At 34.9% G+C, this 143474-nt stretch overlaps 13 protein-coding genes across 16 annotated transcripts in view; 6 read left to right on the forward strand and 7 right to left on the reverse strand.

The window, feature by feature from the left end:
- Positions 1-6114: 6114 nt before the first annotated feature.
- LOC106718039 lies at positions 6115-24370 on the reverse strand. Its single transcript, XM_045679540.1, has 23 exons — positions 23930-24370; positions 23123-23276; positions 19544-19762; positions 19358-19463; positions 19103-19249; positions 18785-18943; positions 18336-18475; positions 17656-17923; positions 17512-17582; positions 17212-17394; positions 16971-17094; positions 16765-16885; positions 16431-16668; positions 16228-16349; positions 15526-15679; positions 14680-14836; positions 13988-14134; positions 12971-13096; positions 9363-9537; positions 8837-8975; positions 7379-7470; positions 6865-7015; positions 6115-6422 (listed from the first exon to the last, which is right to left on the reverse strand). The coding sequence occupies exons 1-23, from the start codon at positions 24114-24116 to the stop codon at positions 6290-6292; spliced, it is 3513 nt and encodes a 1170-aa protein (XP_045535496.1). The 5' UTR covers positions 24117-24370; the 3' UTR covers positions 6115-6289.
- Positions 24371-24725: 355 nt separating this feature from the next.
- On the forward strand, positions 24726-33340 carry LOC106707282 (diphthine methyltransferase). The gene is made up of 7 exons (XM_045679828.1): positions 24726-24912; positions 25097-25291; positions 27253-27281; positions 29755-29870; positions 31750-32208; positions 32308-32440; positions 33031-33340. Exons 2-7 carry the CDS (start codon positions 25100-25102, stop codon positions 33338-33340), a joined length of 1239 nt encoding a protein of 412 aa, XP_045535784.1. The 5' UTR covers positions 24726-24912; positions 25097-25099.
- Positions 33341-36983: 3643 nt separating this feature from the next.
- Positions 36984-52834, reverse strand: LOC106718041 (nascent polypeptide-associated complex subunit alpha, muscle-specific form). 3 transcript variants are annotated; one of them, XM_045679738.1, is made up of 9 exons: positions 52252-52834; positions 45469-45597; positions 44782-44882; positions 44615-44700; positions 44174-44523; positions 43248-44087; positions 42750-43106; positions 42360-42607; positions 36984-37733 (listed from the first exon to the last, which is right to left on the reverse strand). In XM_045679738.1, exons 1-9 carry the CDS (start codon positions 52321-52323, stop codon positions 37382-37384), a joined length of 2535 nt encoding a protein of 844 aa, XP_045535694.1. In that variant the 5' UTR covers positions 52324-52834; the 3' UTR covers positions 36984-37381. The 3 variants fall into 3 exon arrangements, with proteins under 3 accessions (XP_045535694.1, XP_045535693.1, XP_045535692.1); XM_045679737.1 differs by having other exon boundaries at positions 45469-45603; XM_045679736.1 differs by having other exon boundaries at positions 45469-45603; positions 52249-52834.
- Positions 52835-53164: 330 nt separating this feature from the next.
- LOC106716005 (B9 domain-containing protein 1) lies at positions 53165-54295 on the forward strand. Its single transcript, XM_014509423.2, has 3 exons — positions 53165-53458; positions 53727-53951; positions 54177-54295. Exons 1-3 carry the CDS (start codon positions 53209-53211, stop codon positions 54293-54295), a joined length of 594 nt encoding a protein of 197 aa, XP_014364909.2. The 5' UTR covers positions 53165-53208.
- A 3393-nt stretch (positions 54296-57688) lies between these two features.
- On the forward strand, positions 57689-77134 carry LOC106718042. Its single transcript, XM_045679830.1, has 3 exons — positions 57689-57877; positions 68922-70663; positions 74975-77134. Exons 2-3 carry the CDS (start codon positions 68922-68924, stop codon positions 76743-76745), a joined length of 3513 nt encoding a protein of 1170 aa, XP_045535786.1. The 5' UTR covers positions 57689-57877; the 3' UTR covers positions 76746-77134.
- Positions 77135-82519: 5385 nt separating this feature from the next.
- Positions 82520-83831, reverse strand: LOC106718177. Its single transcript, XM_014512190.2, has 3 exons — positions 83671-83831; positions 83224-83374; positions 82520-82930 (listed from the first exon to the last, which is right to left on the reverse strand). The coding sequence occupies exons 1-3, from the start codon at positions 83801-83803 to the stop codon at positions 82549-82551; spliced, it is 666 nt and encodes a 221-aa protein (XP_014367676.1). The 5' UTR covers positions 83804-83831; the 3' UTR covers positions 82520-82548.
- A 4594-nt stretch (positions 83832-88425) lies between these two features.
- LOC123721336 (zinc finger protein 425-like) lies at positions 88426-89243 on the reverse strand. Its single transcript, XM_045679875.1, has 3 exons — positions 89148-89243; positions 88948-89069; positions 88426-88741 (listed from the first exon to the last, which is right to left on the reverse strand). The coding sequence occupies exons 1-3, from the start codon at positions 89169-89171 to the stop codon at positions 88456-88458; spliced, it is 432 nt and encodes a 143-aa protein (XP_045535831.1). The 5' UTR covers positions 89172-89243; the 3' UTR covers positions 88426-88455.
- Positions 89244-89698: 455 nt separating this feature from the next.
- On the forward strand, positions 89699-99176 carry LOC106718043 (acylamino-acid-releasing enzyme-like). Of its 2 annotated transcripts, none has more exons than XM_045679611.1 (15): positions 89699-89733; positions 90194-90266; positions 90387-90598; positions 91317-91480; positions 91836-91984; positions 92063-92200; positions 92884-93013; positions 93722-93855; positions 94304-94478; positions 94920-95035; positions 95371-95515; positions 96220-96354; positions 97108-97405; positions 98704-98913; positions 99068-99176. In XM_045679611.1, exons 2-15 carry the CDS (start codon positions 90246-90248, stop codon positions 99174-99176), a joined length of 2136 nt encoding a protein of 711 aa, XP_045535567.1. In that variant the 5' UTR covers positions 89699-89733; positions 90194-90245. The 2 variants fall into 2 exon arrangements, with proteins under 2 accessions (XP_045535567.1, XP_045535568.1); XM_045679612.1 differs by lacking the exon at positions 89699-89733 and adding an exon at positions 89876-89887.
- Positions 99177-103009: 3833 nt separating this feature from the next.
- Positions 103010-105034, forward strand: LOC106718156 (forkhead transcription factor HCM1). Its single transcript, XM_014512167.2, has 2 exons — positions 103010-103844; positions 104536-105034. Exons 1-2 carry the CDS (start codon positions 103197-103199, stop codon positions 105013-105015), a joined length of 1128 nt encoding a protein of 375 aa, XP_014367653.2. The 5' UTR covers positions 103010-103196; the 3' UTR covers positions 105016-105034.
- Positions 105035-107590: 2556 nt separating this feature from the next.
- LOC106718132 (glucose dehydrogenase [FAD, quinone]) lies at positions 107591-110273 on the reverse strand. Its single transcript, XM_014512141.2, has 3 exons — positions 110030-110273; positions 109341-109543; positions 107591-109043 (listed from the first exon to the last, which is right to left on the reverse strand). The coding sequence occupies exons 1-3, from the start codon at positions 110172-110174 to the stop codon at positions 107601-107603; spliced, it is 1791 nt and encodes a 596-aa protein (XP_014367627.2). The 5' UTR covers positions 110175-110273; the 3' UTR covers positions 107591-107600.
- Positions 110274-110728: 455 nt separating this feature from the next.
- LOC106718137 (geranylgeranyl transferase type-2 subunit beta) lies at positions 110729-113755 on the reverse strand. Its single transcript, XM_014512149.2, has 6 exons — positions 113488-113755; positions 113226-113343; positions 112655-112748; positions 111848-112018; positions 111600-111753; positions 110729-111144 (listed from the first exon to the last, which is right to left on the reverse strand). Exons 1-6 carry the CDS (start codon positions 113679-113681, stop codon positions 110874-110876), a joined length of 1002 nt encoding a protein of 333 aa, XP_014367635.2. The 5' UTR covers positions 113682-113755; the 3' UTR covers positions 110729-110873.
- Positions 113756-117340: 3585 nt separating this feature from the next.
- Positions 117341-123885, forward strand: LOC106718118 (galactokinase). Its single transcript, XM_045679718.1, has 9 exons — positions 117341-117454; positions 118792-118959; positions 119519-119702; positions 119990-120116; positions 120337-120462; positions 121101-121282; positions 122428-122543; positions 122808-122966; positions 123729-123885. Exons 2-9 carry the CDS (start codon positions 118792-118794, stop codon positions 123846-123848), a joined length of 1182 nt encoding a protein of 393 aa, XP_045535674.1. The 5' UTR covers positions 117341-117454; the 3' UTR covers positions 123849-123885.
- An 8257-nt stretch (positions 123886-132142) lies between these two features.
- The window catches only part of LOC106718044 (guanylate cyclase 32E-like), a 32963-nt gene continuing 21631 nt past the window's right edge, over positions 132143-143474 (reverse strand). Inside the window, exons 10-23 of the mRNA XM_045679831.1 lie at positions 141601-141753; positions 140206-140343; positions 139186-139446; positions 138635-138772; positions 137781-138078; positions 137403-137594; positions 136713-136890; positions 136413-136553; positions 135953-136076; positions 134480-134548; positions 133901-134060; positions 133304-133506; positions 132760-132835; positions 132143-132375 (exon numbers count right to left, since the gene is read on the reverse strand). Of these exons, the coding sequence (XP_045535787.1) occupies positions 132155-132375; positions 132760-132835; positions 133304-133506; positions 133901-134060; positions 134480-134548; positions 135953-136076; positions 136413-136553; positions 136713-136890; positions 137403-137594; positions 137781-138078; positions 138635-138772; positions 139186-139446; positions 140206-140343; positions 141601-141753 (2352 nt within the window). The 3' untranslated portion in view covers positions 132143-132154. The remainder of the gene's footprint in view (positions 132376-132759; positions 132836-133303; positions 133507-133900; positions 134061-134479; positions 134549-135952; positions 136077-136412; positions 136554-136712; positions 136891-137402; positions 137595-137780; positions 138079-138634; positions 138773-139185; positions 139447-140205; positions 140344-141600; positions 141754-143474) is intronic.

A 143474-nucleotide genomic window follows, 5' to 3' on the forward strand; every position in this document is an offset into this window, starting at 1 on the left:
GGGGATGTTCACTGTACTAAATTAAAAAATAATAATAATTAAACAATTTTGTTGGCTAATGTACAGTAAGAGCTCTTCGCGGTGTTCCACTTAAAAAAAATAGCCTTGTTCTTTGTCTCCGATAGTACATTTTGAAAGATATATTAAGCAACAGGTCATATAAAGGACGATAAGAGTCAAAAATGTCTCGTCTAACGTACGGTTCGATTTAAATGTTGACACGGCACATTTTGTGTTGTAAATTGAATGCAGATTGTTTGTATGGCTGATATGACAATAATCCTTCTATAATTTATCTTTATAACTAATATTTAACATGTGTGTTTGACAATTTTATTTATAAAAATTAAATTATTTTTCAATTTCACATACAGTTGGAAAGAATCTGCGAGTGTCGTTGCAATGTAACGCGTCTCGAAGGGAATTTTTAGCACAATTTCACACAAATGACGTAAAATTATAGAAGGATTATTGTACTTAAAATTTAAACAGTAAGTGTGTTTTGTATCGTGTTTGAAGTTTTTTGATATTAAAGTGTTCGTATGGGTCGCCGGCCTCCATAATACTCGCTTCCGTGGTGGCCGGCGATGGATAGGTTGGCCTAAAGAAGCCTTTGTCGTGTGCAGCCTCTTTTCGGTGTTAGGGCTGCCATTTTATAATAATGTATGGCGATGAAAAACACAATCAGTTGACAACCCTTAATTTCCGATGACAACGTCGATTAGTATTTTTCATAGAATCATAGCCTAAAGATATCGATATCAAACCTGTAGCCCGAATAGCTACAATGGAAATCCGAAGGTGGCAGCCCTATGTTAGGCATAAAGCGTTTCAAGCAAAATGTCCTGTGTGGTCATCGCCTATTGTAGCTTGCTAGTGTTTGGTATTTTATAATTATTTAATATTAGATGTGTATTAGAATCAACATTATTTTTATATAGAATCTTTAATACATATGGAGAATTTCATTGACAAATTTATTGAGAAAAAAAAACATTATTTATTCGTAATAAATTGGATTTAGAGTTGCGTAGATATATAGGTATGTGCGTTGTCATTCGAAAAGTAAATTAAAAAAATATTTTAAAATGTCAAATGTAGTCAGATGTTTTTATATTCCTGTTTTATAATCTATGGTAATTTTGTTTTTTATTTCTTTATTTATCTGTACTGCTGTCAGTTTTGTCTATTTTCATCTCTCTTTACTTAATAAATACTCTTTTCGAATGACACCGCCTTGAAACTGGATTTGAAGAATATGAAAGTACTTGGTTTGTTCGCATTCAATAGAAAAGTTGACTGGTTTCTTGTTGTTTTAATTAATTATTACATTTATGTTTTTTAAGCAATTATTTTCTCTACATATTGTATCGAACTTTTACTGTTTGCTGCATTTCTGTTTAGTTTATTTTATGTTTAGGACCAATTTTTTTTTTATGTTCAATATATTTTTTTGCGAACGCATAATACGACTACGATTTTTTTATATTTTCTAATATTATTTATCTTTAATTATTATTTAATGTTAGATAGGTAGGTCCAACAAATTTTTTCAAATTATAATTGTTAAATTAGAAAATAGTTGATGTTATTGTAAACAACGCAATTTGAATTCACTCTCTCGAAAGATCAAATGAATTTTGTATTCAATTTTTTATATTTATTCTTTGGCTATTTAAGCTTTTTTAATAATTTGATATTAGATGTTTTAAAAAAATGCAAATTAACATAATTTTCAAATCCACGTGATACAAACTTGTAACAGAGATGTGAAGATTATAATTATACTTAGGTAGGTAGGTTTAATAAATTTTAAATTCCATTCAATAACATAAGTGTTTTATTTTATCTCCCTTTTTTTTGTATTCATTTTTAGATAGTCTATTTTTTTGGTTTAGCTGAATAAAGTATTTCGAAGTTTCACAAAAGGATAAATATTTTGGTGAGTAAAATGAAATTAAACGAAATAATGCTTTTTATATTCTTTAATAAATATGTGTATTATTGCATTATTTGTATATTGATAAAATATACATTTAAATGTAAAAGAAAACCTTGAAATTAAAATACACAAACGTTAATTTGAAGCGGGGACAGAATTTGTTACAGAACATATTTAATTCAATAAAAAAATATAATTGTGAATTCTGCGTACGTTATAAGGGACGGACGTTGAAATGGATCGGTCCAAATAAATAATAGTTATTTATGAATAAAAAATTGTGAAAATTTCATTTTACTTTGGTATTTTTTAATATGATAAATATTATGGCAATAATCAATGGAGAATCGACTAGAAATAAAATTGAACAGAAAGTTACGTAACGGGTCACATCATGTCGCTGGGAAAAAATCTCAAATTAAATATAATAAAGCTTATTTATATAATAAATTTTGTTATTAACTTATGTTTACTTCTATATACATAAAGCGCATTACATAACACTAAGTCTACTGATTACATAATCTATCCTAACAATTTAGCTATCACTTCGGCACAAACTTGAGTCTTCCAATGGATCTAGCATTCATTTCAACACAACACTCTTAAACCTGTCACCATTCAATCAATCCATTCTTATTAGGCCTATCGGTGTTTAATTTTGACGTCAATCTTTAAAGTTGTCTATAACTTTTTGCTTCTTAATTTAATACCATTGGTCCTATCAGGCTCCTTCCTTCAGGCATCTCGTAATTTGACATTTAGACCATGTGTTTCCATGACGAATTAAAAAAATATATAAAACTGACACATGACAATCACATGATTTATCCAAAATTATTGTCAGTTTTATATATATTTGAATTTCGTTATGAAATCGCTTCAGAACGAATGCACTTTGTTTAGATGGGAATGGTTTTATACTTTATACATTCGGTATACCTTACATAATTTTAACTTCACTCATCACGCATCATTATGTAAAAAAAAAACTCTCGAAATTAAATTAATATGTGTTATTAATTCCTTTTAGTTTTTTATTAAATACTTTTAAACATATTTCCCTTTAGACAGCGAAAGATTTAAAGGAAAAAATTAGATTTCAATCGAATTAATATATGGCTCATAATTTGTGAATAACCCTAACATAAATAAAAGTAAACGTTATACTAATTTTAAATTTAACAAGGACTTTAATTACTGTTAGTGATAATAAAATGATTCGACAAATTATCTAGCGTCAAGTAAAATAACATAAAAAAATTGTCACTAATAAAAAAAATTTAATTTATAAATTAGCTTAAATATTAAAAGTGATATTTTATCTGTATTTGGATTTATACTGTTTTTTTTTTTAAATAAATATGTCATATAAATTAAAATAAATGCACAAAATACTTTTGTTTTTGTAAAAAAAAAAATATCGTTCGTCAAATTTCATTTTAAATAAATTAATTGTAAATAATAATATATTCCGAGTTTTGTGTCCAATAAAGTCACTATAAAAATAATGTCAAAATTAAAGAGATTCATTTGACTAGTTATTTTGTTTTTAATTTTTTTTTTTTTTTAATAATAATTTCTCGAAAAAGTCTGTGAAATATGATATGAATGTTCCTTTGAATGTAACAGATAACACAAAATACTAGAAAAAAAAGAGATTTTAAATCTAATTTTTTCATTGAACGGAAAATATTTTTTTTCGAAAATTTTAGATTTTCTTCGACAAAGAAATCTTACATATTCTGTTTTATATCTAATTATAACTAATTTATATACTTATAGCATTTAGTCGCATCGTTGCTCGTCTGAAGTGCACTTGATACAAGCTATATTAAACGTAGAATTTCACTGCATTACATCAATAATTCCTATGTAAAAGTTCCAAAGTAACAAATTAAAAAAAACTATCTCTTAAATTATTCAAACTTTCGTGAGACATTATCATTAACTAATATAGAAACGGTTAAAACACTCACATACATATGTCCGGTGTCGGCACCGACTAGTTTCGAGCCCATCGGAATTGAACTGAATTGAATTGCCCACTGAATTGCCCAGCGAGCGAGGGGCAGCTTCCGCGAAATAATACCAGTCCCACTCACACTGATGAAGGGCCCTCGATGGGCTCGAAACTAGTCGGTGCCGACACCGGATGTATATACGTGAATGTTTTATCCGTTCCTATATCTATATACAGAAAAGAAAGTTGTGTTAGTTACACTATTTATAACTCAAGAACAGCTGAATCGATTTGACTGAAAATTGGTGGGCAGGTAGCTTAGAACCAGGAAACGGACATAGGATAATTTTTACCCCGTTTTCTATTTTTTATTCCGCGCGGACGGAGTCGCGGGTAAAAGCTAGTTAAAGATATTACAGGACCATAATATTTCCAAGATTAAATATGTCAATACAACAAAATGTTTCATCTACAATGGCTTAGCACAGTTATTTTTTATTCGTTCAGAAACAGATCTACTGCTTTGGATATATTATTTTGAAATTCAGTAAAAAAAAATCGATTAAATAATACTTGAACAATCGATAACGATTTTTTGTAGAAGGGTAAAATATTTCTCCATAGTATATAAGAGTAGTTAATTTAATTAACATGTACTAAACAAAATACACATTTAAACATGTAAATGTTATTTTTTTGTTGAACTAAAATGACGTATGTTGACGTTGTTTCCTGTAAAGTTGTCATTTTGAATATTGACTTTTATTAGTAGGAGCTATCGACATATTGTCGTCTCTTTCACTCCTATTGAAGAAACAGAGACAACTATATGTATTGATACAATTGTCACTGCAGTAGAATTCTACGGTTGAAATTCAACGCACTCTCAGTATTATTATAGAAGTAATTAACAGATCCATTTTGACAAATTAAACTAAATTTAAATTAAAAAAAGTAAAATTCAATTTAAAAATTATGAAAAAATAAAAAAATGTTTTCAATATTTTGATGCTTATTTTTTTTTTATTTTACGATTGTTGTTTAAATGTCAAAAAGGATCTATTTTTCACATCTCCATACATAATGTATATGAAATGAGCAAACACAATTCATAAATACATCGACTCATAAAAAGCCATACATCTAATTAAACTTTACTTAAGTTCTAATTATTATAATTTCATTAAAGCGACTTCAAAAATGTGGCTTTTGTTTACATTTGTGCTCTTAAAGTTAATTGCTGCTAAAAATGTTTTATTCTAACTTTATATAACAGTAGGCTTTCACTGCAGAAACATGAACATGATATTATCTCAGTTTTTGACAATAAATAAGAGAGATGATAATTTTTGAATGTATTAGCCGTGGAAACTTACTATAATGTACTCTTTTACATCTGTAAAGATATAATATGTTGTTCCACCTTAAAATAAACCTTAATAAATAAAAAATGCAATCAAAAACTGTTACATTTTTACGCGTCAATATTTTAATAAGACAATTACAAGATATTTTTTTTTCATCCATTCTTATAGAACGAAACTATATTAAAGAGAGCTAATTGTTCTATGAGTTAATTTCATAATGGTACTTAACAATATAACTAAGTAAGCGTCATCTTAGTTGCAATCAAATATCGACCTTAAACATATAGAAATAGAACTCATATTGCACGAGACGTCTTCACGGCAGTTGAGTTCTTCTGTTAGCTGCAATCGATTTTCGACCTTAAACGTATCGACATAGAACTCATATTGCACTGACACATGTATTAATACATATATCTTTCATACTCTTTGACGAAAAAAGTGACGTCTATCACGGCGGTTGAGTTCTTCTGTTAGCTGCAATCGATTTTCGACCTTAAACGTATCGACATAGAACTCATATTGCACTGACACATGTATTAATACATATATCTTTCATACTCTTTGACGAAAAAAGTGACGTCTATCACGGCGGTTGAGTTCTTCTGTTAGCTGCAATCGATTTTCGACCTTAAACGTATCGACATAGAACTCATATTGCACTGACACATGTATTAATACATATATCTTTCATACTCTTTGACGAAAAAAGTGACGTCTATCACGGCGGTTGAGTTCTTCTGTTAGCTGCAATCGATTTTCCACCTTAAATGTATCGACATAGAACTCATATTGCACTGACACATGTATTAATACATATATCTTTCATACTCTTTGACGAAAAAAGTGACGTCTATCACGGCGGTTGAGTTCTTCTGTTAGCTGCAATCGATTTTCCACCTTAAATGTATGACTATAGAACTCACATTGCACTGACACATGTATTAATACATTCGAGTTCTTCAGTTAGCTACAATCGATTTTCGACTTTAAACGTATATAGTTAAGGTTGCAATTTCATACGGAGGTGCCGACATGCCTGTCAGTGTCCAGTGTCACGTCCTCTGGACTGGCGAGATCTGCGCGCAGTCGCACTCCGCGACCCGTCAGCGTCCAACGACACGCCGCACGCTCTCTGCTGCCTGATATTCTGAAAAAAATATTATATTCTTAGATGACAACCATAAAAAATAACAGTGAACATATAAAAGGACTGTCAAGTCAACATCGCCGCCAAGCTGTATTAATAATAGCAATCAGATAATAGTAACCGATTAAGCCGAGGTTCAGCTCTCTCGGGCACCCTTGAATCGGAATGCTAAACGCGTAATGAGTGACAGCCCAAGCCGAGGCCCCCTCTCGGGGGCCCTTGAGCCCAATCACTCCATAGAGCGTCCACTGAAGCGACCTAAGAGCTCAGTAACCTCCAAATCCGGTAATAATAATGAAGTGACACCCGAGCCGAGGCTCCTGAGGGAGCCCTCGAGACGATTGAGATCCATGTAACCGTTTTAGTGATAACTTCTAACAAATCCATCCATCCATATATCTAAAATTTCTTAAACAAGAGATTATTTGTATAGGTTATATACCTGCAGAGGGCGGTGTCGTGCGCGCAATCAGCGCGGTCGTCATCTGGCGAGCCGGCGCTGCTCGGCGCACTGCTCGCCGAACCGCTCGCCGAACTGCTCGCCGAGCTACCACCGCCACGGTACCGCTCTACCTCCGAGCCACACTTCTCATCTATACACATTATAGTATGTGTAGTGTGTATTGTACATGTTGTAGTGTGTAATATACTCGTACACTTATAGAGTGTAAATTGTACACAACTATTACTTATTCCATTACTCGACTATTTTGAATACTAAATATAAGATATCATAATGAACGCTTATTTATTTAAAATTAGCTGTCACTTGCGTGGAATTAATTAAATTAAATTAGTAGCCTGTGTTCTATACATCTATATCTATCAAACATCCATCCATCCAAACATTCGAATTTATAATATTAGTAGAAAGTAACAATGATAAAAATGAACAAAAGTAACATTTGCGTTGAGTGTTAAATGTATTGAGTACAGTGGATTTATTTATTTATTACCTCGTCTGTCATCTATGTCGGGTGCGTCTTCCAGAGTGCGTAGTATGTCGGCGCACAGATCCGAGTCCAGCGGCACCGGGTTATCCGACTCTCTGGGAAACACGTTAACTCAATAACTAAGTGTCGTATTAAGTCGCTAATTGGTTGTAACGACTTTCGTTAAAATTGCGCTTAAAGAATACAAAAATAAGTTCATAAATATAAGCAAGACAAGTTATATCATTCCTAGATTAATGAATGAACTATCCCCAGGTTTAGTAAAATGCATACCACAAAAAAAAACCTTAAGGGCAAGCTAAAACACTAGTTATGTAAACAAGACGGTCACTTTATCGCTTGTGATAAACCACTGCGATTTATATAGCGTTAATTATTTGTAATATTTTTATTGTAAAATTGTATTAGTAATAAAAAAAACATAAAAAAAATAAGAGGACATTTTATAATCTCTAAAATGATGAGGCATATGACACCTCAATTTCTTTCAGTTTTAACAAATCTTTTTTTAAAATAGATATTATGTCAGTACAGTGGCGCTCAAAATCATAATGTAAACACTAACTGGCACCAGTGAGCACATGTAGTCCATTCCAGCGCTCGCCAACGACCTAATACTGTCCATGCTAGCACCACTGTCCTACTGTACTGGCATAATGCAAACTAGGCACTACTGATAAAAAAATATACATTACTGTGATTTGCATTGATACATATATTTGTCTCTGTCTTATCAAAAAGAATGGGAGAGATGATAACATGAATTATATATGTTCATGAATTGTATATTATATAAGTTCTTTGAAAATCACAACTCATAGTTAGATAAACTTGTGATTAATGTAGACCGACAATTCTACCTGAATCCGTGGGTATGTCAAACTAAATTATGTTCGTTCACTAGCGCCCCTCTCTCAACATCAAAAAAAGTCACAAAATCCTTTATATACTGTAGCTGTTATGTAATTTTTTCTTTTAATATTATCTATCTAATATATAAAATTCTCGTGTCACAGTTTTCGTTCCCGTACTCCTCCGAAACGGCTTGACCGATTCTCATGAAATTTTGTGAGCATATTCAGTAGGTCTGAGAATCGGCCAACATCTATTTTTCATAATCCCCTCCCCCCCATTTTTTTACTGCGCGCAGACGGAGTCGCGAGCGACAGCTAGTATATATATAAAAGAAAGTCGCGTTAGTTACACTATTTATAACTCAAGATCGGTCGAACTGATTTAGCTGAAAATTGATGGGGAGGTAGCTTAGAACTAGGAGACGGACATAGGAACTTTTTTATCTTGTGTGCATTTTTTTTATTCCGCGGACGAAGTCGCGGGTAAAAGCTAGTTTACTATATCTAAATAGGTTTTATTTTATACACTGACAGAATCAAAGGAGATAACAACGTCTTATGTGAGGTAGGCATTGAATGGTGGTGTGTATGTGAATGTGTGAGGTACCTGTTGTGCAGCACGAGGGCGACTGCAGCGGGATGTGGTACTGGAGGCTGTAGCGGAGCACGAGGACTGAACGCGCTCACATCCAGTGATGGCGGAGGCACGCGAGGAGCTGGTGTACCGCTCCACTCACCCCACACACCTAGATATTTATACCTCAGGTAATGATTCTAATATATCTGACTGAATTTATCTTTAAAACGTCAAATATAAATATCAATAAAATTTCAATGTCTGTATTTAAAATAAAAAAAAAAAAACGGAAAGCATTATGTCATTTCATTTCAAGAACGACAGAACCAATTATCAGTTATTTTTTTAAATTCTGCGCTAAGAAAATCAACAGCATGCACTAGTGCTATTAAAAATATATAAATAAAAATCATGTCGAACTGTATTAGTAAATCCGAAAACACAAATTAAAATTTCTAGACTAATCTAAAAAATTTTGTCCAGCTGTGGGCAACATTGTACAAGATACATCTTCAAATACTCTAACAATATTGTATGTATGTATGTATGTATGTACCATGTGGTTGTGGTTCGTGCGGGTCACGACGCCAGTGGTCGCGCTCAGCCAGCACGTCGGGCGGGGCGAGGCCGCGGCCGCAGCGCGCCGCCCACGCCCGCGCCGCCTCCCCGCCCTCCAGTGACAGTCGCGCCTCCCCCTCCTCCAGCGCCACCAGGATCTCTGCGTCGAACACCTTTACCACAAAAAAAAAAATATTATTTTCTTACTAATTTACGAAAACTTCAGATCTCACAAACTCATATGGAGAGAACTTTAATACAACTCGTCTAGACTGCAAATATCTTTGCAACAATTTTTTTAAATTTTTGATGTGAAACATCTATAGGATCACTTGTAAACCGAATTGTTGGCGTGGCGACGCTTGCCGTGGCGACGGGTCGCCAAGCTATACTAAGGTATACACATATATATTTTATGTGTTTAGTTTAATAATATTTAATATTATTATTATTTCACATTTTTATTAATTTTCTGATTTAATACCTTTTTCTTAATATTATTATTATTAAAGTTCCTTATTCATTTATTCTCTTATTATTTATATAATACATTTTATAAAACAAAAATTAACAAAATATATTATATAAAAATAGTATACCACCGGCTGCAGAATCCCATTACTCAAACAACCAGTGGTGAGGGCTACAGAGACAGGAACCTCCTAACTATGCGTGCGGTTTCTAAAATAACTGCCTTTTGTATCAGGCCCTTAATCCAACTGTTTAGCGAGAGCTTCTTAAGATGTTGGTCGAAGCTCTTCGCTATCAGTCCATTCACCGATACGACTATCGGAATAATGGTAGTCGATTTCATACGCCACATGGCGGTAATCTCGTGAGCCAAGTCTAAGTATTTTAGTAATTTTTCTTTTTCAGCTTTCACGAGATTCTCGTCATGTGGAATAGAGACATCGACTAACATTACACAACCCTCAGACCGGTCTATTATTACTATATCGGGTCTATTGGCAGTAATAGTCCTATCTGTAATAATAGATCGATCCCAGTAGAGCGTGATATAGCTATTTTCCAGAACAGGTGAAGGTTGGTATTGGTAATAAGGTACCTCAGTATCCACAAGAGCATATTTAAGGGCAAGTTGCTGATGGATAATCTTGGCCACTTGGTTGTGTCTATGCAAGTATGCACCGTCCGCAAGTCGAGAACAACCGGAAACGATATGTCTAATAGACTCACCGGGACGACGACATGCCCGACAAATGTCAATCGTACCATCCTTTAGAATATGTTTTCGGTAGTTGTTCGTTACGATGACTTCGTCCATGATTGCAAAGACAAAACCTTCAGTTTCCCCAAAGAGGTTGCTGAAGCGCAGCCAAGCCACGGAGGATAATTGGTCCACATCAGGCCCTGTTAAGGCGCGATGGAACCTACCGTGTAACTCCTTGCTCTTCCATACACTAATGCGGTCTGAGACACTTAGTACCGGTAACCTTCGCCAATTCGTGGTAGCCAAGGAAAGCGGCGTGACTCCTTTGTCCATTGCTACAACATCTTGATACATTCCCACGTTCACCTTAAGGAAATATTCCCTAAGATTGTGCACCTCGCGGTTATGCAGGGTCTTGGCATTTAAATAGCCACGACCCCCATGTTTCCGCGGGATGTATAACCTCATTACAGACGAACGTGGATGATGCATCCGGTATGCTGTAAGCAATCGACGAACTTTTCTATCCAAGGCATCCAGTTCTGTCTGCGACCATCTCAGTATGCCAAAAGAGTAGGCTAAGACTGGCATGACCCAGCTGTTAAAAGCACGGCACTTGTTCCCACCCGACAAAAGACTTTTTAGAACTTTTTTCAGGCGGCAAAAGAACCGTTCTTTCACCAGTTGTTTCATACCTTTGTCATTAATACCTAATGCTTCCGACATACCGAGATATTTGTAGCTTTCATTCTCCGAGAGGGAAACGAGGGACACATCCTGAGTAAGCTGTAGATTCTCAGAAGCTACAACCTTCCCCTTTTGTACATTTATGACCGCACATTTGTCCACTCCAAACGTCATACCAATGGCTCTGCTAAAATCGTCGGTAATTTTAAGCAAAGTCATTAAGTCAGACTTCTTCGATGCGTACAACTTGAGGTCATCCATGTACAAAAGGTGTGATATGATCTCGCCCCCTCTACGTAGACGGTAACCTAGCTCTGAACTCTTTAGCAGTGTGCTTAAAGGGTTCAGAGCCAAGCAAAACCACAATGGACTCAGACTATCACCTTGAAAGATGCCACGCCGGATTCCAATCCGGCTAGAGGAAGTAGAAAGGTTTCCCTGCCCTGGATTGGAAAAGCTTGTGGTCCACTGTCCCATGCATGAGTTAAGGAAAGTGCGAAGTGTAGGATGTATTTTATATACTTCCAGCACTTTACTTAACCATCCATGGGGCACCGAATCATAAGCCTTCTTGTAATCAATCCAGGTCATAGAAATGTTCTTTTTACTTCGTCTAACCTGTTGGCAAATAGCCATATCAATGAGGAGGCAATCTTTGGTACCACGGGACCCAACCTTACATCCATTCTGAGTTGCTGACAAAACGTTATTTGTACAAATATGTGCTTCAATTTTGATTCTCAGAATGGATGTAAGGAGCTTGTAGATGGTAGGCAAGCATGTTATTGGTCTGTAATTCTTAGGGTCCGTAGAACATCCAGATTTATAGATCAGATGTGTTATACCTGATGTCATGAAATCTGGGAGCGTGCCTAATTCTATTGCCAATTGAAATTGAGCTGCTAGGCGCTCATGCGAACTTCGGAACCATTTTAGCCAAAAGTTCTGCAGTCCGTCCGGGCCCGGACTTTTCCAATTAGGAACCGAACGAACTGCAGCACTTATGTCAGAACCTGTAATAACTACAGGTTCCATTTCGGTAACCGCTTCGCACGAGCGTCTGACAACATTCAACTATTATTATTATCATTATTGTCATCATTATCATTACTATTTATTTAATTATAATATTTAATATTTTATGCATATTACTTGTACACACACGATGTTTCACATCTGCCAGGCGTCCTCACAATTTTTTTTTTTTGTTAATTGTTGTTATTTTTATATTAGGGTAGTAGAAAAATAGATAAATAAAAGATTAACGTGGAATGGTCATGTTATGAGGAGAGAAGAATCGCATGTAACAAAGAGAACGTTAAGTATGAGTGTGTAAGTACACCGGTAGAGGTAGACCTAGGAAGAGATGGATGGATTGTCTGAAAGGTGACATGATCAAGAAGGTGGTGACAATGGAGATGACGGCAGACAGATTAATTTGGAGGACGGAAACCTGGTGCACCGACCTTACGTAGATGGGAGAAGATCAAGGAGATGATAATGATTTTTATAGTTAAAAAAGCAACAACAATAACAATGGTAGACGTCAGCAACAACAACATCAGTTGCACGAATGGCCGGCTCTGATAAGTGTGGTACCAGAGGCCTCAGTTTAGTCATCTTTCCATTCACAATCTTTTCTTATTAGGAAAGAATGAGAAGTCTAAGTAGATTTGATGAAAGAGGGGACACATGGGAAGGGGAAATGTCCCCTCCTCCGTTAGAAAAAAGCATTATATCGGTGTAACCTCTACTAGCGTGTTGGCAGCAAGAGCGTGCCAGTCTGCTGGCTCCAGGCCGCGTGCGCTCCACCACTCCTCGCCGCGTCCTGACCACGAGCGGGACAACTCGTGCGCAGACGCTTGCACAGCTTTCTGTTATACATACATACATACATATATCTTGTATTTAAATAGTAACCTATGTATAGAAACAAATTAAAATGAAATACAACATAAAACTTTTATAATAATGTAACATAGTAGAGCGTCAGTAGCTCAGGGGTTAAGCACTTGACTTGCAATCTACAGGTCCTGGGTTCAAATCCCGCCATATACCAATATGTTTTTCCAGTTTCAATTTACATATGTACATTTATCCGACGTTCTTAAAGAAGGAAAATATCGTGATGCTGCACATATCTGAGAAGAAATTCAATGATATGTGTGAAGTCAACCCGCACTTGGTCAACGATGACTATGGCCTAGTCACTCCTAACTTAGGGTAGGCTCCGAGCCCTTCAGTGGGGATGTATAGTGAGCTGATGATGACCATAGAAGACAAGGTCTAGAACCTAAAATAGAAACCAGGCGATTTTTATTATAAGTTATTATTATCTTAATATATATAAATCTCGTGTCACAATGTGTGTCCTCAATGGACTCCTAAACCACTTAACCGATTATAATAAAATTCGCACACCATGTGCAGTTCGATCCAACTTGAGAGATAGGATAGTTTAAATCTCAAATTATAGTCGCAATTTTAATTTATTGCTAATTATTTGTCTGTTATTATTTGACAGTCACAATTATCTGTTAACTCCAAATGATTCTAACAGATGTCGATACCTTTCGACTGGGTTGAGTAAGTAATCAATAGATGGCGCTGCTATGGTAAATCTACGAACGTGTCATATAAGCTACATTTATTTTTATCTATTTTTCATACCCCAATTAAGTTTTTTTTAACTGCGCGCGGACGGAGTCGCGGGCGACAGCTAGTATAGATATATAGTCATATAACAACTACAGTTGCACACTCACACGCAGGTCCGGTGCAGTCATGCGCACGCGCACACGCGCCGCGTCAGTCAACCCGAGTGCAAGGTCCCGCCGTCGTGCAGACAACTTCTCCCGCACTGACATCACCAGCTCATTGCACTCCTTCTCCAGCTGCTTGTACGCACCCGTCTGATAAATATATATACTGTTAGTTGAAGATACAACCTAAAAAACGATGGTGGGGCCATGGTGGGGCCAGATGCCTTTATACACTTGGTGGACACATTCGCCACCAGACTCCGAAGACAATGAAAGCTCTGCCAGTTTGTTTAAAAATATCTTAGCTCTGATAATTAAGTTGATATCGAATTTTGAAATTAGTTAATTGTTAAGTTATTTGTCTTAATGTGGTTTTTTTTTGAAAAAGTACTGTAGTATAATTGTTTTTTTTTAAATATTTTTCCTACTTCTGGTCCCTAAGAATACGTAATAATCAATTTAATCATAATTAAGACTATCTTTAGCTTTTATGTTAACAGTTTTAAAGTAAAAACTAAGGAATTTCCGTTTACTGTCTAAATAAGTATGAAATTAATTTTAAATGAGAACTTAGTGTTACTTAAACTAGTCAATAAGCAAAGGTAAGCCTTTACATTACTTTTTACTCAACTGACAAGAAGAAAAACAAGACATTACAGGGTTTTTTAATTATTAAAAGCTAAGTTTTTTTTTACCTTAGCAATCTGCACAGAGAATGGTCCAAAGCATGCGTCGACGAAGTGCGCATAGTCCCGCAGAGGGCGCTCTATGACGCTCTCAATCTCCGCCGCCCACTCCGACAGCGCCTCCAGCTCGGCGCGCGCGCACACCGCCGCCAGCGCCTGCGCCGCACTGCACACAATATACATATTAAAAACATATCGGGATTTAAAGAAAAATTGTAAATTAGTTATCTTCTAAAGTCCAGTCGCGGAGCACGAAGAATTTCGTACAATGACCTCTTTACCTACTGACAGTGGTCACAAACATTTTTGTATTTAGTGCGGTTTACATGAATTATTTGAAGGAGAAAGAAAATTTACCAACTTATGAAATATAGTTATTATTATTATATAAATTATTTATTTAGATTTTATTTTACAAGTAATAAAAATCTAAACAAGTATCTACCAATACGGCAGAAAAAAAAAGAAATCAAAAAATCAGAATCCGATTCCTCTGTATCGGAGTAACTGCTTTCCGAAGACGTCTCGTCTGTCACATTTATTACAAAAGAACAAACCTTATAGTCTCGAGTAAAAGGTTTACAATCCCTGAGGACGGCGGCCATTATATCTGTGCAACGAGACTCATTGTATTTACGCGGGAGTGACAGAGACAGGTAATGACAGTTCAATGTACGAAATTCTTCGTGCTCCGCGATTGGACTTTATCAAAAATTCACGTCAATATGAGCTGAAGTTAGTTACTTTTTCATTGTAAGATAATTCTAAATCTATATGACTATAAATAATATCCACATTAGGTGTGTGTGTGTGTGTGTGTGAGAGGGTGGGGGGAGGGTGGGGGGAGAGACTGACGTGATCTGGTAGCAGGCGCGCGTGTGCAGGCCGGGTCCGGCGACGCGCCTGCAGAAGGCGGAGTCGTGTGCGGGCACTCGCGCCGCGCGCACTATCACAGCGCGCCACGCCGCCGCCTCCCACACACCGCGCGCCGCCCACCAGCTCACACCACCTGACACATCCGCACAGTTTAACTATATATGTCACATATATATAAAATTCTCGTGTCACGGGGTTCGAAATTGAACTCCTCCGAAACGGCTTGACCGATTCTCATGAAATTTTGTGAGCATATTCAGTAGGTCTGAGAATCGGACAACATCTATTTTTCATAACCCCCCCCCATTTAGTTTTTTTTTTAACTGCGCGCGGACGTAATCGCGGGCGACAGCTAGTGTGTCATATAAAATACTAGCTGTCGATTCCATACGCAAGGAATTAAAAAAAAACTTAATTTCATGAAGATCTATTGATGGGTTCTGAAGATACGTTCAAACAAACAATTACACACAACTATAATAGTAGTCAGTGATAAGAAATTCATGTATTGTGTTAGATTTATGGGCGCCGCCAGCCGATGAGGGGATGCGCTACCTATATGGTCTTATTGCTACTTTTTCTATCTATTTAACATCTTCCAATTCTCTATAGGGTGTAAACGGCTACCTCTACCTACCCCCTTCCTGGAACTGGGTTGAACTTCAATTGAGATGTACGTACCGACAAACAAAAGCAGCGCACCGAGTGGACACAGAACTACGGCTACCAGCAACGCTGCCAGCGGCTGCAGCACACCCAGCAGTCCAATGTGCCACACCACTATCTCTAGTAGCACAAAATACCTGCAAGTAGACATAATTCAAGTGTTAACCGAGGTGTTACCTATTAAATTGGGGCGTGGCTAATGCGGTGGTAGGCGTTACCTGTTGAGTTTGGGGGCGGGGCAGTCCAGGTCATACACTAGGGCATTAGAGGCGTGTACGGCGAGTGTGAGTGCGGGCATCCAGAGTGGCACTGTGAGGGCGGCGCATAGAGACAGTAAGCAGCATAGCACCGCACATAACGGGAACGCCAGCAGCAACGCCACAGACCCCAGACCTCCTACCACGCCGTAGTTCCATAGCCGATTCGCTTGCCGACTCATACCCTTACCCAGGAGACCTGTTTGGATAGGAGACGCAAAATTTTAAATAAAATAAAGGTTTTTTTTATTCCACGCGGACCAAAATCGTTAGAAGCAGGTGATTTTTTAATTACCTGTGTCAGGTTCAGTCTCGAATCGCGTACGCTCCTTGGAGACGTGTCGCCAAAGCCGAAGCAGTCGTGACCACATCGTCTGCGTTTCACTGCTGCGCTTCGGAAACAGCGTACCATTTACCTGCCCACCAAATAATAATGTATACTCAAAAGTGGGAGGAGCGGAGGGGAGGAGCTAAAGATTCAAACGGTTACATGTCCTATACCTGGGAGAGCTCGTAGTCGGTGACAAAGGGCTTGACTTGCAGCAACGCGCGCAAGGACACCGGTGAATACCAGGGCACCAGCACTCCCAGGAGGAACATCATGTTCCAGCCCCAGCACCACGTCCTGTAAATTGGTTGTTACAGACAAACACACGACTAGCTTGTTGTGTCACATGTGGGCGTGGTTAATATGTGTAAGAAGTGTGAGGGCGGGGCCAACGTGACCAGTTTAACGTGATACCTGTGCGCGAGGTTGAGCAGGCGCCAGGCGGGCCAGCGTGTGGCGGTGCGGCGCAGACGTTCGCGGTGCACTAGAAACACGGGCTGGCTGGGGTCGGAGCGCGGTGTCACTATGGAGGTGGCGCGTGAACTCAACACTGTCGGGATTCGCTCGCTGCGACCACGGAAGTGACGTACCACAGACCTTAAAATTTTATAAAACTTATGTTTTTAATCATACTGTATATCTGAAATGGTAAATTAACGACGTATTTAGTTGTACTTTGGTATGAATTAATATATAACAAGGTAAAGCATGTACCAGTTTCGTGGAAGCCAGATACGGGTGGCCCAGGTGAACTCACGAGTGGGCGTCTTAGCAGCGCGCAGCTCCTGTAAAAGTATCATAAAATAATGTAGAAAGTTGTTCATGTGACGTCATCACTCAAATAGAAAAATCGAGCACCTTGAGAAGAAGGGGCTCGCGGTCCCTCAGAAAGGCGAGGTCTCTGAGCAGGAAGTATCTGTGCTGGTGCAGCTGCTGCGCCTGCATGGCGGCGGCGGCGTCCTCCAGCGGCGCCCAGCTGAGGTCTGCACGCAGCCGGCGCGAGGCCGCCGCCAGCCGCTCAGCGCGCCACGCGCCCGCTCGAGACAGCACCGGGTGCGTCGCCAGGATGCGCGCCTCCGCACGCGCCAGCCCCGCCTCCAGCTTGCGCTGCACGCCCTCTTTCGCTCTGAACACATGTTTAACAACATAGTCTATATAAAATGCAGTACATTAGACATTATTATAAGAAATAATGCTTCCAAAGTTCCTTTGCCACCTTTTTCCCAAGCCTATTTCCAAAATTGTTGGAAATTCATTTAATACATTCGTTGCTATACTAGTGAAAAGCAATCTCGAAAACGTCTCCTTGTCAATGGAGTTGATATCAAATAAAACAATGGGGTATAAAAAAATGCAAGTAAATTGTTGATTAAGGTGGATCCAGCTCCGCGAACCTTTACACCGCGATCTAGAAAGACGATGCACGCCATTTATCGATCAATCAACAAATAATAACATTGGATAACTACTTCATTCCATTTTTTTGTCTCTTCAGAACATTCCCAACATTATAACAGTTTCAGTATATATGTGTATACCTGTCCATGAGTACGGCTGCGCGGAGCTGAGCTGCGAGCAGGTCGGGCACGCCGTCTCCGAGCGCGCGCAGTGGCTCGCTGGCCAGCACGGCGCTGCACACTCGCGACACGTACTCCCGCAGCGCCGCCACTCGCACCTCCTGTACAACTTTCTTTTAACCCTCACAAATTCCACAATTCACAACAATAATCCAATGACGTGATGCGATGTCAATATCCTTAACTGTAACGGTATTGAAGAAAAATTAATAATTAAGTATGTAAAAGTCAATTTTTATAGGATAAGAGAAGGCAAACGATCAGCGGGTTGCGTAACTAAGTAACCCGATGCCCCTGGATTCGAAGATCTGTAGATACGTTGCCGAACTTTAAGAAAGAAGAGTATGGAATTTTTATCACAACTAACTCCTATCTCTGGTAAATAGTAAGATGTTCATTTTAGAATATACCTCTTCGATGTCCTTGATGGGCACCTTCTGGCTGGCGAGGTGCGCGGCGCGGCGCTCGCGGAAGTGCAGGAACCAGCCGCGAGACTCGCGCTCCAGCAACGCCTGCAGCGGACCAGCCGCACGTCTCGCAACCTCGCGCCGGTACAGCCGCAAGTCCACCTGACAGCCCCCCCCATACAATTACATACAACATCCATGCAGATAATACATTCTTCACCAGATACCTGACACAGACACGATAGTTATAACGCTTCCAAACTTTTTTCGGCTCGACAAAACTCGCAAGTAACCATGAACCGTCATATTTTGTATAATAACCTGTGTCTTCTGCGGCGTGGTGTATACACAGGGAACACGGGGCGCCAGGCGCAGAGCGTCGCGCGCGTCCGTCTTCTCGCTGGCGGCGCGGCGCATAGCGCGCGACACCCACGCCGCCAGCGCCGTTATGTCCTCCTGGTCTTCCGGCTGTAAGCAGATGCAAACTTATTTCTTAAATAAATAAACTAGTACACGCAAATATTTCCACCTATTGAGAGCATTGTTTAACTAATTTATTAACACCATATTTCTTACCTTACAAATGAGTTCCGCCACCAAGTATCTCGATCTTTCTTCCCGAATTTTCTTATCAAGGTCCCGAGCTTCTAGCGACGGCATTCCAATCAGGACATCTAATAACCTAGAAATTATAAAACCTACAGTACAAAAACTTACTTAAATGTCTCAATTTCTCAACAGTCTATAATAATTTCCGCTAACCTATGTAGTCCTTGTAGCAACGCTTTTCCTCCAGCTATCACGGACAGCGGTTCGTCTCTGAGCAGGCGATCTCTGGCCACAACCACCAGTAGTGCCACTGCCCTCGCCACGTGGCAGTACAGCTCCTCACGAGCACGCGCTCTCCCGCGTTGCAGCCATCCCGCCACGCGCCACACATGACTCTGACCAGGAAAGTGACGGGATGGCACTTCGAATTCCCTAACATATATAATATACATGAAATAAGATTTAAATAACTTAGATAAGCTCTCCACACGAGTAGGAATCAAAAGCTTACATCAGTATGCTACAGGGTTACAAGAAAAAAATAATATTTATACCAAAGATTACGTATATTACACAGGAAATTACTAGATTTCACCTTTTAGATAATAGAGTTTTCTACTAGTGTATACATAATTTAAACGTGTAAAGGTATTCATAGATATTTTTAAGTAAGAAGAAATTTCGACATGTCCTAGACATAATAAACAAGGATATTCATGCCTCTAAATAGGGTCTGAATGGTAATCTGAATTATACACGGATGAAATGAAACTAAGGAGCGATGCGGGAGACTAGAAACAAATATAATACACAAGGACATAGAAAGAAGAAGCAACTAGTGTCCACATACATGCTACGTATCGTAAGGACATTGGCGCCAAAAAAAGACTCGAACTGTACAAAACGTAAGTCATCCTTCTCACTCACTATCAAAAAAACAGAGATTAAATTATATATATTTTTTAATAAAGGTACCGTTAAAGGTAATGCAACGTACAACACATATAACAAAGACATTCATATTGACATATTTACGTAATCTGTGCCAATTGAATGACAAATCAAATTGGCGCCAATGTCGTGTCACATATACCATAGATAGTTGCCCTGACAACATACCCCCATTCGTGTATCGATTCCAATTGTTTAGTACTTAGTTTCTTCGGTTTAAATACTTTGTCCTTGTGCAAGCTTTATAAAACAAAAAACGTCTCATATATACCGATATTAAAACCTATGGCGACTATAATAAGCTCCAAGCTATCGTCTAATGACATGAATATTAGGCGTCGTCGACAAATTATTCATGAATCAAAATGAATACTGCCCTCTAATAAAATAAATATACAGCCTTTACATGAGGGAATAGAAATGTCTTGTAACAATAATCTTCTTAAATTATTCACGAACGATAAAAATAAAAATAACTTTTCATTATTAACATAATTAATCCTTAATTTTTTTTTAAATTATGGTGATACTTTTTTTATAGCGAGACAATATGGTTTTATCGAATGTTTGTAACTTCGTTTATAATTTACTAGCTGTCGCCCGCGACTACGTCCGCGCGCAGTTACAAAAACTAAATTGGTTATGAAAAATAGATGTTGGCCGATTCTCAGACCTACTGAATATGCTCACAAAATTTCATGAGAATCGGTCAAGCCGTTTCGGAGGAGTATGGCAACGAAAACTGTGACACGAGAATTTTATATATTAGAAGATCTGTTTTTTTTTTTTTAAATTTGGGTTGCACTCTAAAATACCAATTAAGACTCCTATTTCTGTTTGTTCCAGCCTGTATATAGCTAATTAAGCCGTACCATAGCAGTGGGAATGTTAATTAAAATTATTACAAAGAGTTTGTAGCCATTGTGATGGGTGCTTTGTTCCAAACATACCGTAAAGGAATTCTTATAACTGCGAAGAGTATTAACGTAGTAAAGAATTAAGGAAATATGGATATTCCAAAGATGCCTTAGAAATTTAAAGGAATTTACTGAACATATTTTTAAATCCGCTTCATTTAGTTTAATCAATTCTTTTTAATCCAAATTAAACGAATGTGTTCTGTATTTTATTACATGTTCGTCATAATCTTTACAAGCGACGTTTATTTGTCCTGCACTCGTTCCCTGCGCTCAATAGAACTTTTATGTAATGTATAAACATTGTGACCAATTTACATGAACATTACGGACAGTCTCTTTAAATAAAGTTGTAAACGATATAAGGACTGGCATTTACATATTCAGCGATCGACGAAAATAATTTTATTTTATCACAAAATTATTACTAATACTTCTTTTAACCTACTAAGTTTTAAGCTTACAAATACTAGAGTATGGTTCAGGATTAGAACCCACGACCACGTGATCGGATGTCAGTAAGCTAACTAAAACGCTGTTGGCGTTTCACTTGGAATAAATCAGTAGCTTTCAATTTAAAGATCATTAGGTAACTTGGGGGTAATTATTTTTACGTCCTGGAATTTCAAGTCTACAATATGGTTAACATATAAAAAAGCGCCACGGAATACAGTCTATGGTATTAATAGCTGCATACTGTCCCAGATTAATTCTATTTCCTTCTTATAACAAAGGCGCGCTGAATGAAAAGGGGAGCGACGTAATTGATATTCTGACCCAACACATACGTAAGATGGACATTCAATAACTGGCATTATAAACATTCTTCGTTCATTAAAAAAAATAAAACCTGATTGACTGCAACCCTATGACTCTCAGGGGATAAAATCCGTACCGAATGACACGTGACTAGTCAAAATCGGTTCAGATACAATGCCACTTACAAGAGAAAAACATTACCCTTCTGAGTCAATCGGGTCATTGGACTCGAATAGTTCTGAGTGAGTCATCAATATTATATCAATCAAAGAATAGATCCATGGAACCTTGACCAGATCATCAGTCCATCTTGTAGGAGGTCTGCCTACGCTCGTAATCCTGTACTTGACCGTAATACGAGAATCTAGTGATCCCATTCATACCAGTATATTTCTACGAAATTTTGAGCGAAATGCAGTGAAACTGCTCAATGCGACGTTAAAACAATGGCTGAAAGTAACTTAAAAACAAGACAATATCAGTTATAAAATCTGTAGCTGAACAACTGAATATTTCTAGTCTTTTCAATGTAGTTATCTATTTTGAGGTATATTTGTAAGATATGATTAATAAAAACTGTTATCTGCTCATTAATTTGTCGGATATGGCAAAATTAAGATGAATGTGGGGCCTAAGAATGACGTCACAGCCAATAAACTTAGGGCATTGTTTCTCACATCCATGTTCAATTGCATTTGTTTTTCATATAATGCATAATAGTACGAAATATTCATAGGAAAAACGAAACAACTAAATCTCTAGAACATTCTTAATTATGACCACTTTTAATTTTTTTTGAATTGTCCTCGCAATTAGAATTGTAAAGACAATTTACAAGTTTTAAAACATGCTACAACAGTAACGGTAAGTTAGTAATGTAATCCTATTGTTAAACCAGTTTACAGCAGGACTATATCACTGTATGTATATTCGAAAATATTTCGAAAAATAACCTAAACACATTGAATTAGAGTTCATTTTTAATTTATGTATTGTAGTAGTGTAGTTTATTAACATAAAAAAATTATGTTTAACTATATTTTTCATATTTAATTCCCCAAGTGAGGCTCATATTACAAAATGAGTTGATGACATGCTATTACTTTAATTAGTAAACACTAATTAAGCTTTGCTGTATGTTCAATGTAACGTAATTTTCACTTACCCTTTCTCTCGTATGGCATGCAGTTGTTTTGGTGATAAAGGCTGTGGCTCCACTCCTGCATCCAAAGCTGCTGCATCCAACTCATCGCAAGGTGGTGCAATTATAATATCCGAAGGTTTATTACCGGGACCCGTAAATTGTGATGGTGGGAGTACTGTGAATAGATTATGTTGCTTAGAAATCAAATATTTCGAGTTAAAATGTTTAATTTTGACATATTGGATGATGACATTTGTACTACATCAAATGATATGATAAAAATAAAAACTAATAGTATTGGCTTTGCTTGATAAGGTGAGGGCTCTGCTCCAACTCCAGATTTAGCATTTTCTTTCCTATATAAGATAAGAACATGGAATGTCAACAACACACACACGTAACCCAGAGGGGTAGGCAGAGACGACATACCTGCATTTTCTACATTTATAGATCTTAACATATATGCATGAATGTCTACAAATTATTCAATAAGTATGTTTGACCAAAGACTAAAAGCTACAGTACACAGCTTTACACTCTTCTAGATATTACCACTATTAAATACTAGATTATACTGCATTCAATTATTTACATCTACTTTATGCTGTTATGGTTATTCTTGAACATTATTCAGATTGGTATTTGTTAAGATAGACATCAATTTAAGAATATTTGTGCTTGTTTTTGTTAAATTATTTTTCACTTTATATCCTTATATTTGTGTTTAACTTTGTTATATAATAATCACTATTCTACTTGTGTATATATGAATATTTAGTATATTTGTATAAGAGGTCTTTGTCCTAACTAAACAAAAGATGATCTCACCAATAGGAAATGTCTTCCAATGATAGAGGAAGTCTTCAGCGACTTGTTTGATGTTATTGACCAGTTGTTCTACTTCCGGTGGTGCCCCGACGAGCTGCACATCAAAATGTAGCGGCTCGCGCTCCGGGGGAGGTGGCTCGAGCAGGAGGGAGTTAGGCCGGGACGCGCGCTCTCCTTCACCCGACATAATGGCTCAAGTAATCTGTAGTTAGGAGTACTCAAGTCGCATGTCTCGCTAACCGCATAATGATCTCCGGCGTAGCAGTAGGCGGAGAAATCACTTGACACCGACCACTTATTGTTTTATTATTTACATTCATTTGATCAATTTAGCCCGACTGTGTCGGAAGACTTAGCAATTTACTATTATGAAATTTCACTTTATACGAGAACACTGAATACTTCATTTAATCATAATGAAGAGATAGTTGATTTGATATGAAAAACCATGACCTATGAGGAATATTAATACATATATATTGGACAGCCTATTTCAATTGACTTTTCCTAAATTCTGAATTTCGAGTATGGTTGACAGCAGACTAAAGATTGACAAAGACGCCATCTATTACATATTTACGCCAAAAAGCTTCTTGTAAAATATAGAGAAAGAAAGGAGAAGCAGTTTTATGGTCATGAATCATTTACTACCGAAATAAAAAGATATAATTTTTTTCCACTATTAGTATAATATAAATAACATTTTGAAATTTATTGAAATCTTGAAACTAAAGTCGATTTCCTTTGTGTGTCTGGCATCATGTATGGTGATGGCTGATGTTATCTGTGAAAAGTGCTCTTGTCAATGTGGTAATTTCGATCTTGTTTAGAAAATATTGGCTTTATTTACGACTTTTATTTACTTATATTATAATAAATTAAGCACATTCCAACCATTTCATGTGACCAAATTTTAATACCTCATTGGACAGTAAAATATTAGTGCGCGGGATCTTCAAGTGGCTGCACGGCGATCGTTTCGGGTATGTCCTACATTGCACATAAATTTTGATGATTATTGGTAATTTCCGCTATAAACCGTGATTGAAAGCAGTAGAATTTCTACTTATGGTATCTTCTTAGTTGGTTTAAGTTTAGGTAAGTTTTATGCTTGTTGACGCGATTCGTCTGGCTTTTTTTATTATGCTGATTATCAATTGCTTTTAGGCAATGGAGGCGATGGATATACAGGCGGTGGAATCGAAATTGAGTGATGTTACGGTGACCGCGATACCCATGACTAGTAAGAACGTGCACAAGGATGTTGGACACAGTGGGAACAGCCATGCAACAATATCCACGGTACCTGCAGCTTCACCTTCGTCGATCGGAAAAGATAAAGATAACGGTATGTCAAAATACGCTCAGTTGTTAGCTGTCATTGAAGAAATGGGTAAGGAAGTAAGACCGAGCTATTCAGGCAGTCGTAGTTCAGCGGAGCGTCTAAAACGAGGCATTGTTCACGCTCGCATTCTTGTCCGAGAGTGCCTCATCGAAACTGAGAGGTCAGCCAGACAGTAGTTATATACTATCTCACAAACAGTCAATTTTTAGTGTTAATTTTAAAATTATTATGTTTACTGCCAACAGATCCTTTTGGAGATACAGATTTCTCAATGCTAGAGTTGGTAAAATGCTGATTTCACAAGATTATGATAAGTTTGTATAACTTTTTCCCTTCTTTATTTTATAAATAATTGCTTCACTTGCTCAAAAATATTAGAATAATGATAATTATAACAGGACTGACTCTGAATTAATGAATCTGTATTCACTTGCAATATTTTCTCACAACAAAATCATTTTTTTAACATAATTGTATTTTAAATTTATTTATCGACTTATACAATTCTAAATTCTTTTATTAAAAACAAGACAAGATTTTTGATTGACAAATATAGACATAATTTGATAATGAAATGTATATATAACCTACATATATCATAGTTAATAACATGCATATTATGTGAATTATTTTCTTTGAGGTTTGTTTCTTGATTTTGTATTATATTTAAAACAAAAGCAAACATTTTTTGATTAAAAAATGAACATTTTAATAAACAAATATAATTAGATTAAAATATTAATCTATATTAGATATAATTCAGGGTATTTAGACATAAAGTTATGACCTTTATGAGTTTCTCCATGTGACAAAAAATATATAAAAATATTAAATATGACAGTTTAATTCCATTATTTTAATAACACAGGTATTTTAAATATATTTTCTTAAATTTAAATATCTTAGATTGATGAATCATGGACATTTTAAGTGTGTACTGCATAGGTAGGTCTTTAACATGATGGCTGAAAACTGAGTCTAGGTTTGGTCTAGGAAAATATGTTAGAAGATCAACCTCAAAGGCTTTATAGAGAAGATATCTCTTGGCTCAAAAACTAAACATTTCCATGATTTACTTTAACAATAATTTTACATTAGTATGTCCTGATAATTTCATATATTATTTAATTTATTTATACATATTATATATTATGTACTTGCAATAAATCATAGCATTAGATATGAAACTACAAACAGCATATAGCGGTTAATTTCTGGTAAAAATATTGATTTTTTTTTCACATTTTTCTTTAATTAATTTAATGAAAGTTCAAAGTAACTTAGAATATTAAATAACTAATATAAGAAGTGTCATCTTTGGCAATAACATTGTTGGCAGTGTCATGATATCAAATATCGTAAAATTTCAAGATACATACATTTTGATATGCACCGAGAACTAAAAAATACAAAACAAGGTAATTTAATAGTTACGAATGCCCAAAAACATCTTCCCGAGTCAGTTTAAAACAAAAACCATAGTAATAATAAAAATGTCTTGTCCAACTAAACTGGGATATTTATACTATTCAAATGTAAGGATTTAGTTGTAGTGGTTTTGATTACCACAATTCCACGATAAGCGCGTATTTTGTATGTGAACAAAACATACTCTTTGAACTTGAGAATCCCATATATAAGGGATAACAATATGTATGTATCTTAATGTATAAAATGTTCCGATATGTCCTGAATGTGAACAGGCTGTGATTGCAACATTTATTGTGAACATCTACCTCAGACGAAAAAACAAAAGATTAATATTATTAATGTTTTATAATAGTTGTTGTAAGATTAAGTACTGGCAACACTGATATTTTAAATAAGTTTCTTGTGTAATAGACTCGGAGGTGAATTAACTATCAAGGTACCCATTAGTTTCTGAGACTGAAATCTGTATAAAACTTATTGTCATCCCTGTCGTTATTTTTGACAAAATAGATATAACAATATGTTTAAATGCGGAATTTTGTCTCAGAACTCCACTTTTAAACAAGTATGTTTTAGGTACTTTTTGGTATGATAAAAATGTTGCCTATCAGAAAATAATATGGTCATAGGATTTTTATTATATCTTGTCTCCAGCGCTACTTTGCCATAGATAATCCACCTCTAGACTCTATGGTTATAGAGAAGAAACTAGGCAGAGTTGTATACTGTATTTACAACATAAGAAAATATTTAGCAGTTTTTTGATCAAGTCTAATTTGCATTATACTCGGGGCCTAGTCTTATTTCCATTCAGTTTTTTTTAGATATCGGTGAATGGAACAAGCTATCTAGAACCATTTACAGTTTGTGAGACCAATTTGTCATTCCCACTTAATAAAAATCAATAATCGTATATTTTTTAACTACAAATTAGAATTTTTGAAATTTAATTTCATCAACATACAGCTTAAATTAGCATTTTGTACAATTCCGTTTCGTTTCAATTTCCTTTGTATAAAATTTCCGTGTTTATTTTATTGATATGATTTTACGTTAACCGTGTTCCATTTATTATATAATGCAATTTAAAATACAATCTATTGTCTCTGGTGTTTTTTTAAAGCCAGTGTTGTCTCGTGATATCTTGTTCCATGTAGTTAGTGAATTTTTTTTGTTATCTGTGTTGTAACTGCACAATATACTCAATGCTGAAGTAATAATTGTGAAGTCAGTGATATTATTGTGTGGCTGTTGGAAATATATTTAGTCTGTATCAGATATGTTTGTAAGTTTAGATGAAAATAGCCAATCTTGTGTGTGACCTCAAATTAGCATACATTTTAGATTGTAAGATAATGTGCTCATTTTGTTTGGTAATTTTTTTTTTCGATTAGTCCTAAGTTGTATATAATTTAGCTTTTAATAATAACTAATCATGAACCACCTCAGCACAGATAGAAATCAGATGGGCGTTAATTTTTGAAGTTTTAGTACATGTTGGCATTTTATTAGATTTAATGTAATGAGCGAAAAGCCGAGATGTATACGAGATAAAACTACGAATACGCTAGAAAAAAAAAAATTGTCTATGGTATATAAGTATCAGTGTAATATCGCCTGTTTAGCGCGATCTTTATTATAATATATATAAATAAATAAAAATAATAATTCGGTCCAACTGCCGCGAAGTATACTAAACTCAATTAAATTAAGTATAAGACGAAATAATGGTATAGATTAAAAATAAGTTACCATTAATAACTAGAGTACTTACGTAAATGTTATTGTGAAGTCCATTTCAATGAATATTTTTTATTCCTATACACCCACATTATTTACACGCTGATAAATAGAAATAGAATGTTCAAATAACAGCCCCTTTATTAAATTTTAATTTACTTTCAATTTGTGCAATGCGTTTTAAATAAGAATGTGCTGGAAAATCGCTATATTGGAACGTCATAGCTCTACTGCTACGATACAGCAATCGAAAAAAAAAAAAACGATTTTGTATCTGTAGTTTTTCGTATTCGCGCGCACATTGTCATTTGAAACACGTACTATATTAATATACTTTATTGTAATTTTCAGAATTAAATTATGTTTTAAGATAAAACTGTTACCATTGTATGTATTTTGATATATTTATTATGAAATTTCTATCGTAATGTTACCACAAGGGGCGTTTAATTTCTAGTAAACTCATTAGAAAATGTAATTTGTAAGTGAGGAACCATAAAACAGTACAAATATTAGAAAATTAGTAAAGATACGTGTTATAGATGCGATTCTGAATATATATGTTGAATTTTTAACTTTGGATTATAGTGTTAGTATACCGTATTTATTATTGTATGGACTTATTTTTTATTATGAATATCATTAATAAATGGGTTTTAAATTTAATTAAAAGTGTTTTTATTAACGGCTCATATAATATTAAAAACGCATACGATTTTCAAGGTTTCAATCTATGACACAAATCTATCAGATTTTGAAATTTATTACCCTTTTCCTGTCTCTATAATGTCTAGAACGAAAAAAAGGAACTGTTGAAAACAATTTCCTTTGTTGTTTTAACTTTTCAAGTTTTGAAGGTATTAAAGACATAATCTCCAGTGAACTTGACAACTTTAAATGCTTTTGATATTACAAAGGCAAAGTTTAGGACTTTTCGGCTTTCAAAATTAAATCAAATCTACTCAATATTGTTAATTAAATCTTTTAAATAGATTAAAAAAATATTTTTAAACAATTTGATCAACAAACTTACATTATTTTTTCTTAATGCAAGATAAGTTTTAAATTACCTATATCTATTTTGATCATATAGAAAAAGTTTTATTATGAGTCGTGTGTCTTACGTTCGTTTCAGTACACAGCATAGCTCATAATAATGTGAATAATTTTTACGTTATGTTAGGTTAGGTTACGAGAACGATATCTAAAATTTTTTGTTAAAACCTTCGAGTTTCATTGTTACAAAAAATATGAGAATTTTAGACTAATTAGTGAATGATATTTTCCAGTTAAAAATGTCTTTGTGGAGAACTAAGTTGCAATGGGAGACGGGATACAGCGCGGACTCTGTGGAGTGGTGTCCGGTGTCGCCATACAACAACGTACTCGTCTGCGGCACATATCAATTGGATAAAAAGGATGAAGGTAACGATTTTTAAAGTTTGTGATTTATTACAGGTACAAATAAAAACGGTAGATAAAATGTTTTATGATCAGAATATCGGAAAATATCGATTAAAATAAATGCGAAATTATGATGTTGCTTATTGGAAATGCTTCAACCATATATACCTAAGCTGTTATCTAATAACGGTATTTTTATAGCACATTACATAATTATTTTTTGATTTATTTTTAATTAAAAAGTATCCTCTTAAACGTTAGAATTTGTAGCGTTTAATATACACATCAAAAAAGTCTAAGCAACACATATAAATTTCAATTCTACAATGTGTTTTCGCATTAAATCCTTAGTATTTTCGTACTTTTATTATTTATTAATGCTTTTTTAATATTAAACAACAATTATTTTTTTTTTATTTACTTTTTAATAATCTTAATAACCAATAATTACGAGTAAGGAATGTTTGTACGTAGTACAAAGTAAGGTGCCTAATCAACTAAACTTAAAGTAAAATTAAATGGTTGTACAAAAATTGCATAAATTAATACAAAGTGTGGTCTCCTCTGTTATGGAGAACTTGCTGGCACCGATTATTCATAGAATCGATGAGACTGTTAATGTGATCCTACGGTAATTGCTCCCAATGAAATTTTAGTGAGTCCATCAGTTGTTGGGTTGTTGTCACTCCATCCAAATCATTTAAAACACGTCTCTGGAGCATGTCCCGTGCATGCTCGATGGGGTTGAGGTCTGGCGATTGTGCAGGCCAAGGCAATTCCAGGAAGTTTTCCCTTGCCAAGTACTCCCGTGTGTGCAAAGCTGTATGCGAACGCGCATTGTCATGCATCAAGGTGAAATCGAAGCCAAGCGCTTGTGCGAATGGATGGAAATAAAGTCTTAGAACATCCTCAACGTAATTTACAGCGTTCATGTTACCATTTACAAAAACGAGCTCTGTTCGTATGTTCTTCATAATACCCGCCCATACCATAACTGTTAAGTCGTTGTATGGATGCACTTCCTGAAGCCACCTCAGTCTTTCAGTATTTCCAGGACAACGGTACACTCTTACCCTTCTAGTATCAGGCTAGAACCCAAATCGAGACTCATCGCAAAATAAAATTTTATCCCATTATTTCCGGGTCCATATAATGTGTTGACTAAACCATTCATTTCGACGAGCGCGATTCCCGTGACGTATCGGTAGGCACCTAATTGGCCGTCGTGCTCGTAGGCCATACTCATGCAATCGATTTCACACAGTTTGGCAGCTAACAACAACACTACTTGAATTTTGTAGCCACAAACCTATCTCTCGGGCGGTTAACATCGGCTGGCGTCTTTCAGTCAGTTGTATGTATCGATCTTTCCGTGTTGTTGTACACCTTCCTCGACCTGGGTGCTGCTCAGCAGGATCTCCCGTGTTAGTTTAATGCTGATGAAGACGGCAAATAACGCTTCTGTTGAACCAAAACACCGAGATACCTGAGATTGAGTTCTTCCCACTTGCAACATCTCTACAGCTCTCTGCATTTCATCTGCGTTCAAATGACGTCGCTCCATAACGTAAAAAATGTCTCAAAATTCAAATTTGTTCAAAACTTTTTTTAATTATTGTTTGAATCTTAAAATTGATACCGAATACTAAATTTTAATAAGCAAAGAAAACGCTGTAAAATTCGAACAAATACATTCGCTTTTAAATTTGTAAAAAAAAAACAAATGATACTCGATTTTTTTTCACAACCAGCCAGTATGTCCTATAGATCAAAAAAGTTTACATAAGTATTACCTACTTGGTAAAAAATGATAAAATAATTGATTAATAACTTGAAATAGTATGTGTTGCTTAGACTTTTTTGATGTGTGTAGTTCTAAAATCAAATAAACTTATTTTAGGTCAGCAAGATAAAAAGCAAACACGTCGCGGTAGAATATATTTATTTATCGTCAATGAGTATCATCAGCAAGAGCTATTTCCCGCGCAATCGATTGACACGGCGGGAATACTGGATCAGAAATGGTGTAACCACACTATTGGAGGTTACCCTATTTTGGGCGTTGTTACTTCTGAAGGCAAAATACAATTATACAAGCTGTATGATACTGATGGTTTACAATTAAAGTTATGGATAGAAGTATCCTTCGGTCAAGACGTCCTCGCCCTATCATTGGATTGGTCAAGTAATAAGACTAGGGTAGAAGAGCCAATTATTGTCGTCAGTGACTCCGCGGGACATGTAAGGGTACTGAAATTGACAGGAGACAGTTTGAAGGAATTGTATGATCAAAAATCTCATGGATTCGAAGCCTGGGTGGCTGCTTTCAATTATTGGAACACAGACGTATTTTATAGTGGTGAGTTTTATGTATTGCCAGCTTGTATACTTTTATATTCGTATACCTAAAAATATGAAGTATTTCACTTTATTTTCGCGTTGTTGTTATTTATTGTAGGAGGTGATGATTGTATATTCAAAGCTTACGATTTGCGAGCGCCAAACGCAGTAGTAAGCAATCGTCGGCACGAGGCAGGAGTGACGGCTATTAGAAGCGACGTTGTCACCGAACATAGATTACTGACTGGCAGGTTTGTTTGATATTTGCCTAATTATCTGCACTTCATCTTTACGATATGAAATTATATAAAATATTCGCCCTGAATAACACTTATTTAAAAAAAAAAGAATCGATCTGAATCAATGATACATCCACACACATCCATTGAAAAATTTTGCAGCATCAACATAAAAATTGTGAAATTACTACAAACCAAGATATCGACGCTGGAAAACGTAAACGATGTAACCCCGAAAGTATGAACTTTACAGGAGAGCTAAAAAATGATAACTCGTGAGCTGATACGTCTACAAGCATGCGGTATTTAGCAATGTTGTGTAGTTTGTGCTAACATATAATAAAATCATTATTGTTTGATAATGGTTGAAATTATTAACGTGTGAAAAACATATTCGCGATTTCAAGGGTTACAGCGTTTATGCTTTCCAGCGTCGATATGTTGGCGACTCTTAACTTCGCACGTGTCGCTGCGCAGAACATAATTTTAGGGCACTGCGCACCACAACGGTGACTTTGGGCCATTTAAAAAGAGTTACATATAAAAATACCTATACTATATTTACAAAAGTGCTAGCTACTGTTTACGTATTTATTTTACAGTTATGATGAAAAAGTGCGTTTATGGGACGCGAGGAATTTAAAATGTTGCATTACTGATGAAAATGTAAACGGTGGAGTTTGGCGACTTAAATGGCATCCATACAACAACAGAGTAGTGTTAGCTGCCTGCATGTATGGAGGTTTTCGTCTGTTACGTGTTGATAAAGAAATATCAGTGATAGGTGAATATTTAGAGCACGAAAGCATTGCTTATGGCGCGGACTGGAAGATCGAGAAGGAATCGTTGATGGTTGCAACTTGTTCCTTCTACGATTGTAAGTTACATGTCAGTGAAATTGTTTTAAAATAAAACTGCATTTTAAACAAGTGTATTATTTTATACTAGCTTTTACCCGCGACTCCGTCCGCGCGGAATAAAAAAATGCACACAAGATAAAAAAGTTCCTATGTCCGTCTCCTAGTTCTAAGCTACCTCCCCATTAATTTTCAGCTAAAACAGTTCGACCGATCTTGAGTTATAAATAGTGTAACTAACACGACTTTCTTTTATATATATAAGATGTGTGATGTTTTTCATTCCGAATAAATATCAGAAATTGTGGTTGGATATTTTTTTGGATAACCTGTAAAAAAAAAAAACCAAAGCAATCTCATTTTAAACATGTTGTATTTCAATTTGCTTATAATGTCATGATAAATATAATTTATAACAATTACATACTTAATAAAGTAATCATTTGCCGTAAGTGATAAAAAAAATCCTTACACAATTTACATTAAGAAAGGCTTTGGGCTGCTCCATACTAAGTCCAACCTTCTAATAAAGTTATTTTAAAAAACACTAAACTGGCCTCATTCTAATATAAATTTGTACCTTAACATTTTTCTACAGTCATTGTAACTATTCACTTTTTTTTAAACTTAGTCAATAACCATTGATTGGCCGCCGCCGTACAAATTAAGCATCCCACTTTACCAAACTACCCACATAAAAATTGAACACAGTGAAATAAGACTTCATATTATTTTTTATTATTAAAAAAATAATACTTTAATAACGAACTTCGAATATTTCATGCGCTTTTTCAAATGTTGCTAGAAAAAATATAAATAAATAAAAATTACTTTTGTGAGTTGCCTGAATGTAATTGGCATAGATAAATAATGTTATAAAAAAAAGAAACAGAGTAAAAAAATTGTTTATTGTTTTTAAATTAATAAAAAGTCTTATGAACATTTATACAAACATGCAACAATCAATTTGATTTCTATGAACTGTTCATCTCGATATAGTGCAGATAATTATGAAGGATGGACTGTGATTTCAAGGACTGCGAAATAATTAAAACAGTATGTTCATTATTGATACTAGTGATGGCCAATTGATAGAATTTCGAGCATAATTTATAATAAAAGATCTTTTTTTTAATTAAAAATAGTATTGTGCCCTTTTTGTCCATAATATTTTAATTCTTTCAAATTGCATTATCTTTTTTTTTCTCATAATTTCCTTTAATAAAGGGGTACTAAGTGTTCACTTCACGTTTTTGATTACAGCCAGTTCGGTACCATTTCGCACCCATTAGGTGCAGTTGTTTCGATCTCTGTAGTAATATTCACCTTACGATTTTTTTCTACACTTACAATGTTATATATCCGAAAACAATTTTCATTCATACGAAAAACTATTTTTATTTAGACTAGTCCACATTCTAAAATGGCAACTAAACCGTATGATTTACATAAAAATATTTTTTTTTTCAAATTATTATTTTTACAATTGCGTAACCTTCTAATTTAATATCACTGCATTGTTTAAATAAAATCGTAAACAACACGGTTAAGAATTCAACCAGAAAGTTTACAATAAATCAAAACGAAACAACCATCTTTTATTCTGGAAAATTCTTTAATAACACTTATTAGTTTTCATTTCTTTTATTAATATTATCTACATTTAAAACAATCTACTTGTTCCGCGTTATACTAAAATTACATGAGAACTTACAAATAAAATAGAACTTGTTGGCCGAGCACGGAACTTTGGCGAGTTCCATAATTCCAGTCAGTAAGTTCCATTCAATTTATAGCAGGCACTAGTCTGCAATTTTACAAATTTATTGTAAACTTTCAAATATTTCATTATTATTTTAAACATTTACAAATATATTATGGAATACTGCATGTACCTTGATTACAATTATCTTTCCAACAAAGGAGTTCCTTTCCAAATTATTTACAATACTTGTATATTTACAACGTTTGTATACAAATTGTATACATTTAGATAACGTAATATATATTCTGTACATATAAGTATTATCGGCAGCTGAATAAATTAGATTCAAAATGTTAACAAGTATTTTATATCTCAACTAATATACGAACCCTCGCCATATTGCGGACAAATATGGAACTAATTATTTTTGCTTCTAGAAAGTGATGCGATTCTTGGTTAGTTTATATTCTATCTCATTTTATGTTACATTTATTACTTAATTATCTAAGACATATCCGAATGTTGTATTCGGACTTCACAACACAAATGATTGCTAAATAATTTATAATAGAAATTTATTGGAACAGTGCAAATTAATTTTTAATTATAAATGAAATGTGGGTATTTCTAGGCTCAAAATATTTGTTGTTGTTAAGTTAAATGACAAATACGTCAATAAGAATAACATAAAGGATGTTATTTTTAAAAAATTATATTTTCTGCATTATAAAATTTTTTTAAAGCATTATTTTTTATCGATTGAAATGATTTTTTTTACTGTATTCTATTTAATATCGAATAAAAAAAATATATAAAATAATTAAACATATATTTTTTCAGATGCATATTTATTAGAATTTTCAACTTTAAGATCAATCCGAGTATGTATTTCAGAACTTCAATCACACTATGGCGGTTGTCTATGCAGAATATTGTTTTTTTTTAAATTAGCAAAAAAAAATTCAGTCGAATTGATAACCTCCTTCTTTTTGAAGTCGGCTAAAAAGTATTTATGTCAAAGTTCTTAGAGGGGTGTAAGACTTCTTGTTACATCAGGCATATTTTGAATAATGTTAATATTTTCATAGCTTTGAATTTTTCAAGGACAAATATATTAATAAAAATGTATAGATTATAATTTTTTTTTTTATATGCCAATTACCATTTATTTGGTGATAAAAAAAAACAAAATAATAAATTTCCAATAGTTTTCTTGTTTTCAACACATACATCTATTACATTGTTTCGTATAAACTTTACAATGCGTGAATGTACTTAAAAAAAAATCAGCCCTCAATACAAAGAACTGGAAATTCAAATAAATATGTTCGCCATATTGCGGGTAAGTAAAGATTGTTTTATTAACTGGCAACATTAAGTCCAGTATAGGTCGGAAGGCCAAAAGGACTAGTATCCAGGTCGGAAAATATAAAAAAAAAATTGGGTCGAAATTTCGATCAAATGTAATTCAAATATAAACAAAATTACGTTATTTTTGTAACCGTTCCCGTGGGTTTTCATTGTTAAAACATTTGTACAAAAAAAAAAATATAACCAAGATTATTTTAATTATTTCTGTATTGGATTGCACTACAATAAATTTATTTAAATAAAATTTGGTTACAAAAAATTCATTGGATCTCAAAAAGAGACATCCTTACTGTTAACACTGATTTTTATATAGTCATAACAAATGATACAGGACAGACAGAGATAGCAATGTTTTGTTTATTCTCACTTAAAAAAAAATATATATTGATAGTAACTTTTGATATATCAGTCCAAAGTCAAAAGTAAAGTGATATCAGTTTGAGAATAGTTTTAATAGAGTATCTTTTGTTACATATAACCGGACATACAGAAACACATTTCACAGCGAAAAACATATTGTTTACAAAAAAATGTACACATACATCTGATTCTATGTTAATATCACGACTAAATAAATATTCCATGATAAACACATCACCTCTTTGTGATTTAAAAGCAAAGAAATAGAACATGCATATGCAGTAGCGCTACATACGATTTAAGTAAAAAAAATGGATGACAAATGTATAAAATAAAAGTATGTAAAAACAAGACAGTCCATAAATGATATTTTCCTGCACAATTTCACGCGTCTATTCATTTATCTATGCGTTTGACACAACTTTATACATGACATATAAAATATACATGCAAGGGAAGCATGTTACAGCCATCGTCTATATATTACGAGTAAGCGTATTCAACGAGCGTCGGCAACGTTCTGCAGTCCCGTCTCCTGCCGGCGCTCGGCTTCCTTCACTGAGCCACACTGCTTCACTACAACGTGACACCGTCCCCGAGTGACGTCACCGGGTCACTGTCCAACACCGCTGCCGGGGCGCGTGTGTGCGTGTACTGCGATTACCGATTGGGCGCAGGCGCAGGCGGCGGCGTGGGCGCGGCAGCGACGGGGGCGTGCCGCGGACACAGCGCGCGGAAGTCGTCGTCTAACAGGTGCCAGCCGGCGGCGGGCGCGCAGGGCACGTGCACGCGCGCGCGACACGCACGCGTCGCGCACACGACGGCGGCGCCGGCACGCGAGCACGCGCCGCAGCGAGCCGCCCTCGCGCCCCACACCGCCGGCGCCAGGCCCCACACGCGCGAGCCCGCAGCTATCACGCCGTTGGCCCAGATGCCGCACGCCTCGTGCAGCCACACCTCCACGCCGCCCGATACGATGGGGAAACGTCGGCGTGACGCCTCGTCTAATGCTCTGTAATTGAAAATATTACAAATATATACATCATATAAAACAAACACACAAAACTCGACGATTCGATGATTAGGTAGACTAATGGTCTCATTTTAACTAGTGATAAGTATGTGTAGGAGTAACTCAAATAACGCTTGCTTAGTGCAGACTGATTTATTGACGTCACTTCGACATAGCGGTCGGGCGCAGCCGACCGTTCCAATATATGCAATGTGCATGCGCATACATAACACCCCTCCCCTTTTAGACAATGAATGTAACCCCAATACAAAGACACATAAAGATAGATACAGTAATAGGACACAACACATAGTTAAGATAACCCTATACTTCTTCGTCTGAGAGCATGGGGCGTCTAACCCCTCTAGTAATCGTCACGTTGGGATGGTTGAACGGTGGCGTGGCCGGAGGCAATCTTGCCTCCTCATCCTCCACCCGCGATGAGCCAACGACCGCGGAGTCCTGAACCGCGTCTGCCAACCCTGGTTGTTCAGACGACACCGACGATGTGGGACTCTCTGAGCCTATATCGTCATAGTCCCACGAGTCTATCTTGACGTCTCCTTTGTATAGCCATAATTGATTTTTATGCTTTTTTATTTTAATAGACGAAGTGTTGTCTTGCACCACGTATAAAACTTTTCCGAGTCTCTTTAACACAGTTGCTTGATGCCAGGTGAATTTGTTATTTCCTGCAAACTTTTTATATAACACCTGGTCACCCGGTTTAAAAAATTGTTTATTACAGCCTCGGTGCGCTTCAATTTGCGAACACTGCTTTTTGTTTACAAATTCAGCAAGGGGAACGCACGAAGACGACGGTGAACTAGGGTTAATCAAATCTAATCGGGTCCTCAGTTTTCGCCCGTAAACTAACTCGGCGGGAGATAGGCCTGTGGTGGAGTGAACAGAGTTTCTATAATCAAGTAAAAATTTTAAGAGTCGTAATTTGCATTCTTTCGCCGATCGGCTAGGTAAAAGGCTGCTCTTTATGCCCTTTTTAATAACTTTTACTGAACTTTCCGCTTGACCGTTACTAGCAGGATGATAAGCCGGCGTCGTTAGGTGAGTGATACCATTTCCCGCGCAAAAATTTAAAAATTGTTGGGAACAAAATGATGTACCGTTGTCACTAACGATAGTTTTCGGAAGACCGAAACGTGCCATGAAATCGTGTAAACGTTCTATTACTGCATTCGAATTTGAATTAGCGTTCATGTCGTACACTTCGACCCATTTAGTATACGCGTCGACGACAACCAGATAGGTGTGCCCATTCAGCGGACCTAGGAAGTCAATATGCAAACGGTGAAATGGTTGCGGTGGGAACTTCCACGGTGCCAACTTAGTCCGCGGTGGCGAAGGTCTTAACCGGTTGCATATCTCACACGACCCTATCAGCCGTTCGATTGCGTCATCAACGCCCGGGAACCAAAACCTGGATCTAGCCTCAGCTTTGGTTTTAACGATGCCTAAGTGTGACGAATGCAACTCGTTCAAAATTTTTGGACGTAAAGATTCCGGAATTACGACCTTATGACCTCTCATCAAGCATCCATTTTCTAATGACAGCTGGTTCCTACACAAAAAATATGGCTTAATATTGGAATCAGATTCTTTACTAGGCCAGCCGTTAAGAATATAATTTATAACACGCCGAAAAATTACATCGCGCGATGTTGCATTTTTTAATTCGCCAATCGTAATCGGTAACGAGCCGTCGACGACAAAACAAACGTAAGCGGCCCTATCACACAGCGCCGCGGCGGCGTCTGCGCAAGACGCGCGCCCCACTTCCGCGGACCCCGCGCCGTTCTCGCTCACACCCGCCAAGCTCGCGCGCGACAGATAATCTGCGCTGTTATCAGCGCTACGAACATATTCTATGTTGTAATTGTACGCGCCTAAAAACATTGCGTATCTTTGTAACCTATTCGCAGATACTTCCGGTATTCCTTTATGCGGACCGAATATAGATAATAATGGCTTATGGTCGGTTCGTAAAACGAAGGGTTCCGTACGGCCGTATAAATATTGATGAAACCTACGGACGCCGAATATTATCGCTGTCGCTTCTTTTTGTATCTGCGAATACCGTTTCTCGGCGGGCGTGAGCGTGCGCGACGCAAACGAGACCGGCCGCTCAGCGCCGTCGTCCCCCACCTGCGACAATATCGCCCCGAGACCAGTGGGAGAAGCGTCCACCGTTAAGATAAGTTTAGCGTTTTGATTAAAATGCGCTAACACTAAATCCGACGCCAGTTTGTTTTTTATTAAAACAAACGCTTTCGCGTGCTCCTGAGACCATTCCCATTTATTATTTTTTTTTAATAAATCATATAAGGGCTTAAGTATAGATGATGCGCCGGGCACAAAATTCCTGTAGTAGTTGGCCAGCCCTAAAAATGATTGCAACTGGCTGACGTTAGTCGGCACAGGTGCCTCCACAATCGCTTTCACCTTTTCGGGCGATTTTTTCAACCCATTTTTATTTATCACGTAGCCCAAGTAACTAATCTCGTCTCTGAAAAATTCGCATTTATCCTTCTGCAACGTCAATCCAGCCTCCTCGAGTCTCTGCAACACCGAATCTAATCGCGCCAAGTGTTCTTCCCTATTTCTGCCCGTAACCAATATATCGTCGAGTAAACACAACACGCCTTCTAGCCCCGACAGTACGGTCTCCATGGCGCGCTGAAAGATAGCCGGGGCGGAGGACAGACCGAACACGAGCCGCGTATATTGATACAGTCCCCGGTGTGTATTGATACACGTTAACTTTTGCGACTCTTCGTCGAGGCAAAGCTGATTATACGCACTCGATAAATCTAATTTTGTGAACTGTTCGCCACTATGTAATTTGGAAAACAGTTCGTTCACCGTAGGCAAAGGATACTGGTCAACTACTAACTGTTTATTTATACTCACAGCGTAGTCGGCACATATCCTCACGGAGCCATTTCTCTTTAGCACGGGCACTATAGGCGACGCATACTCCGAATGATCTACTGGCTTTAATACCCCTAGATCGACCAATCTGTCGATTTCTTTAGTAACCTTGTCTTTCAAAGCGAACGCTATCGGACGGGCTTTGAAAAATAGTGGTCTCGACTGTTCTTTTAAAAGTAACCTGATTTTATATTTATTAAATTTACCTAACGTATCCGAAAACGTTTTTGAAAACCGAGCTTGGAGCTTTTCTAATGACAGAGATGAGTCGCAATAGTTAACAGGAGCCAACTGTAAATTAAATTTCGAAATAAAGTCCCTACCGAGGAGCGCCGGGCCCCCGCCACGTACCACGTATACGTCTAAACTACGGGTTTGCCCTCCATACGAAATATGCGATCGGGTCATAACACCAAGGCAATGAATTGTTTCCCCCGAGTAACCAAGTAACCTTTTCCTAGTTGGCAACAATTGTGTTTTACTGTAATGCCGTCTATAGGTGTTTACTGAAATAACGGTTACTGCGGACCCGCTATCTATTTCAAATTTTAATTTAACCCCATTCAACTCGATACTCTCCACCATAGGCTCCCCTTTAAAAGATCGGATATGAAAACACTCACCGTCGTCGTCGTTCTCGTCTGACTCATTCGTCACCGCTGATGTCACCTGGTTCACTCTTTTGCACATTCGCTGGAGATGACCCTTCCGATTGCATTTTTTGCAGGTGTAGTTGGAGAAACGACAGTCTACCGACCTGTGGTTATAACCGCACACGGAACACTTCACCTTTTTCGACCGACTTTCAGTAGCACTTTGTACACTAGCACTGGAATGTCCGATTTTATACAGCGCATCCGAAAGCGCGGCGACGTCGGCGCTGCTGCATGACGCGGCGGCTGCGCTGGCGGCGCCCGCCCGCGCGCATCGAATATTCTCCGCCAACTCAACGGCCTTTGCCAGAGTCAGGCCGCTCAGATCCTTGGCGTAGATCTTCTCCTTCTCGATTCCGTGCTGCATGCCCATAATGAAGCGGTCGCGAAGAGCTTCCTCGAGGTTGCTGAACCCGCAGTGTGCGGAGAGCCCCCGCAACCGAGCCGCCCATTGAGTAAACGTTTCGGTGGGCTGCTGTAGTGCCGCGTAGAAGTTGTGCCTTTCCCCGAAGTCGACGCGCTTCGGAGTGAAGTGGGCGTCCAATAGTTCGAGGATGTCCGGGTAGGGAACCTGCTGCAGCTCTTTCGGCAACGCTAAGTCCGATGCTAATTTATAGGTACCCTCTGAGAATGCACTTAGCAATATCGCGCGTCGCTTTACTCCCGTCGCATCGGTTAAATGGTTTATGTCATTAGCAATAAACCATTGCGTTATGCGACTCTTGTACGTTTTCCACGTCTGTTCACAGTGATCGAAACAAGACAAAACACCAAACTGTCCAACAGACATTTTGAAAAAAAAAATATTCACTACGCGGGTACTTTGGTTTCTCGTCGCCAATGATAAGTATGTGTAGGAGTAACTCAAATAACGCTTGCTTAGTGCAGACTGATTTATTGACGTCACTTCGACATAGCGGTCGGGCGCAGCCGACCGTTCCAATATATGCAATGTGCATGCGCATACATAACAACTAGTAATTAGTATTTTTTAAAAATCTAAATTATATCAATGTCAATATACCTATACTCGTCGCAGTCTGTGGTGACGGTGTAGGGGCCGAAGAGATCGCCTAGTGCGCGCGCGTGAGGTCCGCGCTCGCAGAAGGCGCACAGCCAACTGGCGTCGGGCGTGGTGGCGTCGTAGCGCAGACCGAGTGTGCTGGCGTGCAGACCTCGCGCGCGCAGCCCGTTGCGCCACTCGCCCGCCTCCTCTGATGACGACGCGTTCACTACCGCCACCGACACCGGAGACGCGCACGGACCCACGATCTGAAAAACATAATACATATTTTGTAAAAAAAGTCTAATATGAAAAGAAGGAATTAAATTTTTATTTTATTTTACTTACAACAAACTATATTCAAACTCTATTTGCTTCTTTAAATAGAACATACATGAATTGTGCACTCACTTGTATGTATGGACCCCGCGAGCGACTCGAGCTAGCGTTGCTGCAGGAGTCGTACGCATCCTTGACGGACACTTCCTTGGACTTCTTGGTGTCGGTCTTCCTCCGCGGCACCTTCCTCCTGTCATCTACGGAGGCGCGGCTGACCCGTTTCGCAACCTTCATGCCTTTGGTGGGTGCGGATTTTCGCCGCTTCTTCGCTTTAGCAGTCTGAGGTTTGTTGTTGGCTTGCGGCGCGGCGGCGTGCGGCTCCTCCTCGAGGCCGGCGAACATCTTCTCCAGCTGGTTCTCGACCTCCACGAAGCTGGCTGCGGTCGGCTCCGCGCTGCCCGCCTCCGCCTCGGGTTCAGCCGGTTTTGCCTGGAAGATTCAATCATTTTTTTTCAATAACAAATAAGTAAAGACTCTTATCAACCATTTATTTAATGTTGAAATTTGAAAACGTATTTTTTTAACTAGGTGTTTGTTTATTACTAAAGATTATATAACAACATTAAATACCTCAGATGGTGATTCAACAGGTACATTAGTAGATTCAGAGTTGGAAGTTCGTGCGCTGCGCCTGCGCGGTGCGGCGGGCGCCTCCACGGGCGGCGTGTCGGGCTCCTTGTCCGGCTCCGACTTGATCTCGGGCTCGGGGCTGGCCAGCACGCTCTTCAGCTTGTCGACGGCGCCGGTCGGGTCGGGCATGTCGGGAGTACCGGGCACGTCGGCCGCGTCCGGCACGTCCGGGGCGGCGGCGGGCGGCGGTGCGCGGCTCTCTGTGCTCGCTATCATGGCTGCGATGTCGTCAATGGTCTCCGCGGAGCCGGACCGCGTTTTTCTCCTGGTGTGCGGCTGGTCCGGCTGCGTCTGTGGGGGTGTCGGGGGCTTCTCAGCCGGGCCGTTGAGTAAGTGGACGTCGCCGTTCTCGAGCGGAGTCTGCGTTTGTGTTTGCGGCGAGACGCGGGTGGTGCGCGGGGAGGCTCGCGGTGCTACCGGGGAGTCGCGCGCCTCCTGCGGGGAGACACGAGCCGCCTGTGGGGAGACTCGGGCAGTTTGCGGGGAGACTTCCGCAGACTGCGGGGATACTTGCGCAGTCTGCGGGGATATTTGCGCAGTCTGCGGCGAGACTCGCGCAGTCTGTGGGGAGACTCGTGCCATTTGGGGGGAGACCCTTGTAGTTTGCGGGGAGGCTCGCGCCACCGGCACGGGTGTGGCGACGGGCTCCGGCGTGGGCGTGGGCGTTGGCGCTCGCTGCGGCTCGACGGGCGGCGGCATCACGGCCGGCACGCGGATGGTGCGCTCCGGTTTCCTTTTTCGCTTCGAGCCGGGCGGTGCGCCGCACGAATCTGCCGAGTCCTGAAACAGTATGATTTTAACATTGAAAACATTGAATTGGTGGAAATGAAAACAAAACAGATAATGTAGTATGTATAATAGATTACCTCATTGGAGGAGGGCGGCGAGGGGGTGTGCGCGGCGCGCGGGTGCACTATGACGGAGTGCGGTGAGGCGGGGGCGGGGGCAGGGGCGGGGGCGAGGCGCTCCAGCAGGGCGTCGACGCGCGCCAGAGGTCCGCGGGCGTGCGGTGCGGCGCGGGCGATCAGGCTGTTGATGGTGGGTGCGTCGCGCACGGAGAGCGCGGGCGCGGTGGGTGCGGTGGGTGCGGTGGGCGCGGCGGGGGGCGCGGGCGAGCCGTTGGCGCCGCGCGGCCCGCCCACCGTCAGGTCGACGCCGCCCCGCGCGTACGCCAACAACTCCTCCGCACGCACCATTTTCTCTGGAATCGTCAAACCTAAGCAAAGTTATGTTACAGTTTGCTATTACAATATTTAACATCATCAAACATCATGCCGAAGGTTCGTTTTGAATAAAAAATATCTCACCTCTGCCAGGGCCTAAATGTGGGTACAGTTCTGCAGGAGGAATTGTAGCGTTCGCCTTGATGTCGCCAGGCGAGGGCGTGTGCCTGCTAAACGAACGCAAACATTTGAGTGTCATTGGTCAATATAAAGGAGGTGGTCCTTAGCGTGACGAAGCGTGGTGAAGGTACCTCAACAGGTGTTTGTCCGGCGGCGTGGGCGTGTGTCTGTAGAGCTCGGGCGGCGTCGCCGTGTGCCGGAACACGGAGTTGCCGCCCGCGCCCTTCATACCCTGGAAAGTAAAAAAAATCATACAAGGGAATAGAGGTTTTTAAAGACAAATCTAATTTGTGGTAGCTTATTACCACACAAAATATTCCGCTTTTATGAAAGAAATACACCAAAAGATGTAAAAATAGTGTTACATCAAAATTTAAAACAAATAGAAATTGCACTACAAGATCTAACAATGTATTTACGTATGATAAAATCAAACGGAAGTCGGCCGGCGATTGAAATCCCGTCGCGAATCGAGGAAACGAATGCAGACAGATAAATAATTTTGTTAGTATATACGTGAATATTGCGTGATGTTATTACATACACATATTTTAAATTACTTTGCCAGATCGACTGGAAAGGATGTTACCAAAATAAGACAAGGAACATTAGACAATATGCAAAGTATAAACAACCATTCCCTAAATGTGTAGGGTAAAAAATATTAATATTAGAGAAATGTCTTAAAGTTGAAGTAAACTCAACTCACCTGCATTTTAAAGCAGAAAACATAGAAGAAAGACGTTAACCAAACATAATGTGCAACAAAGATGTTACGTTTAACTGACTTGGGGGTCGTACTTGATTGGGGGTGTTACCTGTAAGGGGTCGGGGGGAGACGGCGCCGGCACGTGGTAGAGATGTGGCGGCGGCGTGGGCGTGTGCCACGTGACGCCGCGTTCCGATGCCATGTGGGCCTGCGGGGCCCTCGACAGGAAATTCGCCACCTGTAACTAAAATATCAATTTTTGGACCACCATTGGTTTAAACTACAGTACTAACCAAGTAAAAGATTGATCAATAACCTTTAGACAATTAGAAAGCTCGCAAAGATAATTTGAACCCGAAACTTTATTGCTGAATAAGTTAAAAAGCCTTAAGTTCAAGGCGAGAACTTAAGTCCTTGTAAGCAAAGCATACACAGAATAAAATATTTAAGACGTTCTCTAAGGTGACAATTTTAGAAATTGTTCAAATTTTTCTTTTTACACAAGTAGACAGAGACCGGTTCTATAGCTACTTTTATTTTTTCATTTGCTTGCGTCGATCTTTGTAATTTTCCTTTGCTTTATTATAATTTGACGATCATTATTTAAAAATAGTTAAATTAGTAAGGTTATGTCAAGGGGAAGTATGTAAGAAAATGAATAAATACCTTAAACAACAAGGAAAACTATTTTTTTTAGCCGACTTCAAAAAGAAGGAGGTTATCAATTCGACTGAATTTTTTTTTTTTTATATATGTATCTAGTTACATGAAATAGTTAAATTTGAAAGTCAAACTTTTTACACGAGCACATTTGAGGATAATAAGTAAAAAAAAAAATAGTTGATGTTAAAAACAACAACGATTTGTGAATGAATACTAAATTCGCAACCTGTTCGATGTTCGACATACTTATTATTGAGATTTACATAATTTGTACATTTATATAGTTGATTAAAAAATCTAATCTAATCATTAAAAGTTTATTGTTATTTTGATTCATTGACAACCTTGAGTGATAAAATAGGGCAACCCAAAAAATTATCACTTTTGCTAAAAGTACAGCCTAGAATTGATGTTTTTTATGTACTCACATGAACTAAATGTTGGTATTTTTACATATTAGACTTGCTTTTACACAATTTTCGGATTTTTTCAACGTTTAATTTCTCCGTTGCTATTATTTCCGCTAATTATGGTGAGACATTTTCCTCCTTTCTATTGATCATGCTTCTTTACCGTATGCGTACTTCGAAACACGTATACAAAAATATTGTCCTCTCTGTTTTTCCAAAGAAAATGAAAGTGATGACAAATCAAAACATATATGATACGGATTACTTCGGAAGTGGAAATACAACTACACTTATATTTATACTAGCTGTCGCCCGCGACACCGTTCGCGCGCAATAAATAAAAATAATAAGTAGTCTATGTGTTCTTCCTGGCTATGATCTACGCCAAATTTCATCGAGATCCGTTGAGCCGTTCTGGAGATAACTTCAAAGAAACATCCAAAAATTCATCTTATATATATAAAAGAAAGTCGTGTTAGTTACACTAATTATAACTCAAGATCGGTCGAACTGATTTAGCTGAAAATTGATGGGGAGGTAGCTTAGAACTAGGAGACGGACATAAGACCTTTTTTTATCTTGTGTGCATTTTTTTTATTCCGCGCGGACGGAGTCGCGGGTAAAAGCTAGTTTATAATATTATTAAGATATAATAATGCTGTATATATATATGACTTAAAGGACGATGCCCTTATGTTATCCATGCCAAAAAAAAATTAATTACGACTGAGTATATCGATTGAGATGAAAACACGAGTGTTTTACGAGTGCTGCAACCGTGTGTGGTGTCGAGTTGCATAGGGGCCCGCGGTTGTAAGGCGAAAGGGCGTAACTATGTTTTTAAATTTTTTGGACGTGGTCAGATACGTATGAACAAAGATTATATTTTTGTCATTCATGTTTATTCATATAAACATTTACCTCTGACTAGTCAATTTTACAGCCGAGTTATTTTTGTCTGTATATAGTGTAAAAAAAAAACAAATTTTGCAAACTATTTCTGTGCACATATTCCACATTAGGCGGGACGCGAAAATTTCGAAACACAAAGCGATAATTACTACAAAAGCTTTGTGGTTTTGTGGCTGTGTAGTCCATAATATAAATATAGTATTTACTGATAAAAAAAAAAATATTTCTGTTTGCTAAAATAACCTAGTATTTGACAGTGAAATATAGATTTTTCCCTCAAACTGGTTGGTTTTATTTCAACCGGCCATGACCCGCCGCGTAGTCGTAAGCGTGCCCAGCGATTCATCCGTAGATTTGTTCGAACCATAAACTCCGAGAGGTTCTGACTACTGCTAATAGGAAGGTTTACGTTTTAGGTAATATGTGATAATACGTAACGTGTAACGTTATACGAAACAATAGTACACGAGCTCTTCGGAACTCGACCCTGACCACCTAAACAACGTGCATTCGCTTCGAAGCGATTTCATAACGAAATTCCAAAATGTATAAAACTGATAATAATTTTGGATAAGTCATGTGAATATCACGTGCCAGTTCTATACATTTTTTTTATTCGTTATGGAAACGCTTCGGAGCGAATATACTTCCAGAGGTCTGTAGTCTAGAGCGGCCGATATGTCCAGAGATATAGTTAAATTGTTAACAATAAAGCATTTATTTCACATTTACTTTTATATAAATTACTAGCTGTCGCCCGCCACTCCGTCCGCGCGCAGTAAAAAAAAAATGATGTTGGCCGATTCTCAGATCTACTGAATATGCTCACAAAATTTCATGAGAATCGGTCAAGCCGTTTCGGAGGAGTACGGTGACGAAAACTGTGACACGAGAATTTTATATATTAGATTAATCTAGGCGTCCGACAATCAAGCTCGATCGAATTTAGTTTACAATATTAATGAACACAATAAAAATCAAATAGTAAATCTAACTAAGCTATTGCAATACGGGAAAAAAATATGCACCTCCTCATTCACTACGCAATAAGTACAGGCGTATAGGCGATACACTACAAACCTACCACGAATATTTGCGACATGCGCTTTCGTAACATCATCGACAAAATATGTCAAAATTTGTACAAATTATGTCGATTACACATTCACACGGATATTCGTGTTAGGTCCCCTGAATTCCGAAACGTGAACCGCAACGTAAGGTATAATCCCAACTACATAATCGTGCTGTTAGTCTGGCAAAAATCATCGCTACTGTCTGTCATCACTGTTCGAAACCATTGTACTATAATTAAAGTATTTATCAAGGGTATTTAACCAACTTACGAAGTTAATTACACCATAAATGTCACAGATGTTGGACCACAAACAACCGCAATGTCCGATGCAACGGAAGTTTAAAGGTTAATCGTTAAATAAATTATTGGCGAACTTTTAACATATTGGGATTCGAGAATAAACGCAACGTGTTTGATTTTTTATCGCACATTTAACATCTAGTTATTATAACTTACAAGTTATGACCCGCGATTCCGGGATTTCGCGGGATATAAAAAAAACTTAATGCCTATTTGTTCATCCAGAGTAAGTTCTACATCTATGCCTATAACCTAATCTAACCAGCGATAGATATTTATGAGAAGTCTGCCACTACCATTTCAGTATTTATAATCACTGATCAAAGCAGGTTCTCCGGTAAACAAAATTTTACAGTATTAACATGTTTTTGCTTTAATTTTTTCCCCCAATGGATCCATTACTTTATTCAAAAGAATCCATAAATTATTGTCTTTGTTGCATTCATAAACATGAGTTTGCCTTGGAAATTAATTAGTTTTCTCGCTTGAGTGTCATTCATTTTTTTTTATTCATGTTCAACTTATGGTTTTATTCATCTAACTTCAGTGCTTACCAATGTCTTGAATAAAGTTTATATACTTTACAGAATATTAAATGCAATCTTACTAATATTATAATTAGGAATGTTTAGATTAGGGATCCCCAAACTATTTTAGACAAGTGACCCCCTTTTCTAAAGTGAACCATTTCTACAGACCTCCTATGGCCAAATTATCTACTTTTAAGATTCATTATTGATATTATTATTATTTTTCGTTCTGACTTAGGTTAATAGAAGAAGACAGAGTGAGAATTAGCAATGGTTTAAGTTCAATTTTCGACTATCTATATCTACCCCTTTGGGAATCCCTAATTTAGATGGATGGATGTCTGTTAGATCTCGATGAAATTAGGCAAAGATGTAAAGCATAGTCTGGAAGAACACATAGGCTACTATATACAATTTTTTTTTATATTGCTCGGATGGAGTTGAGAGCAACAGTTAGAGTTTATATGTTAGGTTCGTAGTAGCAATCATTCATCAGCATTGTTGATGATGTATTATTTTTTATAAACTTTTCATTGTTATATTCCATTTTGTAAATATCAGATAAGTACACTAAAAGATTTCACTATCAGTAATAATTGAAAAAAAAAATGTTGTAAATGCCTGTAATAATTTCCAGTGTCAAATAACCTTCTTAAAATTTTTTAATGTAATTTAATTTAAGGTTGAGTTTTTATATTTAAGTAATTATTTTCCTGACCTATCCCACTCACATGGGGACGCCGCACAAGGTTTTATATAAACCTTAAAGATTTGACTTCATTTATTACAGCCGGCCACCTGCCTCTCACCAACCCTAATTGGAAATTAAATAATAGATTTTAATATTAAAGTATTACCAAAATATATTTGTAGTTTAGTTCCAATAGTTCCAATTTGAAATTATTGCACATGCACATTTGTTCTTTCTGTGGATAATCCTTACTAATATTATAAATGCGAAAGTAACTCTGTCTGTCTGTCTTGCTTTCACGCAAAAACTACTGAACCGATTTAAATGAAATTTTGTACACAGATAGTCTAGAGCCTGAGAAAGGACATAGGCTACAATTTAACGCGAAGAAGGGGTTGTAAGGGGTTGAAAGTGGGGGTGAAAGTTTGTATGGAATTATCGTCATTTTTACTGGTAGAAGGTTGAAACTTAGTTTAAGGCTGCTAATTTGATATAAAATATTAAATTAATTTTTGTAAAAATTTTACCCCCAAGGGTGCTCAATAACAATAGGGGATGAAATTTTGTTTAGCAATATGTGAGGTTTTGGTGAGTGTCAAAACACATTTAATATGTTTTGCTGTTACCCTTACCAATATTTAGTCTAGAGCCTGAGAAAGGACAAAGGCTACTTTTTAACTCAGGAAAAGCTTTGTAAGGGGTTGAAAGTGGGGGTGGAAAATTTAATATAAGTGTCGTCATTTTTACAGTTAGAAGTTTGAAACTTATTTTTTAGGCTGCTGATTTGATATAAATTAATTATAATTTGAAGTTTCTAAAAGTTTTACCCTCAAGGCTGCAATATTACAAAAGGGAATAGGGGATGAAAGTTTTTATGGGAACATACGATTTTATGTGAATATTTTGTAAGTTTGATAATATGTTTTGTTGTAATTTTTTATAAATTTAAGTAAAATACCACAACAACAACAAAATTCATGCCAGTAACCCAGAAGGGTAGGCAGAGATCCAGGAACAGACATCTGGCGCGGTCCTGGCACACCTCTCTCTATGTTCTTCTCCATCCATACATCAAATCATAGCACGTTGGTTAAGTAAAATAATAAGCGTAAAAAAAAAATTCTTTCCGAAGACAGAATTTCACGCGGACAGAGTCGCGGGCACAGCTAGTAGATAATATAAATATAATGATATGATGTAATCTAAGTATGTACTTGATATATTTCCTTAAGTCTACATCTCTCAATGAACATGACTGTATATTGAAAAATCCAAATAATAAGTACCTATTTAAGACTTAGATTAAGAGGAGGCACTACCTCCAGTAACACAGGTCCCCACCTACCACAGGAGGCAGAGGTTCTAAGAAATTGTAAAATTTTGTGGGTCAATAATTTTTTTAAATGTGTACAGATGAAGTATAAAAAAACTTCCAGGATTGTGTAACATTATTTTAAAATGAATGCAATGAAAAAAAAAATAAACACTATTAAAAATCATGCTAAAACGCACATGTAGTCTGATGTATAGAACAAAATATGTTTGGCGATCAATCAAATATGATTTTTTTCATTAATTTCTATATATATATATATTTTTTATAATATAAATTAATAACATTTCATAACAAAATTATGATGTCTATGGAAAAGATTAGTTCTACAAATTGTCCATGGTAGGCTGTAAGAAGTGTTTTTCTTTAAAAATCTTGTAACCAGGACGTAAATCTTTTGTGTTTGATATTTTGATCAAGAATTAACTGACATTAATTACAAACTTATAGGTTAAAAAAACAGAAGCATCAAAAAGATAAAAATATCCACAAAACACAAACTTATTCAAAATAAGCACAGCTTTGTTTGTAAATAGTAAAAAAAAAAATAGTACATGAATGAAAACAAAGAATCCTTGATTGTTTAATTTTACACATTTTGATAGTATGCATTCAACATAAAAACTAAGTCAGATAATAACAAATTAATTAAATAAATAAGTTATGGTAACACTTAATTACAGTATTAGAAAGCACAAGGAATACTTGCTTCAAACAGGTAATACTAAAACAGCTGATCTACTTGAAATGTAATCAGCACACATGCTTGTACGTAATATTGATATTTTCAACAGCGAAATATAAGCAGGGAAATCTTGTTTTCATATATTTTTTTTTTAGTTTATAATCATGCGCGAAACTAGTGCTACTAAATTATTCAAATAACCTTATATCTTTTTATGAGTGGGTAAAAAAGGTGGTTTAAAAAGGGAAAAAAAGCGCGCACGATACTAAAATCAGAAAAATAAGCACCACCTGTAAAGGGCTCCAAGCGGGGCCCAATTGAGATTGCCGACCATTCGGGTTGTGTTGCGAGCCGCCTGACATTGTGTGCGCTGTCCTCGCGGCACTGTTTACAATACGTTCAAAGTTCTAATTGTATAACAACCACTGTTTCAGTCCACCATAATGATACCGGCAAGTTTAAGGCTCTAACACGCGTAACTGTGCTGTCCTACGACGTGTACAGTAACTTCTCAAATATTTTCATGAGCTCACGTTATTATTATAACTATCCATGATGTCTATCACATGCCCTAGAAGGGCACTAACACTTTTCAAATGTTCTTGTAGCACTTATTTCAAAGAAAACCACATTTATTTCATGTATGGTATGGTGTCCACAGTTCTGATGCTCACTTCGCGTGACATTTCAAACGCTTTTAAGATTTGAAAATAAGCACTCTACACTTAAATTACAACTGGATTAACATTCGTAAGATGTTTATCACTATATCTTACCGATAAATATCTAAGATCTTGCTAGAAACTATTGGGAAAAATGCAAATTGAATGAATCTATGCACAAGGATCACTTCCAACAATGGTGGCCGATTTGGATTTTGAAAGCACATATAACGCCATCTTACGACAACTTTTAGTAAAATTTGGGTAAAGCAGCATAACGGAAAGCTATGCTCTATTGTCTTTGGATTTTGTTTCGACTTATTTTAAAACTGAGTGTAAATTTACAAAACATCATTTCTTAAGCGGGAAAACCGCATTAAACTACCACAATGTTATTAAAGTAATAAATAAATGTTCTTACAAAATTTTATTAACCTTAAAAAAATAATTTTGTATATGACAATATCGTTGCTATAGCAACGATTGTTTTGATATTTTTGTTTTACTTTTAAATCAGTCAATTTGACGTTAGACGCCGCGAAGTAGTTTTCTTTAAAAATATTTAAGTTTCGTTTACATATTTCAATGAAAGATAGTGAAATAACAAAATTCCTAGTATCTTTTAATGGTCGAATAGATTATGTTCTATTTCCAGGAGGCGTTTTCGATGACCAAATTTTTTTACAGTATGACGTTGTTTGGGGACCGGATTGGGATCCAATTTCCGGACTAAATTCTGGGACTAGCCAAATGGCAATGTCCGGCAGAGATCCAGAGAGAGTGGTTTTTAATTTCCCCATAGAAATGGTATTTAGCAGTACTAATGTATTTGGTTGTGAGTGTATTTTGTTGATATGCTTTACACACATAAACTACTGTAGCGTATACATACCAACTGTGCTGCACCCAATACCTTGAGTTGAGGCCTCAAGAATGTGCCGCCATACGTGCTCTCGAGAACGGATCATCAATCCAAGCTCGTACACCAAATACGATAGGGAATATCATTTGTAACATTTTATAACATAAAATGTATGAACCGTTCACTTTAACACGTTAGTTTAACAGCACAATCATAGTTGCATTTGTCATTCACATTGTAGGGCCGCAATTAATAATAACGGTGAAAGCTCGCAACACATTCGGTGAATCGTTACGAGGATATGCCGCGGTGCTGCTGCCGCCTACGATCGGTGAGCGGGTCATATCAGCGCCACTGATACGACCCCGGCCTGCCACACTGCTGGGGGAATGGCTCGCCTGGCTGACTGGCAGATATCCTGAACTGTCCGACCCTAAGATGTTGGCGGATGGAAAGGAGAATTATTGTAAGTGTTTTAATTCTTCGATATTTCGCAATGACGTCTTTTACGTTCGTCTTCGTCTTAACGAATTCGCAAGGCCCAAGTGGCTATATTGGAAAGGACCTAATATAGTACTCAGCTCTTGAATTGGCACGTCGGGCAAAAGAGTACTTTTGTTCCTTACGTTCCATCGCAAGCGCGTGATATTTATTAATTTATTATAAAAGATATATGGTTCTTTTGTTGCAGTATTAAGAACAGAGTCCTATGGCAGCGTCGTTGTAAAAATGTCGATGGTGTCGAAGGATCTGCGAAAACTCGGCTACGACAACCAGCCTTCTGTCTGCAGAAATAATTGTAGAAAATAAATTGTATAAGATTACGAAGTAATTTATTTCGATACGTAAAGTAGTCAAACTATTTTGATTTTTTTTATCTTAAAATTAATTGTCATCATAATATGTTGTTAAACATATTGGTGGTTATGTGCGTTATGTACTGGACGTGTATTATATAGGTCCGTGTTTGGTCCCCGCCATGTATTATTCGTTTCAAATATCATGGCGGCCCAAGGTCATCGAAGCGCTGCGCAGTTCCTTCCCCCGCATCTCTCTACGCCCCGCTTCATCTTAACATTGTATTTTGCGCAGCGACACGCGCAATGTTAAGAGCTGTCAAGATATTTGAAAACAGAAATACTAATGAAAAAAGAACGAATCAATTAATAGAAATTTGAATTCGTTTTACCCGAGTTCTTACCACAAAGGAAAACATTAAGAAATTTAAATATTATGTTTGTGAAGTTAATCATTGAGTACAGAACATTGTGGAATTGGTTAAAATATACAATCATTAGAATATTAAACATACCAGCAGATAAATCTACAGTATTTTTTATGTATAGTATATGTAAAACCATTAACAAAGGTACAGTCGTGCTTTACTATGCGGCGGCATGAGGGCATCTTCCCTTTGTATTGCTAATGGCGCCATGACGCCAGCTGTCAACGGTGTCAATGATAACATTTGAAGGTTATGCAAGTAAATAGCTTCTCCTGCATTATTATGTTTCGAATTAGTTAATTAGTTAAATTCTTAGCGTATGAATAGTATAAACTCGGATATTTTAAAGGCGTCTTTTAAACAAATATTTTTATGTATTATGTTGGTAGTTTATGATAAAGTTGTCATGTTTTCTTTTAAGATACGTACTTGGTTGGTTCCACGTAAATTAATACGTAAATGTGTGTAAGTAACGGCTGTATATCATAAAGTTTTCAGTGCTGCCAAACTTTTTTTTATATCATAAGGTGGCAAACGAGCAAGCGGTCACCTGAATCCGCCTAAATAGCGACCGTTGCCCATAGATATCTGCAATTGCAAGTGCGTTGCTTACCTTTAATCGACAGAGGAGGGGTTGCACTAAACGACCTATGCGTCCCTCCTCCCTCAAATCCACTGGGTGGAACGGAATGGGACGAGGACTAAAATAAGGCCTCCGGCACCACATTCATCGGTCGAAACACGGAATTGCTTCCACTTAACGCCTGTCTTCTGTGTGGTCGTGGTATTTCACTGGTCGACCCGACGAATTCGTGCACCCAACAAATATTGTTGTTGTGGGATCTACCACTGAAAAAACTTTTTTAATGCTTTTTTTATTTATCAAAGAAACGCTTTTATATTCCTAATAATAGTTCTTAAATGTTGAGCATTACTTTACTAATCGTAAGTAATTCATATTAATGCAGGGGGGCTCGTCTGTCAAGCCTTGTACAAAGGCATTCAGATACAAGGTTGAGGGGCGTTTATTGTGAGTACATACTAACCTCAAACTATGCGGGCAAACACCATGTGTACTCCATTATGTTACTATCGGCACTTGATGACTTGACGCCATATTATTATTGTTATCATTATACAGCTCGTTATTTATACATTGCAGAGTGCATATCTAGGTTAATTTTATTGCTAAAAAATAAAATGTAATAACAAGTCTTGGTTTCATTTTAAATCTTACTTCTTACTAATATTATAAATGCGAATGAAATTAGATGGATGGATGGATGGATGGATTTATGTTTGTTTGAAGATATCTCCTGTACGGCTCAAGCGATCTTGATGAAATTTGACACGGTTTCAGAAAATAGTCTGAAAGAACAAATAGGCTACTTCTAAAGTTTTTTTTTTTTAACTTTCTATAACAAGAAAATCTAGAAATCACATTGCCTTAAACCCATTTTAAGAGACTTTTTTTAAATTGTTTAGGTAAAGAGAGCAGATGGATGTGAGGGAGTAGATTTTTTTAAACACATTCGTTAATTCATGTAGAAAAATATTAAATCTAAGTATATCCACCTACATCGTAAAATGTTCGCAAATTTTTTGTTTACACAAGTGACGAAACACGTTATTTTCATTGTCTGAAATGTTTCATAATGTTATTGAACTTTTACCAAACATTTAAAAACTGCATGTTTTCGTTCTATTTAATGTATAAATTGTACAAGATAACAGTCTTATCAAAGGGAAATTTGTTTTTGTATTGTATACTTACACGTATTAATTGGAAGTAGTGTAATTTCAAAGAAATCGTTAAATAAATAAAATTAAACGATTGCAGAAAAGTTCGTTGACATTTTTATTTAAAAAGAGGTGCAATATAGTATTTATTTATTCTTGACTAGCTGTACCTCGCGACTCCATCCGCACAGAATTAAAAAAAAAAATTATCCTATATGATCTTCTAGACTATGTTCTACATCTATGCCAAATTTCATCGACATTCATTGAGCCCTTCTGGAAATACTTTCAAACAAACATTCATCCATCCATTTAACTAAACATTCGTATTTATAATGTTACTATGACTAGAGCCATTACCATATACCCACTACATTTTGGGACATTTAATTCATCATCATCATCAGCTCACTATACGTCCCCACCGAGGGCCTCGGAGCCTACCCCAAGTTTTTAGGGGTGACTAGGCCATAGACATTTAATTAATTAGATTTAAAATTTGTGGACTTTTTTAATGTGCTAAATAGAGCAATAAATTTTTATATCTAAACATGAACATTGAACATGTTCAAACACCACACAATTTTTTTGTTGCGGTTTTTGAATATTAATATACCTGATTAGAAAACCAGTTTTCGTAACCGCAAATAAAAATATTAATCAAAATTGAGACCACTTATAACAACTTTGTAGTCACAAAAAATACAGTACAAGGAAGAAAAAAAACTTCAAAATTAGTTTCGAATGTCAGATACAAGTTCGTATTCAAATTAGATCCGTTTTCTTATTACATGGTAGATAATTCTTTATATAGTAATTATTTTATATAATTAATAGGTATATAAATAAGTACTAAACAGAGTATAAAATAAGTTGTCACTCGTAAAATAGCTTTTAAAATGCTCTATTATTGATAACATATGGTATATTACTCACTGTGGCCTGCCGTTAATTTTATAGATTTTATAAATCTTTAGAAACCTTAATTATTGTTAGATCCTGTTGAATCATAGATAAACATAAACAAATCAAAAAAAAAAATTGTAAAACGAAGTTGCATTGACTGTAACATCCAAGCAATAAAAAAACCTAAAAATTCCGCTCCTTTTTCGGGTAACTGCTTCATTTTCGGGTTCCTAATAAAATAAATTTCTGTAAGTGACGTCATCGTTTTCCTCTGACAGCCTTTGCTTATCAATGGATCTAATCACATGCGCGGGCGCAGTTCAAATTGCTTGATAATCTCCGAATCGAATCAGTCGCCGCAAAGCCTTCGGTGGGGACGGACGTTACTGTTGAACTGCTTGGAACGATGTCCGTACAAATCGCGACCGACTGATATCTTCCGCGTGAATAGATAAGTTTCATTCGAATAAATTGGATTAGTTTTGTCGTGTTTAATAAATTTTACTACGTATATTTAAAAGGTGAGTTTTATCTTTGTTTATTAATTTAAGTTTTCGGATTTAGGTCTTAAGTAATACCTAGGTATTTGGAGTTCAGATACAGTGTAATGCCACGTTACGATGGGTATCAGAATAAAATTGAAAAAATTACAAATATTTTAAAACACATGAAAAAAATTTAAAGCCTTTCTCCTTATATTTTTAAATAATATAATAAATAGCTGTATTTCCTTGTGGGAATTATAAGTGCATAAATTTAAATAATAAGCTAGTAAAAAAAAAATACGGGGCAAACGAACAGCAGCTATTGTTGATGCGGACTCTTACTAGTAGACTATTACTACAAAAATATAGGTACTGCTACAGTGTTACGAGTTAGAAGGGACTAAATACTGAGACAAACTTTACAGAGACTACTTCAGGTAAAAGACAGTTTGATATTATTTAGTAAATTACAAAAAAGGTATTAATAAATGCGACAGCATTGAAAAGTGCATGGAATTGTTGAGTCCTTGCCAAATAATCTCGGATTTTATACTTAGGGCAAAAAATATTCGATAACCGAATGTAATGAAACAGAATAATTACTAAAATTAATAACACGAGCCCTTTTTGTATTAGAAATAAAAAAAAATAACAGTTGAAAATCAATTTTATCTATTTGAAATCACGAAATAATATAGATTCTATAAATTTTCTATATTTTTTTAATCTATGATATTATCTACGCTACGTAAAAGATACACCGATGTACATTTTTACTATGGTTATAAGAAGTAGAATTAAATACTTTTTGCATAATTTTCGCGCGTCTTTAAGTAACATTTTAATCATCGACCGTGAACCGGCTTTGAGTAGCTATCAGAAAAAAGGTTATAAGCAACTGAACAAGCAGGATCAGAAAAATAAAATAATATATATATAATAAACATTGTTTCATAACAATATCATTTTACGCGCATTTTTAATCCAGAAAATCGGTCAATAAAGTGTTTATTTATTTAAGCATTCTCATTAGTACAAGCAAAGAGATTATTTATAAAAATATTACCTAGCATTATTATTATTTAAAAATTATATGATGGCTTGCAATTGGAAAGGACAAAAGGCGAAGCGCCAACAGCCTGTTGGTTATTACGCGGCGATGTTTCGACTAGTATAATCAACTATGTCCAAGTACAAGGCTAGAGCTTCATGGGAATGATTGATTATTCAATAAGAAAAAATCTTTTAGCAAACTCATTTCTGTCAATATTTCACAATCAATGATTCAAAATTCAATAGTAAGCTAGCAATTTGGCAATCTTGATATACATGTTGCGAATCTTCGGCCACGTTCGCTTTTAGATGATTTTCGCTGTCGATTTGCCAGTTTTCGCAAACTTGTTGCCTAACCGACAAGTTCTGGCACGAGTTGTTTAGAAAACTAGTTGAATTGATATCATAGATTCTTGTCACATATGAAATGTATGTCAAACGTCATATTTTATTATATAAATGCGTTACAAATCCAAATAAATTAATAAAAACTTCAAAATAATATTAAAGCAAAGTGTTTAATTAAAACAGAAAAAAAATTGGGATTGAAAACAAATTCCTCAGACCACCTTACCAATAATTATTCCGTTTCATGATAGCTTTGGAGAGGAAAAATTCTTTGAAAGCAAAAAAAAAGTGCAAACAATATGTTAGAAATATCTTTAAATCCACACAATATTTGTTGGGAAATTTTAATTAACATAAATTAAATCGAATGAAGATCAACATGAACAAAGATGCTATTACCATGTCTATGTAACCTTTCCCACGTTCGAAGGTTCCGTCGAGTGCATCGGTTTATGTTACGATGTGTCGTTTTGATCACATAATACGGATGTCCGGGAATAGATTCTTTTGTCGAATGTACGCCGATTTATGCAAGTAAACTCTAGCTAAAGTTGCTTGGTTTGGCCGCTAGAGGCCTTTAAATTTAGTAACTTTTTACATTAGCTTTTGCTCGCTACTCCGTTCGCGCGGAATTAAAAAAAAACTTAATTAGTAGCCGATGTGTTCGTCCGAGATCCGTTGAGCCGTTTTGGATATTCCTTCAAACAAACATCCATCCATCTAGAAATTCGCATTTATAATATCAGTATGATGTATTCAAATATCTCAAAAAGTCTTACATAAATTTAATTCATATTGAAAACACGGTTTCATAAACTAAACTTTTGGAAAAAAAAATGTCATAAAACCTACAGGATGTTCGAAAACATGAATATCGAAACGATAATCACATTGTTTCGAATATAACATAATATATCATGCTTGTTTTATATTGTTTTTTTTTATATATTAAAATTGGTTAAAAATTGAAGTATTAAAATGTAAAGCAATTTGTTCCTATAAATTCGTAGTTATATAACATGCAAAGGTGTGTTAAAACAAACCTTGTTTCCGTGTCCGAAATCCCTTTCACTTACAACGTTAAAGAACCGTAACAAAAACATTGATCTAGTTTCAAATATAATCATATATAACACTAGCTGTCGCCCGCGACTCCGTCCGCACGCAGTTAAAAAAAAAATATGAAAAATAGATGTTGGCCGATTCTCAGACCTACTGAATATGCTCACAAAATTTCATCAAAATCGGTCAAGCCGTTTCGGAGGAGTACGGTGACGAAAACTGTGACACGAGAATTTTATATATTAGATGTTGTTTGATACAGTCTAAGATAAACCAATAAGCGTTTTTTTTTGTACCTGATAAAAGTGTAATACGCAATAAGCGTTGTACGGATGAATGTGAAAGACACAGTTAAATACAATGCGCAGAAAATAAATAAAGCTTTTATTAATCAAAAATAAATAAAATTTTATTAATCATGAATTATGGACAAATGTTGACAAAATGTTGTATGTATAAATTGTATGCCATTCGAATAATCAATGTAAATTGTAACCTGTTGTAGCTGTCACGTAAGGCATACAAAAAACATGCACGTAAAAAAATTACTCTTTTGAAAAAAGAACTACATATAATTCTGGCAAGATATATAAAAAAAACGCAAACTTTTTTTATTTGCGCCAAATACAAATCAATTAGTTTCTTAATGTTAATATGATTAGAATGTAATAAATAATAATAAATAATAATTGATGTTTTGAGTTTTATATAAAAACTATTGTTAAGTTAAATTTAAAATATCGTTTTAATTTATATTGAATAACGTTTAATATTGAACAACATAATAATGAAATTATTTCACTCGACTCTTGAAGCATGTTATAATCAAGTACAATACAGTACACAGTGCTATAACTAGGTTAAGTATGTAATTTTAATATTATCTAATAATTAAGTTGTTATCTGCTCCCATTTTAATGTTTCTAATTAACCGACATGATCTTGAAACAGTTTTCAGTTCTTAGATATTGTTTTTCTAATATTAATTGAGGAAAGTTGTCTTTTATTGATAACATGAAATTAACTCATCAGTTGGTATAGTAAAACACAAGGTCAACTATTATTATTATAAGCTACCAATGTTATTTTGACTACTTTGGTCGCCAATTCATCGAAATTTGAGCGTAATTAATTGTCTATGATTTTTTATTCTTAGTTAAAAATAGCATCACGCTCTTCTTCTATATATTAGGTTAAACTGTGTCAAACGTCATGTTTTTTTTTCTCAATTACCTTAAGGCAGGATCGGTTCGTTATTTAAAATAAATACGGTATTGTGCTGTTTTAGCGTAGGATTAGTCATATCTTGAAGAAGTACGAACCTATAACAATACTGGCCTCCGACTCCGTCTCCATCTGCGCGAAATTAAAAATTCATCGTGCGCCAAACATCGAGATCAGTTGAGTCGTTCCGGAGATACCTTCAAACAAACATTCATCCATCCATCCATTTAAAAATTCGCATTTTTAATATTAGAAAGATTGCCTCCACTTAATCTATCTATATATATAAAAGAAAGTCGTGTTAGTTACACTATTTATAACTCAAAAACGGCTGAATCGAATTGACTGAAAATTGGTGGGCAGGTAGCTTAGAACCAGGAAACGGACATAGGATAGTTTTTACCCCGTTTTCTATTTTTTTTATTCCGCGTGGACGGAGTAGCGGGTAAAAGCTAGTCTTTTATATATATAAAAGAAAGTCGTGCTAGTTACACTATTTATAACTCAAGAACGGCTGAATCGATTTGACTGAAAATTGGTGGGCACGTAGCTTAGAACCAGGAAACGGACATAGGATAATTTTTACCCCGTTTTCTATTTTTTATTCCGCGCGGACGGAGTCGCGGGTAAAAGTTAGTGCTTTATTAATTAGAGTTTATAAATCTTTTTGCCAGTTCAAAGGAAAACAGCAATGTTAAAATGTTATGTTACCGCAAACTAATTTACAATCTTGGTGATTTCGAAATTTTGTTTATATTGAATCGATTCCAAGTAGACTACTATTACTTAAGAGTCGATTTATCAAAGTACTCAAATGTGGACGGAAAATATCGTGAATGCTATCCTCTATTTCTAAGTACCTAATAAAATCGATAAGGCATAATGGCCACCATAGACGGATAGCTTCAAGCTGATCGCAGTTCGTTGTCGATAATAATGATACGGCACCCGACTGCTTCAAGCCGTCCGTTTACTGGTACGGTTACCCTAAGTTAGTCTAGAAGAAAATCAAATAATTGTCTCGACTTTGGGTTTTCTAAAAAAAAATATATATTTTCCTATATTCGTGTTATAAATGTTCTATTATCATCTGATCGTAAAAAAGCAGTAGTCCAATGTAAAAAGTTCCACCTTTAGATGTATAATTTTTTTTCTTAATCTTAATTTTCTTCCTTATTTACTTCGATGCGGATCAGTTTCTTGGTCACATTTTCGTGCTTTAAAAACCAATTGAACGGGAAAACTGAGCTTTTTAAATAAATGTTTTTGTCTGTAACTTTCCTTAATGTGTATACATTTTAGTATAATTTGTACTGAGTCATTGATAGAACTGCAAAAAAGGCGTGGTTCTTCCCCTGCCAACTTCTTCAACTTCGCCTATGACTAGCGTTCAACTTTAATCTATGATTAGATTTAAGATGTTGTTTATGGCCTATTGTCAATTGACACTCTTAAATAATACATTAATTTATAAAAAAATTATTAAGAACATGTCCAAGACAATAATGTGACATTATTTTTACATTGTTTTGTGACTAATAGTCACATAATAAGTAGGTTTTATTAATGAATTGTTCTATACAATGCTCAAATTACTAAGTGTACCTACCTAATAAGCTGACATTAATAATTATTATTTATATATTTACTCGAAGCTTTCAAAATGTGGATATATAAAAGATTGTAATGGACATCCTGGAGAGACAAAATACGGAATGAAGTAGTGTTGCAATGATTGGGGAAAGAAGTGGAAATTATTAAAACTATAAAGAAACGAAAGTTAGAATATCTTGGGCATATACTGCGAGGAATGAAGTACGAACTACTACAAAAAAAGGAAGTCCAGGAAGGAGAAGAACATCTTTGCTGAAAAAACTGCGCCAATGGTACAACAAAAGTACGCGTTCTATATTTCGAGCTGCAGTGTCCAGAGTTCAAGATGTCATGATGATCGCCAACCTTCGTTGGCACCAACAGAAGAAGATTTATATATTTACTCATAATTATGTTACCTTCACAATAGCTTTATATCGAACTACGACTGTGATACGATACATCTTATTTTTTCTACTCTCATTCTTACTGTATTTTGAATGGATGTTCGTTACCACGTAATGATGTCAGATATCTTGGCGGGATTTAACTTAGTGCGAGTCTTTGCGCACAACACCATTTTATGTGAAGCGGAGCGCAGCGGGGTGCGGGGGGAAGGGCCTGCGCAGCGCGCCTATGACCTTGGGCCGCCAAGATATTTGAAGTCTTTTAACTCTAGAACAGATAAACCAATCTCGATCGGTTAAGCGGGCGAAGCCGCGGGCGTCGGTTAGTAATTAATAAAGTAAATATCAATGTTATAGACATTAATCATTTTTATTAAGTTAAAATAAAACTGAATAGAAAACTAAGCGAAATGTTTACTCATTTTCAGCTTATTTGTACAGTTGTTGAATACAAGGTCACAATATTTAAGGCAGTAAAGGTTGAGGATAATTTTCAACATTAGTTTTCCTTCTTTAATACTTTTTTTATGTTAGATTTACGTGATGTTATGAATACAAACTTATTTCCATTGCAAGAATACACTGGTATTGTGTTATAGGATGTATTGGTTTCCATTGCCTAAAATCATGTAACAAAACATACTTTTAGCTATTTCAGTTTTCCCCATACAGAAAAAAAGTGACTTCAAAATGTATTTCCATAGTGAAAACTCACAAATAAGACTAACCTCTATTATTTTTATAAAAACGACAAAGCAATAGTTAATAAGACATTATTTTCACCAGTAATTTACTCGTCTACGTACATTTATCTTATCTAGATGTTTGCGTGTTGTTTGTATTGAGTTGAATTTCCATTTTTCCATTTTATAACGTTAAAAATAAATTGATAAAAAACGTGACTTAAATGTGTTTTTCGACTTCAACGAATTGTCTTATTTGTGATGTTTTATACGAAACTCCATTAAATTAAATACTTAATTTCATAAATTATCTGTTATTAAAAACCGTATTACATAGTTCATAATAATAGTAGTAATTTTTGATGTACGCCTTGAAAAGAATGCTTCAACTCTTTCGTTTTAAATCTAAGTAACATTGTTCAACGTTTTAGGGATAAAATTGCAACATAGTTATGGATAGAGTTAAAGTGCACGATTCAATAACGGTTTCTTGATAAGTTAAGCAAAATTGGTCCCTTTACCTTTCTTAACAGGCCTTTGACTACATGAGTAAGGTCACACCATTCTTCTGCGTAACGACAACATTGTTACGAATGCATGCAGCTGGTTGGTTACAAATGATGTCATTAAGAAACTGTAATGAAGTGTACTGTAAAACTAGTCTGTTCTGTACAGTCGAGGACGTTTACTTTTTTTGACTATACATATACATGTAAGTTTCAAATAAGTATGTGCATGAATGTAATAAATGAAGAGAAGGATGACGCACGTTTCGATTGAAAAGTAAGGTTATAAGAATTGTACGAAATCTGTGGACCTACGAGTAGCACGAATATTCGTGACAATGGTATCGTCACCGACAACTGTGTCAAAATTAGTATGAGATTTTTGATTTATTTTTCCCCCGATAGAGATAGATAGAGACTTTTAGTGAGACTAACGAACAGCAATTCATTTTTATATATATATATAGATGTACTCTAATAATATAAAGATGTTCTGTTTTTTGTCTCTTTCTGTCTCTCGCTAACTCTATATTACCATGACAACTTCAATATTATTATAATTAATGTAACGACGCCTAGAAAAAGCAAAATGTTCAAATAAAATAAATTAATAATAGCTCAAGATTTACGTCTAGTTTCTATTTCTTTATAAATATCTATTATAAATAAATACAGAAAAAATATGTATCATTGAATATAAGAAGATTTATTACTTAAATTTAAAAAAAAGACAAAAGCCCGACTGAACCTTATGACCACGTTACGAATTATACCTGACTCGTCAAAAATTGTTCCATCAGAATACAAACGGTCACAAGAATTAGTCACATTCAATCCCTCATATTTACATACATACATAGTCGTTTAAATGACTCTCCTGAGTCAGTCGGTTAATAAAATATTATACTAGTTTTAAAAATATTTAGCACAAATAATGGCAAAATGTTACGACCCAGTTAATTAGTAATTTTGTGGCGTCGTTGTGTGGTCACATCAATTATAAGGAAAACAACTAAAGGCCTCTGCATCATCATATCGAAGGTCATCCATGTCAATGAAAAGTTTTGGTTACGTGAATCTTAGGATATTTCCTCTTCTGAACTTTACAGACGTCAGATCCGCGTGTGAAGAAATTTAATTAGGTTATTTTATTACTGTGAGTTTCCACTGTATAACTATATAATACACATACAAACATAACTGTCTCATATTTTTCAAAGAAAATAAGAGGCATGATAAATGTTTTACTGTATAGACCAGAGGGTTCGTTTCTCGCTTGCCGATCAATCGGCCCATTGCAATTTTTTTCCTATACTCGTAGTTAAAAATATTAATTTAAAATATAAATTGAAACATTTCAACGTAAACAATATTTTTTTTTCAATATATTCATATTAATCAATAAAATTAAATTATGTTATTGACTGTACTCTTTTAATGGCATAGAATCTTCCACAACAATAAGGCACGGAAAATTAGAACCTTACCATTTCGAATGTGAATAAAATCGGACATTTAAGTCTTACAATACAACATAAACACCCATTGTCCCATACATTACGTAGATAATACACACATACTACTCATACATATGATAAGATGTTGACTCCTCTCTCAGTAACATTCATGTAATAAAAACAGGCTGGCAACGCATCTGCGATTCCTCTGGTATTGCAGATGTCCATGGGCGTCGATGAACACCTTGGTGTTCCCGCTGTTCGTTTGCCCCCTTATCTTATAAACAAAAAACGTACACGAAAATAAATTAATCTTTACAAGAGAAATATTTAATTTTTTTTTTTAAATCTATACTGTAGTGAGTTTCGTATTCAGCATATTTTAGGCTTTAACAAAGAATTCAAACTGACAAGTTTATAAACTACCGGTCATTTTTTATAAGAGGATAAAGGAAAAGTGTTATAAAAATACACGTACCTAACTACGTACGTATAATATACTCGATAAAGTAGGTATTAATGATTATTAAAAAAAATTAAAGTCCTGAACATTTTAAAGGTGATTTCAATGTCTTATTTTAAATAATGCCTTCATTGTTTTTTTTTAGGTTACAACAAAATTCTTGTAGCATTAGAACCTAATGTATGGATAAAAATTAAATAAAAGTCAACAAACTATATATAAACTATAAAACAAGAAGGATTTAGTTTTTTTAAGATAACCTTGTTCACCTTTAATGATTAGTGATCAGGTTCTCAACTGGTCTAATGATTTTATCGATAAAAAACTAAATTAATTAAAACAGAACTGGTTTTTAAATATCTTGTTGCTATTCGATTTCTGATTTATACTAATACTAGCTGTCGCCCGCGACTCCGTACGCGCGGAATAAAAAAAAACGTAATAAGACTATGTTCTACGAGTACATCTGTGACAAATTTCATCAAGTTCCTTTGAGCCGATCCGGAGATACCTTCAAACAAACATCAATCCATCCATCCATCTAAACATTCGCATTTATAATATTAGTAAGATTAGAAATAAAAAGTAATTGTAAGGACATTCGAAAAACGTATTATTGTTAAAAAAACATAAAGGTTTTCTACACGTGGCAGTGACTCGCAGTTAAAAAAGTCTAGCCAAATGAAGCAGAGTATAAATAAAATAAAACGATCTTATTGCTGTAAAACGGAGATTTTATTGATAAGTTATTATCGCAACATTTTCATCATTTCAATCGTACTCTTTCATAATAAAATCTTGATAACGCGTTTCACTAAACGGTTTTATTCCTCGTCAACCAACGAGTTGACAGCTGTCAAAGTTATTTCTTTTAATTTTTTATTCCATAGATTACGGTTAAAGTTTTTTTTCTAAGTTTTAAATTAACGGTTGCGTCATAATGATAATGTTACATACAATATTTTACTTTGAATATATTTTCATGTGTGTCCGAAAATATCAGTATTGGTTTAATAGTTTTTAATAAATGTATTGTATACTTATTTATTATTTTATTAAAAGAATAGTTTTGACCATGAGCTACAAAATTTGGCAATAATTGTTTGATTGTAAAAGGAATCGCTAACATTCATCTGCGAAATATTTAGCAGTGCCAATTGCGGCCATGACCGCTTTGAGTGACCATCAAATTTAATGAGCACCTCATGGAAATAACTATAGATTTTTATACTATCGTAGTGTTACAGAGAAAACCGACACTGTGCCGGTGTATAGGCGCAAAACTAGACTTAAAAAATATGAACGCTTACGTCCCCTTACTACATCTGACAGTTGGTTTGGTAACAAAAGCGCGCCATTCACTCCAAACGATTTTAACTACTATTGTCTAAAAGTAGTAAGTCAATTCAATTTAATTAGATAAAGTTGAAGTAATGGTATCTCTAAATATATGAAGAGTCTAGAACTGAGATATGTTTAGGTACTATTTAATCATTTTTAGTCTAGTGTAAATTTATGAATAAATGTGCCTTATTTGGGTTAAAACTATAAAAAATAAAACGCATTAAATTACATTTTAAATAAAAATAAAGCGGGTTCAATGAGAGCTGGTTGTTTTATTTTTTATTTTAAATTCTGGTATAAGTAAATAAATTGATATGACCCTTAACAAATTGATTCCTCTTTATAGGATGTAGTATAACCAGTTTTGTATACATTAATTTTATCTTTTATTTCAAAACAGATACCGATAGTTACGTAAAGGACGTTATGTTCTAAAACTAACATTTAAAGTTACAAGCTTAATTAATTTTTTATTGTTTCCGTCATATGTAGATTGTAGCTATGTTGTTGTAGACAGCGTTTAAATTTTCCCAAGTTCAGTTAATAAGATGTAATATAATCAATTAATTGTGCTTTTCTGAGACCATAATCCCCGTTTAAAACATATTGTTATCTCTGTTTTGTCAAAGTTAATGAGAAGGATGACCATATGTTTAATGCAAAGATTTTGGTCTCAGAAACCAACTGTAAGTCTTATAATTACAATGAATTATTTAGCGATACATTTTATTTGTTATAAAAACTCCAGATTGGTATAATGCCAAGTAGAGAATAAAATATTCTGGCGTTTGGAAATTTATTTTTAATATATGTATGCTTAAATGGCGTGCAATTGACCATCAAAAGTTTTCGGCCAGTTTTTTTAAACAACAGTTATTTTAAACAGTTTAACTTGACGATATACTTCTATTTTCTAATTAATCCCGTTTTGGATTTTCAGATGCTGCTGCCGACGTTACTAGCGCTCGCAACTCTCATACGAGCTGACGAATTGCCGCCATCTTGCAATAGACCAGTTTATTGTAACAGTGACCTCCTGCACTACGTCCAGACATCAAGAATCTATACCGACTCGAAAACTTTCGTCGATTTACACCTTAAAAAAAATGAAAATAAGACGCTAGCTGACTTCAATGAGTTATTAGAAAAAACCAATAGAAACCCATCCAGGGAGCAAATAAAAAACTTCGTCGATCAGTATTTCCAATCAGGAAATGAAATCGAAGTTTGGAAACCGACTGATCACAACGATAATCCTCCATTCTTGGCCGAAATCAGAGATAAAACTCTGAGAAAATTTGCCCAAGATATTAATAGCATTTGGCCGACCCTCGGAAGGAAGGTGAAACCGATAGTCTTTGAGAAGCCAGACCTCTACAGTTTCATACCGATATCGAATGGATTTATTATACCCGGAGGCAGATTTACTGAAATTTACTACTGGGACGCGTACTGGATCATAGAGGGGCTGCTCATTTGTGGAATGGAAAATACGGCGCGCGGTATGATAGATAACCTTATACAACTGTTGAAGAAACTCGGCCACATTCCCAACGGAAGCAGAGTATATTACGAACAGCGGAGTCAACCTCCTCTACTCTCGGCTATGATGTCTCTGTACATTCAACGAACAAAGGACCTCGCTTTTCTTGAAGCTAATATCGAAGCACTAGAATACGAGTTAGAGTATTGGCTCGAAACTCAAACGATCACCTTCGAAAAGGACGGCAAGTCGTACACACTGCTGCGATACTACGCTCCCAGTATGGGGCCGAGACCGGAGTCTTATTACGAAGATTACACGCTCGCTCAACAGTTCGAGAAGGAGGATCGCCAGAAGGAATTCTACGTCGAGATAAAAAGCGCAGCCGAGAGCGGCTGGGACTTCTCGAGCCGGTGGTTCATAGGGCCTAACGGTGAGAATACTGGTAACTTAAGTACGATTCATACAACAAAGATCATCCCCGTAGATTTGAATTCAATTTTCGCTAATGCCTTACAAAATATAGCGAACTTCCATGGATTATTGCACAATCCACGAGAGGCCGCTACTTGGGCGTACCTCGCGAAGCAATGGCGTACCACTATCGAGGATGTCCTGTGGGACAACGAAGATGGGATCTGGTACGATTACAATGTAGAGAGTGAAAAGTATCGTAAATACTTCTACCCGAGCAACATGGCGCCTTTGTGGATGGAAGCGGTGGATAGGAAGCTATTGATGAATCGCGCTCCTCGAGTTATAAGTTACTTGCGTGACTCTCAAGGTCTCGATTTCCCGGGTGGTGTTCCATCCTCCTTAGTGAAGAGCGGCGAGCAATGGGACTATCCAAATGCCTGGCCGCCTCTAGTGAGTGTAACTGTGAATGCGTTAAGGGCACTAGGGACACGGGAAGCTAAGCAGATGGCCTTCGATGTAGCTCAGAAGTGGGTACGAGCCTGTTTGAAAGGTTTTACAGATAATAAGCAGATGTTTGAGAAGTACGACGTGGAACAGCCTGGTAGGATAGGCGGAGGTGGCGAGTACACGGTGCAGGCCGGCTTTGGATGGTCAAATGGCGTAGTACTAGAAATGATCAAGAACTACGCTTACAAAATGACCGCAGCGGATTCCAATTCGGAATTATCCGATGAATCCGTTTCTGAAATGGAATTATCCCTCGAGTCTGTTGAAGCTAATTAGTATTTTGACAAGACCAAAGATGTATTAGTTTCCGTTTTGATTTTTCTTGTATTTTCCTAACGATAATGATAAGATTAAACTTTTGTTAGTAATTTTTAAAGTCCTTAATAAATATTGTACTTAACTAGTAGCAGCTTGATGAACGGAACGATGCAATATATTTCCTAGGTTCAATACCAAATACGTCTCTACGAAAGTTACTACGTCTTATGAAAAAAAAAAGTGTTTTTTCTTCTGTTTGGAAATCAATCACATTTTGATTTCTCTCACGATTGAAAATAGTAGATTCACAATAAACCTTTCGATGGCCTTATCATCTATTTGTTAATTTGTTGTTAGAACTTTGTTTACTATCTATTTTCCTATTACTTCTTTTTTTTGTTAAGCCATAACATAAATATTTTAGTAACTGTTAGGATATTTTCTCTTTAATAGCTGCATTTTTCTTTAAATAATATAATAACTGTGCCATGAATGAAAACATTTCCAATTTTACATAAGATTATTAAAAAAAGACATTTTATAATATTAAATTTTATAATGTTACAACATTACGAATTTTGATTAAAAAAAGATAAAAGATAATATTTTATTTATTATATATGCCAATAATATTACTTTATTGTGATAAAAATAAAAGTAAGTTTCGGTTGGCTCAATGCATGTTTTGCGAGCGCCATTGTTATAAAAAAAACTTATCAAGGACAGCGATTCTGTAAACAAACGAATGCATCGAAATCATTATTTTGTTAAAAAATAAAAATATATTAAACTGGTTAATATATTAATTTATATATAAGTTAAATGACGGTATTTTTATTAATCGATTAATATAAAACAGTAAACGAAAAATAATATTTTAAGAGTAATTTAACAAACTCTTTTTAGAGCTAGAAACAGATGTTTTATGTCGTTTTTTTTTAAATTCATTTATAAGCATTGCATTCATTATTTTAATAAAAAATAGCGTCAAAAAAAAACAAGTACACTGAAATAAGCAGACACTTTTGTTATATAATTTCTTATAACTGTTACTTTAGTTTATTCGTAATAGTGTTCTTGTAATTATGTTATTTTTTTTATCGAATATGTTTGTTAAATGATACCATGTCATAAATAAATTGTGGTTGTGATTTAAATATATATATTAGTATAATATAACAGAGATTTTTATCAAAGCATAATAAATGGCTGTGTCAGAACTTTTTGTCATTTTTTTTTTTATTTAGTAGTGTGATAAGTTTATTTGGGCGAGTGAGGGGCGCTGCTGTCGCCGTTAGTTCTATCAGTAAATATATAAAACCTACTTTGGCACAGAAAATGCTATAAAAGAAAAAAAAAATGGCAGCTGCAGTACAAAGACGGTCTTGTGACATTTATGTCGTTGACAGGGGAGCGCTAGTGAGGTGACATAATTTAATTTGATTTATGCCATCCGGGTCAGATCTGTGTCGGTTTGTATTTGAGCACTTCAAAATATTCAATACTAGCTTTTACCCACGACTCCGTCCGCGCGGAATAAAATAAAATGCACACAAGATAAAAAAGTTCCTATGTCCGTCTCCTAGTTCTAAGCTACCTCCCCATCAATTTTCAGCTAAACCAGTTCGACCGATCTTGAGTTATAAATAGTGTAACTAACATGACTTTCTTTTATATATATAGATGACTTACGTCAAAATATATCTAACTAATATTATAAATGCGAATGTATAGATAGATGGATGTTTGTTTGAAGGTATCTCCGGAACTGGTCAACAGATTTAGATGAAATTTGGCACAGATGTAGAAGATAGTCTGAAAGAACACATAGGCTACTTATTAAGTTTTGTTTTTAATTCCGCGCGGATGGATTCAAAATTTGTTCAATTATCCGGCTGAATTTTGAGATAAAATATCTGATATCGTTGATCATATTAATTTTCTAACCAATTTATTGTAATCAGAAGAAATAATAACAGTAATGATGAAGGTGCAATTATTTGTTCTATAAATAAAACATAATGATATTGAAACAGGTTTCCAACATGATGGCATAATAAATGTTTAATTGTCATGTTTCCTTGGTGATTTCTATGAAATTATTATTATTATCGTGTATTTTCAACAGAGAAACATACAGTTACCTAATTAAAAAAAAAAGAAATTGAGTGCGATGGCTGTCGACCAATTGAAACTCGCGGCAAGCAATGTACACAACCAAAAAAAAAATCGATCACTAGCGTTTAAATGCATCACGTAAGAAAATTTTTAACATGATGAAATGCATTTTAAAACCATGTTAACTTTTGCTAGCAATCGCAATTTTTTTGTTTATATTGCTACATTTAAAAAGAAAAAAATATATCATTATATTTCTGTACAGTTTTTTCGACAGTGGATGGGGAAACCCACGGTTCTGGGTAAAAAGATGATAGATATAAATTATGAAGCGCCATCGAAGGCAAACGCGTCCCGTGACCTCTTGTTAACTTTGTTAGTGACTTAATCTGTGCAACTCCGACTTAATCTGACGTAAAAAAATTGCATAAATTAATTTTCATAATAAGCTCACATACACTGTTTTAAAATATTCTTAGAGCTAATATACATTTTAATACAATTTCTTTTATTAATTTCATTTTTGAATCTTAATCAAATATCACATTCCCGTAAGCTAATTTAATTGTAAAGTCACTGGCCATAGATTTATACGTCTAGATCTAGATAGAGCAAAAGAAAGATGTGTTCAAAGCCTCCTTTTTATTTGTGGTAAATTACCACAGTGTTATCATTTAATTTACGTAATATACTAAAAAGTAAATCGAATACAACCTCTATTCTTAAGTTTATTTTTTGGAACGAAGTACCTTATCGCGCGTTGTGAAAGGGGGCTAGACGGAAATAATTCTTACGAAAAGTTGTCACGACACTTTTTCCTATAGTAAGTATGTTAACGACGAATGAGCGCTACTTCACCATGGCAACGACGTGACAATATATAACGAAAATTCATAGAAATAAAATGTACTTCTTGTGAAGACTTAAGTTTTTTATTCATAGAATAAACATTGGTTCCTTCACTAATTAATTGAAAGGAACTTCGTTCCATCCGGGTGTCCCAACACACCTCTCAAGTTTTTTGTTTCTTAGTTTTTTAATGTTTTGGTTAAAAATGTTTTAATTTCGCTATTAATTTCTTTTGGATAAACATACTACGTTAAATAACATTTTACCAAATGTTTTAGTTTGTTTTACTTTCTCGAATATGGAATTTTTTTTCTTTAAACATTTGAGTATCCTTTACTAATGACATTACGAAAATCGTCCTACGATTAAATATCAAACTTGTATGGAACACTCCATCTAGACTTATTATCTATGCTACCACTATAATTTTTAAAATATTTATTTAATGATTGATTTTCCGCTTCATATAAAACGACGTTCACGCTGCAAGTGCGCAAGCGCAGAATTCTCGTTATTCATTGGACACGGCTGAGTGGCTGAGCATGTATTTTAAACGTCATTGTAGTGCTGCCCGATTAAGATGCCGTTTTACGTAGCAACTAATATAACGCTAAATTTGCTAATATTAACCAGTTGAAAGCTGTTAACAAAACTTCTGAAACGCTGGTTTAGGTCTGAAAGTTGTATCGCAATTTAAATTAGAAGTTATTTTTTTAATTCTACTTGTTTATTAATAATTAGAATTATGTAATTTTATGAACCGAATAATTGATAGTTCGTCTCACAATTGTGAAACATTATTTTACTTAAGCTATTCAATTTATTTAACTCGATAAAACCTGTTACATTTTACGCATTACAAATTGTAACTAACTCTACAATTTCGATAATAGTAGTTAATAATGAATGCGAACGAACTTATTACTTATCAAGGTAAAACGTGAGCAACAAAAATAGCTGATAACGTCTAGCGATATCATGAATGCTACAGCCCTACCATTATCTGATATGTTTTGACAGTTATAACGTAGGCGGCTGTGTATCATGTTCACGTTGCACTTGCCAGATGCAATAATGTCGGAAGTAAAACTGGTGTGAGCTAGCCATGGCGGCGGCGGCGACGGGGGCGCGACAGTGACCCAGTGCGGGTGTGTCCAGTGAAAGCCGTGGCCGTTGCGTCACTCGGGACGCCGCGCCGCGCCGCCGCCGCGGTCGTCGGGATGCGGCCGCGGCCAGTGACACACATCTCCACGTTTATTACCGGTCGCACGGCGGACACGCGGCCATTCGACTCGCGTCGATCGCCCTCGCGACAACGCTTGGAGCGTCGTAGCGCGACATTGCGCTCGCGCAATTTGAAGTTACAATTTTGAAGTGATGAAAATGTTGATGATCCGCCTGCCGCGCTGCCTTCCGCTGTACCCGGTGCTGGGCATCCTGGGCGCATGCGCGAACGCTTTCACCGCGGTGCCGGCTTGCAACTCATCGATTTATTGCAGCGGCGATCTGCTCCACAGAGTGCAGCTCGCTCGCATTTTCCCCGACTCTAAAACGTTCGTCGACCTCAAACTCGTCTACACGGAAAATGAGACGTTGGCCGACTACGCGAAATTGATTCACGACACCGATCAGAATCCAACTTTGGACCAAATGAAAAAATTCGTCGAAGTGCATTTCACGGAAGGGAATGAGTTGGAGGTTTGGGAGCCGCCCGACTTCGATCCCGATCCTCCGATTTTGGATCGAATTGTTGACCCCAAGCTGCGGCAGTTTGCGAAAAATGTTATCGGATTGTGGGCCAAACTGGGACGAAAAGCGAACCCCGATATTTTGTCGAACCCCGGCCAGTATAGTTTTATTTACGTGCCGAACGGCTTCATTGTTCCCGGCGGAAGGTTTAAGGAGCTATACTACTGGGACTCATACTGGATGGTACGGGGACTTCTGCTCAGCAACATGACGGAAACCGCCCGGGGTATGATCGAGAACCTTTTCCATCTCGTTAATAAAATCGGATACATTCCCAACGGAAATCGGATATACTACATGGGAAGGAGTCAACCGCCCCTCCTGGCCGCGATGGTGGCGAGCTACTTCGCCGCGACCGGCGACCTCGGCTGGTTAGAGCAACACGTCGGCATCGTCGAGAAGGAGCTCACCTACTGGCTGAACAATAAGAAAGTTACCGTCGAGCTGGACAAGAAGAAATATGTTCTCTTGAGGTATCTGTCCGATATAAATTTCAAAGGGCCGCGACCCGAGTCCTACTTCGAGGATTACACGAACGCTCGAAAATTGACGGATGAAGAAAAACGTGAAGACTTCTACGCCGAGATGAAGAGCGCCGCGGAGAGTGGCTGGGACTTCTCGTCGCGGTGGTTCGTGACGGCGGGCGACGACATCATAGGCAATATAACGGACGTGCACGCCAGTAGAATTATACCGGTCGACTTGAACGCTATATTTGCGGGGGCGCTTCAGCACGCCGGCGATTTCCGTAACCGGTTGAAGGATAGACGAATGGCGCAGAAGTGGTACAGCCTCGCGAAATACTGGCGGCGCGCCATCCAGCAGGTGCTGTGGGACCCCGCGGACGGCGTGTGGTACGACTACGACTCCATGGCCAACACCAGGAGGCGGCACTTCTACCCGAGCTGCGCCACGCCGCTCTGGACTGACTCCGTTGACAAATCCGAAGCGCCTAAATACGCGTCACTTTTGGTGAGATATCTCCTGTCCTCCGGCGCCCTGGACTTTCCCGGCGGGATCCCCGCTTCCATCCTTAACTCGGGCGAGCAGTGGGACTACCCGAACGCGTGGCCACCGACACAGAGTATTCTCATCGGCGGCCTGGACGCCAGCGGGGACGCGGAGGCGCAGCACCTTGCCAAGGAGCAAGCCGTGCTATGGATATGCGCCAATTACATTGGATATAACAATTGGAAAAAGATGTTCGAGAAGTACAGCGCCGTGCAGCCGGGGCACCACGGCAGCGGCGGTGAGTACACCGTGCAGGACGGCTTTGGTTGGACGAACGGAGTGGTGCTCGAGCTATTAGATCGATATGGCAAAGAACTAACGATTAAAGAACATTTCCAGATTTCGCTGCCGTATGTCCGGCAGATACTGTGAGGTGGGCAGCTCATGTGGGGCTCGGGTCATAAATATTTATATTCCTCATTGCTATTCAGTGATGTAAAGTATGTTGAATAATTATTTTATGAACTTTACACTCATATTGTTAGATGGTAAAACAAAAGCCGATGCGAATGTTTTCTAGGTGGTCGAGTATACAGTGGAATAGTTTTTATATTTTGAATTTATGAGTGAATTGGTTTTATTTTTTTCATAGTCATGATATTTTTTGATGTGTATTTTTTGTGTGCTTTGTAAAAAAAAAAACATTGTGATAAAATCATGAATGTTTCATAGATCTTAAGTCAAATGTGATATTCGACGATACGATGCGTGGCAAATGGCGTAGTTAAATTTTAATAAATATTATTTTATTATACAATTAATATATTGTCATTTATTTTCTTTATAAATCACTGAATCTAAGGATACTGGTAAGAGTTTGTGGGTTATTGCAACGTTGGCGTGTGTTTGATGAATCCGAGCATAATGCGTTCATCAATCATAAGACTTCATTGTTTTGTAATGATCAAACCTCACGGAGGTGTTTGCGGATCACGTTACGGAGTAAAACGCTGATGTAAACTTTTAGATGAATTTATAAATTACTAGCTGTCGACCGCGATTTCGTCAGCGCGGAGTTAAAAAAACATTATAAGTAGTCTATATGTTCTTCTAGACTATGATCTACACTTATGCCAAATATCATCGAGATCCGTTATGCCGTTCTGGAGATACCTTCAAACAAAGATCCATACGTCCATCCATCTAAACATTCGCATTTATAATATTACCATACTCAGAAAGTTTGTAGGTCAAATTGATTATTTCCTTAGTGTAGAATTAAAATAATAAATCTAAATTATTCGGCAAAAAAACTAAAATATTTTATTTAAAATCTAAACCACAAGGAAGTAAAAATTATATAATTAGTTACAATTGGTAAATAGTACCTACCTATAAAGTTTTTTACTAACTGAATTGATTTTTTATAATTAAAAATGTGTACAAGTATCACAGATAACAAAAGGTCATTCATATTAATTTGTTCCGATAACAAGGCATAGAGTATTCTGTTGTATTTACAAATTTAATGTGGCAACATTACAATTTTAATTTTAAAATGTTTAAATTATGGAAGGAACTAGATACTACTAATCGTTGATTTCTGACACCGAAATCTCCATAATGTCTTTTTCTGTCTGTTTAAGAAAATATGGTTTAAACGGGGATTTTGGTCCAAGAAACCGAAACGATTATGGGCCTTCAAGAAAAGAGAGTACACCCTTAATGACAATGCATCTACGGTTCCCCTGGTGTTTTGTATGTTCATGGGTATCGGATCAATCAATAATAAACAATCCGCTACTCCTTTATACCATCTTCTAAAGTCCTATTAAAAAACTTTCAAAACGAATGTATTTATCGCAAAGTTTCAGAACAGAGGCAAGTCAAATTCCATATGGCGAGCTTTAATTTTTTTTTTGATTTTTTAGTTATTTTGTGAAAATTATGACATTGTTATATACTCGTACATAGTTAGATGACAAAAAGTATTTTACCAGAAATATTTTGGAATTTACGAGTTTTATCGTAAATTATATTTAGTTTCCTTATTCAAGGTCACTATTCTTACTTTCATTAGATTATTTAAATGTCTTATGAGATTTTAATTAATTTTATAGCTCGGATATTATAAATTATCTTACTGTAATCGAACTCTACGTAACAATAACCTCATTAAAAATAATTATTTAATAGTAACTTCTTATAAAGTATATTTTGATAAAGGTCACGTAATATTTTTTTATCTACAAACTTAAATTAAACAGTCATCTAAAGATTTAAGTTCAAAGAACATACGAAAAACAATTTATTTTATGTGATTGTTATCCAATGCAATGTTATTACTCATCAAGTGATAACATTTCCGTTTCCGGTTTTCCTTGTCGAACATACAATTACAGTACGCAGGATTTTAAAATTTGTTATGTTTTAAATATAATATCGCTCATATTCATTTATTACCTTATTATCTATATAATACATTTTATTAAAAAAAAAACTTGAGAGGTGTCAAGGGACACCCGGATGGAACGAAGTTCCTTTCAATTAATTAGTGAAGGAACCAATGTTTATTCTATGAATAAAAAACTTAAGTCTTCACCAGAAGTACATTTTATTTCTATGAATTTTCGGTATATATTGTCACGTCGTTGCCATGGTGAAGTAGCGCTCATTCGTCGTTAACATACTATAGCAAAAAGTGTCGTGACAACTTTTCGTAAGAATTTTTTCCGTCTAGCCCCCTTTCAATACGCGCGATAAGGAACTTCGTTCCAAAAATAACAAAGTATATTATATAAAAAAAATAGTATACCACCGGCTGCGGAAACCCATGACTCAAGCAACCAGTGTTGAGGGCTGCAGAGACAGGAACGTACTATGCGTGCGGTTTCTAAAATTACTGCCTTTTGTATCAGGCCCTTAATCCAACTGTTTTAATAATATAATATTATTAAGATATTCATATATATTCGACGTCAAAATAAAGTAGTACACCTTTAAAAATTGTAATATATTTTAAGTATAAATATTAGAATTTTGGAATATGTAGTTAGATATTTAAAGATATTGTACATTTATTGACGAATATCTTTGTCAAGCAGTGTATTTACAGGGGTTAAGCACTTGACTTGCAATCTGCAGGTTCTGGGTTCGAATCCCGCCATGTACCAATGTGTTTTTCGATTTTCGATTTACATATGTACATTTATCCGACGTTCTTACGGTGAAGGAAAACATCGTAATGCTGCACATATCTGAGAAGAAATTTAATGATATGTGTGAAGTCAACCAACCCGCACTTGGCCAGCGTGGTTGACTATGGCCTAGTCACCCCTAACTTGGGGTAGGTTCCGAGCCCCTCGGTGGGGACGTATAGTGAGCTGATGATGATGTATTTACAGACTGAAGATTATTTTTGTTAGGTAGTTCTTTTTTCTGGTTTATGTTTAGTATATAGAACTAGGACAAATAAAGGAGTAGATTGACAATATGGGAGATATAGATAGAGGAAGATTGAAGAAATTATGCATGGATTGTGTAAGTGTGGATGTGCGTAAGAAGGGTGTGAAATCAGATATGACGGCTAATAGAGATGTATGGTAGAGTAATGCGTACTATGCCTCCGTATGGAAAAGAACAGTATAATCGCGAATGATCAAGTTGAGTATGTCTACACTTAAATGATAAAAGTAAATTCTTAAAAACGCCCTAGAATCGTAAGAATCTGCAGAATTGCGCTATTCCTCGCTCAAATAACTTTAAATACTTTAAAATTATAGCATTGTTCTACAAACAAATATGTTTAATGGGTTTTTGAAGGTCTCATATGGTCATCCTTGACAAAAAAGATTTAAACTGGGATTTTAGCCTCAGAAACCCACAATTAATCAAATGAAAATTAGCGAGTAAGTATTCGAAATTCTAGCAAAAATCTACTTGCATCTTGCTCTACCTTTATGACCACCGAAATCAACGGACTGATTTTGTGATTACAAAATAACAAGCTATCGCCTACGACTCAGATCGAGCGGAATTTAAAAAAAAACTCAGCTGACATAGCCTATGTGTTTTTCCAGACTATGCTCTACATCTGTGCCAAATTTCCGTTGAGCCGTTCTTGAGATACATTCTGAAAAACATCCATCCATCGAAACTTTTACATCTATATATATAAAAGAAAGTCGTGTTAGTTACACCATTTATAACTCAAGAACGGCTTAATCGATTTGACTGAAAATTGGTGGGCAGGTAGCTTAGAACCAGGAAACGGACATAGGATAATTTTAACCCCGTTTTTTTTTATTCCGCGCGAACGGAGTCGCGGATAAAAGCTAGTTTATAATATTAGTAAGATAGTGTAGGAAAACACATGTGGTTATTACATATATAATATACGCAGATTTTCAGCTATTCTTTAATTAGCCTTGATGAAAGATGTATTACATTTTGGCAAGCATTCCTTTACGTCACTATCTAATGTAGTTATTATCCCATACACGCCGATTATCAGCACGGAAAACACAATTACATCTGAAACTCTGCCAAGACTGTACAAAATCGCATATTAAAAATGTACAAGTACACTAAATTAGTATAATTACATACGTAATTAACTTTATCTTAATTGATGAATATGGCAAAGGGCTAAAACATTTGCAGAATGGCGGCCAAGGTCACTTGGTTGACACAGCGTAGATCTCACATAATGCCAGCACAGGGTAAAGCGCGGGAAGCACTAGCAAAGGTCGAGATGCACTACTCGCGGTATAAAATATGGACGTACAACGAGCGTACAACAATCACACTCCTCGGACATAGTTTTTTGCAGTATGAGTGCGATGCTAATCCATTTGTGTTTGTCAAAAATGCATCAATAGGCAGGCACAGATGAACAAGAGCAAGCGCGCTCGTTCGAGGTTCGTAAGTCGGTCCACACTGAACGAATTTTGGCGTATCTTGCTCTAGCGTAGACTCACATTTAGGGCATAATAAGGTAGTCTTGTGTTATTCTTAAATCGTCACACAACTCGTTGGGAAAAGTGTTTTTCATTCATTCATTCGAGTCTCCAATGTAGATTCAAAAGGAAAGTCTTCCTGAACGAACGTGTCTAAACATTTACTAGAACAAAGTTTACGAACTTTCCTCTCGATAATATACAGTATTATTTGGTAGTTACTTGAAAAGTAACGGTATCATCATTGAATAAAGTTCATTTTACTATGCAACAATAATAGTTATTTATTGAACAATATTTGGACAGTTTCCATTCTTATTGCTTTACGTAGTTATTATTGTTATACTAGTGTTGTTGTTACTGGTGGTTTCCACTGTTTAAATACCGAAACAAAAACATAATTAATATTAGATTAGAGATAATTCTCAGTTATTTTCAATGGTAATGAGAGGGATAAAAATATGTTTACCAGTCAGGTTAAAAAGCTAAAGAACAGCTACATTTTTCAACTTCCATTTGTATGAAATATTAACAAACTGTTGAATGGATCTTCAATTTATTTATTAGACGTCAACTCAGTAGTTCAAGGCGACCATTAAGAGTTACTGGACCGCATCATAGACAACAAATCATTAAGAGTAATTAAACCATGGTCAAGTTCTATGGTAAATTAATCTGTAATCTATGGTTATATTACTTACCATCGAACATTACAGCCTTGTTTTGAAGTTCAAAGTTATAAAAGAATAAGATTATTAAATAAAATAGCAATTTAATTTAAACAAAGAATAATTTATTATCCTTTAAATGGCGAGAAACAAAAAAAATGTTTTATTTTTATTTTTTTATAACAGTGTTTCACTGCCGAAAAATGGTATAAATAATATAGCTCTGTTTTATCTGTGCTTTATAAAAGAGAAATGTCTGTGTAAAAACAATGTAAATTTAATTTTCACTTTATTACGTCCAGTAAAAAAAAACATAATAACACAGTTCTCAAAACAAATATTTTATCACACATTATTTGTAAAAAAAAACACAATCTTACTAATATTCGCTTTTAACCTAAACTTAAAAAAAGACTTAAAAAAATAAACAATACCATCAAATTGCAACACAAACACGATTGGACCAAAAAAAAAAACCAGCGGAATAACAACACATCAATGTCAAAATTAAGTCCAACCGTTAAAGCTTTTGAGATCACATTGGAAAGAATACAGATTATAAATAAAAACATACGCCCTCTTTTCAGTCGGGTAAAAAAAAAAATTTTTTTATTCATGACCATCCAAACCGTCATATCCACAGTCACTTGCCGGAGTAACATATGGCATATCCATTTGTACACCAAATTCAGCTTCATAAAGGACCTGTTGAATTTTCAACCTAACAGCTGCATTCTGTTTAGAATTCAACCTTTTCAATGCTGACGAACAACTGAGTAGGAACAACTCGTCCGGGTCAGTTCTGTTGCAATGACAACTGCTCTCTTCATCAGTGGATTGGAGACGTTGTTTCTTAGGTGACGGTTGGGAATCATCATCGTCGTCGTATTTGGTGATTACTTCTGTTGCAGGGAAGGAGATGTCAGGTAGAGTGTTACGCGGTTTTATTTCTTCTTCTGGGTCCGATTCTTCAGCATCTTTTTTCGATGACCTGTTAAGGGTTAAGTGTTATTTTTTTTTAATTAATGGAGGCAATTTATTACAAAAAATAACAGTAGAATCTATTCAAATTTTAAACATCATTAATATAAAAAAGGATCAAGGTTCAAGGTTCCCTAAGGTCTGTAACTGGGCCCTTACTGCAGCCATGTACATATTGTTGCAGGCTATTATTTGTATGTGTCCGAAGCGTAATGTGCAGTGTGAAGTGTGCAGTGTGAAGTGTGCAATGTGCAGTGTGAAGTGTGAAGTGTGCAATGTGCAGTGTGAAATGTGCAGGCGTACCTGTGCACGTCGGCGTCAGACCTTGGCTCGATGTGCGGCAGCAGGAAGCGCATGGCGTGGTGGTAGGACCATCGCGTGCGGCCGCCGTGCGTGCGCTGCAGCTTTATAAATGAGTCCCGCAACGAACGCCATCTCTTCTTGCACTCCGTCTCTGAAATGTATCACATTTGGGGGATCGGAAATTAAATTCCTTAATTGTATCAATTACTAGCATTACACTTTAAATGCGAGAGATTTTTTTTTATATTTTACGCTTTAATAAGTTACATAATTAAATTTATTAATATTTAATTAAATTTTGCACAAATATTTTTCTATAGCCTAAAATTTGTTAATCGTTTTTAAAACTATGAGTTGTTATTATAGTTATATTCTTCCCAGATTTTTAACCAATTATCAGTGTGGTCTTTAATTTTATTTAAATTGAACTTAGTGGAATGTATTTACCCGATACATTGAGTGAATCTCTTACGGCACCCCAAGCGTCCTCTCTCAGTTTCGTCTTGTTGAAGCCGCTGATTGACTTATCGTAAAGTATAGGATGCTTCTCGATTTCTTTTATCAAATCGATTTCATTCATTTCGATATATTTCAATTAATTATTGGTCCAACCTGGAATTTGGTGAAAATATTCATGGATTAAAAAAAAATATTTAAAAATCAAATTTAGACTTTATCAAAATCAACATGAAAACGTCCCTTAATATTTAAACAGATGATTTTTTTTATTTAAAAACATGAATTTCTTTTAAGTTTTTCCGTAATCGTTAATAAATATCGTAAATATCAGAATATGGAAGTTTAGTTTATATCGATATGGAATATTAAATTAAAAAAAAATATTGAATAATGAATAGCCCTTGTAGGTCACGATTTAAGGTTCAAATTGGAAATAATGAAATTTAACACCAAGCCGTAATCGATCGATTTTGAACCCTTCGAATATGTCTTTACCCAGTGACGAACTGTACCTCTTTATAACAAGTGCTACACAATCATTAAATCCTATTAGATGTTTGTTTTACACGTAAAAAATAAGATAATGCAAAAACGATTTCCTAAAAAAATATTCAAAATAAATTTTATTACTATTTAATATGCAAATATAACCGAAAATCTTACCTTACGACTGCTGACTTATCTTTAATAAAACTTGTTGAATATTTAAAAGCACCCAAATAAAAGATTTAAATAAAAAAATAATGAAAAACGTAGTTAAGAAGTAATTAGGTTATGTTGTTGTAGGGGTGGTAGTGAGTTGCGAGCAGGGCTGTCACTGGTGCCGCGCGGGACGTGCGCCACGCGCGTATCGAGCGGCGCGGCAAAGCGACGCGTATGCCGCATTGGATGTACAGTCGACTCTGTTAGCGGTGTCACAGTTACAATTTGTTCACTAAAACACAGGTCTGGTCACAGTGGAATTTACATATTGCGTACAAACCTACAGTCATACTAACATGTATATGAACTTCTGAGTCAGTCATGTAAAAATTGCCTCATTCCACGCAAGAAACCTTACTTTATTTTTCTTACAATAAAACAATTAGGGTGTTATCAATGTTTTGATCAATAAAAAAACAATTGCGTGTTACCTGCTTTGTGGTCCTGAGTTCCTGACTAATGTATATTAAATATGCTACTGTCATAAATGTTTCTGGTTCGCTGCTCAGAACACAATTTTAGGTCTAGCGGAGCGGATGCGGGGGGACACTGCAGCTCGTCGATGACCTTGGATGCCCAGGTATTTGGTATTTGGTAACTAATACATTTACCAACCTTTAACGTTGCACCGTGTAAGACGTTCAATCGATTATCACTTTTAAGATAGAACACTGCGATTGAACGCAACTGTACCTACATACCTATTGCTGTAGATACATACCTATATCTATAGATAATGGAATCAGATTAATACAGTAATTGTATTATACAATGTGTAGGATGTTAATCTACTTGTATGTACCATGAACTGATCGTCATCAAAGCAAGGAAGGATAAAAATAGAAAACATTATGACGAATGTGTCAATCTAGAGTCAATCTAGAGACTAAACTTATTAAAATACTACCCTCCGCGCGAAATTAAAAAAAATTTACTAAGTGGCCTGTGTGTCCTTTCAGAACTATGTTCTAAGTATATGCCAAATTTCATCAACATCCGTTCAACCGTTCTTGAGATACCTTCAAACAAACATCCATCCATCTAAACTTTCGCATTTATATTAGTAATACTAGCTGTCGCCCGCGACTCCGTCCGCGCGCAATTAAAAAAAAATGAAAAACAGATGTTGGCCGATTTTCAGACCTACTGAATATGCTCACAAAATTTCATGAGAATCGGTCAAGCCGTTTCGGAGGAGTACGGTGACGAAAACTGTGACACGAGAATTTTATATATTAGTAAGAGGTAAGATAGTAAGATTTGGTAAAATTTCCGTCTTTAGTACACGACTAGTAACGTAATGTATGACTTTAATTTCCATATTTATTTTACTAATTTTATATAAAACATAACCTAAAATAAAACAATTAAAGTTTCTCAAAAAAAAAAAATCCAACAATACTACAGTTATGCATTTTTAATGTACAATCTTTTTAATCCACTGATAGCGCCATCTATCAAATTCAATTATAAATCTAAGCCATCCCGTTTTCAGTTTGCAGAATATGTTTGGAATAAAACGCAAAGCATTCCAAACAGATGGCACTATCAAATTAAATTGTTATTTATTAACGAATAGTGATGCAACGGATGTCTGTTTCCGTTTCTGCAAGTGCGGAAGTTCCGCGGGCTTTTCAACATCCGTTTCTGCTTCTGTTTCCGCAACTTTTATAACGGAGATAAAACGGAACTTTTTTGTGCATTTAAGCGCGTAATATTTTCTGCTGCTGTTTGAAACAATCAGTTTCTCTTGCTGGAGTTAACTGTCTAGTTGTTGTCCATATAAAATTTGACAACTGGCAAAATGTGACTATTTCATACTTACGAGTTATTAAATGTACTTTTGAATAAGTGATAACCATGTAATATATCATCATCATTATTATCATCAGCTCACTATACATCCCCACTAAGGGGCTCGGAGCCTACCCCAAATTAGGGGTGACTAGGCCATAGTCAACCACATAGGCCCAGAGCGGGTTGACTTCACACATATCATTGAATTTTTTCTCAGATATGTGCAGTCAGCATCACTATGGGTCCTTACACCGTAAGAAAGTCGGATAAATGTACATATTATGTAAATCGAAAAACACATTGGTACATGGCGGGATACGAACCCAGCCCCTGCAGATTGCAAGTCAAGAGCCACGAGACGCCTAATAATTATATCTTTTTCTAATGTAGATTTGGTGTATTTGATACTTAACACATTCACTGTTTACAAAATAAAAATGGTAACAGCTGGGAGCCAAATATATAATAATATTTTTATTTTTAAGTTTCAATATTTAAAAGCCTTCGTTTGTCAACACGTATTTTAACTTATTGCAGCACAGTAAAAATACATACATTGAAGGCTAAAGGACACCGATATCCAATGCCTTAATAAATTAAAAACGAATACAAACTGTTTTTACCAAAAAAATAAATATTTGTAAATATGTTTTTTTTTTTCATATTATTTACACTTCTGTTTCCGCATCCGCTTCCGTTTCTGCTAAAAAAAATTTTTGACATCTGTTTCCGTTTCTGGTTCCGGTAAGACACTTCCGTTGCATCACTATTAACGAATACGAAAATTTAAAACTTTAAATCGCTGATAGGCAGCTAAAAAAAAAATAAAAGCCTTGAGTATAACTTTTTAATAAAATTTATTTTTTAAATTCTTACATCTATCAGTCAATCATTAAGACAATTTTTAATAAAATAAAATAATTTTTCAATCTGAAACATTTAAAAAATATAGATTGAGGTCTTAATATAAGTCTATTTTTGTATTTGATTTTTCGAACAAAATTAAAATTTGTTATGCATAATTATACCATTATAAAATTTAAATAAAATATATAATTTTATGAGAATTCAGCCCTGCAAAAAATATAGTACAATTTTAATACATATGTTGATAAATAACATATATTGGGTACACTTAATTAGGAAATAAATTAAATGTGTACATAACATTTATAATGTGGATTTAAAATAAATATGTAAAGTAAATATGTATAAAATTGCAATAATTAAATGAATTTTTTGCAAAAATAATCAATACTTACAACATAATATGTAAACAAGATAGCTTTATGTAAAGTTGCGGGAGTATCCTGTATGCGGGTTGCACAGGACCGATCATCGCGGCGATCTTTGGGGTTGGCCTATGCCCAGCTGTGGGCGTTACGAGGCTGAACGGATGGATGGATGGATATAAAAATATGGACATTAATAATTCTGAGCATGCTATACTTGAAAATAAAACTTTGGTACTTTAATAATTATGGGTTTTTGATATTAAAAGGATTTTGGTCTCAGAAATCAACTGTGAGGTATATAAATTGTTGTTTACTTAATTAACTATAATGTTAAATAAATTACATGATTAATAAAAATATAAAGTATTTACTTGAATTCCAAAACAAACCCTTAATAATAGACAAAATAAAATTTACACTAAAACATGTAAATTCCAAGATATCTATATATATAAAAGAAAGTCGTGTAAGTTACACTATTCATAACTGAAGAACGGCTGAATCGATTTGACTGAAAATTGGTGGGCAGGTAGCTTAGAACCAGGAAACGGACATAGGATAATTTTTACCCCATTTTCTATTTTTTATTCCGCGCGGACGGAGTCGCGGGTAAAAGCTAGTGTTAAATAAATTACATGATTTATAAAAATATAAAGTATTTACTTGAATTCCAAAACAAACTCTTAATTAAAGACAAAATAAAATTTACACTAAAACATGTAAATTCCAAGATATTTATGATATAATATATTTCCTGATATAAAAATATAATATTAGTTACTATTATTTTACAAAATTACTATACTATATCACACAATTCACAAAATAAGTAAAAAAGATGGCCGTCACATATAGATTTGACGTTTTATGTTATTTTGGATATAAACAAAGTATATACAAAAATATACCCACATTAATGAAATTTCAACAGAAATTGATTTAATTAACAGACATAATATGTAGATGTAAATTATTAATATTATGTCATAATTAAATTAGTTTTGTCAAAAAAGTATTTCCTACCAATTAATTTATCTATTTACATTTTTTTTTTCTTTTGAACACCATTTGAAGTTTTCATCTTTTGTATAGGATTTTTAATATCTTTGTTATGAACAAGTTTAATATGAGATTCTAGATCATTTTTCTCATAGAAACCCACACCACATCCACATATGTTTGGAAAAGGTTTGTGAAGGACAGAATGTGCTTTTAGAGTGCTTTTTGCAACAAATCTCATCTCACACTGGTCACATTGTAATGTCTTTTTGTACCCAGATTTTTTGCCATAAAAAGTCCTAATTTTCTCTCTCCTTTCTTCACGTCTGGAAAAGCAAGCAAGATTAGATAAAGTGTAAATATATTAATGCATAGAAATGAAAAAGGTGATAGCGAATACACCAATATTTTAGTTTTACAATAAGCATAATTGATTCTTGATGTATGAAGAAAATGCAATGTCAGTAGAATTTTTTAATTGAAAGAAATTGAATTAATAAAATTTAAAATTTAACACAAACTATATACTTACATGTTTTGTAAATCGTGTTTCATTTTATGAAGTTTGTAGTCTTTTTGTTTTGTAAAAACTTTTGTACATTTTTTGCATTTAATTACTTTTATTCTCTTTAAAATTACCACAGCTTGAGTCATCTGAAAAATCGTTACATTTATTTTAGTAAAATATTGAAAAATACTATCTAAAATAGACTAAAAATATTGCGAACTCACTTTCAATAAGTCCCCAGGTTCCATATTCTTGCGTTGATTTTATAATGTTTAAAATGATGAAGTGTTGTTGTTTTAAATATTATTCATCTAAAGAAATTAACATATTGGTTATTTATTATCTTATAAATAAAATAAAATAGAACAGCGCTGTTATTATTTTTTCGTATTTATCAGTTTTTTTTGCTTGACGGTTTCCGGTTACCGACATGTCAATGTCAAGCCATAGTCAAAGAGTATGATAATCAAGCAATAGTAAAAGATTTAGTTTTAAAAACCAATTTGCAGATTATATATAATATTAATTAATTAACATTTAATATGTGCAATTGGAAACCGTAATGGAAAGTTAGTAAGTAAGTTAGATACTTCTTTAAATGAAGTTATCCAACTAAATATAAAAAAGAATCACAAAGTTCTACAACTTCGTCTTCAGCTCTTTGTTTATAGTATTTATTTAGATTTTTGACATGTTTGACCTTGAGAAGAGAAGTGAAGTTTACCTATAGTTGATTTGACATTTGGTGGTTAACAAATTTATTAATTTATCATTACAAGTACAATTTATTTATAGAGATAAAAGTAAAAGGTAGTACAAAATACAACTCTAGTTCTAAAGCAAACTTTATATTTAATGCTAAGTAGGTACTACTGTTATTTGATAAAATTCCAACTCCACAAAATTTTCTTACTTTTGTTAACATAAAAGAAACTATCTTTGTTGTCAGAAGCGATTTTGTAAAGTAAATATTTGCTCAGTCAATTTCATTCTTTATACAGGTTACAAATGAAATGACTAAACAATAGTTTTAAATTCAAACATTTTATAACGTTATAATGTAATATAAAATATAAATGAAAGGTAGTAAGTTGTTGGATTACATTATCATATGATAAGAATACTGTTTGCATTTCGCATTTGTAAAACAATGAAATGATAGGACTAAAGATGATAAATACAGAATATAAATAAAATGTTTACAAATTATTTGTGTAGTTTTTCCATGAATCTATAATTGTTGCACAATTAAAATAGTATTCTTTTACAGATTTCTGGGTACAAAGAAATTGTAAAGTTAAATAGAGTTAGTATTTATAGATATGCTCAGGATGACATCACAAGTATGTTTTATTTTTTTATTATTTGTACATAGTTTAATTATAGTTTGTTGTAATACATAAAAAAAATACATAAAAGTAAATTAATGGTCTTTACTATATATTTAGACTTATTTATTCCAGATAGACACAATTGTAAATGCCTACAAGACATTATCAAAGATTCCGTCTATAGTCGGTGCTAAGCTTAACAATGATGGGAACAGGATCTCATGCAAATGGTCGGTTAGGAATTTGGACAAAGGGAAGACAACAAAATATCTACATGATTATATTTTAAATGATAACCTTAAAGTTATTTCGGAAAGTGAATTTGGTGTGGATGTTAGTAATGAGTAAGTTTTATAATATTAATAATAATAATAATGTTTATTTGATTCATGATTCAGATGATTTATGGATTATTAATTTTATTATAGGTAAAAAGTTTATTAATCTAATTAGATATTTCAGTTTAAACAATTTGTCTCACCTCATTACTTTTCCTTGTCTACCCTCTCCATATTCAGAGGAATATTTTTCTCTGTACTATGACAAACGGCAGGAAAAATGTCTTTACCCAAATATTACACTGTCTCATGATTTTTATTTTAATATTAACAATACATCTTACTAATACTATAAATGCGAATGTTTAGATGGATGGATAGATGTTTGAAGGTATCTCCGGAATTACTCAATGGATCTAGCTGAACTTTTCATAGATGTAGAATATAGTCTAGAAGAACATAAAGGCTACTAATTAAGGTTTTTTTTTATTCCGCGCTGACGAAGCCGCGGGCGACAGCTAAAATTTAAATAAATCTATATATATATATATATATAAAAGAAAGTCGTGTTAGTTACACTATTTATAACTCAAGAACGGCTGAATCGATTTGACTGAAAATTGGTGGGCAGGTAGCTTAGAACCAGGAAACGGACATAGGATAATTTTTACCCCGTTTTCTATTTTTTGTTCCGCGCGGACGGAGTCGCAGGTAAAAGCTTGTATAAATATAAAATTGTAACCTGGTTTATTTATGTTAATAACAGATAGTTATTTCTTTATAGGTTACTATCATCTGTATCACCGAAGGGTATGTTTAAAGCATTGATCCGTGAAGAGAAGGAGGGTAAGGATAAGAAACAGTACTTGGAGGTGTGGTGCCGTCACAACTTGGCACACTGCATTGATCTAACTGCTCTGGATGTTCACGGAGATGTGTACGCTGATTGTACGTTTTATTATAAATTCTTTGCTCTTATTTAATAGAAAAGAAAGAAAGAAAAAACATTTATTACCACACATAAAACACATAAGGCACAAATTTGATATAAAAGTGTGGCAAAAGGAAGTCAGCTGTGAGACCCTGGGTCACTGAGCTGATCAAATAGTAATTTTGTAGTTTTATATATGGAAAATAATTGTAAAACACTGTGGGTAGTTCACTAATACATTTTCTAATATGACAATATGAAAAGATGAAGTAAAAAGATATGAGTTAATGTTTTAAAACATTTGTAGTTTGTCTGAAAAAAAATCTGTCTCTATCTTTTTTATTATGAGTAGTATGTATTATAATTTTGCAGCGGAGTTTGGCAGTTTGGACTGGTCACAGGATGAAAGTGCATTGGTATATGTGGCAGAGAAGAAGTTAAAGAAATCAGAGCCGTATATTAAGAGGAAAGCTGAGGATAAAGCCAAAACTGATGGCAGCGGAGAATCCACACCGAAAAGAGTAATCCATTTTATTTTCAGTTAATTAAAAAAATATATATAACGTAAAACATTATTTTAATATCTTACTTTATTATAGGGTGAAGAATATGTATATAAACAGGACTGGGGTGAGCAGCTGGTGGGCAAGCACCTCTCAGTGGTAGTGATGTGCAAGTTGGCCACCGAGACTGTTACAGTGCTGGAGGGCTTGCCGGAGACATGGTGTCCGGGACAGGTAACACCTTATAAAATTGATTGAATCATTTGATGTTAACTGTTTGAATGCATTTAGAAAGGTTTATTAGGAAAATAGTATTTTTCCTTCTTTATTCTGCTTTATTTTTGTAACAAAAGGTTAAAGTATAAATAGCCATTATTATTTTAAAATGTTTTAGTGCTTACAAATGTTTTAATATGAATATATTTTTGACATTTGTTACTTTTCTTCAGCATTTATTGTTGAGTAGCTGTTGCCCGCGACTCTGTCTGCGCGGAACTAAAAAAAATCATTAGTAGCATATGTGTTCTTGAAGACTGTTCTAAAACTATGCCAAATTTCATCAAGATTTGTTAAACCGTTATGCAGATACCTTCTGACTAACATCCATCCATCTATCAAAACATTTGTATGTATAATCTTACTAGCTTTTGCCCGCGACTTCGTCCGTGCGGAATTAAAAAAGAACTTATTTAGAAGCCTATGTGTTCTTCCAGAATATGTTCTACGTCTGTACCAAATTTCATCAAGATTCGTTCAGCCGTTTCTGCGATACCTTCTACCAAACATTCATCCATCCATCCATCCATTTAAACTTTTGCATTTTGAATAAAAGTAAGATTAAGATTTACTTTACATGTAGTCAGAGAATAAATGTTTTATCTATGTATTTTGTATATATGTTTTCCGTTTTGTGTCAGGTCCGTTTCAGCCCGGACGGGCAAAGTGTCGTGGGCGTGGCGTGGGAGACAGAGCCGCGTCGACTTGGTCTCATATTCTGCACTAACAGACCTTCCTACATCTTCAAACTTACCCTGGATGGAAACTTGAGTAAGTGTCAATAATGTTTACGCTATCATGGATCGCAGTCGTATTTCACTAACCGTGAGTTTCTGAGCCCAAAATCTCCGTTTAAAACATATTGTTCTCCGTTTTTTCAAACGTGACAGGGATGACGATTTAAGTTGTAAGATGTTACAGAATTAATGATTAACTAGCAGTTGCCCGCGACTTCGTCCATGCGTAATTAGGTAAAATCTAGTAACAAATCTAGCCCATATCACCACGTTGCCTACCTTTAATCGACAGAGGATAGGACATACAGAAAGAGGATATATCCTATGCGTCGCCTCCTCCGTCATTGACAGAAAAAGAGCGATAGACACAGGAGATGACGATAGACAGAGGAGTGGACGGTCGACAGAGGAGGGTATTATCGACAGAGAAGGGAATGTCCTACAGGTTTGGGAATGACCGACAGGAGGCGATGGCCGACAGAGAAGGGGATGTTCGACAGGGGAGGTGATGACCGACAGGGGAGGTGATGACTGACAGAGGAGGGGATGAACAACAGTATAGGTTATGGGCAGAGGAGGGGGCTATCGAGTGAGGTAGGGATGACTGACAGAGAAGGGGGTTATCGACAGAGGAGGGGATGATCGACATAGGAGGGTGGATTATCAACGGTACGACTGACGGAGGAGGGGATGAATTGCTCCCATGTTGTTGCCATCGACTACCATTGTCAACGTGTTGTAGGTAAGATAACATCAGAGGGTCTGTCGGTGAGGTCTCCTCGGTACAGTGATGGAGGTGAGCTGGTGTGGCTGCAGAGGAACTCCGAGGGTCCGCATCACGCCTGCCATGCTATATTTGCTAAGAAAAATGATCAAGTAAGTAAATTCTACATTCATTGTATAAAGATTCAAGTAATATTTAACAAGGATTTACATATTTGGAGAATAGTAAAATAAAATCACATCTTCTGAATACATATTAACGGTTGACTTTTTAATCTACCTTCTTTATAACTTATTATTTATATTCCACAAACGGAAAAATAAATAAACTATTTATTATCCAAGGGCATAACTGTGACATTACAAAATCGAGTATGTTCGAATTTAATGTAACAATTTATTTTAAAGAAAAATATTGCTTGCAAAAAGAAAATAAAATATTATTGTATTATAATTAAAAAAAAAATACCTTATAGTACACAATACAATGTATGAATGTAGAAGAAGATAGAAAGATGTATCAGACAACGGTAAATGTAGTCTCTGTCTACCTCTATTGGTTACGAGCGTGATTATGTTTTTTTTTTAATATTATTTTCAGACTCAAATAGCAACTGTGATCGACATAATAGATACAGAAATGACTACTTCTAATGGTGAAGCATTCCATGGAGTGTACTCCCAGGCATTGCCCAGCAGGTGCTTTGCAAGTGGAGGCAGGTTGGTGTTCAGTACACCGCAGAAGAATGAAGTCAGGACTTATGTGGTTGATATAGGTAAGTTTACATTAGCGAAACATGTACAAATATGTTGTAAACTCTCCTTTTTTTGTTAGATATTTATGTATTTTGACATCCATACTTTAGTTTTCTTGTATTAAAGTGATTTCGTACTGTCGATGGTATTTGAAGTGTTAACGTGATTTGAACAACTTTAATATTTAAACCCTTTGAATGTTTGAGAATATGAATTGATAGAAGGAAAAATGTTTAATTTCTACTAATATTATAAATGCAAATGTTTGGATGGATGGATGGATGGATGTTTGTTAAAAGGTATCTTCAGAATGGCTCAACGGATTTAGATGTAATTTGGTACAAATGTAAAACATAGTCTGGAAGAACACATAGGTTAATTTACTTATTAAGTTTTTTATTAACTCCCTGCGAGCGGAGTCGCAGGCTACAGCTAGTTATAATAATTATATCTGTCGACAGATGGCGGTAGGATAGTGGATATATCCAACAAATCTTTCATTGGGTCCACATCAGTACTAGACGTGAAGGCGGATATTGTACTCGCGGCGTGCTCCAACATGACCACACCAACTCAGGTATTTTAAAAAAATTTTGTAAAAAAAAGATAAGGAAAATTCACAGATAATGTATTATTTATTTCAGAGCCATTTATTGTTGCCAGTACACCGCGATATTTTTTATTTTTGTTTCTGCTCGGTTCTTTACGATCATAGCGTGATGTTATATATCCAGTAACCTTCTTTAATAATTGATTTATTAAGTGCAAAAAGAAATATTCAAATCTGATCATTAGTTTCTGAGATTATCGCGATCAAATTTATAAAAAAATAAAAAAATATATCTGAACACTTTAAATACTTTATGTAATGTCCAAGAGAATTTTAGTGTTTTTTTATATTTTTTTTTATAGTTATTTGTAGCGAGATTACCAGCCAAAGGTTCTGAGATGGAGATACAATGGGTTCAGGTGACGGAAAGTTGCGAAGTGCCGGCTTCTGTAGCGCGCTCTGACGTCAAATACATTCAACTGCAACACGACACAGAGGACTCAGTCAGTGAGTGAATGACTATTTATTCGTTCATTCATTATATCGAGGGGTGAAAGGCTATTTGTTTTAAGCGACATATTTTGCGATTTTGACTTATATATATATTCAGAATCAGGGAATTTTTCTGATTTTGAATATAGTTCGCTTAAAACAAATAGCTTTTCACCCCTCGATATGTAGGCAGTAGTCAACATTTGATATCATTTTTATCTTAATAGTGAGTTGAGTTTAGAAATATCGATTAAGGTGAATGAATCGATTCGGATTTCAAACTTTTGTGAATTGATTTCAGTTGTTATGTAATATCTATGTTTTTCTTTCGATATTTTTTACAATATTTAGTGTTTAAAAAAAAGTATTTACTGACGCAAAATGATTACAATAAATATATAATCGAAATTTAAAAAAACAAAACAAATGTGCAGTTCTAATTTTAAAAAAGATGTTGGATTTTATTTGAAGTGTCAAATGTATTCTATTAAAATGGCCAGTATTTGCAGTACTTACCATTTATATATGGACAGGCTAAAGGACGTGGTATTTTGTGCGTATTTGATGTTCTCCATATTGACGTTGACGGTTACGGTTTATAAAGATATAAGTAACTGGGATTGTCAGGAACATCAAAAGGCGCGTTTAAAGGAACAAAGCACCCATTTATCATTGCCTTTGATATGTTTTTAATCCAAAATTTATTTAATTGTATACAGAATCGTTTACTGCTCTTTACTTTGCTCCGAGTGAATTAGATAAGAAGTTTCCACTGATCGTGTGGCCTCATGGAGGTCCACACTCAGCCTTTGTCAATGCATTCTCTTTGGAAGCTGCACTCTTTAATATGCTAGGTGAGTGTTACTAATAGTTACTACAAGTTTTTTTTTATGTGAAAAGGTGGCGAACAAGCAAACGGTCACCTGAATTCGCAGAAATAGCGAGGCGACCGTTTACATCTGTGTCAAATTTTATCAAGATCCGTTGAGTCGTTCTGGAGATTTCAAACAAACATCCATCCATCCATCCATCAAAATTTTTGATTTATTTAATGTAACACAAACATACAATTTTAAATTTCACGAATCACTATTATGACATTATATCCGTCAGTAGATTGAGACTTAAAATGTAAATAGTTTGTTGTTAAAAAAAAAACTTGTGAGCCGTCATGGGACGCCTGCCAGATGTGAAACATCGTGTGTGTACAATATGCATAAAATATTAAATATTATAATTAAATAAATAATAATGATGATAATAATAATGTATACCTCAGCGTACACACTACTACACATAAAATATATATATGTATATCTTAGTATAGCTTGGCGACCCGTCGCCACGGCAAGCGTCGCCACGCCAACGATTCGGTTTACAAGTGATCCTATAGATGTTTCACATCAAAATGAAAAATGGAAATTCATTTATTTAAGATTTATTTTCTCAATAAGATATCATAGATAATGATTCGTTAAAATTTTATTTTTTAATTGATTTTCGTTTAGTGCGAGATGAATACAAACTCATCTTAATATTTTTGACAATATTTGATTTGTATATTATTTGTCTTGGTTGTCTTAGATGACATAAACCCTGTATTCCAGGGTTCGCCAGTCTCCAAATAAATTATCGTGGTTCTATCGGCGCAGGAGATGCATCTGTCAGATTTCTATTAAAACGTGTTGGTGATGCTGATGTCAGAGATTGTAAACTAGCTACAGATGAAATATTAAAACAGTATCCAGTGGATTCTACAAAATTATGTCTCTTCGGTGGCTCTCACGGAGGTTTTCTTGTGACACATCTCAGTGGACAGTACCCCGATACTTACAGAGTGGTTGTCAGTCGTAATCCTGTTGTGGACGTCGCGACAATGTTCAATTCAACGGATATCGCTGATTGGTGAGTTTTGTAAAAAAATGTAGAATAAATATGATGTTGCGTTATCTATATATATAAAAGAAAGTCGTGTTAGTTACACTATCTATAACTCAAGAACGGCTGAATCGATTTGACTGAAAATTGGTGGGCAGGTAGCTTAGAACCAGGAAACGGACATAGGATAATTTTTACCCCGTTTTCTATTTTTTGTTCCGCGCGGACGGAGTCGCGGGTAAAAGCTAGTTTTGCATAAAATGTTTTTTGCGGATTTATTTTATTTTATTTTATGTGATTTATTTGAATGACTGCTTATATAGTTGTATATCGCTGTGAAGAAATCAATTTGCTAGTTTTTGAGTATTTCGTTGTATGCTTGTAATTTGCGAACAAATAAAATATGACATTTTTGTATATAACTAAGTAAATAGCGATGATGGCCTAGTCACTGGGTGTCTCATTTTAAATCGTTGAGAAATCTAAATCTGTTTTCGTAACTAAATAAATGAATTTCCCTTTTTCGGATTAGACTATATAAAAATATTATTAAAAATAAAGTAGTATGAACTCTTTTTTTTTTGTTTTTTCTATAGTTATTAGTAGTAAGAAATAGAAATTTAATTAAAAATTGTAGTTTTAACGACGTTTAACGTTTAAAGGTTTTGCATCCGTTCGCATAAACTTCCGCGGCTCAACCGGCCAAGGCGATAGTAATGTCCGATGTTTGATTTCTAATGTTGGTAACTACGACATCAACGATTGCCTTCTCACTCTAACTACACTGAAAGAGCGAGACAGAAGGTTGTCAGATGTGGTTATATATGGCGGGAGTTACGGCGGTTTTGTGGGAGCACATTTAGCCGGAAAGTATCCTGGATTGTTCAAAGCGATGGTTTTAAGAAATCCATTGATAGATTTGGCTACGAAAGGTCATTACGCGGATAATTCTGACGGGTGAGTGGATTTAGGTTTATGTTTTTGATAGGTTTCTAGCTAAGCTTAAGAACGAATGAACTTAAAAAAACAGTGTACCGTTTAAAAAATGATCTAATTTAGTTTACTTAATGTAAATGTAATTTTTAATCTTAATTAAGTTCAGAATTTTGAGACATCCAGTTCACAGGTTATCAAGCGATAGTAATAAAAATGGCGCGAAAATAATAAATATAAAATTGCAATCGGTCAGATTTGTATTGAAAAAAAAATCGACAAAGTTTAGAAACATATTAACAGGAATTTATTATTTATGTTTTTTTTTCAAAGATATGTTTTTTTCGTATACAGGAGTTATATTTACTTTAGTAACAAATCTATGTCACCAGGTGTGCGGTGGAAGCGGGCTTTTTATTTACAGAAAAGGGCCCTATATCTGAAGAAGAACTGTTAGCAATGCGACGTTGTTCCCCACTAGCTCACGTACACCGTGTGAAGGCCCCTACTGCACTCATGCTAGGGTCCGGAGATAAAAGGGTCCCTCACTACCAGGGTCTCGAGTATAGTAGGCGGTTGAAGGCTAATGGAGTACCTACTAAGTATGTTTCACCATTTACATGGTTTTAGATTTTACAGAAGAAAGGAAAGAAAAAAAGGGAAGGGATTTAAGTATGTTGGAATATCTCTTCTTTACTTTCAATATCTTTTTATCTTTTTTTTTGTTTTCATCGTCTTTCTTTTCTTTTTTACCAGAGTATATATGTACGAGGATAATCACTCACTGTCGTCTTTGCCCGCGGAGATGGATAATCTTATCAACAGTGCCGATTGGTTCTTAACGCATTTAAATAAGTCTGATTGAATATATATTTTTGTAAAATATGTTTTATATATAATATAATAAATTTGTATCACTTATAAATGGCGTTTATTATTTCTACTAATGTGATGTTAAGTGACCAATTGACATCAGATGTTTTCTTTATGTTAGGTAAAAGAAAGATAAGGAAAAAGAATGAAGGAAATCAAGGGAGTTGTCTCTTACGGTATCAGATAAAATGAAGAATACATCGAAATCTTTTTTTACGAAATAATTATCCTTGCAAATTAATTCAAATTCGACCGATTTTTTATAAGATAAGATTCGATCTTTTATAAGGTCGTATTATTTTACTGGTCAATATTTTTCGATGTACCACAATCTTACTAATATAAATGCGAATGTTTGGATGTATGGATGTTTGTTTGAAGATATATCCAGAACGGCTCAACGGATCTCGATGAATTTTAGCATAGATGTAGATAATAATCTGATGATAGAACACATAGGGTACTTTATAAGTTGATTTTTAATTCCGCGCCGAAGGAGTCGCGGGCGACAGCTAGTATTAATATAAATAACACGATCAGATATTAAAAAACAAACTACAAGTGACTAATAAACAACCCTTAGCCAAAATCGTAAACAATTTCACACAAATACTTTGATTAAACTGCCCCAAGGGTATAAAACAAAGTGGTAATAAAGCACTAGAATTATACGCTTCAGTGCACTATGGCTAGGGGTGGGTAGGGGCACTAGTGAGGTGCCGGCAGGTGTCGAGACATGTGCGCGAGAGTTATCGATGCGTGGCACACCCCTAATCAGTTATATTACTTGCTTGTAATTGTACATAATGTGGTTTACTGATTGTATTTTAAATTTACAATTACTTATTCGAAAAATTCTAGACCCTTTTAAGACGACATTTTAAGGCTAGAATTATTAATTATTGTTTTTATCTTACTAATATTATAAACTAGCTTTTACCCGCGACTCCGTCCGCGTGGAATAAAAAAAATGCACACAAAATAAAAAAGTTCCTATGTCTGTCTCCTAGTTCTAAGCTACCTCCCCATCAATTTTCAGCTAAATCAGTTCGACCGATCTTGAGTTATAAAAAGTGTAACTAACACCACTTTCTTTTATATATATAGAAGATGCAAAAGTTTTGTTGAATGAATGTTTGTTAGAAGGCATCTCTAAAAATATAAGGATCCTGAAATCCTTTGTTATAGTTATTCTGTACATATTTCTAAATAATTCATAATAACAAGAAGAAGTCGGTCGATGTCCGGCCGATATTCTATTGAAAGGAAAGGTCGTGAACTAAAGGGCATTACACTTTTAATAAATAAAGGCATTGATTGCGGTTGAAACTTTCTTGAAAATAATTTTTAAATTACAAGTGATTGGACTTAACCTAGTAAAGAAAACTAAAAAGAGGTTCAATTTTCAGGTACATTGTTATATGAAGCACGTACTCCATACACGTAGGGGTCACAAAATCCCCGTGGTTATGGTTTTTAATCGAAATGTGTTATAATGTATTTGTTGAACCCTTCAATGGTCCAAGATGGGTAAACAATGGGTGTAAAATATGATAATATTAACTGTTGCCGGTGACTCAATCCGCGCGGAATTTAAAAAAAAAACTTAATTAGTAATTAGTAGCCTATGTGTTCTTATAGACTATGTTCTACATATATGCCAAATTTCATCGAGATCCGTTCTGCAGATACCTTCTAAAAATATCTAATCGTCCATCCATCCACACATCTAAACTTTCGCATTTATAATACTAGTAAGATTGTGAGTGCTGAGTAAAAAACTGTAACTAATAATAATAATAAAAAACATAACTATAGCTTCGCTTTTAATTATTCTATGAATTATGAGCTATATTAAAACTACACTAACACAGCTCTTGCAACTGGTTTTTACAGTGAGTTTCCACGGCCGAAACTCTTCTAATATTAGACATTTTTCATCGCTTTAAAAAAATAAAGACAACAATATGTACAGGTGTTGTTACAGTGTAAACTCATGGTAAGTGATTAAAAAGTGATTAGCGGCACATATTGAAAGGGTGCTCGTCAAATGATGTAAAGAGATTAATAATATTGGAACCCGGTCCCCCGGGCTTGTCGGCTGGTGACTGGCACCGCCGTTCCGCTTCGGTAACTGTACACCTTATAAATAAATAAGTTCCCTTTCTAAGGGGAATTGGCGGGAAAATTTGTTGACAGTCATATGTTTTCGTCTCTAAACATCAGTTTAGGATAAGACAGAACATTATCTGCTAGTCCCAGCATCGTTAAATGATCACTAAGGACTCTAATCGTTGGTTTCTGAAACTAAAATCTCTATACAAAACATATCGTCATGCCATATGCAGATGTTATGGTCTCAGAAACCAATGGTAAATAATGTAAGCTTACATCATCTATATTTTAAAATTAAATTTAAGTTTGAATCAGAAATGTATTCTTGTGTTGTTCCGATAGTATTGTAGTGATACTTTCACTTATTCGAATATTGCTACACTATTTTAATATTTAGATAAGTGTTTTATATAAGCAGCCATTAATAAAAATAACAAAGATTTATTATTTGTTATTAATTAAAAGAAATCATAATACACACAGAAAATAAAACCTCAACGTAATTACAACCAAGACGGCCGCCACTCTAAGTAGGTTACAAAACTTACGACAATTTCAGATATTTAACATTTTATTAACTTAAGAGTTGTTTACAATATTAGACAAGCACTAGAGTTAATTGAGAGGTTGTTTGTGCGAGGGGTTGCCGCCGCTCGCGACTTCGATAGCAAATATAATTATATCATCACTCAATGTTGGTTGTCAGACTTGTACCGAAAGTAACAGAGTTTTTTTAGAAACAAATTTAATGTACATTTTAAATTCTATTTTGTGAAAAATATCCCTCTTCTCTGCCGTTGCAGTTTTGTTAGACTTGTCGTCGTAATCATGTATAAGTGACCCGTTGAGAAGTTACCGCCAGTGCTTCCTAATCGCCGCCTTTTTTTGCAGATTGATGCAAATATTGCATATGCAATGATTTCATATATTCTGATCTGGTCCATAACTACAGAGATCAACTTAACAGACAGTTAAATATAAAAAAAATTCACTTCATCGAGCTTTTCCTATTCGACCTTCAATACATGATAAAGATATAAATGGTGGATTACTAATTAAGCCCGTATTAATTACATACATTGATAATACATAAAACTAATAAAACATTTCTAAAAGAATATAGCTCAACTAGCTTTTGGCCACGACTCCGTCCGCGCGAAATAAAAAAGAAACTTTATAAGTAGCCTATGTGTTTTTCCAGACTATGTTCTACATCTTTGCTAAATTTCGTCAAGATTCGTGGAGTTGTTCCGGAGATATCTTCAAACAAACATCCATCCATCCATCTAAAAATTCGCATTTTTAACATTAGTAAAACAAGGTAGTAAAGGTCAGCGGCACACAACCAAGGGCGCGAAAAGACATAGGTTGAATTTATAGCCTAATACTTCTACAGATTTAGAAAAACAATGGAGAATAGTGTTCCAAGTTGAATTTCTTGATGTATAATATGAACGTTTTTCCTAACCTCCGCTGCGACCTCTATCTTGGCTGTAATAGGAAGCACCCGCAGCGTCTGGTAAGACCTCGTCGTCCGATAACTGTGACTAATTGTCCATAGCTATCGGCGATGCGGGCCGGCTCCGTCGGGCGGAGGGCTATCGATCGGCACCACCTGTTCGCCGCGTGGGGGCGCACCTGCCCCAGCCCTCACAATAGTCCGCGGCGCCGCCTAGCGCGCACGCCGCACGCAGCACGCCGCACGGCACAGCACGAGCACGCGCGGGGGGAGCTGACCGTCGCGACGTCACGCCGTCCGCGCCGATCGATCGCCACCGTCCGCCGTCCGCACCACTCCGCATCCCACGTTCACCACACGAATAACGCCTACGACTTAAAACATAAAAGCTGATTCACAACTGAGTCATTCGTTATTGCGCGAGGCATGTAGATTAGCATGCACATAACATTGGGATTGTCGCCGGCATCGGGCGAGATGCTGGACACGTCGCTGCTGAGCCTTTGCGGGGCGGGCGAGCAGTGCGGCGCCGCTTACTTCACCGTGGACAGTGCAGTGCCCGAGTCCTCGCACACCGTTGAGATAGAGTACGTATACGAACAGCCGGAAACTTACGTCCCCGGTGGTGGCCAGATAGCACCGAACGATGACTTGCAGCCGATTGTCACGGACCTCTCGCCGCCGGAGGCGCCTAAGAAGAAAACAATGAAACACAGGCCGGAGAGACCCGCCATCGACGATCAAGAGACGGACCTGACCAACTTGAACTGGCTGCAGAACATAACAAACATAATGGGCCCGCCACAAATCCCGCTGCTGCCGATATCGCCCAACCCGCAGGCGAAGGCGCCGCCGCAGAACACGCGATTGCACAAGTTCAACCAGACGATCGCCAAGTGCCAGGAGGACTTTATGATGAACAAGGCGGAATATCAGAGGAACAGCGAGAAGAAGCCGCCCTACTCGTACAACACGCTCATCTGCATGGCCATGCGTTACAACAACGACAAGATGACGCTCTCCGCGATATACTCATGGATAAAGGACAATTTCAAGTACTACCGGAGCGCGGATCCCGCATGGCAGGTGAGGGGAAACTTATCGCCGTCGTGTCGTGTCACGTCGCGGTGCGGTAGCGCACCCGATCTCGTTCTACTAACCGTTAAATCTCCTGCGCGATTAGATAACGTCTAATTGAATATCAGTCGAATTTATAGAAGCGTTTACGGGCCCAAGATACAACGATAACAGTCGACATGAGTGTGACAGATTGAATTGAATTTTTCCCTTTTTACGTTCCAATATCTACTACGCAATTAGTTACAAAAGTTGATACTAGCTACTGGTATTTAATGAAACTTTTATTGCGTCACATTTTTCTGCCTTCAATGGCGTAAGATGCAAAAATGCGTAAAATAAGTAACAACATAATAAAAAATCGAGCACAAATGACTAGTAGAGTATGTTAGTTGATTTTTTAATGTTTAAATATATGTTAACAAAATTGTAGCGTCTGTGTTTAATATAGAAAAAAATATTTCGTACACATGATGTATTTGGTTAGTTGATAACGAAAAAACATTTTGTTAAAATTTGTCTGTATGTCTGTCCGCAAGGCCGCGTATATTCCGAATAATCTCCAGAACGGCTGGATTAATTTTGACGGAATTTGGAAGGGAAGTTAGCTTATGCACGCGGCTATTTTAGGGTACTTATAGGCTTTTTCTTAATCCGCGGACGATAGCTTGTATAAACTAATATCAATAATTAATTTCAGAATTCAATTCGACACAATCTCTCCTTAAACAAAGTCTTCGTGAAGGTGGCCAGATCTAAAAACGAGCCAGGTAAAGGCGGTTTCTGGAAGCTCGATCTCGCACATTTGGAAGGAACGAAGAGGATTTCCTGCAGAACTCACAAGAAGAAAAAGAAACCAGTGATGGCAACAAATAAACCGAACGAAGATACAACCGCTGTAGCAAATATATTGCAGATCCAAGACGTTACTGAAAGTATGAGTGAATTGCCCGTTACGCTGCATTTACCTGAATTCACCCTCGATATACAGACGTTACCTGAAATGGAAGTTGAGACGAACATTGGAGCTAATGTCATAGTTGAACCCATTGTTCCACCACCTCCCCTCATTTCGGATCCCGAACCGGACGATCTCAGTTCTTTACTTTTAAATCCAACGGAATGGAATGACTTGCAACTGGATATGCTCGATAATTATTTGGATTCTTGTTTCAAGTAAGTTATATTTAATTTAATTAACGCGCTAAGTTTGATTTAATTATCGATATGTAACAATGTATTTTAAGTGTTATATTTTAGATTAAAGTAACTTTTAATTTTATCGCCTAAGACTAATCAAAGTTAAAAGCACAATTTTCATTAACGAGACAATGAATGAGAATTAATTACGTTCCGAAATATGGTTATACTTTTAAATATAACAAGACCTTATTCTGTCTATTATGCGTACTTTTTGGCAGCATAAAAATAACAGAAACATGATTTTAATGTAATAAATCTAAAATTACTTTACGATTTTGCTCAAAATAGCTCAACAACCAATTTAAAGTATTAAAAATTAATAATAAAGCTAAAATCTTTATGTGGCTAATTTTTTTACTAATATTCATGGAATATAAAAAATATAATTTAGTAATTAATTCAATTTACCAATAATGCCCGCAATCTGAATGGATGAAGGTAATGCCTTTTAAAAATAAATATGCGATATTTACATTATTCCAGTGCTGCCATTGAATTCAGTGCTGTATTACAGCTGGCAAACTGAAAATCCTCACTGTAACTTATACTGTGCATTCCAGTGCGGTAATCTATGAAAACTGGAATAATGTGATAGTCACTGGTTTGAATTTGAACTTGCACACGCCGATACGTAACAATTTATCAAAGTTTGTCCGATGTAGAGAAAGTTCCTTACTTGTCATAATTGAGTCTTTGTAAAATTTTCGACAAGAATGCATATTGGCATCCTTCTCATACTCTTTGAAAGAAAGAGTTCAGTTACGCGCGTGTATTTATAAATTTAGAGCTTAATATGAGCTCAATATAGATGAAAAAATATTTGTAAACAAAGCAATGAAATGTAATTTAAAAATATATTTAATAAATGCACATATTTTAATTTTTAATTATTTATATGATGTACTAATAAATATCTTTACCGGCCAGTATTATATACGGACAGTGTATCAAATTAGAATTAATTTTTTAATATGTTTTAAAGTATTATAGGACTTCAAGTTTAAAGACCTTTCTAATTAATTAAAAGGACCCTATCAGGTGATCCGTCCAGTATTATTTGGATGCAGTAACTGCATTTTAAATAAAATTTGCTCAGCACAAACTGAAAAATGTTTTCTATACACACGTAATTAATAAGGTGTAAATTATAAGGCATTCATCATGTTTTGTATATATTTGAATGAATTTCAAAGAAATTCTGGAATAGTCTTTGATAAATTTTAATTTTTATTGTCTGTTTGAGTAATCAAAAATTCGCGACGAGTATTAAAATTTCGCGTGTACAATAATAAAAGAGGTAAATTTGATGACGTAACAGCATCGGAATGAAATGTTACTGGACTGATAGTAAGGAGTTTGAAACAGTCGGTACGCGGCACCATATCGGAAATATGGTTTGTACCTGTTTTAATGAAGATAAATATTGATTTTCATATAATTCGCCATATTTCATGGGTTTGAAAACCTTTTATGGTTTTAATATACCTCGATAATTTTTTTTAACCCTATTTCGGGAACCTTGGACCCATAAAATTTGCATCTTCGCACAAATTATCTACAGATTAAAAAATGTTGTGACTAACTTTAGGAAATCTGTTATATACAAATATGCATGCGCGATTATTTCTTATCCGTCCGTAAGTGTCTTGTAGGATGTAGTATCTAGTGGAACATATCTGGTTTTTTTATTTTTTTTTCCAACAGAAAAAAATCGCAAACGATCAAAGAATTTAATTAAAAAAAAATTGCATGTTTTGAATCTAGTGGACTTCTAAGTCTGACAATTTAGTCGTATTTTCTAGTCATTTTGTGTATTTTTTTATTCTATAGTTTAATAAGGTTTTTTTTGAATGAAATGTTTGCATTTTACTTTGTATTGATTTGATGGTGTTCCGAAATAAGTTCTTTGTTCTGATTAGTTATAAAAAAATTTGTTTTACTATTGTAATTAAAATTTCTTAAGAATATGTATTAAGTAAATAAAACCAAAAACATTGTTTATATTTCTTTAATAATTATGTAATTGTTTAAAGCTATCTTTATTTTGTACTTTTTATTATATGATCGTAGAAATTAACGACAGTGTTGTCACCATTAAATTCTAAAAATTAAATGAATTTTGCAACTTTGTCGTGTACAAAAAAATCACAAATGTATATAACAATTATAGATACTTTAATGCAGTTATAGACAGAGGTAATATGTAGACATGACTTTGCCTTTTAGACCTTTAGAAATTTCATATGGCAACACGTTTAAAATAGTTTTTTACTTATTTGTTTGTATTGTGTACTATTTGTGATTTTCGTTCAGTAGAATCTAAGTAACTAGTGTTGTTTTGGAAACGCTCAAAATATACTGTGCGCAATATTAATGTGTAGAAGTGACCTTAAATAAACACAATAAATAAAGTCTTTATTGTCTATTTATTATTCATTTAAATTATTTCAATACACTGCATCATATAGTGTTTTTTAATTAATTCCGTAAGATACTAGATCTGAAAATCACTATCACACTTCCAAAGGAAATAGAGTAGAAGGTAAATTGGGCTATCGCTGCCTAATCAAGGCTGCATACTTTAAATAAATAATCATGTAATTTATTATACTTATGACATTGAAAAGAACTGTGTATATTACGAGGTAATCGTTTTACATTTGTTTCAAAGAAAATATTAGCCATCATTGCTATAGCTGCATTTATATTGCCACTTGGTAATGTTGGCAACACTGAACCATCGACAACATATAGATTTTTGACATTTAATACTTTAAATGACGTATCAACAACTGATTTTTTTGATTCTGGCAAACCCATGCTGCACGTTCCTACATAATGGTAACTAGTTAAGGTTAAATGTCGAATGTAGCATTGTAGATACCTATCAGAAAAGAATTTATATTGGCTACATCCAGGAAAAGGATTTGTATTTAATTGAGCTCCTATATTTCTTAAGGAATCACTCCTAATTAGTTTAACTGCTATTTTTATTCCTGCAATTAGAGTATCAACATCTTCTTTCTCACTTAAATATCTAGTATTAACTAAAGGAGGTATTATTGGGTTCTTACTCTTAATATAAACAGTGCCTTTGCTTTTAGGATGTAAAATTGTGGTAAAAACTGACGATGTGTGTTTATCGAAAGATTTAGTAAAATATTTATGCCATATTTCATCAGTAATACTTAAAGATTTTCTTAAATGACTACCTCTATCTGAAGCAATACCTACAGGAAGAATCATAACCTGAACATTAGGGTTTGTTGAATTTTTGGTAGAATAAAAACCTATTACTTCACAACCGGGAGTTGTCCATGCTCCTTTGCCTTGTAAGTAATAAAATAAATTTAAAGGGTTCAACATATTCGCAGCATTAATAGATAATGTTTGATTAAATAATATCAAATCTAATCCGGAACCAATATGATCTTGTAAATTTTTACCTACAGGTAAATCTTGTATTACAGGAATCTTTAATGCTTTAAGTAATTCAGAAGGTCCAATGCCAGACAATTGGAGAATTTTAGGCGTATTTAATGTTCCAGCGGACAAAATAACACCTTTCCTTGCAAATATTTTATGAATTTTATCTGAAATGTGTACACTAACTCCATAACCAATACTATCAGTAATGAGAACGTTTTCCACTAAAGCATTAGTAACTACATATTTGTTTATATCTTTGTCTGAAGTTGTCCATCTTTTACCATCTTTTTGTGTGACTTTACTCTTTTGAAAGTTTGATCTGAAATTTTGGCCAAATTCTTTATATCCTAGTTCATTGGCCGCATCTAATATAGCATCAACTAATTCACTTTGGTATTGTATGTTGTTGAGATGGAAAATGTTCTCTTCTATGTATTCTAAATGCCGTTTGAAATAATCTTCATTATATTTACCATGGAACCATTTTACATAATGTGAAATGTTACCACGCACATGAATCATGTTGTTTAATTTTGATGATCCACCGAAAATTTTACCTTGAGTTAATTTGCATTTCTGAAATAATAAAGGTTATATAATGTTAATGCTTGAAGTCATTTTACTATTATAAATGCGAAAGTTTAGATGGATGGATGTTTGTTAGAAGGTATCTCTTTAATAGTTCAACAGATCTTGATTAAATTTGGTATAACTTTTTTTAAATTCCGCGCGACCGGTGTCGCGGGCGATAGCTAGTAGTATAATAAATTCAGTAATAAATACACATATAACTTATTTCATTAGATATTCCTGATTTTTCAATTATTAGAATAATTGAAAGTAGAAGTTATAATAATAATTTGAAGAAATTACCTTATCAACCATAGCAAAACAAGCATGTTCCTGAGATGTGGTTTCATACTGCCAATCATAAATTGAACCATGTAAGAGTGGTCCAATGAAAGGAATTTCGAGCAATGGATAGCTCCTACCACCAGCCTCCAAGACCACAAATGTGAAATTTGTTTCTGTTGCTATTCTATGAGCAATCAGGGACCCAGCTGTTCCAGCACCAACTGAAAATATACATATTCAGATTAAGCATTTTTTAAAGTAAAAGCTGATAAATGAGCAAAGTATTTGTTTTAATAATGTATTGACCATTGCCAATAGACATTTTCAATTGACAATATAGTTCTCTCACCGGGAAGGCGTTGGATGCGGAAGACGGAGGACTGCATAATGTGGAAGGCATTGGGAAAAGCTTATGCCCAGCATTGGACAGATAAAGGATGTTGATGTTCAATTAGTTATATGGTAGACCAGTAAAAAGTTTATAGAATAAGTGAAATTTTCCTTAACATTTTCAGTGTCATCAACTCACTTTGTGATTTCATTTTAACACATAAAGATTGGCATTGAAAATGTTAACATTCATAGTTTTTAGTAAATAAACTTTGAAAAAAGTTTAGTTTAAACGATTTCTGGTGATCTTTACTTCACAAGCAGTCAAATAATAGATAGACTGATTCCAAATAAATAAAAAATTTTGGTTAAATTACCGATAATATAATCGTATTCTTCTTGCAAATTTACATTGTAACTAGATAGTAATACATCGTTGTAGTAAATAATACTGATGAAAAATAAAAATACATTTACTCCTAAAGAGTAAATAAGAAATTGTAAATAATATGGAAACCACATATCTTCAATGTAACCTCACATGTTAAAACGTTAACACATATTTGTAATTCAATAATTTCCACTGATTGTCATAATATAACTTTAAAAAAACTAAAAAACTCGCCCGGCACTTTATTTTTGTCCCATTATCAGCTTATCACTTGTCAAACGAAATGTCTTTGATATTTTTGTAATGTTACCATTTGTAAATAATTTTAATTCAAACCACAGACTAATTAAAATCGGTATTCTTTGAATTAAACGAAATTTTATAGTCTTTTATCTTTTTGATTGTTTCAAGACTACTTCAAAACAATGTTATTTTCTAATCTCAGAATATTAACATATTAGCACTATTTAGCTGTTTCGAAGAAACTTTGAAACATTTTAATACTCAATATACTGTGATGATGATTCTGCCTATATCTACGAACTACAATTAGGTACTGTTAAAGATTTTGTAGGAATATTAATTAAAACAACTGTCATTTGTGTATGATCTATTGCGTGTAAATAAAAATTAACAATTTCAAAATAAATACATAAAATTGAAAGCTAAAGAGTGTGAATTACATAATATATTTGGTAATAAAATCAAGCTCCGAATAAGTATAAACAACCTTTCGTAAATTGTTCACCACAAACCAAGTTTCACCATAATTTATATTTTATTAAATATTCTTATAATAACATATTTAAATACAAATTAATACTTAACAACTAAATATGTAACTTTTGTGGTTCCAATTTCAATCGGTCTATTGTTTCTTGAGGCATACAGTATGTGGGGTTTACATGCTTAATACTAGTATTTCCCAGTAATGATAAACCAGCGAGACCGAATAAAGTATGGAATGGGTCTGTAATGTTGCCAGGTCTGTCACTAAATCCACCAGTTTCAGCATCCTGACATGCAAGTATGAATTTCTCGAGGTTATCCTTGTCGACCCAATGTATCCTGTTTAACATTGATAACGATGACATCACCCACCTGGAAAAAATATGATATAAATATCTTTGATTGAGTTTCAATTCATCCGACTCGAAGGACCGGTTTAAAAACGTGTGAGCCGTCATGGGATGCCTGGCAGATGTGAAACATCGTGTGTGTACGAGTAATATGCATAAAATATTAAATATTATAATTAAATAAATAATAATGATAATGATAAGGATAATGATAATGATAATAATTCAGGCCTGACAGGCGGAGACAGTATTAATACAAAAGATGTAATAATAATAATGATAATATAATAATAATATATATGTATACATATGTATACCTTAGTATAGCGTGGCGACCCGTCGCCACGGCAAGCGTCGCCACGCCAACAATTCGGTTTACAAGTGATCCTATAGATGTTTCACATCAAAATAGACAGTACACATATCATACATACATTAAGTGTATGAGTATTAGTTATAACAACTCCTTTGACTTACCAGGAGTAACAGAGGTCAGGTAATTTCTCTGGTCTACCATTGAGTCCACCGCTGGGGAGTTGTCTCTCGCAGAGCCACCACGCCAACTCATCAGCATGTAGGGCGTCCATTCTCTTACATATTGACAGTGTTCCAACACAGCAATAAATAAGACCTGGATTGTAATACATAAAGAGGTATTTTAAATACAAATTACATAAATTTAGTGCCTATTTTTCAATAATGTTTTAAAGTTTTTATTTAATTACCTGCATGACTTTCAGATCCCGGTCTAGAGCCAAAGCCACCGTCAAAGTTCATACAACTTAATACAAAGTGTACAGCTTTGGTAACATTGATTGCGTCGAGTCGTTGTAACAAGGATAATGTCATAACAGCGCAGAAAGAAAATCTTGTATCAACTTCACCCCATTTGTCACCTGAAATTGATTATAATTTACTAATATACAAATACAAATATACTTTATTGTGCACTATCATGGAGTTACAAAAAAAAGAAAGTACAACAGGATTTTCACAAAAGGCGGTCTTATCACTAAGCAGCGATCTCTGCCAGACAACCTTTGGGTAGAAATTAAGCTAAGTAAACCAAATCGGTAGGGTGCACACAAACAGTGATAAGAAATATAAATAAGAGAAAATAAAATAATACAATATTTCAGCAATATATAGCCAAATTAGAGCTGCAGAAAGTGATCTTTGACATGTTTTTTAAACGATTCAATACTTTTATTGCAATATATAATACTACTTATTAATATTGGGAGCTCAAAACAGCCTAATCGTGGTAAAAATCCTGTTTCTTACAAACAGTATATTACTTATTTTTAAATATAAGGGAGCAAATGAGTTGCGGATCACTAAAATTTATGAAATATGTTCATAATAGTGTAGACTTTTACATTAATCCCGTAACCTAGACGGGTTTCAAGGATATTTACTTTGAGTTTCACGCTTCTGTAAAACAAGAACATTCAACTGTCTTTGACAAAACGGAATTAACACTATGTTTCTATAAAATTATTTAATGCAGTGGAATTGTTATTGACACTTGCCATAAAAGCTACCATCCTCTTGTTGCATTGATGTAACAAACCGAACCACACCTTCAACATCTATAGCATCCAGTCTATCATACATTGCAAGTACCTGTGTAAAATTAAATAATTAAATAATCAGATAATACTATAAGATAATTTACGAAATTATTAAATAAAATGCATATGGTCAAATCTGGTCATTAGATTGAATCATAACTAATATTTGTATTGTTTATAAAGCACTAGCTTTTACCCGCGACTCCGTCCGCGCGGAATAAAAAAAATGCACACAAGATAAAAAAAATCCTATGTCCGCCTCCTAGTTCTAAGCTACCTCCCCATCAATTTTCAGCTAAATCAGTTCGACCAATCTTGAGTTATAAATAGTGTAACTAACACGACTTTCTTTTATATATATATAGATTTAATGGTGTCAACCAGGATCTATGGTTTCAGTGGCCATTACCATTTTAACCATTATCATATTAAGTGGTTTCAATTATATACGAATTAAATTAAATATGCGTAAAAATGTTTTGTTCAACATTTGTATTTAATGTTAATGAATTTTATGGTGGTGACTTACTTGCACCGCACTCAAAGTGTATAGAATATGTGGGTCATGTCCTATACTGGCGGATATACCTCCACTTTCATTATCTTGACAAGATGATATGAATTCTATGATTTCTTCCTTTGGCATCCTGAAATTATACAATAAATTTATTATGTGAGTCGGTCTGATGCATTTTAAGATTTGTGCGTATTTTGTTTTACTCATTATGTTAATATAAAATGTCCAAAACTATAATTATAAAGCATTCAAGCTATTTTTCAGTATTAGTTACCTTGATGATTGGTTCATAAGCTCCATAGCTGTTAATGTCCAATATATTCCAGACATTCGAAGATGTTCCGTCATGCAATATTCAAAATCATCCTTGTTCAATCCGTAGCTGGCTAAATAATCGGAATGTTTTTGTAACAATAATGTTTTTGGTACATCTCCAGACAATTTTACGTCGTTTTTAGTAAATGCCATTATGGCTTACTAATAGATATGAGTGATACTTTGTAAATATTTTGGAATAGTAACAAAATATATTAATAAAACATATTTGTTTGTTAAAAATGTTAAGCAATTTTAATTTTTTAAGGTTATTTTTTATTGCAGATGTCACTGTTATGTTATGACATTGACAATTGACAAGTCCATTTAATTATCACGGTTTGACGAATAGCCTATTCGCCACGTTTTTGAAAAAAAAAAAAAACACCGTGAAAACATCGCAGTATTCCACAACTATAAAATCTCATTTGTTTTTTAAGTTAGCAAACTGTAGAAGACAGTGGTCACTTTGAGGAAAAACCACACTCTCTGTCTGTCCAAAAGTCCGCGTTTGTTCCAGGTAATCTTCGAAACGGCTGGACCGATTTTCACAGGACTTTTACTGTAACTGGAATGAGGGAGTAATTTAGGCTATTTTTTACATTCAACGCTTACTAAGTCGTGAGCAACAGCTATTTAAAAATATGTGTATGATTAAGAATAATTACATTTTGATGAAGGATCTACGTCGAATAAAAATATTATTTATTCAAAGTAAACCCTTCGTAACAAATTCAGATTTAAGCGGGCTTATGCAAATAAGGCTTGTTTTATCGTTATACATGATGTCATTTATATCCCTAAACGATCATGACACTTTTGTCTAACGTTGTATAAATATATTTTTTAATGTAAGTAAATTTGTTATTTTAGATTAGGCAATATTTCTGGATATATTTTAACAGATACACGGTAAAGATACAATTCCAGGGTTAACGCAATCAATCAGATCCATATATTACGTCAAATAATGCTGCATCATCGCCTTGGAGCTATCTTATGGGTTTATTTCGGAACACTATCTATCTCTTGATACTATTGTAATATGTACACATAAATAAAATAAATAATATCTAACATCTAAACTTAATATCTGGTCTCGAATTGATAAAAAAGTAAATATTACTTGATGTAAATAAAGAGATATCCCGTAACTACTCTCAGAGCAATCCTATATCCAAGATACTACTCAAATTAATTTACGTTAAAAATAAGAAGAGGTTAGATACAAAATTCTAATTATAGTTAAATAGTTTTTTCCAGCAAGATTCAGCTAAGACACTATTAATAATTTATCATGGATTATATTAATCGATTTTGTATTAGTTCTTAGTTTTGATAAAGTGTGATTATTTTATTACATTCCGTCTTTATTGCATTCACGTACGTCAGCCTATTGCTAATCCGTCGAAGGCATGGTCGTATAATTTGTACAAATAAGTATTAGACAAAAAAAAAGATATTTGTGGCACTGTCACGCCCCCAGTTGGTATTTTCTGGTGGTTGTTTTTTTTTGATGATGGTCAATTCAATAATGGACTTTAAGGCTTTCCCTATTGAACTCTTAAAACGTCGGTTTCCTGTGGTATTACTTTAAAAACGAACTAGCAAGTAACGATATTAAATTGCATAGTTTTCAAACATTCCCGAAAGTTTTATCAACTTTTTCTAAAAAGTGAAAAAGTAGTCTTAATTACGAGGATATTCTACTCTTTGGGGAAACACCAAGAAAAATTCACCAACAAACAACAAACATTCACTGTCTAATATTCCTTCCACTATTATCAAGCTCCAACAAATTTAAAGTATGCTGTATTCTCCAGTTCATAAAATATTTATCTTGTGAAGTTTTTAGAGTGGGTAGTAAAAGGTTATTTTCATAAGGGTTTGGTAAACTATACCGTTGCGGATGTTTTATAAAATTTATAGGAAAAATTTTTAAAAAAATATACGTTCAAATAAAACATTATTTTCTTTGTTTATTTGTCCAAGGCCAATACGTATCAGAACGAAACGTATTGATTAAACTTTTAAGTCTGGTAAAACTGAGAAACAATATGCTTCAATCTAACGGGATTAATGTAGGATAAATTATATAGTTAAGCGCGACATAAAAAAAAACTGGTTATAAATATAGCCGGGGATAGTGTAGCTTCTCAACAGTGAAAATTTTCAAATCGGTTCATTAGTTTCGGAGCCTATTAAATGCAAGCAAACAAACAATAATATCTTTCCTCTTTATTATATTCGTACAGATAATGTAAATTTTTAATTATTTATATTAAGGTCTTTGTTCCAATTTTAAAAGTCAAAATGTATCATAAAATCTGTGACACGTTTTATTCTTTTTTTATCAACATTAACCGCCATCAATTAACAGTAACAGTCTGTCATAGCACTTGGAAAAAATATATTTCTGTCTCTGTTTTTTAAAAGAGATTGAATAAGATGCTAATATGTCTTATACAGTACGCTACAGTATGTTTACGAAATGTATAACAGTTATTTAACCAATTAAGGACATAGCCTGTTGTATACGGCAGATAACTGGTATCAACGAGAGGCAATAAACAATGATGTTATTAAGTTGATAACGCTGTCGATAAACATGTGTTCATAATGAAAAGAAAAAATATTAAAATAATGCCAAAATAATTTTAAGATTTCAAGCGACTGGGAACATCGTCTGAATCGGTGTGCAGAACACAATTTAAGGTGTGTAAGTATTCCGATGGAGGAGTAGAGTGAATATAAGTATCCATCCCTCTATCTATGGGGGGTGGGTGCTCTCAAGTACAGCCCAAGGTCAGTCGTTAAAAAGATTGAAACTGTCAGTACTGATGTTACTGTTGTAGTTTGTGTGTTACGAGGAATAAAGCAGAAATAAAGAACGCCCGTAATAGACAAGTATGTAATAATATGAATTTAAAATAATAGGAATAGATGTCATCTCTCTGGGTTACATGGTATTTGTTTTAAATAAACAATGTGTTTTTATTCGACTTCTTGTTTCAAAATTGATATAAGAACACGTAATATCTGAACCTATCTCTTAATGAAAACTTCGTACGCGTGACAATAAATCAATACATACACGAATGAACTTATTGTTTTAAATAACGAAAACATCCGACAGCGATTCACTCCGACAGCTCTGAATTGGTTACACTTTACTTCTTGTTAACTTATTCCGGCTTGGTGCAGATTCCGCAGTCAGATAAGGGCATGAACAGAGGCGTAAGTACTCAATTCGCTAAAAAACAATGTATGTTAATGCATTTCTAAAATATTGGTGGGATTATGTTATATTAAACGCATTTGTGACATTTATTTAAAGAGTTAACTACTATAAAATGTTTTCTTCTAACATACTCAGCTTTTTACCAAATTTGATAGGGTGTTTCCCGCTGTGGCAATCGGCCTACCGATAAAAGAAATCCCATTTGGTCGATTGAATCCACATAATTTTGGGACTGTTGTTTCCTATTTGTTCGATTAAAAAACCTTTTTTTGATTGCCTAGTGAACAGATTACCTATAATAACCTTAAATTGTAACTTAACATCAAGTCCCGTATTCAGTTATTTGTAATTTTAAGACATTATAAGGGTTATTTTTTTGATTAAATCTTTATTACATTTAATAAAATAAATCTTTCTTTTTTCTTGTGATTGCAGAAGATTTTCAGCCAGCTTTAAAGATGTAAACTCATAAAAGATGGTTGAAAACGTAATTGCCGTTAACTCCACTTTTGGATTTAAAAAATAATTAAAAAGTAATGTGAGATACGCCCTAACATTGTTAACACGCGCGGACGCGATCTCGCATAACCGGCAGTGCGTTGCAGAGCTCGATTGTATCGCGCATGTAGTTTTATTACTTGAAATACAACAATATCACCGTTGCTGCCACTCTTAAGGAATAAAGGCATGTATAATAGCTTTTACATCTACCTACACTGTCAGTGGAGTTTTTTTTTTTTTCGAGATTTTAGTATGGATACAAATGATTGCGTTGGCATGATCACAATGTAATTAAAAAACAAAAATTTATTAATTTCATAAGCTTTCTACTGTGTGAAATATTAAGTATTTAAAAAAAAAAATTGTTTGTGGTTCAACAAATTAGTTGTCGACGATTCGTTATTCTTCATTTAAATATATTTTATATCCATTATTAAAATCGGTTCAGGACTTTTCCATTTTATCAAGTTACATATTAACAGTTTAATTTTATTAGTATAATTTAGTCCCAACAGTATTTTAATTAAATTATTATCTTAATTAAATTATGTTTATATACAAAAAATGGGCACGGAGTGAGATTTTACGAATTTTAAATTAAACCAAAAATATTTAAAACAATAGTTTTTGTAACAAAGTGTAGGTAAACTAATAGATTACGAAGTTATCATAACATTTTTTATGACATTATAAAAAATGGAATTTCGTTGTATAACATACAAGTGATAAAAAAGGCGACCATTAAACCGTTGAGTAATATAAATAATAAAACTACTTTAGGACTAAGGCGCTATAAAATGTTATAATGTTATAAATGATATCCATTTAAAATGGATTATTATTTAATGATTTATGATTAATTTAATTTACATTAACTTGATTAAAAATTATATTGTGATTGAAGTAACTGTATAGTGGAACTCAAACTTTATTGCGGCTCGCAAGAAAATTAGTTCTTTCGACCCCTTTTTGAGTAGTTTGCGAACAGACTTTCAATTCGACTTGAACGATAAGTATTATTTCATATATAAATGAACAGTATATTTAATATTAATCTACCAAACCTTTAGTATAAGAAACATACTAAATAGTTCTTTGTTTATATTTACTTATCATTAAAATTTTAGATAAAGAAAATCATAACATTTTTTTATGTTTTTTTTCAATTTATGTTAGTATTTGCAATCAGTATGTTTGATAAATGATGTTGGAGGTGAAATCTAACTATAATATAAATTTTAATCGGCTTTATATGGCCTTAAATTAGTTAGTTATCATTTTCTAAGTGAACAGAAGTGTGACCATGGGATACCACTATCGAAAAATATTGCCATCACTCTCAATTTATTTAAAAAAAAGGAAAACAATATATGATTTAAATTAATTATTAATTGCGAGTGCCGCCTTATTATTTAGCCTTGTTAAATATACTGAAAAGTATGTTAAACTAATTGCCAACCTTTGATAATATGGAGAAGGCACTTTAAGAAGAAGGCCAATTAAATTAAATTCTCTTTATAGATGTCAAACGAATTAATAGCAAAGGGTGAGGATCGTCTAATACGAGAAGCGCAAAATAAATTTGTTTCGAGGTTCGGGCGGGAGCCGAGAGCGGCTGCGAGCGCACCGGGACGCGTCAACCTCATAGGAGAGCACGTTGATTACTGCGAGGGATATGTGTTGCCAGTGGTATGTCACATTTTTTTAATATAAAACCAGCGCTTGACCACAATAGCACTTTTTAAGTCGTGGTGAGACCGCAGCACTACAGCTACAATACAATTCAAACTTTATGACGCCTCTCACAAGTCGCTGCGCACTACTTAATTTGAGATGTCGGTGGGACGTAACTAGGGCATATCCCTACACGCGCTTTTCTCTACCCGCAGTAAGTACACCGCATCCCGGGTTCCATCCGTAAAGTAATGCGCTTGCTCAAGCCGACATAAAGTTTGCATTTTATACCCTTTTAAACCCTTTATAACTGGTAAAACTAGCTACCCTACTTTATACATTCAAACGTTTCAAAATATAAATTCATCAATAAAAAATTCCTACTCACTCGAGTAGCACAAAATGTAACGTAAGATTAAGTAAGATACCAGTAACAGATTAAGAAAGGTAACAGTAACACACGTAGATAAACATATTGTCATTACTCTAAATCCCTTTTGAGACAGAGATAACAATAATATTTTATACAGTTAATTTCTACACTACTAATACATTTTGCTATTAATTTTGTCAGGCGCTTCCGTTCAAAACGGTAGTAGTTGGTGACTTCAACAACACAGAGGAATGTACAATTGTGTCAGTGTTAGCTGACGGTCAGGAGTTAAGCAGCAGTTTTCCTGCTCCTACTGTAGCCCAGTTGAAGCCGGGCCCCTCGTCATGGATAAATTACGTAAAAGGAGTCGTCGCCCATTTCCCGCGTAAGGAATGCTATTTAATATTCGTTATTATTTCTTAACTACTGTAAAGAATGCTTATAAGGAAGCATTAATCAATGTCATTACTGTAAAAATACATGTAATCATCCCTTAAATCATACAAAATAGAAATAACTACATTAATATTGTATGGGTGTCCGTTTTAGCATTGAAATCCTGACTTTCTGAATAATATGGTTATTCATAGCACAAATACTCGTTATGAATTGTTCTTTGTTTTTGGATTACAACGATCTTGTTTGAGTATAAACTGTGTCTTTAATTTCAAGGTAAGGTCCATGGGTTCGATGCCGTCATAGTGTCGGACGTGCCGATAGGTTCCGGTGTATCCAGTAGCGCCTCACTAGAGGTCGCTGTGTTCACTTTCCTAGAGGCATTAACTAAATTTGAAATAGAGTAAGTTGTATACGTGTATAGTTTTATTTTTCTTTTAAAAAGTTGCAAACGAGCAAGATGGTTATTTAGTTAAGTAACCGCTAGCAAGCTAAGCAACTGCAATAATATGTAACAGATGCCTTCCTTTATTAGACAGAGAAAAGCGTAATCCGAAAAAGGATATCTAACCTTTCCACCCTATTCAGTAGCAATTTCATTTACGTAACTCGTTTCGTTTAAGTTCGGTGGAAAAGGCGTTGCTATGTCAGAAAGCGGAGCACGAGTTCCCTGGTATGCCGTGTGGGATCATGGACCAGTACATTGTCACACTCGGACGGAAAGACCACGCTTTACTTATAGACTGCAGGTACTGTTTATTGCTTCAAGTTTCATGTGAATGTTTAAAGAATACACAATCACATTTGTAATTTTTAAGTCTGAATTTTGTACAACCTAAGTATATGTGTGTAAAGCGAAAAATCACACATGCACACACACATACACAACTCACGCCTGTAACCTATAGGGGTAGGTAGAGATCACGGACCTCCATTTGGCGTGGCCAAACAAATTTCCGCAATCCATTTTTCGTCATTTCGGGGGAATTTCGTCACGGATCGTGACGTGAGCCTTGTCGCCGCCATTTTCTCCCGGGAATTCACACATATGTATGAAGGGAAAAGTCCTTGGGTTTTAAATATATTTAACGTTCGAAGTGTATTCTTTCCGGTAGTTTTTTTACCATAACTAAGCCAGCAATTGCTCTTGATCTCTGATGTTTGTCGATGTGACCAAAAAATTGTATGCGTTAATTAATGTTGCGGAAAATGAATAAATATAAAAAGACACAACTTAAAAATGCGAACAAGAAGATATAAAACCAAGACGTCAAAACTGAATGAATGTCAAAAAGAAGATTTTCAAAAATATTAGAAGTTAATATAAAAGTCCAAGAAGGCGCGACGAAGCCCCGAGTCCGCAACAATTACTACTTCTTTGTTTCAGATCATTAGAATCAACACAAATACCAATAGTAACAGAGGACATAGTGATACTGGTGGTGAATAGCAACGTGAAACACCAGCTGACGGGCAGCGAGTACCCACAACGTCGTGCGCAATGCCACACGGCCGCCACGCTGTTGTCACTGCCCTCGCTTCGTTCCGCTCGTGTGGAACTACTTAAAGGTTCGTCCTCCTTGTACTCTTGCAATCGAACGTTTAAATTGGGTCATAGGTTTAATTCTCGCCATTCTATAGTTAACGTGAACCTTAGACTTTTTTATTTTATTTTGTGAAAATTTTGAATAAAATGAAGTGGAATTGTATGATACGGATATTTTTGTTATACAGTATACATGAAATGTTTTCTATTTCATGAATTTTACCGTAAGATATCGTTATAATATTAAGTCTTTGATTTAAAACAATATAATATGGTTTATTTTTACCCGACTGACAAATAGGGCAATGTTTTTCGCGTGTTTGTAAGTTTATTTTTATATTATTTGTATGTATGTAAATTCCAAGGAGACATTCTAGAGCCACTCATTCGTGATTCGATTCTTCTTTAAACCAGGAGTCATAGGGCATATTATATCATAGCATAAAACAAATACAGTAGACGTGAGATATAAAATTGTATAAATTAGCAAAAGTTGGGTGATTCGATGTTTTCGAGTGTTTTCTAAAATAAGAAAATTTTATAACATGAGTTTATTGAATTTAAATAAAAAAATCTTTATTTTAAAACGCAGCCAATAGATGATACTATTTTAAACATTGGAGCTTCAGTCGTTTTTTTTTTAATTTTTTACTTAGATTAGATTATTTATTGTCTAGTACAATTTATTTATAAATATAAATAAGGCGAAGTAGTGTAGAAGAGGCAATCGTTGCCGTTGTTACATACATTACTTTACACTCCTTACATACATATAACTAGAATAACACGAAACAGACGACGATTAATTTAATACGTAAGATGTCGAGAGAAGCTCCAATTACTCAATTCCTCTTGGTAATTATACTCTCGCAATTATACTGTTCATAAAGTAAACTGATATTCAAAGATGGGTTATTAATATAGATATAAACATATTTAATTTGATTGTAAGATTTTTATTGTAAATGCAAAAGTTTGGATGGATGTTATGTAACTCAAGTATTTCTGATCGGATCTGATACGAAGTCGCGGACGACAGCTAGTATGTTGATAAAAACAAATAGATGTGTACTCGCAATAGTTGCTTGTTTTTACCAATCTTCCCCAACCTTTCTTCATCATCAGATGTTCTTCAGTTGTTATTGTTTGTTTTTTTATTTTTGTTTAGATCTAGAAGACATGAATTGCGATGAGCTGGTCGTGAAGCGCGCGACGCATGTCGTTAATGAAATCAGCAGGACTGAGGAGACAGCTAATGCTCTCAGGAATAAAGACTTTAAAAGGGTAAGTTGCATTAACTACCAACTAAGACGCTTTTTCCACTAATCGCCAGCCGTATTTTTTAAAGTAATGTAACAAGTCAACATAACTTTGATTTATTTGCGATAAAATGAAATTTCTAGATATTATTGTAGTATCCGGCTCGGTACAGCCAAGGAATTTAATTCGCTTCCCATTTAGAATCGAATAGCATACAGCGAACTGACTCCATAAGAGCTATGTTAATTTAAGAAAGTGTGTAGAAAATAATTGTCCTCGTTTTTACAGGTCGGGGAATTATTCTACCAGTCCCATGATTCTTTGAGCAATTTGATGGAGGTTTCCTGCCCAGAGTTGGATCAGCTCGTGGACATCTTGAGGTCCTCACCCGGGGTACTGGGCGCGAGGATGACGGGCGGAGGGTTTGGAGGATGCGTCGTCGCCTTGGTAAGTCTTTGGTTACGATTTCGTGTTATAGTGAAAATTGAACGTACCTGCATTAGTAGGTAACAATGTGTTTCACAGTATCTAGTCCTTCGCTTTTTGAAGATTTTGTGCTGTTTTTAGTCTAATTGCTACTTTTTTTATACCAAAAGGTGGCAAACGAGCAAGCGGTCACCTGAGTCCGCCTAAATAGCGAAGCGGCCGATTCCTATAGACATCCGCAATTGCAGATGCGTTGCCTACCTTTATCGACAGAGGAAGGGACACACAGACAGAGGAGATATTCTCTTCCTCTGCCTCCCCTCTTCCGTCAAATCCACTTCCCATTCTTTCCTTATAAGAAAAGGGTGGGTAGGGAACGTGGACTAAATTAGGCCTCCGGCACCACACTCATCAGACGAAACGTGGAATCGCTTCCACTTGACGCCTGTCTTCTGTGCGGTCGTGGTATTTCACTGAGCGAGGCCAATTCGTGCACCCAACAAATATTGTTGTTGCGGGATCTACCACTGATGAAATAGTATTGTACATACTTAAAAACTATTGTTATAGGGAAATGAAATAATGATGTCATGTTCCAATGAAATAAATTTACTTAATATAATGGCTAAAATTCTATTTAATAAATTAATCAGCAAACTTCTCAATCTATTGTACAGAAACTATAAATCATTTGAAGTAATTTATTACAAGAACCTTGTCAAAGTAATTGAAACTAGGAGAACATTATTATACAAAGCCGTACAATGCCATTAATGTTGCCAGGTGAACAAGTCACAATTGAGTGACGTGAAGAAGAATATTCTCTCCCAGTATAATGGCAACCCCGTGTTCTTTGAATGTCAGCCGAGCGAGGGAGCGCGGATCATATTATACAATTCATAAAAGGAATAAATGTTGTTTTTTTACTTTTTTGTTGCTGTGTTTGTATTTTATTTTTTTCGTATTCTATATAATATATTTCGTATGGCTTTAGGGTAAGTTTAGGGTAGGTATTTTATAAGTAAATACTTTGGATTAATAAATTCGGAAAAAAGTACCAAAATAGTGTACATGAAATGTAGTCCTATGATCAATCAACATTTCTTATTTTAACTTAATTACGAAAAAACACTTGTATATAGCTATCGCCCGCGACTCTGTCTAGAATTAACAAAAAAAAAAGGAATAAACCGCGTATGTGTTCTTCTAGACTATGTTCTATATCAGCGCCAAATTTCATAAAGATCCGTTGAGCCGTTCCGGAGATACCAGTAACTTCAAACAAACATCTATCCATCTAAAAATTCGTATTTATAATATTAGTAAGATTAAATACATACATATATATGACTTACCCCGGTCACCACCGAGGGATTCGAACCTGTTCTAGTTTAGTGATGACTAGGACTTTGTCTTTTTGTTGAATACATCTTTAAATTTCTTCACAGACAAGTGCAGGTTGTATCAAAATGTTTTCCTTCATCATAAGAAGTTTGAATTATTATATTGAAAAAATTACATAATGTTTATATACCGTTCTCTTGAAAAGTAAATCAGAATTTTTAATATCCCATATTTATTGTTATCCATCCATTTTAATATAAAGGTTCGGCTACGGAAACATCAATCGAAGCACGTAGTTTCCGTTTCCGGTAGAAATGGCAAGCTCAGAAAATAAATAAAAGTATTACTGTAATATTGTTGATTTTCGAAAAGTGTAAGGTTTATTATGGGTTAGGTAAGTTGTTTCCTTTTTAACTCTGACATTCTGACTGCTTTTAACAAGTAAACAAGTTTCAGAAATAATATTAAGGCAATGTAAGGTACTACACCTTACATTCCCTTAATAATTTCAAGTCAATTACGTATTATTATCTCAGTTTTTTGAAGCTAAACGAAAGAGTCAATAATATATTTCTGTACAAGTATTTCGACAGTGGGAACTTACGGTTACTAAGCACAATTACAAGTTACAAATTTCCTGTCCCAAAATAATCGACGAGACAAGGATATTACAGTAAATGAAATCGGAGTGTCTTCTGTAATAATAAGAAAGTAATCTTTCGCTAAAATGATGTGTTTGCGTTCCTTATAACGAAAATCCAAATGTTCCGGGTAATCTCCGAAACGGCCGGACCGATTTTGACGGAACTTTTACTAGAAGATGGTTTATCAGTTAAAAAAAAACAAAATTACTTCCGCACATATTCTGTGCAGAAATAATCTAGGCAATTTTTTTTAAACCGTTACTTGAAAATAATATTAATTATCCTTTCATTTTAAGTATAACTGAAATTTGTAGAGATTGTTCTATTATATTCGAAATTTAATAAATATCTCTCCTGAAATTTAATAAAAGCACATTCCAGGAATATTATTAATAAACTACTCAATGATTTTCCAAATATTCCACAATACAATATAAATTTCAAAATACACCGTAAAGAGGAAAAAAAATCGTACGTTTCGCGTTTCAATACTCTTTATTAAATTATTTTCCTTCCCTTACTACTTAATACTAAAAACTTAGAGACAGATTAAAATAATAGTGTATGATTCTTTTAAATAGTAAGTTAAACAAATAAAATGATTGATCTCTCTTCTATGTGTACAAAAACATTATTTATGGCAAACAAATGTTTTTAGAGAATTATGGGGATGAAACTTTAATACAAACAAACTTCGGAGGAGTCAATTTAAGCTAACAAAAAGGGTAACAGTGTCTCTAGAGAAATCCCAATTTTACGGTTACCTGCATTTTTAACTTTACGTATTTTCTAATATGACAGGCATCTTGCGATAAAAAGGTAAAATTTATTTAGTCACAAAATATACCACCATTACAGAACAGATTTCAATTCGATGTTATAATAAAAGAAATAATTTTTATTTCCATAACTTGAATGTTATAAATCTATATATATAAAAGAAAGTCGTGTTAGTTACACTATTTATAACTCAAGAACGGCTGAATCGATTTGACTGAAAATTGGTGGGCAGGTAGCTTAGAACCAGGAAACGGACATAGGATAATTTTTACCTTCAATTTTTTATTTTTTATTCCGCGCGGACGGAGTCGCGGGTAAAAGCTAGTTAATAATAAAATGACTCAATTGTTGTAAATTTACATGTATCCGTCATGTTACTTTTCGTAACTCTTAGATAAATTTAAACATTCAATTGTTTTCAAAACGCTCGCATTGTGTTAAACATTTGCAAAATTGTAGTCAAACAATGAAATTTAGCTAGACATGTGGAGGAGTGTGTGAGCGTACCCGTAGTCCCGTCACCATGTGCAGAAGGAACAGAGGTGGTTTAGTGGGTATACTTCTTCCCGATCCCACATAACTACCGTCCCCGAGGGGGTGGGCACGTAGTAGGCATAAAGCATTCCCTCTATAAAAAAGGATATCTAGCTAGTTGAGAAAGGCGCTGCTATCGAAGTCCGTTCTGTCAGAAAATATGAAACCTATAGAAAAAGAAAACATTGCAGCTGCTGTACGAAAATGACATTGTGACGCTTTTTGACGCCGACAGGGACGCGCTAGTGTGCTGTTATAATTAAGTTTTACTTTTGCCCACCGAGTCAGATATCCTTGTGGGTTATATCGAGGTCAGTGCTGTAGTTCTAATTCTATATAGTGAGGCGTTATCGCGGTTAGTTTTTGTAGAATATGTAATCCAAATCCACATAGACTTAAAAAATGACACAGAAGAAAATATATTACAAGACAGCTTTATCATAGTTCTTGTGACACATTTTTTTATATTGACGAGGAGGGTTTCTTGTGAGTTGTCAAATAATTTAGTTTGTCGGTCTCTCTAAATTTTAATGTTAACTAAATCAATTTTGTCTCTGGCACTAGAATATATTTTATATACACAAGCGCAGCTGCAGTTTCCTAAATAAATTGTGTGACCGGCGGAATTTATTTAACTTTCCTACGAGTACGTTCACTTTTTTCGGTTTAAACTACTTTTCAAATGACACGTTGTGCCAGCTGTTATCATCAAAACTTTGTACACACATTGGCGCTTCATTAAGTCAATATTTGAAAAGTATAGCGCATGCTAGCATAGCAACGGTAACATTATTTTGAAAATATATTTAACGCATATAAAACAATCTAACGTTTTATCTAAGTGTCTACTTTCACTTATAAGTGCGATTAAAGCGCTAGTGGAAATATTACGCACAACTTCATTACCGTACAATTTGACAGCATTTTGAAACATACTGGAGTTTTTGTTTTGTCAAAAAACAAAATGAAAAGTGTGATAATATATATTAGCAAAAATGTCATGTCACGTCATGAATTCATAAATGTGGTTGCGCAAGTTCAGAGTCTCGCGGCTAGTATTTAAGTGGAAATAGGTATTAACAGCTAGTAAAATATTAGTAAAAATATATACCCAATTCCGTTAAAAGGCATCACAAATAGACCGTCAAGCAACAAATTATAGCAGACATATGTCGGGAAGATTTTCTATACGAGGAATAAATGAAATCATCAACACCTTTCTATATATTTTTGCGCCTTTCCTTAAAGTGGCGAAAAAATGCTACGGCACATTTGGTATTAAGCTACCCGTATGATTTATTACTACGTGAAAATACGACAGCAATGAAAGTACGACGGCAAAAAAATATGTATTTAACACAATTTCTTACTTACCTAAATAGCCGTTTAGGTTATATTTACAGAACTATGAGTGTGGCCATAAATCAATGATCTTGTCTCGGTAATAGTTGATCGAATGTGTCAATACACCTCATATGTACCATAACACGACTCTGCTAATAAGGTAACACGCCTCTGGACATCCTCAACACAAAAGGAAAAACAACTCATTAATTAAAAACCTTGAGTTAGAACCGTATTAATTTCCACGGCAAATTTTGAACAATATTTTTTCTTATAAACATATAGTACGAGTATATCGTATAAAATCGAGTCTTTGAGATTCTTGAAAATGCTAAATTAAATTCCATAAGAAGATTTCTGGTAACTTCATAAAGTTTGCATTTACATTTATACATGAAAATTTGTTCAAAGGAGGTATTTATCTTTTTTTATATCATAAGTTGGCAAACGAGCTAGCGGCAACCTCAGTTCGCCGTAATAGCAAATCCACCTCTGCCTATAGACATTCGCAATTTCAGATGCAAATTTCCAATTAAATTAATATACCAATTTTCTCATACTTATTTTTGATAAAAGAAAAATTCAAAGTATATTGAAATATGTCACATTGTCGAGAAAAATTAAGAAAAGAAGGAAATAACAAGTTATTTTTTTTAGAAAACTGTATATTTTAACAAACAACAGCAATAACATTGACATTGACATAAAATCTTAACATAAAAATATTTACAAAAAAATTATAAACGCGTCTTTAAATAACATTCTTACAATTAGGCCATTAACAAATATCATTGTCTACGAAGCAAATAACAATTAAAAAACAAAGCACATAAAAACCGGTCAACCTTTTAGTCTAAAGGACGTAACAATGGATCGGACACATAAATATCATGACATGTCATGACATCAAGATAACAAAAGTCAGGACATTTTAACAAATAACTTGAATAAGCTTATACTAAAATATAAAAACTTGAGAGGTGTGTTGGGACACCCGGATGGAACGAAGTTCCTTTCGATTAATTAGTGAAGGAACCAATGTTTATTCTATGAATAAAAAACTTAAGTCTTCACAAGAAGTACATTTTATTTCTATGAATTTTCGTTATATATTGTCACGTTGTTGCCATGGTGAAGTAGCGCTCATTCGTCGTTAACATACTTACTATAGCAAAAAGTGTCGTGACAACTTTTCGTAAGAATTTTTTCCGTCTAGCCCCCTTTCACAACGCGCGATAAGGAACTTCGTTCCAATAGACATTTATTCAGCCACAAATTATTTAATAGTTTAAAAATTTAATTTATGTCTAGTTAAAGTACAGTCTTATTCTAACATTCAGTATAAAAAGTCACCAAAACGGCTGACATTAAGTTTTTACGATAATCCTTATGATATGGTACAAATAATTTTTAACATTCAATACCTTTAAAGTTTAATAGAATTCAGTGCAAAATTAAACTAACGAATCTAAATAATTTTACCTTTATAAAATGACTAACCTTCAGTTTCTAAGATCAAAAACCCTCTTAAAAACATATTGTAATCTGTTATGTCAAAGATAATTACAGAGATGTTTTATACAGAGATTTTAGTCTTTGAAACCAACGGTTACATTTACACAGACTTATTAGAAACAGACAAGTTTATATAATTAAGAAATAACATTGTCACCCTGTGACATGACATGTGTAAGTATAATTTCTTACCGACACGACATGGTATTTTACTCCTGTTACATTTATAAACACATCTACATGAAGATATTACATAAAGGTTTTATTATATTTATTTTTGATAACTAAATATCAAAATTTATATAGATATAGATCTACGTTATACGATTTATATAAAATATTTATTCAGCATTATGTAGGTAGGGCTGTAATTTTTCACTAAAGGTGGGTATAGACTAAAGCATTTACTTGTAACAAAACAACGAGCCGCTCTATATGTTATTGTGTATCACCCTTTCACGAACCAGACGTGCTTTGGCTTTGCTTTTACCTGTATCATATCATTCGTTAAAACGTTACATTACATAGCTTGAGAAAATGCTCTAATGTATATTCACCTTAAAATACATTGTCAATTTTTAGCAATTATTCAAAGCACCGCAATAAGAGTTGTCCTTAAAAATTTTTACACTACATTTAGACAAATCGATTTCGTTTTAATGCATTCATCAATACGATGCGAATAGCTAAGGTTTCGATCCCTGCAATGTACCATTTTTGTGTTTGTAGTTTTTTTATTTCATATGTTCGTATATCGAACGTTCCTGCGTTCAAAAACATAGACATATTAGCTAGGAAATGGGGACACACCGTGGTTGACTTAAGATAGGCTCCGAGGTAAAACAATAAATACTTGTAATCTCAATGCGAAAGTTTTGATAGATGGATGGATGTTTGTTCGACGTTACCTTCGGAACGGCTAAACGGATCATGATGAAATTTGGTACAGCCGTAGAACATGGTCTGGAAGAATATAAAGACTTCTTATAAAGTTTTTTTTAATTCCGCTCGGACGAAGACGGGGGCAAAATCTAGTAATTTAATTTTCATCTTGTTTTGACAGCTGTCAGTAAGAACAATTAGGGATGTAATGATTAATCGATAACTTATTAAAACGAATCTCAAGTCATCGTACAGAATAGAATAAAATTATTTTTCTAATTTCTTTTTCTTAGATTGTCACAAGAGGAAAATATTATTTGTTGGTCGTATTTCAGTCAGAATTTGAGCAAATAATTATTATCTTATAAGATAAATGATTTATTTCTTTGTATATATACGTAATTAGGCAAAGGTATTAAGTTTCTTATTTGTAAATATTTCGTATTACTGTACTATCAAATAGCAAATATATTTATAATAGTAAGTTGAAATTGAGATGTTTGTTATGACTATAACATTCATAATATTTTGGACAAGATATAACTTTACCAATTTGCTCACTTACTTTTTTATATTAGGTTTTAATACTAGGTAATATTGTTAGCCTTAATTTGGAATACCATATTTCAGTACGATACTCAGCATTTTAGATCTAATTTATACCAAACTTATAAAAAATAAAAATAAAAAAACTTGAGAGGTGTCAAGGGACACCCGGATAGAACGAAGTTCCTTTCGATTAATTAGTGAAGGAACCAATGTTTATTCTATGTATAAAAAACTTAAGTCTTCACAAGAAGTACATTTTATTTCTATGAATTTTCGTTATATATTGTCACGTCGTTGCCATGGTGAAGTAGCGCTCATTCGTCGTTAACATACTTACTATAGCAAAAAGTGTCGTGACAACTTTTCGTAAGAATTTTTTCCGTCTAGCCCCCTTTCACAACGCGCGATAAGGAACTTCGTTCCAACTTTATGATTGAGCAGTTATGGTTCTATCTTATTTTACTAATATTATAAATCATCCATCCATCCATTCAGCCTCATAACGTCCACAGCTGGGCATAGGCCTCCCCAAAGATCGCCACAATGATCGGTCCTGTGCAACCCACATCCAGGATACTCCCGCAAACTTGACCAGATCATCGGTCCGTCTTGCGGGAGACCTGCCCACGCTGCGTCGATAATAATGTAAATCTAATATATAAAATTCTCATGTCACAGTTTTCGTTCCCGTACTCTTCCGAAACGGCTTGACCGATTCTCATGAAATTTTGTGAGCATATTCAGTAGGTCTGAGAACATCAATTTTTCACATTTTTTTTTAACTGCGCGCGGACGGAGTCGCGCGCGACTGCTAGTAATATTATAAATGCCAATGTTTAAATACGAAAGCTTAGATGGATGGATGTTTGATGATATCTCCGGAACAGCTCAACGGATCTTGATGAAATTTGGCACAGATGACAGATGAACATATTCTGGAAGAACACATAGGCTATTACGTTTTGTTTTTAATTTCGCGCAGACTGAGTCGCGGGCGTCAGCTAGTAGTATTATAATTTTAAAAAGTTATAAATATTACAGTTTTTAATTAAATTCATAAAATATACGTCAAAAATTGTCTATGAACCCTCAAAATTTCTACCTGCATTTTAATTACTACAGTTTAATCTTACAACAATTTTTACACGATCACACTTAGAAATTATAAATGCCCTGAGAAGCTATATTGGTCATGGATAGTCATTTTATTTACGTACACAAATATACATTTTAAAGCTTCCCCAATTTGACTTATATTATTTAATATAGATATATAAAGCATTCAATCATAATTACTTTAAAAATAATATTACTACAAGGAATACTATTGTGTTAAGACCACGCCAAATAGAGGTCCGTGATAAATTTTTAATATTACTACACATAATAAATACCACATAAACAAACACTTTCGTCACATTTTGAGTAACAACGAAATAGAGGCAATTTAGTCAACGAGTAGTATTAGTGCATTAACACTATTAATCGTAACTCAATTTTAAATAACGGTTCTTTTTGTCACTGGTTATAAATACAGTTTTTGAGGTTATGTGATTGGAGTCATTCGTGAATGACTGCACTAGTAACGGATACATTCCTCCATTTATTATATTAAGGTCAGTCTTCGCAGAATGAGACGACGGGCGCCGAGTGATGGTCCCTTTGGGGGACGAAGCAGGCGCAAGCTGGAGGGCCCGGCGATGACAGCGCGGATCCGGGCCCTAAAGATCCTCCGCAAGACAGTCGGGCCCTGTCTCTAATGTTGTGTATAGAACGCTCCAGACCCCAAGAGCTGTCAGCGTAACTGGCACATACTGAGCTGCGGTTTAAGCCAGGTTCTGTAGAATTATGGAGAAGTTATTTACTAGAGTTCTCTCCTTTTGAGAGCAGCAGTTTTACTACGAAGATCTAGGGATACGATTCTTTATTAGATCAATGACTTTTGGGAATTGCGCGTCACTTGTTATATTTAAATAATCGTAACTTTAATCAAAACAAATAACTTAGTTACAAACTTACAAATTAGTTTCAAGTAAACAAGATTTACCAAGATATTTTAGAATATAAATCATGGGCATGGTGGATGTGGATAGAATATTGGTAAAGATTAAATTTATCAATATAAAAAAACGCATAATTTACCCCAATTCAAGTACCAATTCATTTAAGAGCAAGTACAGGACCTCTTGGCTATGTCTAAAAACAAATTAATGATTACTTACGAAAGCGATAGAATGGCTCCTTTCTCCTTTCATGATCTTCACCAACCAACCACCATGTCTTGATTTGTCGATGGCCCTTTTTAAATTAAACATAAAAATAACAATATAAAGATTTTATTAAGCGAGAGTGCAAGTTTTCCTTGCAAATACTATAAACGTTTTAAGTGCGACAAACATTATTTTAAAATAGTAGCGTAAAATAAGTACTTCCTTTAAAATATTTATCTCTTTAAATATGTAAATTTTCCTTCAGGTGTACTCCGTTAAATTGTAAAATGCAACATCTATATCCTTCCTACCAATTATCTAAAATTTACCAATAGATTTCACTCTAATTTCTACTAAACTCCTAAGGATCGCACTCAGAACTGATCTACACGGACCATATGGTGAAGTCAGTATATCTAGTCGCCGCTTTACACCATAAAATACATTTAATAATTTAAGTTGCGAATTTATTATTGTACTTTTGTTAACTCTTCTGTCTCTGCTTTTGAAATCTTATAATTGGCTCCTATAATTAGTATAAAAAATGTTAACTTACTTTGACATTTGTGTGAGTTCTTTCCTTGAAGTGATACCCGCCATGTTTGCGCAGTGTGACGTAGGTGTCATGGCTAACGTGTACGCGCTGCGGCTCGCCCGCGGCCAGCACGCGCGCCGCCGTGCGCACCGTGTCCCCGAACAGGCAGTAGCGAGGTGTCCGATAGCCCACAACGCCCGCCGAGCACGGCCCTGTGTGGATACCTACACGAACGTCTCTCTTAAGACTAATTTATCTTATAAACCGTGCCGAATGGAAATGAGTATTCTCTCTCGTCTCACGGCCTACGGCCATCATTTGTGTTGTTTCAAGTTATCCCACTCACCAACGTCAACTCTACTTGGGAGGAATATATTAAAATTAAGTATTTATTTTTAATGGGGTAGTAGTAGTCTAAAAACTCACCATATATCACCCATGGGGTTGAAAAGTTGCTAAAATGTTACGTCTTTCTGACAGTCTATCTATCTATTTGTTCTTGTTTTTAACTACTGTTTTGAGTGAATAATACTTTTTCAAGGGTTTTGTGCTCGGTTTACTATTTTATCACATTCTTTAAAATCTTTAGTAAGAATGTTTCTTAACAACTCTGCTTACCGATCCTTATATTGAGCCTTATGTCCGGGTCGTGTCTGATACGTATTTGGGGTACGGCGGCGAGCAGGTGTAGCGCAAGCGAGGCGACCTCTGCCGCGTGCCGCGAGCACCGCTCTGGTAACCCGCCCACCACCATGTAAGTGTCACATAACGGCTCTATCTATATCAACGAAAGTTCACTAGCAATCAGTCTGAGTGACAACTCTATTAAAAATCCGTCGAGTTTAAGTTGTAAAGGAACTAGCCAAGAGCTTTTCAATGTTCAATGAAATGTTATAGTCAAGACATTTAAGAGTATGGCAAATTGTAATGGACTTATTAATAGAATCAAGATTTGGTTTAAAATAAAAACGCATCCGCATTTGTGAATGTCTATGGGTAACGGTAGTTTCGTTATTTCGACCAATCCAGGTGACCGTTTGCTCGTTTGCCAACTTTTGATATAAAAAAAACTTTTTCAAAGGAAAACATTTACAGTGACAATAATAAAACAATAACAATAACGTTGAAGGAATTTATACTAAATTTTGTTTAATTTTTTTTATTTTACTTAATTTTAACTGCCTTATTTTTACATACCTTGTAAACGTTGTAATATGAAATGATGGCATCACAGCATGTGTACAAGTCGTGGAGTATGTCCACTACCTTTAAAAAATATGCAAATTAAAACATGCTACAAAAATTGTCTACCACAGTGTACTTTATTGTTTCAACTTAACAAAGAATAAAACTTAATCAGATAAAATAAATGGTCATACAGATTCTTTAATATTTTTTTAATAACAACCTTCTTAATTATGCTGTATTTTAAAATGTAAGACAAAAGAGGTTTTGTTTGTGTTTATTTTAAAATTGAAATCATTTCAGTTTATTGAATTTTATTCGAGAAGGGACTTAACATTTAGTATTCAGAGAGGAAGCGAGTAAATCCGTTTCTGCCAAATTACACTAAGTATCAAACGGCTTTATTTAATAAATTTTTGTAGATGTAATAAAAACGGACTTTAATTTATGAGATGAAGTAAAAATATTTATATTTATTATATACGCGTTTTATTGAAAAAAATAACAAGCATTAGAAATAACAAGTTGAATTAATTTATAACATCGAATCAAGTTAATGTGAACAATTCAAGATAGCTTTGAAGTTATTTGTTACAAACATTTGTTGAACTCAGTATTTTGCTACTGGAATTTTGACGCCTGAGGCAAATACAAAATTGAAACCTCTTTTATGTAATAACTAGAAGTAGCATGCGACTTTGTTCGCTAATATTTTGAAAGCTCATAAATCAAAATGTCATAAAGTAATTCAATGTTAAAAACGATAAGTTATGAAAACGTTAATATTTGCAGAAATTTACAGAACGAAGATATTATTATTGGCTGTCATAAAGTAGTTTTGGATTAAAACGTAATAGATGTTTTTTACTGAAATAGTTCATATATATTGATAAGTTTTTCAGATAAATTCGTTCAGCGATGTTAAGTTATACGAAATAGTAAAATAAATACAACCAACTACCATATTAGTAGGATTTAAATCAAGTATATTGAGAAAGCTTGGATTTCCCTTACACGTGTGTTAGTATTTGCAGATATTCCGATCGAGTATTGGCTTAGTGCTAACATCTGTTTCTGGCTTGCGGTCTGTCTACAATACTGTGAGAACGTGCAGTAGTTAATCTATTCCAGAATAGTCTACAGTGATAATATAGACTTAGAAATATCTTTTAAATTATAGGTATTTGGTACGCAAAACATAGTCCTGTATTAAGATATAGTCAAAGGATAACTGGCTTAGTGAGAGGTGCTGTTATGTAGGCACAGAAAATAAAATGACAGCAACAGTACGAAAAATATCTTATGACGATTCAGATATTGCTACGAGGGCGCAAGTGACCTAGATATCCTTATATGTTTATACAAAAATAATACAAGGTAACGAAAAATCTTCGGGAATATAAAAATATGTCTGGCAGCTATTACCAACATTTTCAAAAAAAAAAAAAAGAATTTGTATCAACTCTCAATGCTAAGGACATTTACCTGCATGGGACTGCTCGTGTTGACAATGTGTGCGAAGTCAACAATGTCACTGAAGTAGACGGTGACGCTGTCGTAGCTCTCCGCCTGCACCGGCTCGCCGCGCTTCAAAGCTTCCGCTACGGTTCTATACCAAACGAAAAGTGACTCAAATATCTACAATATGTATTAAATTTGAAAAGTTTGGAAGCGGTGTTATCAGATAAATTTATTTTCAAAATTGAAAGTGCTACGAATATACGTAGCACCTTCTACGAATATATAGACATTGTGTCAACGTATTTATTAGCTCTTGCTACGTTTGTACGTAGCTCGTGCTACGATTGCACAGCTAGTATATAGTTTATAAATGAACATAGTATTATATAAGTAAAGCCTAGGAGAGAGTAGATAGGAAACGTACTTCGAATATGCAGTTGAAAGGTAATCTTTAACAGTTAATAAAACAAACGATATTGATTACCTGGGAAGGATTCTGTTGAGGAGATCGTCAGTTCTTCGTTTTTCGTGCGTCAATTGTTCAGTTTTCTCTTCTACGAGCGCTTCCAAATTGGAGGCGTACTTTTCCATCATTGCCAGCATGTTGTCGAAAGTATTGGTTTTCCTACAAAAAAAATTACATTATCATATCATCAAGAAATAGTTATTTTCTTATGTAAAACGATATATTTATAGACTATTGAATTCCGATTACTACTTTACTAGTTAGATTACCGTAACATTTTCAAGATGAAAATAAAAAAAAGATCTTTGATAAGCTTACATGCCGGCGTGCATGTCCTTAAGACGTAGCCAGACGAGACGCAGTTCAGGTCTGCGGTCGGGGCGCTCGCTCCAGCAAGCGTTGAGCACGGCTAGCACTGAGGGCCGCGCCGCCAGCCCGCTCAGTGGCGGCCTGAACAGCACGCCGCCGATCGGGTGACGCACTCGACCGATTATCTCTAGTTGTAGGTTAAAAGAAAGTGGCTTCAAGATAATGGACCTAGTTTTGGATGATTTACTAATACATATAGTTGTGTGTGTTTTGTCAAATAGAATGAAAGAGATAGTAATATATATCAATACAAATTTTACAGCAGTGGAGTTCTACGGTTACGTAACAACCTTGTTTGTTTGGTAATACTCCAATGAGACGATTGATATATACTCGTAGAGGGTGAAAATAAAACTTATTATCACACACACGTACAAAGGGATCGTGAATACATAGAGTGAAATAAGGAAAGATAGAGATCCGGTCATTTTACTTTTCAGAATTCTTAAGATTATTCGCCGAATTTTGAATTCGAACATAAATATTCGATACGTTTCAATGTATGTATATGCATATATCTATGTATTTAAGTGTGTCAATGTGTTAATTAAACTATAGTACATTATATATAATTGGTCTCTAAAAACTCGGTACAATACAGTCAGTATTGGTATTACTATACGAACTAAAAAATCTTACCTGCATTTGTTAAATTGGTATCACCCCACGGACCATTTCTGCCAAGTATTTCATAGAGTATGATTCCGAAGGAATAGACATCTCCTTTCTGCGAGCCCCAGGGCGGCGGGTTGGGATCCCGCAGGAGCTCGGGCGCTCGCCACAGCATGCGTCTCTCCATGCGCAGTGCGTCTTCTGTCTCCATACACCCACCTGGTTAGAAAAAGAATAGTTAATCGTGTACTTGTCTATTAATAAGTTGCTCACTATTCTATTTGCTTTCTGTGTGGTAACTATGGCAAAAAGACAAACAGAAAGACGAAGACGACTTACAAGTCATTAGAAATCACTTTAAATTTAAATTTATCCTTTTATTGTTTATTGTACAAAAATACTCACTTTTTAAAGTGTGCAATCCATAATCACAAATCTGTAGCACCCAATGGCTGTCAACCAAGCAATTACTTGATGTCAGATTGCCGTGCGATACTAGTGCGGAGTCGTGTAGGTATGTTAAACCTCGAAGCAGATCCGCGACTAGCTTTGCGACAAACATGTCATCGAGCAAGAGGTCTCTATCGGCAAGCACGCGTGCTAGCGAGCCCCGTGAGCAGTACGCGGACACTATGCACGCTGAACCACTGTCCACGCAGACCCCGACGAATGCAGTGAGATTCGCGTGACGGAGCTCCCGGATCTAACGGTAAATATATAGATAAACAGAGACACATAAAAGGAAAATAGAGTGAGGCAGTAACATGGGGTGAAGGTCAGAGATGGGAGGAGGACAAAGATAAGTCCAAATTGGAGGATAGTCAACCAAGACAGAAAAAAGCTTAGCCACTAAGCTTAGAAGAGGATTATGCCAAGGGGCAAACTGAAATTAGAGACATGATTTAATTTGTAACAATATAAAACATAAATAATTTTGGACTAAAATTCTATATTATTATTAAAATATATAATGACAAAAAAATACAATCTCTAGAAAACAAATATATTTTAAATTTAAAGGAGACATCAAATCTTTTACTTTACCATGATATATAAATAGTATCTTGGAATGTAATCAATGTAGTCTGCGTTATAAAAAGGCTCGTTTCTATTTTATAAAATAATTACAAACCATTTCAAAGAAATATGAAATAACAATATACTGGTAATAAACTAGATATAATCCTCTCCGTATTTTAATACAATGGTATTTATAACGAAATAAAATGAATGGAACGAGATTTAAAGAAAAAACTTACCTGTTTAAGTTCTTTTTTAACTGCTCGAGTTACATCGATGCTTTTCTTCTTTAATCTTTTAACAGCAACAATGTTGCCTCTATACAAAGCAATCGTTGTATGCGCCCTTCGCATATCTACCTCTTGTGGAATCGAAACCTTAAATAATATGTAAATACATTAAACTGCTTTAGAATAATGATGAGATCATTTGAATATAAATTAACAAAAAGCATTTAAAATGCATTACAAGTAACAGTCAACAGTCAACTTATGAAGTCCTGGTACAAGTAATGCCATTTTTGCAAGTCTATCACCGTTAAAATTTATTCTTCGTTGACTTTATCAAAACTTTCTACTAAGTATTAGTAAATAAAGCTTTTATTTTAAGTCAACTTTTGGCAGAAGAAAGAACTATTTTAACTGTCTGGTCTTTCATACATCACCACCAGCCTGTGTCAGTCTACTGCTGCATATTGACCCTTTCATGGATACATAATTGTTATTCAAATTTAATTATTGTATTTTGTTAACATATTCTGTTATATTCTTAACATGACATAACAACTAACCTTCGCATCACTGCACGCTGATATAAAAGTCAGGTCTTTCGCCTCAATTTTCCAGAGAACTGAAGCAAGTTTCTGTTCATATCTATAATGACGTAAGAACAATGCTGCTGCTAGTATGGCTGCGGTGGCCACTGCTGCCACTGCAGAGAGTACTAGGGGATCATGAGGTAGGGAGCATTTGGTGCCGTCGAACCCGCATACCGGCTCGGCTATAGGTGGCTTGCCGTTTATCCACGCGATGCGATCACCACCAACTAATTCCTAATTAAAAAATGACAACACTTTGGTACTTCGAACTGTCCTTGAACTTTTCTTGGAAAGATAAGATATCTCATATGGTGAATTCAGGTTTTTCGAGAAGGCTGTTCTACAAAAAACTATTATTCATAATGTTTTAAATTAATTTGCGAAAAAATATACTATTGGTGTAGATTAACCACAAACGTAGTTCAAGATTTTGTTTTTATTTAAATAAACAGCAAGAAAAAGATTCTCTTATATTTTTTCTAAGAATTTTAGATTTCTTTATAAATTATCGAGAATCACATACAATTTTAACACACTTCTACGAAATGATCGGTTCATTGAATAATATTACCAATAGTTGTCGGAAAAACATGTTATTATAGGTTTGAAGTGGGCTGGAAAGTATTTTACGGCCAATTAATTTAATTGTGGAATCCTAATTCTTGAAGCTCGTTAGTTTTTCTATTTATTCATCATTATTATTTTTTTCAGAAACAAATGATTTACGAATATTTACCTGAAAATTCTTGTATCAAATTATTGACATATAATTCAACAATTAATCACGCTTTGAACATTTGACAAACAAAGTTGATTAGATCGTCAATATGTATTTATTATTTTATAATACGACATATATATATATATATATATATATATATATATATATATATATATATATATATATATATATATATATATATATATATATATATATATATATATATATATATATATATATATATATATATACTTGTAATTTCTAAAACTTACGGGTAACGGATCTGATGCGTTGAGATATCTGAAAGCGGCGACAGGCTGTGCGCTCCAGCCTCCAGCCGCGCTCGCGTCTTCCATAAGACCTATCACTGAGAAGTTGCCTTCGGCATCACCAGCGCTGTCCATGTTTACCTAAAGGGGATTTAGAATTTATAAATACAAAGCAATTTTCAAGCAATTAGTCCATATTGTCTTAAATTCAATTTCAAATTAGTGTCTAGCTGCGCGATATTGGCTGCGAGTTCTAACCAAAATAAAGTAAATGGAAACGCAATTAGGTTTAGCAATCTTTTGTATTGTTTTAAAATAAATACTCGTATTTTCTTAAAATAACTGTATAACGCGTATTGATAGCTATCAAACCTCCTTGGTAGTACGGTTGTACGCTGCCAAGGATTTCGAACTGGCCGGTAAAACGACGCCGCACGCAATAGTAGTAGAAACATTAAAACAGGTTGTTGCGGCCTCGCTGTTGCATCCAGTCTTTTTCGTCCAGCCTTTTTGGACATTTTTATCAAACATTTTTAAAATCTTCTTTTTGACATCTTTTCGTTTTGACGCTTTTATATCTTCATGTTCGCATTTTTATGTTGTGCCTTTTTATATTTAATTTATTCTAAAATTCATTGTGAAAGTTCAATCAGTTCCCGCATCATTCACAGCTGAATTAACTTGTAAAAAAAATGGTTTTTTGTTTTAAATTTTAATTGGTGGTTCAACAATGGCTGGTTTTTTATCTTCTTTGAACTTTGTCTTTTGAATTATTTATAAAAAAGAAATTATTTGAGTCACAAATTATTTAATAAAAGGAATTTACATAATCACTATTAAATATAGTGTTACCTATTATCACTTTTATAAAGTATTACGACAGCTTAATTTTGGTCGTGTCTTTGAATCTATTAACTATAAATTCGTTAAATTGTCAAGACAACATTATTCATTGTACGAAATGAAAACATTGACAAAATTATCTCGAAATTGTAGACAGCGTTGTCATAAAATTAAATCACATAATTCTTTAGCATAATCCCAATGAAAAAAAAAAATCTGTCACCTTCTCTTCAACTTTAAGTGTCATATAATTAGCAGGGACTTAAAGTTATCGCGTTCGTCGAAATTTTTTTAAATATTATTCTGTAAAAAATTACTTTGAATTTCAAACAAATTCTGTCAATTTTTAAATAAGATGAGATTACACGTATTTTCTATGATATGTTATACTTACATTGATCACAAAGTGTTCCAAATTGATATCTATATGTTTACACCTCAGAGTGCAGTTCTTAGAATCACTTACTGCGATATGTATTTTAATTCGATTTCTTAGAACGCTTACACCTACTTCGTACACAAGTAATTTCTTTGAATCAACATAGTATATCTTACGTCGAATCCTTGTAGAGATCTGTACGTAGTAGGTCTGAGTAATTTCATCAGAGTGGCCCCATCTGTCGGCGGTAGGCCGTTCCTCATCGTTGCAGTAGCAGCGCGCGCCCACAGCGTCACCGCGTCGTACAGATGAGCCGCTTCTATCGGCACCTGGATAATACGAATAATTTGTTATTTAGTCCTCAATAAAGGAATTATAAACTTTAATACTTTATTTACACCCTGAAAACCACAGAGGTTGAAATTTGATGACCATTCTTAATCAAATATATAACATTTTAACTAGCTTTATGCAATTCTCCACGTCAACTTTATCTATGTTGAACATATTGATCCGTTCTAATCATTTTCTTAAAAAGGGGTACATTGGAAAGATGCTAAATTACATCGGAAAATTCCAAACATTTAGGCGATAAAAACATATATCGCAATTTAGAGGACCAAGGTCAACTTTTACATTAGTATGCTGATCTTTGCTGAAGGGATTTCTGAACAATCGTATCACTCTTTTATTTGTGTGAATTCGTCCTTAAGATTATGTAAGCCCATTATATTGACTTATGCATTATTGTGTAAAACACAATATACGTGCTGTTAGCAATGTTATTGTGGTGTTCGTTTTACGTATTATTACTTATATAAGTGGTAGATTCCGCAACAACAATATTTGTTGGGTGCACCAATCGGCCAGGTCGACCGGATGAATACCACGACCACAAAGAATACAAGCGTGAAGTGGAAGCAATTCCACGTTTCGTCTGATGAGTGTGTTCCCGGAGGCCTAATTTTAGTCCTTGTAGTGGATTTGGCGGATGAGGGGACGCATAGGAAGGGGAAATATCCACTTTCTGGGCGTTGATTAAAGGAAGGCAAGGCATCTGCATTTGCGGATGTCTATGGGTAACGGTCGCCTCGTTATTTCGGCGAATTCAGGTGGCTGTTTGCTAATGTCACCTTTTGATATAACAAAAAATATGTATGTACTAGCTGTCGCCCGCAACTCTGTCCGCGCGGCATTAAAAAAATATAAGTAGCCTATGTGTTCTTCTGGATTATGTTCTACAACCGTGCCAAATTTCATCATGATCCGTTGAGCCGTTCTGGAGATACCTTCAAAGAAACATCCACCCATCCAAGCATTCGCATTTATAATATTAGTAAGATGTAACAATGGCATTGCTGTCATAACTTATATCATCGAACATGTAGTGGCGTAGCGCAGCGTAGCAAGTCGTAGTATGTCGTAGCATCCTGTGCGTATGACGATGAAAATGGCGAAGGTTCACGTCAAATGACTTTACTATATACGTTTTCATCTATTGATGCCCGGAGCTTATTACCCCTTGGTGCTTGGCTTTTCCGTCACTGTTTGTATACGAAGTGATGAAACTAAATACTATTAAAAAACTGTTTCTCTCTTAAATATTTGAATTTCTATATACGTCATAAAATATGCAATAACATTGTAAGTATTTTGCGTAATAAACTTCTTACGTCTACGCAGATACGTTTAAGGTATGCTTTACTATTGTCACTATAAATTTAACAAGAAGAGTAATAAGTCTTGTAGGTTCTGGATCTGATTCGCAATAAAAAGATAACTTTAATACTAGTGTTGACGTAAATAATTTTATGACAGGAAGCATGTTTTGAAGGCATTATAAACCATACAGTGGAAAATCAAGCTAAGTTTAACAATCGCGTAGGTATTTTTTAAACTTCTCAAAATAACTACAGTTAAATAACTAAAGCTATAATACAATTGTACTGAACTACTATTACCATCTGAATGAGGGTTGAATAACATTTTACAGGAGATTAAGTTGTTTGCGATTTATATATTTAATAGGATATTGTAAAAACGTATTGTT

Source organism: Papilio machaon, chromosome 10 (genome assembly GCF_912999745.1).
Source record: "Papilio machaon chromosome 10, ilPapMach1.1, whole genome shotgun sequence".
Classification (NCBI taxonomy): Eukaryota; Metazoa; Arthropoda; class Insecta; order Lepidoptera; family Papilionidae; genus Papilio; species Papilio machaon.

What these genes read in the sequence shown, in the direction of transcription:
- LOC106718039 (XM_045679540.1), bottom strand. Translation starts at nt 24,116, where the DNA reads ATGTCGGGTGAAGGAGAGCGCGCGTCCCGGCCTAACTCCCTCCTGCTC. An exon ending in TTGCTACAAGGACTACATAG is followed by an intron (nt 19,464 to 19,543) that starts GTTAGCGGAAAT and finishes TATAATTTCTAG; the next exon opens with GTTATTAGATGTCCTGATTG. An exon ending in CTGCCAACACGCTAGTAGAG is followed by an intron (nt 9,538 to 12,970) that starts GTTACACCGATA and finishes TTTGTGGTAAAG; the next exon opens with GTGTTCGACGCAGAGATCCT.
- LOC106718043 (XM_045679611.1), top strand. Translation starts at nt 90,246, where the DNA reads ATGCTCAGGATGACATCACAA. An exon ending in GGTGTGGATGTTAGTAATGA is followed by an intron (nt 90,599 to 91,316) that starts GTAAGTTTTATA and finishes ATTTCTTTATAG; the next exon opens with GTTACTATCATCTGTATCAC. An exon ending in AGACATGGTGTCCGGGACAG is followed by an intron (nt 92,201 to 92,883) that starts GTAACACCTTAT and finishes GTTTTGTGTCAG; the next exon opens with GTCCGTTTCAGCCCGGACGG.
- LOC123721336 (XM_045679875.1), bottom strand. Translation starts at nt 89,171, where the DNA reads ATGGAACCTGGGGACTTATTGAAA. An exon ending in AACCTGGGGACTTATTGAAA is followed by an intron (nt 89,070 to 89,147) that starts GTGAGTTCGCAA and finishes ACGATTTTTCAG; the next exon opens with ATGACTCAAGCTGTGGTAAT. An exon ending in AAACACGATTTACAAAACAT is followed by an intron (nt 88,742 to 88,947) that starts GTAAGTATATAG and finishes TTGCTTTTCCAG; the next exon opens with ACGTGAAGAAAGGAGAGAGA.
- LOC106718137 (XM_014512149.2), bottom strand. Translation starts at nt 113,681, where the DNA reads ATGGCATTTACTAAAAACGACGTAAAATTGTCTGGAGATGTACCAAAA. An exon ending in CTTATGAACCAATCATCAAG is followed by an intron (nt 113,344 to 113,487) that starts GTAACTAATACT and finishes GTATAATTTCAG; the next exon opens with GATGCCAAAGGAAGAAATCA. An exon ending in AGAGGATGGTAGCTTTTATG is followed by an intron (nt 112,019 to 112,654) that starts GCAAGTGTCAAT and finishes AATCAATTTCAG; the next exon opens with GTGACAAATGGGGTGAAGTT.
- LOC106718177 (XM_014512190.2), bottom strand. Translation starts at nt 83,803, where the DNA reads ATGAATGAAATCGATTTGATAAAAGAAATCGAGAAGCATCCTATACTT. An exon ending in AGATTCACTCAATGTATCGG is followed by an intron (nt 83,375 to 83,670) that starts GTAAATACATTC and finishes GATACATTTCAG; the next exon opens with AGACGGAGTGCAAGAAGAGA. An exon ending in TCTGACGCCGACGTGCACAG is followed by an intron (nt 82,931 to 83,223) that starts GTACGCCTGCAC and finishes AACCCTTAACAG; the next exon opens with GTCATCGAAAAAAGATGCTG.
- LOC106718042 (XM_045679830.1), top strand. Translation starts at nt 68,922, where the DNA reads ATGCTGCTGCCGACGTTACTAGCGCTCGCAACTCTCATACGAGCTGAC. An exon ending in GAGTCTGTTGAAGCTAATTA is followed by an intron (nt 70,664 to 74,974) that starts GTATTTTGACAA and finishes CGCAATTTGAAG; the next exon opens with TTACAATTTTGAAGTGATGA.
- LOC106718118 (XM_045679718.1), top strand. Translation starts at nt 118,792, where the DNA reads ATGTCAAACGAATTAATAGCAAAGGGTGAGGATCGTCTAATACGAGAA. An exon ending in AGTCGTCGCCCATTTCCCGC is followed by an intron (nt 119,703 to 119,989) that starts GTAAGGAATGCT and finishes TTTAATTTCAAG; the next exon opens with GTAAGGTCCATGGGTTCGAT. An exon ending in TCGTGTGGAACTACTTAAAG is followed by an intron (nt 121,283 to 122,427) that starts GTTCGTCCTCCT and finishes ATTTTTGTTTAG; the next exon opens with ATCTAGAAGACATGAATTGC.
- LOC106716005 (XM_014509423.2), top strand. Translation starts at nt 53,209, where the DNA reads ATGAAAGATAGTGAAATAACAAAATTCCTAGTATCTTTTAATGGTCGA. An exon ending in CAGTACTAATGTATTTGGTT is followed by an intron (nt 53,459 to 53,726) that starts GTGAGTGTATTT and finishes TTCACATTGTAG; the next exon opens with GGCCGCAATTAATAATAACG. An exon ending in GGATGGAAAGGAGAATTATT is followed by an intron (nt 53,952 to 54,176) that starts GTAAGTGTTTTA and finishes CTTTTGTTGCAG; the next exon opens with TATTAAGAACAGAGTCCTAT.
- LOC106707282 (XM_045679828.1), top strand. Translation starts at nt 25,100, where the DNA reads ATGGAGGCGATGGATATACAGGCGGTGGAATCGAAATTGAGTGATGTT. An exon ending in ATAACGGTATGTCAAAATAC is followed by an intron (nt 25,292 to 27,252) that starts GCTCAGTTGTTA and finishes ATTTTGTCTCAG; the next exon opens with AACTCCACTTTTAAACAAGT. An exon ending in TTTAAACAAGTATGTTTTAG is followed by an intron (nt 27,282 to 29,754) that starts GTACTTTTTGGT and finishes GTCTTTGTGGAG; the next exon opens with AACTAAGTTGCAATGGGAGA.
- LOC106718132 (XM_014512141.2), bottom strand. Translation starts at nt 110,174, where the DNA reads ATGTGGTTTCCATATTATTTACAATTTCTTATTTACTCTTTAGGAGTA. An exon ending in AGAATACGATTATATTATCG is followed by an intron (nt 109,544 to 110,029) that starts GTAATTTAACCA and finishes GTATATTTTCAG; the next exon opens with TTGGTGCTGGAACAGCTGGG. An exon ending in GTTTTGCTATGGTTGATAAG is followed by an intron (nt 109,044 to 109,340) that starts GTAATTTCTTCA and finishes TTATTATTTCAG; the next exon opens with AAATGCAAATTAACTCAAGG.
- LOC106718041 (XM_045679736.1), bottom strand. Translation starts at nt 52,323, where the DNA reads ATGTCAGGCGGCTCGCAACACAACCCGAATGGTCGGCAATCTCAATTG. An exon ending in ACATTTAGGCCCTGGCAGAG is followed by an intron (nt 44,524 to 44,614) that starts GTGAGATATTTT and finishes AACTTTGCTTAG; the next exon opens with GTTTGACGATTCCAGAGAAA. An exon ending in CTGTTGAATCACCATCTGAG is followed by an intron (nt 43,107 to 43,247) that starts GTATTTAATGTT and finishes TGAATCTTCCAG; the next exon opens with GCAAAACCGGCTGAACCCGA.
- LOC106718156 (XM_014512167.2), top strand. Translation starts at nt 103,197, where the DNA reads ATGCACATAACATTGGGATTGTCGCCGGCATCGGGCGAGATGCTGGAC. An exon ending in GCGCGGATCCCGCATGGCAG is followed by an intron (nt 103,845 to 104,535) that starts GTGAGGGGAAAC and finishes AATTAATTTCAG; the next exon opens with AATTCAATTCGACACAATCT.